The sequence below is a fragment of the Anabrus simplex genome, chromosome 1 (assembly GCF_040414725.1).
Source record: "Anabrus simplex isolate iqAnaSimp1 chromosome 1, ASM4041472v1, whole genome shotgun sequence".
Lineage (NCBI taxonomy): Eukaryota > Metazoa > Arthropoda > Insecta > Orthoptera > Tettigoniidae > Anabrus > Anabrus simplex.
This window is the reverse complement of record NC_090265.1, coordinates 1113455714-1113599892: the sequence shown is the minus strand read 5'-3', so window position 1 is coordinate 1113599892 and position 144179 is coordinate 1113455714. Positions and strand designations below refer to the sequence as shown.

Below are 144179 nucleotides of genomic sequence, written 5' to 3'. Positions count from 1 at the left end.
AAATTATAAGTGTTTAATAAATCTGTCTTTTAGCCAATGGACCAACGGCCGTAGCCGTGTTGAAACACCGGATCCAGGGAGATCTCCGAAGTTAAGCAACATTGGGCGTGGTCAGGAGTCGGATGGGTTGCCACGCGCTGTTGGTGGGGGGTAAGGGAATGGAGGAGTGGAAAGGAACTGGCCACCCTACCGTACGTAAACTCCGGCTCAGGAACACCTCTACGGAGGTTCGGACCAGCCTTCGGGCGGAATAACCCTTAGCCAATGGCGCTATGGATGTATTATTTCCATGGCGCAAAGAGTATGAGTAAAACTTCCTAGCCATATATTTGTTGTTGGTTTCCTCTTTATAGTACACTATGTATTGCGGCTAAAACTGTCAATATGATAGCGTCACAAATATGAAATACCAGTATTCCTTATTTATACCCTGTTTTTCCTATTGCATGGTGCCAGCGAGGAAGAAAAAGTTCTGACCTTCCAATAAAATTAGAAAGCAACGGTATGAAAATGCGACGCAAGAGACCATAAAACATGTCCTGGAAAAGAAAATGAGGTTTCGGAAATCAATCATATTGTCATTCTCAACCAAGAGGAAGGGCGAAGAGATGAAGAAGCGAATGAACAGTCCAGGAAATAAGGAAAATCCTTCACTTCGAAAGGAAGCCAAGAAAGCAACCCAAACTGTTCAAAATTATCTGAATTCGACAGCAACACTATTCCTTCAATATTATTGTTCAGGCTTCAGTGTTACAATTGGAAAAAATACTCTAATGAAGAAAATGAATGCCTTTTACAGTAATACATACAGACATCTTTATTATAGACTGCCATGCCCTTTAACACCCAGTCTGCAAACCTCTGTGAACTTAAAAAATGCCACCACAATCCTCTACTTGTGGCCTCGTTTAGTTCTATAACCTTATCTTTAACTCATTAGAAAATGAGATTAACCGTCGTCGTTTCGGCCTCCCTCTACTTTTCTTACCCTCCATGACCGAGTCAATTATTCTCATAGGTAACCTATCTTCCATCATTCCCCTCATATGACCCCACCACTGAGTCCGGCGTACAGCTTCATCAATCCAGTTCATTACTAACATAGCCTATATTTTCTCCTTCCGAGTACCTCCTGCCATTGTTCCCGCCTGTTTGAACCAGCGATCACTATCGCTACTTTAACGTCTGTTACTCCTAACTTATGAATAATATATCCTGAATCCGCCCAGCTTTCACTCCCGTAAAGCAAAGTTGGTCTGAAAACAGATCGATGTAAAGATAGATTCGTCCGAGAGCTGATTTCCTTTTTACAGAATACTGTAAATCACATCGCGAATTCACTGCATTAGCTTTGATGCACCTTGATTCAATCTCGCTTACAATATTACCATCCTGGGAGAATACACATCCTAAATATTTGAAATTATCCACCTGTTCCAGCGTTGCATTCCCAGCATGACATTCACTTCTCTTAGGTTCTTACCTGCTGACATCATTTTAGCTTTAGAAAGGCTAATTTTCACATCATACTCATTGCACTTATTTTCAAATTCCAAGATATCAGACTGCAGACTTTCTGCACAATCTGCCATTAAGACCAAGTCGTCGGCATAGGCCAGACTGCTTATTACATTTCGACCGGACTGAATCCCTCACTGCCATCTTATATTTTTAAATAGATGATCCATGTAAACTATGAACAACGAGAGTGAAAGATTACAGCCTTATCTAACTCCTGTAAGTACCCTGAACCAAGAACTTATTCTAGCATCAATTCTCAATGCAGCCCAATTGTCAACATAAATGGCTTTGATTGTTTTTAATAATCTTCCCTTAAATCCCTCAGTACTGCTATCAACAATTCTCACAGTATTCTGCCATACGCCTTCTATAGATCTACAAAACATAAACACAATTGTCTATTCCTCTCGTAGCATTGTACAATTACCTGGCTCATACTGAAAATCTGATCCTGGCAGCCCCCCTCTTTGGTCTGAAACTTCGCTGGTTTTCATCCAGCTTACTCTCAAACATTGGTCGCTCCCTCCTTTCGGAAATGCCAGTGAACAACTTGTCTGGTATACAGATCAATGAAATACCTCGAGTGGGTACGAACTCCACTGTCAGCAACCCCGAAGGTGGTTTTCAGAGGTTTCCCATTTTTACACCAGGTAAATGCTGGGGCTGTACCTTAATTAAGGTCACGGTCGATACCTATCCGATCGTAGCCCGTTCTTAACCCACCGTCGCCATAAGACCTATCTGTGTCAGTGCGACGAAAAGCATATTGTATAAAAAGAAAAAAAAGGAAAGAAATGCCTGGATAGTTGTTGCAATCCTTCCTGTTCCCTTGCGTATAGATAGGTACAATTATTGCTTTCGTCCAATCAGGAAGTACCTTACTAACATTCCATGTTAATCTCATTACTCTATGAATTCATTTTATCCCTGTCTTCCCATTATATTTCACCACTTCAGGTCTAATTTCATCTATTCCTGCAGCCTTATGACGATATAGTTTATTTACCATTCTTTCCACTTCCTCAAGAGTAATTTCACCAACATTTTCGTTTTCCCCATGAACTCAGTTGTTCACGACGTCCCCTGAAAGATTTCCTGTTTTGTTCAGGAGATTTTCACTGTCCGGTGATTCCGTGGGATATACTATGAGTTCACCTTATTTCCCCCTATGAATTTCCTTTTTCCCTCCTTTTCTTTCTTTATTATTATCCAATAAGGATTCCCTGCCACTTGACCTATACTTTCCAAACTATTACCGAAATCTTCCCACGACTTCTTGGATTCAATAACTATCCGTTTCGCTTTGTTTCTCACATCTACGTAGAATTCTCTGTCTGCATAAGTCCTTGTTTGGAGCAATTTCTGAAACCACCTTCGTTTTACGTTGACAAGCTGCTGCCGCTCCATCATTCCACCAAAATGTTCGCTTTTCCCTATCTATACACACAGCTGTCCATAGTCATTTCCTTGCTGTTTCTATTACAGCATCCCTGAATGCATCCCATTCTCTTTCGATATCCTGAACCTGCTTACTGTCCACTGTTTGGAATTTTTCTCTAATCATATCCATGTACTTCTGTCTAATTTCCTCGTTCTGGAGATCTACCCTTATCCGTCTACAGATTTCACTTTCTCCATCCTAGGCTTAGATATACTTAGTTCACTACATATCAGTAGGGCCCAGATTTAAAAAAAATGAATATGCGCATATGCAAATGCCTATTTTGAACATTAGTGCATATTTTATGCAGTAGCGCATATACAGACATATTTTTCTCTTATGTGTGATGGTTTATCTAAGATTTCTGAACGAAATTAGACATATAATGAACTCTGTATGTTTTACATCCCTTGGCAACATGATAAGCCCTCCCTGATCAAGGAAAAAGTTTTCACTCTCTCAATACAAGCAAGTAGACGGATAATGACGCTTTTCACAATAGCTATTTCCTTCTTTCGGACATTCCTCATTCCTTCTCCTTACAGTAGCCTCCCGAGGTTTGCTTAAACAAGTGCGTTCATCTGTTAATTTGCTCCTCGTCTACTGCAGTGTTTCACCAGATTAAACTGAAAAAATGCCTAAAGATTTTGCCAGAAGAATGTTCCGAGCCGTCAGTGTCAGTGTTAAAGTATTACCCACTTACATCCCTCGACGTAGAACGATCATTTTCAGCGTATAAATTAATTCTGGCCGACAACAGAAACTTATTAACTCCTGAAAACATTGAAAAACTGTTGAAATCTACTGACATGCATCATTTTGCAAGGAATTAAACATGTTTATAAATTTTAACACTAAGTTAAAATTCATTAATGCGTCTGGTAAGTGTACTTTGTTTTATTTTTAGTGCATATTTTCGGAGTTTTTAGTGCATACGAATCCGAGCCCTACATATCAGATAGCGGTCTGTATCATCAAAAATTCTCCAGAATACCCTCAAAGATTTTTTTTTTTTACAATTGGCTTTACATCGCACCGACACAGATAGTTCTTATGGCGACGATGGGATAGGAAAGGGCTAGGGTTGGAAGGAAGCAGCCGAAGTCTTAATTGAGGTACAGTCCCAGCATTTGCCTGCTGTATAAATGGTAAACAACGGAAAACCATTTTAAGGACTGCCGACAGTGGGGTTCGAACTTACTATCTCCCAAATACTGGATACTGGCAGCACCTAAGCGACTGCAGCTATCGAACTTGGTGTGTTATAGTCTATTATGGATTTAGTGCCTCTACTCATCATGTGTAGCGGTGCATACCCTTATGCTTGAAGAATATATTTGTAATATTGCAAATCCCATACTAGCACAGAAGTCCAAATGCTTTACATTCCTATTAGCTTCCGTATCTTCCCTATATTTACCCGATACCTTTTCGTATCCTTCAGTTCTATTTCCATCTCTCGCACTGAAATCGCCATTAACACTATCATGTCTTTGCCGTTGACCCTGACGATGTGATGTGCGTACCTACGTAGGACCTACATAGGCTACAAACGGACAAACATGACCAAACCCCATGGCACTAAAGCCCTTGAAGGACCTTGGCCTACCAAGAGACCGCTGCTAAGCCCGAATGCCTTCAGATTGCGAGGTGTCGTGTGTTGTCAGCACGACGAATCCTCTCGGCCGTTATTCTTGGCTTTCGAGACCGGGGCCGCTATCTCACCGTCAGATAGGTCCTCAATTCTAATCACGTAATCTGAGTGGACCTCGAAGCAGCCCTCAGGTCCAGGTAAAAATCTCTGACTTGGCCTGGAATCGAACGCGGGGCCTCCGGGTAAGACGCAGGCACGCTACCCCTAAACCACAGGGCCGGCAGACAAACATGACGGAAATATAAATAATCACGGTCACACAAATGCCTTTTTTTAATCCTAACCAAAGTACAGACAAAACCCTTATTTTATTTGTATAGAAAGAAGGCTAATTCCTTTCTAAACTCCGCACAGGTCTAGAAGACTCCTGAGGGGTGGGGAGTAGAATGCAGTTCCACTGTCCGTAACCTTACAGTAACTTTAAGTGGCATATAATACTTAGCTCTTTGGCAAAAAATAGTATTTGTCGTCATAAATGAACCTCGTTCTCACTTTTTTGTTGAATGAGAGAGCACCATATATCTCTCAAGAGGGCTGGGGCATAAAAGTCGAGTGATATTTTCACCGAGTTCTCACCAAGGAAGCCTCGGTTCGACTAATCGACTACCCTCCCCCCCCCGCCCCAATGGAACTACAGCCCTTGAATGGCCTTGGCCTACCAAGCGACCGCTTCATATTGCGAGGTCTCGTGTGGTCAGCACGATGATTCCTCTCGGCCGTTATTTTTGGCTTTCGAGACCGGGGCCGCTATCTCACCGTCAGATAACTCCTCAATTCTAATCCCGTAGGCTGAGTGGGCCTCAAACCAGCTCTGAGGTTCAGGTAAAAATCCTTGTCCTGGCTGGGAATCGAACCCGGGGCCTCCAGCTAAGAGGCGGACACGCTACCTCTACACCACGGGGCTACCACGACTACCAGCGTCCCCCAAATGCATGAGGAATTTTGTAACTGAATCTCACATCCTGTGCTTTGTGTTCCACATACAACTGCTATATAAACCACCAATATAAGCATGCAAGTATGCTGCAAAAAGTGGTGAAATGTGCTTTTGAGTATCCACTTATGTTCACGCCATTAAACATTTGTATTAAATACAAACGCCGGCCCCGTGGTGTAGGGGTAGCGTACCTGCCTCTTACCCGGAGGCCGCGGGTCCGATTCCCGGCCAGGTCAAGGATTTTTTACCTGGACCTGAGGGCTGATTCGAGGTCCACTCAGCCTACGTGATTAGAATTGAGGAGCTACCTGACGGTGAGATAGCGCTCCGGTATAGAAAGCCAAGAATAACGGCCGAGAGGATTCGTCGTGCTGACCACACGACACCTCGTAATCTGCAGGCCTTCGGGCTGAGCAGCGGTCGCTTGGTAGGCCAAGGCCCTTCAAGGGCGGTAGTGCCATGGGGGTTTGTTTGTTTGTTTGTTTGTTTGTTTGTTTGTTTGTTTGTTTGTTTGTTTGTTTGTTTGTTTGTTTGTTTGTTATGAAATGCAAACGTAACATTCCTCTACTAGACACACGCGATTCACCCACATCAATACATAAAATCATGATCATGAATAAAGAACTGAATAAAAAATAAACAAAAAGTCACACTACTTATACCTGCGGCTGTTCCACCAGTACAAAAATCCGTGCATAGTTTGTGAGACGCATCAAACTATCAGAGTTCATTCTTAAAACAATATGAACACGTCTCCTAGATAAGACACAGCGTGTTAATAAAAACAAATAAATTAGTAAGTTTTTAAGAAAATCGCGTGAAAAAATCCCAGAAACACGAGGAAACACACTTAAACACACATTCCTCTTTCATTTTACACAGCGCACCCTACCTTTCCTCTCTATAATTTGCTTTGCAGTGTAAAGTTTTCGTCCGCCTCTGTGGTGTAGTGGTTAGTGAGATTAGCTGCCACCCCCGAAGGCCCGGGTTCGATTCCCGGCTCTGCCACAAAATTTGAAAAGTGGTACGAGGGAGGTCAACTGAGTAGAGGTGGGTTCGATTCCCACCTCAGCCAACCTGGAAGTGGTTTTCCGTGGTTTCCCACTTCTCCTCCAGGTAAATGCCGGGATGGTACCTAACTTAAGGCCACGGCCGCTTTCTTCCCTCTTCCTTGTCTATCCCTTCCAATATTCCCATCCCCACTAAGGCCCCTGTTCAGTATAGTAGGTGAGGCCGCCTGGGCGAGGTACTGGTCATTCTCCCCAGTTGTATCCCCCACCCGATGTCTGAAGCTCCAGGACACTGCCCTTGAGGCGGTAAAGGTGGGATCCCTCGCTCAATCCGAGGGAAAAGCCAACCCTGGACGATAAACAGATCATAAAGAAAGAAGAAGTATACAGTTTTCTTGTTTAAAGCTGTGGTGTTTTATCTGTTAAAACTAGCTTCAGTGCGGAGAATGATCTATGGATGTGACCGGATAACATTTAATTCGAGAGCCAGTGTAGGTATTAAACATTCTGGTAGATCTACGTTATCAGTATCAGCAAAACATTTGTTTGCGTGGCTCGGATTTCGTTTGAGGACATCACGATATTTTGTTTTCAGACGGAGTCCGACGTTTCCTGGGATACCTTCCATTTTGCGCTTCACGTTCTCTGTAATGTCCAGCGAATCACAAAGACGCAATCCACGCACTTCTAGCTTCTTGACTGATTCTGGTATGCTTTGGAAGTGTCTTGGTAACTGCCAGTTCCCTTAGAAACGTTCCATTGCCGATAGAGTTTATGACATTAATTACTTTACATTTTGTTCAAACGCACTTCTTTATCGGTTTTGTCCGGCCTCATGGATAAATGGTTAACGTGCTGCCCTTTGGTCACAGGGGTCACAGGTTCGATTCCCGGCAGGGTCGGGAATTTTAACCATAATTGGTTAATTCCTCTGGCACGGGGAATGTGTGTATGTGGTCGTCTTCATCATCATTTCAACCTCATCACGACGCGCAGGTCGCCTACGGGAGTCAAATCAAAAGACCTGCAGCTGGCAAGCCGAAGTTCTCTGAGACATATGCCATTTCCATTTCATTTTTATCGGTTTTGGAGGTTTACATAACGGAAAGCAAAATATACATTCGCATACCTATCCGATGTCTAATGACCACTAACGCAAACCTAAAAGTTTGCTTTATACTTGCTTTCATTTTAATTATAAATTGAGGACTAGAACGGGACTCACCCATCCTCGTGAAATCAACTGAGGAGCTGTTTCATACGAGGGCAAAAACTCGGTCTAGAAAATCTGGCAATATGGTTGAGGATGTTGTCACGCTGACTCCGTGGCACTCCAGTATTTGCAGGTCATCAAACTACGCTCAGTCGTCTTTGTTTGTTCTTTTGATACATTAAAGGACTAGCTTGTCTTGTCAAGGACTTCTCTGTATTCCCCCAAGGTACTGTATGCTATGGGATTGGTCATACATTCTTCAGCCCTTATCTATGGTGAAAACTTCGGCACAAGTCGAGCTTGTACCAAGAGAAGAATCCTAACTGCGCTTTGTTCAGCCGTTATAAACCGCCCAGGTGTCACTGAAGAGGTATTTTACGGAGCAGAGGAGTGGTTTCCCAGGCCCGCCTAGTGACCATGACCATTAAGGCATCAAGTCTGACACCGTGATTAGCCGTTCTGAGTCCCGTTGGTAGGAAAAATTTCACCATTAGAATGTTAGCCGGCAGGGTAAGAGAAGCGTTAGTAAACAAGTTTTAATCACTAGATTGCATGCCAAAAGCCTGGATTCAATCCCAAACCTCTCCGCGATGCTCATATACAGTGAGGGAGTATGACGCTGTCGATGGCGATTCGTCGGATGGAGACGTAAAGCAGACCCCTTGTTGCTATTCGACAGGAGTAGGCTGTGTGCTGGCACCCGGTTTCACTCTATCCCTCCCAACTACCACGTATCACATCATTCATTTTTTTAAATGCTATTTGTCGGGGCATCGACCTATGTGGATCTTTTCCCCTACTCGCACCATATTGTATGAACATGCGTGTAATAGCGGTAGTGTGGAATGTTGTGTGTGAGGAAAGGAAGATTAAGGACGTTATAAACACCCAGGTCCGCTTCTGTGGTGCAATGGTTAGTGTGATTAGCTGCCACCCCCAGAGGCCCGGGTTCGATTCCCAGCTCTGCCACGAAATTTGAAAAGTGGTACGAGGGTTGGAACGGGGTCCACTCAGCCTCGGGAGGTCAACTGAGTAGAGGGGTGTTCGATTCCCTCCTCAGCCATCCTGGAAGTGGTTTTCCGTGGCTTCCCGCTTCTCCTCCAGGAAAATGCCGGGATGGTACCTAACTTAAGGCCACGGCCGCTTCCTTCTCTCTTCCTTGTCTATCATTTCCAAACTTCCCATCCCCCCACAAGGCCCCTGTTCAGCATAGCAGGTGAGGCCGCCTGGGCGAGGTACTGGTCATCCTCCCCAGTTGTATCCCACGACCCAATGTCTGAAGCTCCAGGACACTGCCCTTGAGGCGGTAGAGGTGGGATCCCTCGCTGAGTCCGAGGGAAAAACCGACCCTGGAGGGAAAACAGATTACGAACGAACAAACACCCAGTCCCCAGGCCAGGGATATTAATCATTACAATTAAAAATCCCTGAACCGACCGGGAATCGAATCCGGGGCCGCCGGGTGACAGGCGGACGCGTTGCCACCTACACCGCGGGGCCGGACACATAATTCATTTAATTTCATTACCTCCTCTGATGAGGTCAAGAAGTGCATTCAGTCATAACAACTCGCTAAGAACACTCGTCTCACTTCATGCCTGACTCCGTGGAAAAACGGGACAAGGGTTGGACGTATTGCATTCCTCACTGACCCTGAAGTTGCTACTACATGTCAGCCAGCCAGGCCCACCGAAATGCACACACCAACTAACCCTACGATCAACACTTTCACACCATTCGCGGGGACTGTTCGTGTTATTAGCTTCGCTCATACCTCATATCGTCAATGCCATCGTCAACACAGGTCACTCACTGTAAGTAACAAACGTGTTCTTTTTTTTTTTTTTTGCTAGGGGCTTTACGTCGCACCGACACAGATAGGTCTTATGGCGACGATGGGATAGGAAAGGCCTAGGAGTTGGAAGGAAGCGGCCGTGGCCTTAATTAAGGTACAGCCCCAGCATTTGCCTGGTGTGAAAATGGGAAACCACGGAAAACCATTTTCAGGGCTGCCGATAGTGGGATTCGAACCTACTATCTCCCGGATGCAAGCTCACAGCCGAACGCCTCTACGCGCACGACCAACTCGCCCGGTAAACGTGTTCTAGCCTATACCAGAAGCACTCTAAAAGTAGTAAAAATTGTATGGCTTTTAATGCCGGGAGTGTCCAAGGATATGTTCGGCTCGCCAGTTGCAGGTCTTTTGATTTGACTCCCGTAGACGACCTGCGCGTCGTGATGAGGATGAAATGATGATGAAGACAACACATACACCCAGCCCCCGTTCCAGAGAAATTAACCAATGATGGTTAAAATTCCAGACCCTGCCGGGAATCGAACCCGGGACCCCTGTGACCAAACGCCAGTACGCTAACCATTCAGCCATGGAGCCGGGCTAAAAGCAGTGCCTTACTAGAAATGGATCTGGGCAGTTTCTTTCACTGAGGCTCGCCAATACGACACTGTGCAACACTGAAAGGCATAATAGTCCATAACATCACCGAATAATTATAATCCTAGTTCTTTTTGAGAACAGTTCGGCCAGTTTTAGACAAAGGGAGATTGTGTTCATATGCTTCAGTAGAACTCTTTGTCACGGCTGGACGGTACGACTACACTGGATGTTATAATTATATAATAACAGCTTCTCATTTTCACCCAGTGGGTTGGTCAACATGAGTTAGCAGTTTCAACTTAAGTGGTTTATAGAGCACTGTTAGGGAGCAGTTGTTTGTTTTTCCATTAGCTACCTTATATCCTAATTACCGCCACCACAGTGACTCTGCAAAATTTTAATAGTCCCAGGAAGAACTCCATCTGCCGTTCTCTAACTTAGTCAAGCAGTGAAAGACAAGAATCCATGTAGGTTAACTGCATAGTACTGACAAATGTTCAAACGAACACATAAGAGAAAATTTGGGTTTCGAACACATCTGAAGCTGATGATTATTATTTTTGCACTTCGCGCGCACAGGAGCTCATTAATGAGCTTCTGCACCACATGAGATATCGCCGATTTGAAGGATTCTAGAGCCAATCTCCAGACATTCTCTTAAATTAAGGATGTCCACTAGCTGAAGATCACATAGAACGACATGGACCTTTAATTGAACTGAGTAACCTTCAGTTACCAACATCAACCGATCATCGACACCCCTTTATGAGAAATTAAAGTAAGCATCCATGGTTGATGACCATGATGTCCTTTCACTGAAGTTGAATTAAATTAAAAAGTGGTTGATGACCCAAATGATCTTCAATTTCAGTCACTTCTGATCTGCATTTAGGGTAGTCGCCCAGGTGGCAGATTCCCTATCTGTTCTTTTCCCAGCTTTATCTTAAATTATTGCAAAGAAATTGGAAATTTATTGAACATCACCCTTGGTAAGTTATTCCAATTCCTAACCCCACTTCCTACAAACAAATATTTACCCAGGGTGTCCTCTTGAATTCCAACTTTATCTTCATATTGTGATCTTTCTTATTTTAAAGACGCCACTCAAAAATATTCGTCTACTAATGCCATTCCACGCTATCTCTCCACTGACAGACAGGAATATACCACTTAATCAAGCAGCTCGTCTTCTTTACCCCAAGTCTTCCCAGTCCAAACTTCGCAACATTTTTGCAACGTTTTCTTTTGTTGGAAATCACCCAGAAAAAATCGAGCTGCTTTTCCTTGGATTTTTTCCAGTTCATGAATCAAGTAATCCTGACAAGGGTCCCATACACTGGAATCATAATCTATTCGGGGTCTTACCAGAGACTTATATGCCCTCTCCCCTACATCCTTACTACAACCCCTAAAATCCCCCATAACCATGTGCAGAGATCTGTGCCCTTTATTTACAATCCCATGTATATGCTTACCCCAAATAAGATCCTTCCTTATGTTCAACACCTAGGTACGTACAGTGATCCCCATAAGGAACGTTCATCCCATCAACGCAGAAATTAAAAATGATAAGACCTTTTCTATTTGTGAAACACACAAACTGACTTTTAACCCCGTTTATCATAATACCATTGCCTGCTTTCCAGCTTACAAATCTGTCGAGGTCATTTTGCAGTTGCTCACAATCTTGTAACTTATTTATTACTCTATACAGAATACTATCATCCGCAAAAAGCCTTATCTCTGATTCCACGTCTTTACTCATATAATTCATATATATATATACGGAAACACAAAGGTACAAACGTGTTCTAGCCTATACAAGAAGACATAGTGTACCTACTCTAAAAGCAGTGCCTTATTAGAAATGAATCTGGGCAGTTTCTTTCACTGATGGTTGATGTCTATCATCCTTTCCTTTATACACTATAGCAACTCTCCATTCATTTGGTATCCTCCTTCATGCAAACAATAATCAAATTACTTCAGATATGGTACTGTATCCCATCCCACAGTCTTTAGTATATCCCACGAAATTTTATCAATTCCAGCCGCTTTTCTAGTTTACAACTTTTGTATCTTATTGTAAATGCCGTTGTTATCATAGAATCCCCCTCTTAATTATTATAGGGTCAGACAAAGTTTTGCTACTCTAATTCTCTGAGATTTATCTTCCAGAAATATAGCAACCTATTCAGTCATTCTTTTGTCTAGTTCAATTGCACTCATTTTTTCCAGTAGTCTGCCACGATCTACCCTATCAAATGCCTTAGATAGGTCATCGCGATACAGTTCATTTGACCTCCTGCATCCAAGATACCTGCTATATCTTGCTGGAATCCTACAAGTTGAGCTTCAGTGGAATAACTTTTCCTAAACCCGAACTGCCTTCTATCGAACCAGTCATTAATTTCGCAAACATGTCTAATATAATCAGAAAGAATGCTTTCCTAAGGCTTACATGCAATGCATGTCAAACTGACTGGCCTGTATTTTTCAGTTGTTTTTCTCTATCATCCTTTCCTTTATACACTATAGCAACTCTCCATTCATTTGGTATAGCTCCTTCATGCAAACAATAATCAAATAAGTACTTCAGATATGGTACTCTATCCCAACCCACAGTCTTTAGCATATCTCCCGAAATCTTATCAGTATCCAGCCAGTATCCAGTATTCGGGAGATAGTAGGTTCGAACCCCACTGTCGGCAGCCCTGAAAATGGTTTTCCGTGGTTTCCCATTTTCACACCAGGAAAATGCTGGGGCTGTACCTTAATTAAGGCCACGGCCGCTTCCTTCCCACTCCTAGCCCTTCCCTGTCCCATCGTCGCCATAAGACCTATCTGTGTCGGTGCGACGTAAAGCAACTAGCAAAAAAAAAAAAAATCTTATCAATTCCAGCCGCTTTTCTAGTTTTCAACTCTTGTATCTTATTATCAATGCCGTTGTTATCATAGGTAAATTTCAATACTTATTTAGTATTAGTCCAATCCTCTATCTGGACATTACCCTTGTAACCAATAATCTGTATATACTGCTCATTGAATACTTCTGTCTTTTGAAGATCCTCACATACACATTCCCCTGTTCATTAATGATTCCTGGAATGTCCTTCTTGGAAACTGTTTCTGCTTTAAAGTACCTATACATACCATTCCATTTTTCACTAACATTTGTATGACTGCTAATTATGCTTGCCATCATGTTATCGTTAGTTGACTTCTTTACTATATTCAATTTCCTACTAAGTTCCATAAATTTCTCCTTACTTCCACAGCCATTTCTATTTCTTTCCAGTCTGAACCTCCTTCTTAGTCTCTTTATTAGTTATAATAAAGTGGGTCTTTAGCATTCCATACAACCATTAAAGGTACAAAACTCTTTTCACATTCCTCAATAATTGCTTTAAACCCATCTCAGAGTCTGTTTACATTTTTATTTATCGTTTTCTAGTGTTCATAGTTACTTTTTTACGCCTGCTTTATCAGCCATTTGGTACTGCCTAATAGTCCTACTTTTAAGACCTTCGTTTCTATCGCATTTATTTTTAACTACGACAAAAACAGCTTCGTGATCACTAGTGCCATCTATTACTTCGGTTTCTCTATAGAGCTCATCTGGTTTTACCAGCACCACGTCCAGAATATTCTTCCCTCTAGCTGGTTCTGTCACTTTCTGAATATTTGTCCCGAATGAGTAAATTTATAATACCAATATAAATGGTCCGTTATTGCACATTATAAATTTTCCAGCTAACTCATTCCTGGTTGCCAGCGTTTCGCCCCAGTGTGCTAAGTTGGGCTCATCAGTTGGTAAATAGCACACCCACCAAGACGCATGGGTAGTGTGTATCATCCGATGGCCAGGCAGGCATCAATTTTTGGTGTGTATGTATGTATGTTCAGTCTTCAGCCCTAAGGCTGGTTGGATCCTCAACAGATCCGCCATTAGCTGTCATAGATGGCCTAGGCATCACTGAAGAGGCGTACTAGGGAAATGACGAGTGAGGTAGTTTCCCGTTGCTTTCCTCACTGAGCCAGAAGTTGCTATTACATATCAGTCCGCCAAGCCCACTGAAATGCATTCACCAACCGACCCTATGAGCAAAATTTTTACACCATTCATAGCAGACACTGGCTGCAGAAGGAATGGAATTACTAGCATCGCTCATACCTCAGTCACTTTCATATTGTCAAAGCCGAGTGTAAGACAGGGACAGATCAATTAAAAAAAAATTACTCTAGCCTATACCAGAAGACATAGTGCACTGTAAACACTAGGTCCTGCCAGCAAAGGCAACAATTTTTGGTAATGAGACAAAGTCTCTCATAGTGCATTGGCACTGCCAGTGGTTCCAAGTAGCCTACACAGTGACCACCACGGTATGCACTGGCCATGCGTCTGGGTGTGCTATTTACCAACTGATGAGGGTAACTTAGCACACTGGGGCGAAAAGCTGGCAACCAGGAATGAGTTAGCTGGAAAATTTAAAATTTCCAATAACGGACCATTTATATTGGTATCAGCTGTCCTTCCCATTATAACTTATTTGCCATTTGTTGGCCATGCTTCCTGCCGTTCGCATACCTTCCCAATTGACATTTGGTAAATTGAGATCTCCCGCTACAATCACGTTCCTTTCCATATCGTTTCCCACACAGCTCATTATCTTATGAAATAATTCTGAATCAGCATCAGCACTACCCTTTCCTGGTCTATACACTCCTATCTTTCAATGAGGTTATGCTAAGTTGAGTTAACTTGGTCGATAACCACAGTGACCAAATATGCACTGAAATAAAATTAAATAAACGTGACTGATGGCCAACGCGTCCCTCCAAAACAACAGCACGATATGATAAACCTACTGAACCTAGAATACGTTAGTTGAATTCTAAATACCATAAAATCCCATCAAAAATGCAAAATGAATAAATAAGTTAAAAGTTATCCAACAACAACAACAACTACGCCTTCCAGGTTACGTTTTAAGTGAGCACTTGAAAATAAGCACACGCCCACTGTTCTGAACACAACGTCTGAACAAATCCAAACAAATACCTGATGTGTAAAAAACAAATAATTGCCCGGATCAATCAAATCATTCAATACTGATCTGCATTTAGGGCAGTCGCCCAGGTGGAAGATTCCCTGTCTGTTGTTTTCCTATACTTTTCTTAAATGATTCCAAAGAAATTGGAAATTTATTGAACATCACCCTTGGTATGTTATTCCAATCCCTAAATCCCATTCCCATAAATGAATATTTGCCCCAATTTGTCCTCTTGAATTCCAACTTTATCTTCATATTGTGATCTTTCTTACTTTTAAAGACACCACTCAAACTTATTCGTCTACTAATGTCATTCCACGCTATCTCTCCGCTGACAGCTCGGAACATACCACTTAGTCAAGCAGTTCGTCTTCTTTCTCCCAGTTCTTCCCAGCCCAAACTTTGCAACATCTTTGTAACGCTACTCTTTTGTCGGAAATCACCCAGAACAAATCGAGCTGCTTTTCTTTGGATTTTTCCAGTACTTGAATCAAGTAATCCTGGTGAGGGTCCCATACACTGGAACCATACTGTACTTGGGATCTTACCAGAGACTTATGTGCCCTCTCCCTTACATCCTTACTACAACCCCTGAACACCCTCATAACCATGTGCAGACATCTGTACCCTTTATTTACAATCGCATTTATGTGATTACCCCAATGAAGATCTTTCCTTATATTAACGCTCAGATACTTACAATGATCACCAAAAGGAACTTTCACCCCATCAACGCAGAACTGAAAACTGAGAGGACTTTTCTATTTGTGAAACTCCCAACCTGACTTTTAACCCCGTTTATCAACATACTATTGCCTGCTGTCCATCTCACAATATTATCGAGGTCATGTTGCAGTTGATCACAATCTTGTAACGTATTTATTACTCTATACATAATAACATCATCCAAAAAAAGCCTTATATCTGATTCCATTCCTTTACCCATATTATTTATAAACATAAGAACATATAAAAGTCCAATAATACTGTCTTGAGGAATTCCCTTCTCAATTATTACAGGGTCAGATAAAGCTTCGCCTACTCTAATTCTCAGAGATCTATTTTCTAGAAATGTAGCAACCCATTCAGTCACTCTTTTGTCTAGTCACCCTGCGAAAACCGGAAGTGCTGAAACTCCAGGCCTTTGAGATGTGGTGCTGGCGTCGACTACTAGGAATACCTTAGAGTCACAAACGGGAACGTTCTCAAAAGAGCAAGTGAGTCACGCACCTTGGTTGAAAAATTAAACAAAAGAAGAAATAGCTCCCTCTGCCATTTGCATCGTCATTCTGACTGGTGCGCTACCCTGTTTGAAGAAAAATAAAGGTGGGACGACCGAAGGAAGACCTAGAGTGCAATTTATCGACAACATTAAAGGCAAGCACACCTATTGCCGCTTGAAGTTGCTGGACAAAGAACGGAAACGCTTGGAACACATGCAAGTTACAACCAACCTTAGGGTTGAGGAGAATAAAAGAAGACGAGAATGTATAAAATTAAATATATTCTTTGCCGGCCAGTTTTTCTGTGGTTGAGTGTACAATGGATTCATTGCCAGGACAAACCACAATGGACTTAAGGAGTCTCCTTGGAATATTCCACGCTGTATGCTTATGGTATCTGTTCCATTGTGTCCTGTAGATGTATTGAGATGCATTCTTGTGTTCCAAGTTAGCACGGCATGAGGCAGGAAGTTGATGAGTTGTGGATCAACCCTTTAAATCTCCAGCACATTTAGTAGCCAGCTATGTGGCACGGAATCGAAAGCTTTCTTGTAATCTATGTATGCCACGCACAGGTTGTAATGCATAGTGTTGGCCTGTCCGCATACAACTGCATCAATGATGAGTTGTTCCTTACATCCTTTCGAACTGCGTTGGTATCCTTTCTGTTGTATTGCAATGATGTTATTCTGCTCACAGTGCTTGTAGATTCGTTTGATTATACGTGGTGTTATGATCTTGTACAATGTGGAGAGGCACGTAATAGGTCGATATCGTGCAGGATAATTGACTTTCTCTCATCTTTTGAGAGAAGGTCGATTCCTTGAGTTAGGAAAGTTGGCATTTGTGGTTGATCGGTCACCACTGTGTTGATCAACTTTGTTCATTTCTCATGGGTATTCCAAAATCTTTTGTACCAAAAGTTCTGAATTTTATCAGGTTCTAGTGCTTTCCATTTGGAAAAATTCATAACAATGCTTGTTATAGAATCAGTCGTCAGGGGCTCATGTTGCATTTTTTGACACTGCAAAGGCGTCTGTTCTTCCTCAGCTATCCAACTTGCGTCTTTGTTATATTTAACATGAGTTAAGCGTCGGTCTTTCCAAAATTATTGAACTTGTTGCTGTGTCAGGTAATCTGTGTTTGAACAAGTCTGGGTCTTTTTCAGTTTACGATCGAATGACTTCTCAGCTCGGTCAAATAGTGCATTATCCTGTTTCCTCCTTGCACTTTTCTTGTATCTTGCAAGCCTGGATGAAAATACTGACTACTTTTGCTTAATTGTATCCAGGACCTGATTAGGAGTAACATTTTGTGTGAACTTGGTACCTGTACATAATCTGCTTCACCAGTTTCAACAGCTTCTTTGACCTTTGGCCTTTAATGTACTCTTTCCATACGAGCAATATCTTGATCGATGGCCTCTATGCGCTTCTTCAGTCTCCTCTCCCATTCCGGCATTATTATTGTTTCGCCAGCTTGTCGTGGCAATTGCTCTAACAACTGTCACTGTTCCACAGTAGATGTGCGCGTGGAGAGTTTCAAGGCTGTCTGTGGTGTGAATGTATTCCGGAAGCACATTTTTTTTCATCATGTTTGCCATTTTCTTTGAGGTATTAACCTTCGGTAATTTCGGTCTGAATTTTGGATCCATACCTTAAAATTCCATACTGATACCCTTCGTTAAGTTCTCCTCTTTCAATATCAAGTTGTTCTCTAGGTTTTGAGGGTCAGGACCAGGGGTATTTTGTGTTGGATGCTGCTGTTGTCTGTTGTTCTGCATTCGTTCACGATTATGAGATAAGGTGACCAAATTTAACTCTTCAATACTTGTGTCTGGACTATCATCAGTTGATTCAGATTTCATGTCCTGCTTTATTTCTCGAACAATCATATTGAGTCTAGTCTGAGGGATTAAGATATTTATGGGTGAATTCTCTGTAAAGTTTCTGCCTGTATCCAGTTACATTTACTCCAAAATTCGTAACTTTGTAGTAGATGCGCATAATGTCTTCGTTCATGACATTTGTCCATTTCATGCGCTTTCTTGGCAGCCCTGCTTGGGTGAGCGCTGGCTGCGTTTCCTGCCCAGCACCTTCAGTAGGTGAAGCTCGTGTTGTCATTGGACTTCTTTGCTCTGTCGACTGAAAGTGAGGTTTAGCCCCACCAGGGCATCGATGTCTCCCTCGCTGATCGTTCCTTATAAACCCCGTTCCAGGACCAGCTCCAGTAGGGGTACCCTCTTCGGACAATTTCTTGTATCTTCTTTCTTTTATCATCATCGCGATATTCTCACGAGAAGCTAGGGATAGGCGGTTAACTGCAGCAGAGCTCCGCCGTACTGCAAGGCTGTTTACCTTTGGAGGGCACCAGATAAATAATAAATAATAGAATAATGTCATAAGGATCAAGGAATAATATTCATCCGACCAAAATACGTCCATTGTAATGGCGCCAATAAGTATAGACTCCAATTCATAGGCAACGCCGGTGAGAGCATGCAGAGTGCCCGTCTTTCTCATGGTTTCCATGGTATTGATAGCTAATAGAACAAAATGGCTGGCACTTATGGCAAATGCAAACATAGTAAATAAATATATCGAGTGTCTTTATTACTAGTGTTATCTATGGATTGGAGACAAAACAAGATGAATAACGCCTACGGCATAAAAGACACAGAAGGCTTATGTTAATAACCAATATCAAACGATCACAAATTCACCAGACAACACCAACACACTCTCAATATATTATTATTATACATGTTTAACATCGCACTAAGACATCGAAGGTTTTTCGACGACGGAAGGATGGGAAAGGGACAGCATTGGGAAGGTATCGGCCGCGCCCTTAAATAAGGTACAGCCCAGCATTCGTCTGGTGAGAAAATTGGAAACCATCGAAAACTATCTTTAGGGCTGCCAAAGGTGGGAGGCGTTGGTGATTATTGTTTTTAGAGGAAGTACAACTAGGCAACCATCCTCTATATAACACTAATCAGAGAGAAAAGCTGGAAGGGATTGGACACTTCGAAAAACGAAGGTAGGCCTATAGGCCGAAGAAAGACAAGGGCCACAAAGGGCGTGAAAATGAAGGATTTTAAGTAAAGAACAAAAGTTGACCAAGGGAGGTCGGATAGGAGTGATGAAAGTGAGGAGTCTGGCACAAATAATTGGAAGCAATGCCAGGACCCAGCTGAGGGCCCCGTGGTCGCCAGCCCGCGATCCCAAGTTGAGAGCCCCTGGGGCAACTTTTAATCGCCTCTTACGACAGGCAGGAAATACCGTGGGTGTTATTCTACTGCCCTCACCCACAGGGGGACCAACGGTGGGATTCGAGCCCACTATCTCCCGAATGCAAGCTCACAGCCGCGCGACCTTAACCGCACGGCCAACTCGCTCGATAGTATTATTATTATTATTATTATTATTATTATTATTATTATTATTATTATTATTATTATTATTATTATTATTATTAACAGCCATCTCTAAATTGGTCTCTTTTCAGGCATTACTATATGCGGGTGAAATGTATAGAAAAAATGTACCTAAGGAGATGTTCGATAAATTTCCAGCTTCTCTGAAATTATTTTTAAAAACCTAGGTATACAGTTGATGGAGAATCTGCCACCTGGGAGACAGCCCTAAACGCAGATAAGCGGTGATTGATTGTGTGACTCGATAACTTAAGCTGGGTTGACTCAGGATATCGTATTCATAAGTTGGATGTAACAGCCATGGAAGCAGCGAGAATGATTGCTGGTACAAACGGGTGGAATTATGGCAGGAGGGTACTCGAAATGAGGGTATAAAGGATACTTGTGAATGAATTAATAATAATAATATTTAATTTTACGTCCCACTAACTACACTTACGGTTTTTGGAGACGCCGGGGTGCCGGAATTTTGTTCTACATGTTCTATTTACCTGTAAATCTACAAACATGAGGTTGACTTATTTTTGGCATCTTCAAATACCACCGAACTGAGCCAGGATAGAGTCCGCCAACTTGAGCTCACAAGGCCAGCGCTCTACCACCTGAGCGACTCAGCCCGGCAAGAATGAACTCTATAGACGAAGCTGTGCGTATAAACGGGGCGCTGTATAGAGGTCATGTGAGGAGAGTGGAGGAGGATAGGTTACCTATTACCTAGGAAAATAATGGACTCGATATAGAGGGTAACGGAGGCAGAGGGAGACCGCAGTGATGTTAGTTAGACTCAGTTTTAATTATATTTGAGATAAGACATTAATTAAAGCAAGTATTACTTTATAGGACCAGGAGTGACTGGAATAATGAAGGGAAATATTCGATAGATTCCAAACTCCTTTCAAAATATTAAAAAAAAAAGGGATAGCTAAATAATTCATAGGGAATCCGACACCTGGGCGACAGCCCTAAATGCAGATGATTGATGACTGGGAGATGTGCACCTAAACACGTCCGCAGAGCTAAAACAGGGTATTGTGGAGGCTAGCAGGTAACTAAACGAGCCTACAGAGCTAAGATAGTGTATTGTGGAGGCTAGTAGTTAACTAAACGTGCCTTCAGAGCTAAGATAGAGTATTGTGGAGGCTAGTAGTTAACTAAACGTGCCTTCAGAGCTAAGATAGAGTATTGTGGAGGCTAGCAGGTAACTAAACGTGCCTTCAGAGCTAAGATAGAGTATTGTGGAGGCTAGTAGTTAACTAAACGTGCCTTCAGAGCTAAGATAGAGTATTGTGGAGGCTAGTAGTTAACTAAACGTGCCTTCAGAGCTAAGATAGAGTATTGTGGAGGCTAGTAGTTAACTAAACGTGCCTTCAGAGCTAAGATAGAGTATTGTGGAGGCTAGTAGTTAACTAAACGTGCCTTCAGAGCTAAGATAGAGTATTGTGGAGGCTAGTAGTTAACTAAACGTGCCTTCAGAGCTAAGATAGTGTATTGTGGAGGCTAGTAGTTAACTAAACGTGCCTTCAGAGCTAAGATAGAGTATTGTGGAGGCTAGTAGTTAACTAAACGTGCCTTCAGAGCTAAGATAGTGTATTGTGGAGGCTAGTAGTTAACTAAACGTGCCTTCAGAGCTAAGATAGAGTATTGTGATGGCTAGTAGTTAACTAAACGAGCCTACAGAGCAAAGAGAGTATTGTGATGGCTAATAGTTAACTAAACGAGCCTACAGAACTAAGATAGAGTATTGTGATGGCTAGTAGTTAACTAAACGAGCCTACAGAGCAAAGAGAGTATTGTGATGGCTAGTAGTTAACTAAACGTGCCTTCAGAGCTAAGATAGAGTATTGTGATGGCTAGTAGTTAACTAAACGAGCCTACAGAGCAAAGAGAGTATTGTGATGGCTAGTAGTTAACTAAACGAGCCTACAGAGCAAAGAGAGTATTGTGATGGCTAGTAGTTAACAAAACGAGCCTACAGAGCTAAGATAGAGTATTGTGATGGCTAGTAGTTAACTAAACGAGCCTACAGAGCAAAGAGAGTATTGTGATGGCTAGAAGTTAACTAAACGTGCCTTCAGAGCTAAGATAGAGTATTGTGATGGCTAGTAGTTAACTAAACGAGCCTACAGAGCTAAGATATAGTATTGTGATGGCTAGTAGTTAACTAAACGAGCCTACAGAGCTAAGATAGAGTATTGTGATGGCTAGTAGTTAACTAAACGAGCCTTCAGAGCTACGATAGAGTATTGTGATGGCTAGTAGTTAACTAAACGAGCCTACAGAGTTCAGATAGAGTATTGTGGAGGTTAGTAGTTAACTAAACGAGCCTACAAGCTTAAAATATTTGTGGAGGCTAGTAGTTAATTCGCATAGACTTGAAGACTGAAAATAGGGAGGACTAACATTCTATGTAGAAGGTTTATTATTACCTCATCATGAACGTCATTAATCGATAGGCCTACGGTGCCACCTGGGGGATTTTCATAATCTTCTGTTATCCTGAGTTTCATTCCGTGCTGTACTACGAAGGGTTCAAATCTTGTTTTGAAGTTTGCGCAGCGTGCTTTCAGCCTCGTGAGGCTAACTGAGAAGAAATGAAGTGGAATATTAGATACAAATCTTCATCATAGTGGATATTTCATAGAGTAGATCACACGAGTTTTCTACACGCAGAACAAGGTTGCAAAAACTCATTTCCGAGAAGAGAAATTTAGCAGACAACAAAATGTACGAGATATGTCTAAAATGGCCTATAAACCTTACGTTCAACGTGCAAGGAGAGGAATACTGTAGACTATATTCCGAAGTAGCACAGCATAAATCTTCTATAAAAAGTAAGGATTATATACCTAGGTGCAGCCGAAACCAGTTCCCCCCATCTGTACCCAGAGTATTCAGAATCTTGTGCAGCTGTAGTCTTGTGTGCAAAGGAGTTAAATAGGAGATTCATTGCAACATTCTACAAAACCTTTTCATTGAAAACTTTGGTCCATCGACAGTAGTGCTGTCTACCCAGATAACCTCACGAATGGGAAGGTACGTACTCAGCGTTCAACTTCTACAGCCATTTGCTTAGCACTCCAGACTGGATCCGTTGTGTTTCATATCAAAGGCTTTCCCATTTCGCCTTACGAGACTCAGTAAAACTCTCGTGAGCACCGGGAATCTGTACTGAGGTTTCATGGCATAGATACAGGTATGCTACTGCTATATCATTGGACAAGCATAGAAGGTATCCAGTACACAATGAAATGAAGAAGGTGACAAATAACCCTAGTCTTTCTCCAAATTATATGAGGGCTGACACTAACGTGATTTCTACCCACTTTTATGGAGGGATGCTCTTCTTGACGACAAGCCTTTTTGGAAGGATGCATCACTATTGCGTTTTCTCTGTTAGTTGTAGCGTGATGTGTATTAAGATCACAAACACCCAGCCCCACGAGCAAGAGTAACTAATCAGACGCGGCTAAGATCCCCGAACATGGCCTGGAATAGAACGCGAGGCCCTTGAATAGAATGCCACGACGCTGACCATTCAGCCAAGGAGGCGGAGCAATTATAGATACGATATTCACATGAAAAGGTGTTCTGGATCTATCTACAGATCACCTTATACTAATATCTCAACACAAAAATCACGTTAGTGTCAGCCCTCATATAATTTGGAGAAAGACTAGGATTATTTGTCACCTTCTTCATTTCATTGTGTACCGGATACGTTCTATGCTTGTCCAATGATATAGCAGTAGCATACCTGTCTCTTAGTACATGGTACTCACGTGTAAGCAGAGGTCGTGTGGCGGGCTTCTTGGACTTTAAATCCGCTGCATACAACATCTTTCTTACTGTCCTTTCGCTGATGTTATGTCCCACACTTGCTGCAAAGGATTTCTGGCATCCACAGCTGCTGAAAAACTTGAATTACGAGAAAGCGATCATCGAGTTCAGTAGTCCTTCTCCTACGACCAGAACCGGGCCTCCCGGTGTAGACATTGTCTTCTCTGTACCTTTTAACCGTTCTGTTACACGTTAGAACAAGACGTGCTATATAACATCTGTTACATAGCGTATACTGCACCCAGGGGTGATAGAATCGCTTTCTCGCGCTAACTGCTCTCGTAGGTTGTGACGTCTCTGCGAGGACACTTCAACAGCTTGTTCCTAGCGGTAACATAATTAAGCGGTCTCCGGTCAGCTGTTTAATTGTTTCTTGCGTGTTTACTGTATTAAGTGAATTAGTACAATGTGTGAGTGAAGTTTAGAATACGTGCTGTTATTTAGTGCAAGGAGGTAGTAAAATTAGTAAAGCAGGAACAATTGCGCTGTTACAAAATGTAAAAATATGACCTTTAAAACTAAGAATATAATTTATCACGGCTTCCAGAAAAATATTATTTATGAGCTAAATGGATGTTATGGTGTCAAAGAACTGATAAAATCTACCCCAACGCTGCTAGAATTTGTTCCGCACATTTCCTCCCTCATAACTATGAACGGGCTTAAAAACCGAATTGCTGGGCTTACCAGTAAAGAAGGACACTGAAGGTAGATGCTGTACTCTCTCAAAATATTCCTAGCTGGCATGGAAATGACATCAATACTTCAAGTACAAGAAATGATGACAATCAGTTGACAACATTTGCACCGTTATTGGTATTAAAATAATTACTATACTCATATTATGAATGAAAATATAATCTGAAATTATTGTGAATAGGCTATTCCAATTACTATATTTCCTTCTCTCTATGATTTTCTACTTGTAAGCTATTCACAAATTATTAGTCTACATTAGGTTTTAAAGAACTTCACCAGTCAACGAGTTCAGACACGATTCTCCAAATAGCTGACAATACCAAAGAAGAAATCAATCGGCTGAAAACAGAAATACGGATATTGAAGACGGAAAATTTGACTTTAAGGAAATAATTTATGGCCCTGAACAAGTTCTAAGTTAAAAATATGCTTTACCTTTTACGAAACGATCTCCACACAGTTCAAAACAAGAAGCATGCAGTGAACTGAAGCGTGTCTGGTCTCATTGTTTATCTCCGGGCCAAATTCGGTCCCTTCTAAGCAAAACAGAAACAAAAAAAGAGAGATAAGAGTGAAGTGTGGCCTCCAGGACATTGCAAATGCCCTTACCTTAAGAGCTCTCTCTTCTTAGGCATATGTTTATTTGCCAAAATAGAGATATCCTCTACCTTGTCACTCAACCTTTCAAAAGTGGGCCAAGCATTTTTAAGTTTAAACCTGGAATTCTGACAGAGGTTCCCGATCTCATTAAGGCTTAACGTAAAAACACCTAAGCACTTAGAGAAGGTAGCAGTTATCAACCTCGACGAAATGAATATAGATAGTCGTGTGTTACGATTCATCTGATGACGTGATTTTAGGTCCACATCATTCACCGAAATTCACAGCAAAATAATATCGCTTTTAAAACTTTCATTAGGACTAGAAGAACCAGAAAAGATATATGGACATTTTACGAAAGAATTATGTGAAGAAGAATCATCTCTGGGTAGCATTTAAGACATATCTCCAATAGAATATGAGTCTAGATGTATAACATTCTTAAATATTACTGAATTTCCTGTAACCTAGGTCTACATGTCATATAACTTGTATCTCTTTCTTTTGAAGCTGTGATAATTAACTGTAATAAGTTTGATACTAATTGTCCTTTATGTTAAAAAGTGCTGATTCAATGTTTACCTCATTTACATGCTTATTAATTCGAGTACTTCATTCATAAAATGTTATTTTTCTCAGTTTCGCAATCCCGCTGTGAGTGCATGTGTATCATTGCAGCTACAGATTTGAGGCGCTATATTTTCATATTAATTTTTAACGATAAATGCTGTGTCCTCTAAAGATACATGACAAAGTGGAGTGTAATTAAAGTACCTAACAAGATTGACTCAAAAAACACTCAACTAACTATACCCTTTAACAAATAATGCATTGAATCTGTCGGTACTACTATCCTTACGGTGACGTCACGTGCATCAGCCAATGGCAGCGCAGCTCCCCGGAATGGCCTACCTGTTAATGCGCCCATCCTCCACTAATGCTACGGCCCTTGCTGCGTTTTCAGACGAAAAAAAAAAAAGCCATTATGATTTGACTTAGAAGCGAGTCTAACTGTTGTAGACAAGCCGTAATGTACACAAAAATCCGCAGCACTAGAATTCACAGCAATAAACCCGAAGGCAATAGAGCCTGCGTGGCTCAGGTGGCAGCGCGCCGTCCTCTCACCGCTGGCTTGCGTGGTTCAAATCGCGGTCACTCCATGTGACATTGGTGCTGGACAAAACGGAAGCGGGACGGGTTTTTCTCCGGGTACTCCGGTTTTCCCTGTCATCCTTCATTCCAACAACACTCTCCAATATAATTTAATTTCATCTGTCAATCCTTAATCATTGTCCCAGAGGAATGCGACAGGCTGCGGCAGCCGGCACAGTTTCTATCCTCGCCGCTAGATGGGGCTTCATTCATTCCATTCCTGATCCGGTCGAATGACTGGAAACAGGCTGTGGATTTTCAAACCTTAAGACAGCTGATTGTGGTTATTCTTGTCCAAAGGCGACAAACGGCAATTTTGGTGTTGCGATTGTAACAATCAATAACGTAGTCCTATATCGATATTGCTCTGAAACTTCACAAATGTGCTAATTAATTTATGATACATTGCCATATTATTGTAATGTCATTGGTTGGCGATGCAGAGTGGGTTTCGGCATGTGGCCACGGTTGGTCCGTGATCCGACAGCTCTGCATTCCGACCAGCCAACCGAGCAGAGGAGGGGTGTCTACGGCTCTACGCCTCTGTATTTGGAAGACGGAGAAGGGCTGGTCCCCACCGTCGGCTGCCCTGAGAATGGTTTTCCGTGGTTTTCCATCCCCTTGCACTAAGACGAATGCCGGGACAGTTCCAGGTATAGGCCACGGCCGCCGACCCTCTCACCTTCTCCACACATCTCCTTCTTCGATACAAATATCCTGGCCTGAGAAACGCCATCATCGTCAAGGAGGCCCGCCTCCTCCTTCAGGGGAGGAATGAAAACATTTAGTAGTCGCAAAACATTTAATGTATACATGGTTTCAAATGGACTAACATTAAATGTTGTATGAAATACGCAACTTAGTGTTTCGCTTTTTTTTCGGTGAGTGTCTGTGTATTAGATTTATAAATCGTCCTTGTTGATCTCAAGTTTTTATTGAATTAGTACGAAGTTTTCGCGCATCTTCTGCGAACTTGTGAGGCGTTCCCAAAAAGTGCACCACACAGTTTGGTCATTTTTTAATATCCTCCTAGACTTTTGTTCTATGAAGATCTAACGAACGGAGGATCATGCTGGCATGTAAAATTTGTACATGTATATATTGCAAAATGGGACATTATCCAAGATCAAATATAAGTTACTGTATAGAGGAAGAATGTGAGTCTCCAAAGTACAGAATGTCTGAGGCTCAAGCGAAGCATTGAGGTTCGCGTAATGAAGTCCCAAGTCCGTCTCGTCTTTTTTTGTGTGTAGTAAAGAACAGAAGGGAGGATATATGTACAAGTTAGAATATAGTTTTACGATTTTTGTGACGGTAGAAGTAATTAAGGGACGAATGGGAGGTTCCTAAGGTGACGTAAAAGAATGGTAGCACGTTGAAACCTCATCTTGGGGTAACGTTCGAAATGTTATTATGAATCTGGTTGTGTGAAATTATTCCAGTGTGGGAGGATACTTGTAGCGCCTTATTTACACATTATGATTGAACAGTAGACCCTGAGCATAAATTGGTTATATATATTAATTTCTCGGCCCAGTAGATTACAGTTCCGCCCACTTCTCATTTTTAACCCGTGTGAAGGCTTGGTGTAATGAAGGGAAGAACTTATAATACAGTTATTTATTGAAACACGTGTGAGGTAGCTCGACGAGAAGATTGCAGGGTTTACAACATGTTGGTGTAAGTTAGGAAAACGGTGGCAAAACGCCTCCTTAACAGTATTAAGGCTTTTTACGCTAACAAGGGATGGACCTACCAAAACCTTACTACTTGTGAGTGTTTCTCAATAGATCAGAAGAGAGAGAGAGAACAGAGCTAGCGAGATATCCATCCAATATTTCATTGTGAAGCTAGACTGGAACTTGGAGCTAAACTGTTGAAATTCTCTAGAGTATTGTTGTTGTCATTCATACACATTTTTGGGGCAAAGGATAGGCTAATGTTTCTACCGAGCGAGTTGGCCACGCGACTTAGGTCACGTAGCTGATAGCTTGCATTCAGGAAACAGTGGGTTCAAACTCCACTATCCACAGCTCTGAAGATGGTTTTCCGTTTTCACACCAGGAACTTCCTTCTCAGTCCGAGGATGGTTTCCCAATTTTACACTCAACCACACAAAAACTGGCCGGCAAAGAAATATTTAATTTTATACATTCAAGAAACTGCGCTGCCTGATGACCAAGGAACGAAAACACCACCCAAAATCAGCAGTTGAGCAGCTGACTCTACCGTGTCGTCTGGGTGGTCGTGGTATTGTGGACATTGGAGCTCAGCTAACACGGCAATTAGTGTCACTGAGGGAGTATTTTCATACATCAGTTGAAAACTCAAACCTCCGCCGAATGATCTTAAGTGAAGTGGATGATATAACTCCGTTACTTCTTAACCACCGAGACTTAGAGCGAGAAGTAAGAACTGATTTGCAAAAGCTGGACGTATGGCCAGCAAAACCACTACATGGGAAGCATCTCTACTCAGTTAGACAAGAAAATGTCGATTTAGAAACATCGAACACTTGGCTGATTGCAGAGCAAATGTTCCTCGAAACAGAAGGTTTTATGTTGGCCATACGAGACCAAGTAATTCCAACCAGAAGCTACCTGAAAAACGTGGCGAGAGACCTAACAGTCATGAAGGACTCGTGCCGATATGGCTGCCAAACGCAAGACACCATCCATCATGTTACTTCTGGATGCTCGTACTTCACAGGAAGGGGCTATAAGGAACGCCACGACTCGGTTGCCAAGATTTTGCACCAAGAACTTGCCATTAAATACAGACTGGTTGATGAAAGGCTTCCCTATTTTAAGTATAGCCTTCAAACTGTACTCGAAAATGATGAGATTAAAATGTACTGGGACCGAACAATTATCACGGGTAAGACGAGGCTATCCACAACAGCACGGATATAGTGGTGGTAGAGAAGGGAATAAAACGTGCCGCTCTGATCCACATACTGTAGTTGTCCCGAACACCGGGAACCTCCATGAAAAGTATAGCGAGAAAACAAGTATACACCACTGGCAGAACATATTCAAAGATTATGGCACGGTGAAGAGGTGATAATTGTACCAATCATCCTTTCGAGTACAGCTGTTATACCTAAAACTCTGGTGGAAGGACTGAAGAAGTTGGGTGACAACACCAACATCTACAAGACCATGCAGAAGACTGGTCATTGTCACGACTGGAATTGTACGGAAATTTATGGGTTCAAATTTTACGTAAAAATGGAGTGTAAATGAAGGTTTATTGTGCTTTGATTTCCTAAAATCTGCACAACTGCTTGAATATAATTACCAACAAAAGTGCAAAATAAATAATAATAATAATCAATGCACTCGGCTACTATGTAGCCTACAGGGACTTTTCTTTGACGTCAAATAGGCTTCTACCGACGATGAAGTTCGAACCTACCACCTCCCGCATGCAAGGTTACAGCTACATGACCAGTACCACGCAGCCAACGCGTTAAGTAATTTAAAAAAAGACTTCTGTTAATTTTGCTTAAGAAGAGCAAGTTATCTTATATGAATAATTATTATGTTCCGTCCAGCTGTAGAGTTAAAGTTTTAATGCACGTTATAAAAAGCGATGTGTGCAGCATTTATAACTGGGATTAATATCCGAAAAGCCGTTTAGTTAGCAGTAGTTCATTCCACATTAACTGTCCCAGATGAGAGTTTGGGAGTCAAAGGAGTTAATTAATATTTTAATCAGAGAAACCTCAGCCGTGGTTGGTCGAGAATGGATGTGTTCAAAGATCAGGGGTGAAAATGTGCAACCTGACACCCTCACCCTTCGTTTCTGAACGCTTCATTAACCAAGTAATTACATTTCCAGGGAAGTGACGGTGTGCTCTCATCATTCAAGCTTTAAAATCGGCAGTTCCAGGAAGAAGAGAGGGGTTACTGTTTCAGCTGGTCATGGTCTGAGGAAGCTAGATTGGTGTTACCACTTCTCGGTTATACGTGTTTTTTAATAATTTAGCTAAATATGCTACGAAAGTGAACACACTTCTCAGCACAAATTAGAACAGTCCATCTTTATGCACAATACAGTAATTAGTTTCGCTTCTTTCGACAATACAAAGAGGACTACAGTTCAGGAACTTGGATAAACAGTTTCCGTTCTCATTTCAGCCAAGTCCCTGTCAGTCCGCATGAGAAAAGTGTAAGAATGGTGTATAGGGGAAAAGGGTGAAGGACGAGATGACACAATACCGCCTTCTGTTTAAATGAATGTGATAATTTGCTTGAAATCTCGCTATCGTGTCATATAGTATCGAGTAAACAGCTCCAACAACGGGCAATATAATGCAGCCTTCTATGAGTAGTTAATTTTATTTCATTAGTCGAAGCAAATGTTTCTATTTGGATTGTGCAAGACGACTTACACGATAGGAGAAAGAATGCAAATTGTGAGAAGGGGTTCGCAGGAAATTCGAGACATTTTCAGGGAAAACTTTCCAGATAGACTTTTATATCAAAAATGAAGTTTCCAGAAGGAAACCATAATTTAATTTCACCGATTGATAATATTAAGGTATTCAACTCGTTAGGCCTTTTCAATCATGAAGTTACCAGCGTTTCGCCCCAGTGTGGCAGCGGGCTCGTCAGTTGGACTGCCACACCTTTCCAATGAGTTATTTGCCCCGTTGAGACACCACTGCAAGCCTGTTCTGTAGGACAACGCAGTAATGAATAATTTGTGGATAAATTCCACGAATTACTAGCACGTATTGCTTACGTTGCCTTGTAATCATTGTTTGGATAAAATAACATCCCTCCACTCACCTGCTTCTCGTTCACGTACATACTCACATAGTACCATCTAGAAAGAAAGAAGAAAAACATTCTTCAGCCGAAGTCTAAGAGCAATACCGGTAGCACGACCAGATCCTCCTCACGCTTTCAACAGCGAACTGCATATCCACATTCGACGAAGACAGTATGGCATTTTTCTGAGTCTAACCTTCTAGGACAGTCATACCACTGGCTTTTTAGTAACAATATTCATATGTTGTGTTTAATGCCCTTCAACTCCCATCGATTTTAGGGACGCCGGTAATGGCTTTGAAATGGAGTTCTCTAACATACCAGTAAATCCAACTGACCCGAATCTCTAATAGTTATGCACTTTCAAATGTCACCCGACCGCGTTTGAGGGTTTATTTAAAACTGAGCCCTTCCGTTCTTTTCTTTTATTATTATTTTTTGGTGAGATTTCGATGACTTTTAGTAGACAGCGATTTCTACTACAGCCTGGATATATCATTTACCTAACAAGCAGCCCATTTCATTCGTGAGGACTAGTTAAATGTTTGGTGGTTTTACAAATATAACCCATATCATAAATAGTGTCGATGGAAACTGCCCATGTCTGCTGGCATGGGTTTTTTTCAATCAACTAGTAAATCTTCTGAAGCTTAAAGATCTTAGGATGTATGGAAATGACTGATAGTCACAATACATTGGGGTAAGGGACTCATTCAGCGCCATGGAGATAAGTTAACATAAGAAATAGGTCAGCAATCCCTCAAGAGTTCTCTTCCCCTCGAAAGTATAATGAACCTCCAAAATGAAAACCGTATAAAACACAGGATAAGAGCAATGGAAGATTGATGTTGACGACTCACTCTAGTGGATATTACTCATCTTGAGACATGTGAAAAGTCACGTGCAATGAATTTCTGTCAGATTTAACAATTTATTTTTATTTTTTTTTTATTTTCATTGAAACATACACAATACCAATGTTTGCTGCTGTAGTGCTGTAATATTTGAATTTTGTAATAAATATTTTTTCACCGTGAAGATTATCTTAATTTCCAATTTTAAAATTGTCGGGCAAAAGTAACCCTTGTCACACACGCCCATCTTCAAGAATAATAACAATATTTAAGCGTAGAAAATCTATCAAATTCAATAATATATCATAATAAACATACAAGTAACAAATTTACTCTCTGTTAATTTAACATTCTGCCTTTGCTGGCGGGACCTAGTGTTCACAGTGCACTAAGTCTTCTGGTATAGGCTAGAGCAATTTTGTTACTTTCATTGATCTGTCTCTGTCTTATTCTCGGCTTTGACAATATGAAAATGACTGAGGTATGAGCGATGCTAGTAATGCCATTCCTTAAGCAGCCCGTCCCTGCTATGAATGGTGTGAAAATATTGCTCATAGGGTCGGTTGGTGCATGCATTTCAGTGGGCTTGGCAGATTGATATGTAATAGCAACTTCTGGCTCGGTGAGGAAAGCAACGGAAAACTACCTCACTCCTCATTTCCCTAGTACGCCTCTTCAGTGATGCCTAGGCCATCTACTGTGTGACAGCTGATGGCAGAGCTGTTGAGAATCCACCCAGCCTTAGGGCTGAAGACTGAACATACATACATACATACACAATTTAACATTATATGTTCTTAAAAAGCCCGTAGCATTATAGCCCTAATGAGCCTTGGCCTACCAAGCGACCGCTGCCCAGCCCGAAGGCCTGCAGATTATGAGGTGACGCATGGTCAGTGCGACAAATCGTCTCGGTCGTTATTCTTGGTTTTCTAGACCGGGGTCGCCATCTTACCGTCAGATACCTCAATTGTAATCACGTAGGCTCAGTAGACCTCGAACCAACTGTCACGTCCAGGTAAAAATCCCTGACCTGGTCGGGAATCAAAGCCGTAGACTCTTGGGAAGAGGCAGGGACGCTAGAGCATGGGGTAAGTGACTCACTCAGGGCTACTTTATGTTACTGCCACATCTCGTTCCAGTAGAAATTCAAGTACAGTACACACATCGCAAACGGAGATGGTCTATGCAATTATTATTATTATTATTATTATTATTATTATTATTATTATTATTATTATTATTTACAATTGGTTTTGCGTCGCACCAACACAGATAGGTCTTATGGAGATGGTGGGATAGGAAAAGGCTATGAGTTGGAAGGAAGCGGCCGTGGCCTTAATTAAGGTGTGAAAACGATCTTCAGGGCTGCCGTCAGTGGGGTTCTAACCCACTATCACCCGAATGCAAGTTTAGGCTACAGCTGCGCGCCCCCAATCGTTTGATATATGCAAATTAAAGTCCAGTTTCATCTTACCCCGTAAGTTCCTTCTCGCCAAGGTGACCGTAGTTTAAATCGCGACCAATGCGTGTGTTATTTTTTAATTACAAAAACTGTTTTTGTGGTTTGGTTTCCACATAAATTCAGAGGTCTCGTGGCTATGATTACGATATTCATTGTCATTAAAAACGTGTTTGCTTTCTTATAATTTCCTGAAAGTTTATTTCAAAAAACATTATGCTATTAATGCCATTTTACCGGGCGAGTTGGCCGTGCGATTAGGAGCGCGCAGCTGTGAGCTCGCATCCGGGAGATAGTGGGTTCGAACCCCACTGTCGGCAGCCCTGAAGATGGTTTTCCGTGGCTTTCCATTTTCATACCAGGCAAATGCTAGGGCTGTACCTTAATTAAGGCCACGGCCACTTCCTTCCCATTCCTAGGCCTTTCCTGTCGCATCGTCGCCATAAGACCTATTTGTGTCGGCGCGACGTAAAGCAACTAGCAAAAAGAAACTAATGCCATTCTCTATGCAGTGATGCGGAAGTATGCTTGTAGGGTCGGCATGTACAGTGCGAGCCTCAGCCGAGTTGCATGTAAGAATACAGCCCAGGCACGTAGTCTCCGAAGAGGCCTGTTGCAGGCTTTCGAGATGATGCTGTATAGGCGACCTGCACGTCTATGAGGTTGGGGCGCTACCTATAATGAATTCCGAGTCATCGGAATTAACCAACGAAGTTTAAAATCTCCGACCCGGCCGGGAATTGAACCCGGGACCCCTTGTACTAAAGGCCAACGCACTAACCACTTAGCCATGGAGCCGGACGAGTAAACTCGTGTCCTCATCCCGAGATGGTGTACCTCTTTTCACGCTGCGTGTACCATTTCAACCACATACCAGCCCTCCTGTCCTCCTGTCATTCTAACATTTCAGGAAGTACCGGGAATCGAACCCGGGCCCCTAGGACGACAACACTAACCGTTACGCTACGGAGGTGGACAGTTGCCAGTTACTTGCTATGTCGTGTCTGGGCGAGTTGATGAATATCCGCCTGACCCATATAGCTCGCCCAGTGATGTCTTAGTCTCAGCTAGTCGACGATAAGCTTCCGTACAGCGTGATTGCTTCTTATACAGGAGTAGTTAATCGGTTTCGTGCATTTCATGACTTCTGAATTAAGTGATAAACAGCATATTTTCGTGTGCTGTAGATTTTAAAATCCAATTCGCGCCGAAATTTTGAAGCAGATTGACATGCTATACGCCTTCTGGATCGGTGAGAAAAACAGCGGGATACCATTTAACTCTTAATTTCCCTTGTACACCTCTTCAGTGACACCTAGCCTTCCTACGACAGTAGATGATGGAACTGATGGGGATGCAACTAACCTTTGGGCTGAGAACCCAACACAGGAACTAACAAGTAATTGTTTTCAGAGTCACGGGAGAGACAGTGTTTTCTCAAAATCTAGTTCGTTTACGGGCGAAAAATATACTGCCAAGACGCTGTCGTAGTAGGACATAGCATCGTTAAACGTGATCTCAAACATAAACTGCCAGTCGGACTAGTTTTGAAGAAAACTGTCCTGTTTTAACGAAACCAAGGAGGAGTTCGGCTGGAAATAAATCCCCGTTATTATCTGCAGTAAACGTTAGGATTTGTAATTTACGAGGTAAACCGACACAGAGGGACGGATTCTCAAAGGAAGCAATAGAAATGATCGTCCTGACGACCGCGTACAAAAAAAAAAAGACATAGTAACTTCTTAGTTTTGTCCAAGTTTGTTACACTGTAGAGTTTAGAACTTTAAGAAAGAACTATTTACTTGCTAACAGAAGATTACAGAACTTAACTGTTTTCGATAACTGGAATTGTATGATAAAATGATAGTTTGTTCCGCTTTAAACCGGTGAGGCATGTATTAAGGAATGCTTAGTTCATCTCACTCACAATAACGAGAAGAAAACGAAGAATTCTATCCCACAGTTCATTGGTTCTTCAAGTAATGCATTTTTTAAATAAAAACTATTTTTCTCATACTCAATAATCAACATTAAAATAGTTCATAAGTAACATTCTGTCGATTGCGAATATGATCAAGAACTGTGACATTATTGGTTTAAGACCCTCGTCATGCCGAAGGTTATGAATTCTGTGAACAGAGCAAGTTGGCTGAGTTCTACTAAGGAATGCTTAGTTCATCTCACACACAACAGCGAAAAGAAAACGAAGAAAATTGTTCAATTCATTGATTCTTCAAGAATCATATTTAAAAAAAATAAAAACGAAGTGTGACAGTATCTTAATTAAATGTTCCCAGTCCTATCCACTGAAATATTAGTGCGACGTTAAACGCTGGCAATAAAAATAGTAAATAAAATAAAAGTCCGCCTCTGTGATGTAGTGGTTAGCGTGATTAGCTGCCACTCCCGGAGGTCCGAGTTCGATTCCCGGCTCTGCCACGAAATTTGAAAAATGGTACGAGGGCTGAAACGAGGTCCACTCAGCCTCGAGATGTCAACTGAATAGAGGAGGGTTCGATTCCCACCTCATCCGTCCCCGAAGTAGTTTTCTGTGGTTTCCCACTTCTCCAACAGGCAAATGCCGGGATGGTATCTACCTTAAGGCCTCGGCCGCTTCCTTCCCTCCCTCTTCCTTGTCTATCCCTTCCACTCTTCCCATCCTTTCAAAAGGCCCCTGCTCAGCATAGCAGATGAAGCCAACTGGACGAGGTACTGGTCCTCCTCCCAGTTGTATCCCCTGACCAAAAGACTCACTCTGCAGGACACTGTCCTTGAGGCGGTAGAGGTGGGATCTCTCGTTTAGCCCGAGGAAAAAACCAACCCTGGAGGGTAAACAGATTAAGAAAAGGAAGAAGAAAAGAATGCATAGGGCGTATATCGATACGGGGAAAAATGTACGCCACTTCGGGTCATGTGTACCTCGCGTGTTTACGTGTTTACATTCTGCTTGTTTTATGCTGCACACGTGTCTGGTCGGTTGGAATTGTCCATAGAATATGTTTATATGAGTTGAAATAGTGTTTCACTTGAACCGTTTGCTTTTGTGGCAGACGGACCGATTCCACCCGTTGGCTAAAACAATATGGACCGTTTGCGTGAGTTCGAAAAATGTCACTCGTTGTCTAAGCCATATGAACCTTTAGTATAATGAAATGGCGTATGGCTTTTAGTGCCGGGAGTGTCCGAGGACATATTCGACTCGCCAGGTGCAGGCCTTCCTCCCGATGGTATCACCACCTTGACGAAGGCAAAATTCATTTTGCCGGGTGTTTTGGAGGCTTGCGTGTTCAAATGATCCTTAGAGCTATGCCGGCGGGAGCATATGCTCCTGGTAGGGCCACCCAAGCCGGACAGGTCTAAGGTGATGATCCAGACTAAGAGTGATACCGTGGTCCTCCAGGTTGGGGGTTGGTACGTGGGGCTAACAACTCCACTACCACAAAACTACATATTGTTCAGAAACCAAATCAAGATAACCGGACGGTCCCAAACTTACGACGACTAAAGCGCGCTAAATGGCAACGATACGGATATATTGGAACATGGAATGTGAGAAGTATCTTTCAGGCCGGGGCTAGTAGAAAATTGGAGGAGGAATTACTTAAATATCAGATAGATGTGGCAGCATTACAGGAGATAAGATGGAAGACAATCGAGGTGACAGATCTACAGCACTACATTTTGTTCAATAGTGGGGAGGAAGAAAATAGAATAGGAACAGGGTTTATGGTCAAGAAATCGGTCAGTCATAATGTGATTGAATATGAAGCAATAAGCCCCAGACTATGCCGGTTAAGATTGAGAGGGAGATTTGCCAACATATCACTAATTAGTGTCCATGCACCAACAGAGGATGCCGATGAGGAAGAGAAAGAACATTTCTATGAAAAAATGGAGCAAGTATATGACAAGTTGCCCAAGTATGATGTTAAAGTTGTCCTAGGGGATTATAATGTCAAAGTAGGCAAAGAGAAAGAAAACCACCCAGTGGCAGGATATCATAGTAAACACCAAGAATCAAATGAAAACGGGTGGAAATTGATTGACTTTGCCTTTAGCAAGGAGCTGGTGATTAAGAGCACATGTTTTCCCCATAAGGAGATCCATAAAGAGACATGGATATCACCGGATGGTCTGACAAAGAACCAGATAGACCATGTGCTGATAGATGCGCGACATGCCTCCAATATAATGGATGTGAGAAGCATGCGTGGTGCAGACAGTGATTCAGATCACATACTGGTGAGGATCAAGTTCCGAGAAAGACTGGCAATTAAACCCAGGGACAGAGCTGAGCAGAGCAAGATCTATAATGTAGAACTGTTAAGGGATGAGAAGAAGGAGGAAGAGTATAGAGACCGGCTGCAAAGAAAGCTACAGATGGGCAGAAACGGAGATGTGGACATCAACACAATGTGGGAGGAAACCAAGATAGCAATAAATACAACGGCGCAGGAAGTACTTGGAGAGAGATGGAAACAGAGTAGAAATAAATGGTATGACGAGGAAGTGGGTAAGGTTCTGGAAGAGAGAAATCTTGCCCGACAAAGAATGCTACAGAGACCCACTCGAAATAATATTGCAGTTTTTAAAGAGAAACGGAGAATAGCAAAGACATTGATAAGGAACAAGAAAAGAATAGAAAAGGAGAGAGTGGATGAAATGCAGAAGAATTTTGAAAACAAACAAGGCAGAAAATTCTTCTATGGGGTTGGACAAGTAAAGAAGGGATATCAACCCAGAGTGAATATGCTTAAGGATGAGACTGATAGACTCATTGTTGGGAAAGAACGAATTCTGGAAAAATGGGCAAAACATTTCGAAACACTATTTTCTGTCAGACCAATAAATGAAGAAAAAGAAGGATCAGACCGTATGGAAACTTCAGAGAGAGATGAGGAGGGTGAATATGGAGATGAGTGTGAGGAGGAAGAGATGGATGAGGAGAATGGAGATGAGGATGAAGACGATATGGGATCACCATCGATTGAAGAAATAAGAGATATTATAAAACAATTGAAGAGCAGTAAAGCCCCAGGGAATGACCTCATAACAGCAGAAATGGTAAAACATGGAGGAGAAGTGTTGGTGAAGAAAATACACGAGATAATTAAAAAGGTATGGGAAACAGGTACAATGCCGGAGGACTGGACACTAGCAAATATATGTCCTATACATAAGAAGGGGTCACGCATGCAATGCAAGAATTATCGAGGTATATCCTTACTGAGTATAGTATACAAAATCCTCTCTACAGCCATAACAAAGAGAGTTAGTAGTAGAGCGGAAAGAATTATAGGGGAGTACCAAGCTGGTTTCAGACCTGAAAGATCGACGATGGACCATATTTTCACCATGAGAATGACTCTGGAAAAGACATATGAATACAACGTTCGACTAGGGCATCTTTTTATAGATTTTAAACAAGCCTATGACAAAGTTAAGAGATCGACATTGTGGGAAACAATGAAGGAGTTTAAATTCCCACAGAAGTTAATAAAATTGACTAAGATGACCCTGGAGAACAGTAGAAGTCAGGTAAAAGTGCAGGGAAGTCTGTCAAGATCTTTCAGAACCGAAGAAGGCCTAAGGCAGGGAGACCCCTTATCACCAGTGTTATTTAATCTAGTGTTGGAGAAAGTTGTAAGATCAGTAACTACTAATCCGGGTGGTAATATTTACAATAGACTGATCCAAATTTTGGCTTATGCAGATGATGTGGTGATATCTGCTAGAAGTAACGAGGCACTTACAACTGCCTTGAGGGAGCTGAAAGATGCGGCTGGGTCCTTGGGCTTGGAGATAAGTGACTCTAAATCTAAATATATGGTAACAGAGAGAAATGGAAGGAACACTGAAAAACTCCAAGTGGATGGTTACACCTTTGAAGCAGTAGATAGCTTCACATATCTTGGCTCAGTAATAACATCAGAAAATAAAGTTGAGACAGATATTGTAAATCGAATTAAGGCTGCCAACAGACCCTACAGGGCACTGAATCCCCTTCTGAGAAGTAAAAACTTAAGCAGGAAATTAAAACTGACTCTCTACAAAACAATAATTAAACCAGTGCTTATGTATGGGAGTGAGGCATGGGTATTGACTGAGGCCACAGAGAGGAGATTAAATGTGTGGGAAAGGAAAGTACTGAGAAAGATATTCGGACCGGTGAAGGAGGGAGATTTATGGAGAATCAGAACAAATGAAGAAATAAGATTATTGTATAAGGAGCCGGACTTGGTGACATCAATCAAAATGAGACGAATTGGATGGCTGGGGCATGTACAACGGATGGAGGAGGGAAGACTTCCAAGGAAAGCACTGACAGGACACCCTGGGGGCAGGAGAAGGAGAGGTCGGCCCCGGATGAGATGGCTGGAGGATGTGGAGACTGATCTGAGGACCGTTGGAGTCAGGAGGTGGCGTAGGCGTGCTGAAGACCGGGATGACTGGAGAGCTGTGGTCAAGGAGGCCAAGGTCCTTAAAGGACCGTAGAGCCATGGAGTAAGTAAGTAAGTAAGTAAGTAAGGTGCAGGCCTTTTGATTTGACTCCCGTAGGCGACCTGCGCGTCGTGATGAGGATGGAATGATGATGAAGACAGCAAATAGACCCAGCCCCCGTGCCAGAGAAATTAACCAATGATGGTTAAAATTCCCGACCCTGCCGGGAATCGAACCCGGGACCCTCTGAACCGAAGACCGGTACGCTGACCATTCAGCCAACGAGTTTTAGTATAATGAGGGTACGAAACAAATGTCAAACGTTGAAATGAAATGGCGTATGGCTTTTAGTGCCGGGAGTGTCTGAGGACATGTTCGACTCGCCAGGTGCAGGCCTTTTGATTTGACACCCGTAGGCGACCTGCGCGTCGTGATGAGGATGGAATGATGATGAAGACAGCAAATAGACCCAGCCCCCGTGCCAGAGAAATTAACCAATGATGGTTAAAATTCCCGACCCTGCCGGGAATCGAACCCGGGACCCTCTGAACCGAAGACCGGTACGCTGACCATTCAGCCAACGAGTTTTAGTATAATGAGGGTAGGGAACAAGTGTCACACGTTGATAAGCGGCATATGCACCGCTAGTGACCTGGGGATAGTGCCCTACGTTGATAGCATAATGAACCTAAAATGGGGTGGCATATTGCCCTGTGTGCCTGTGCGAGGTTCGATCGCACATCTCTCCGTGCCCTGTTACATTTCCGGCTTCCTCGGCATAGCATTCACATAACTTTCTCCCCCCCCTCACACTCTCTCTCTCTCTCAACTTGCACCTTGCGACATCCAGTTCAAACCTCATAAGTGAGAACCCCCTCTGGAGTTTATCCCGGGCTTCTCTAGCAACCTCCTTCGCTTCTCACGCTTGGGTTAGCGCGCTTTAAATACACAAGCAATGTTCTCGATACGTTGCGCAATATGTCGCAACGCGTCTTGGAGTTCTAAAATCATGCACGTAACGGCTTCACATTTTTGTTTTATTAGCTATACAGTTATTTTAAATGTGTTAATGATATATTTAGTTGTAGTTATGCTTTTTTACAAGTCGCTTTACGTAGCACCGACACAGGTAGATCTTAGGGCGACGATGGGATAGGAAGGGGCTAGGAGTGGGAAGAAAGCGGCCGTTACCTTCACTAAGGTACAGCCCCAGCATTTGCCTGTTGTGAAATTGGGAAACCCCGGAAAACCATCTTCAGTGCTGTCGACAATGGGACTCGAACCCACTCTCTCTCGAATGCAACCTCACCGCTGTGCGCCCCTAACCACACGGCCAACATGCTCGGTGTAATATTTAGAGGTTATTAGTATCGTATATTAGGCGTATTTGCTGGTGATCTAGTTAGTTTCGTCGGGCAGAATGCATTAAGATTAATGTGTTAGAAAAGTACGGTACAATGCGTCATAAATGCTCTGTACCTGCTTGTCGATCATATTATGATCTGCAAACACTATAATTTTTAGATTTCCTGAGAACTAAGTACGAGTATTATGAGAAAAATGGATTTGGAATATTCATCGTGTACATTTTGAAGTGACTGATAACACTTAGGTGTGCATTAAACATTTTGACCCCAAATTTATTATAAGAGAATCTTGATGCATATCCCACTATATTTCCTAATCAGCCCTCGTGCCGATATCAAATTACAGGGCATCTCGAAGACAGGGACCAAGAGCTTAGTAGGACCGATGAGAAGAATTTCATTAAGTAATGTGAAAACGGTCCGCCTCTGTGGTGTAGTGGTTAGCGTGATCAGCTGCCACCCCCGGAGGTCCGGGTTCGAATCCCGGCTCTGCCACGAAATTTTTGAAAAGTGGTACGAGGGGTGGAACGGGGTCCACTCAGCCTCGGGAGGTCAACTGAGTAGAGGTGGGTTCGATTCCCGCCTCAGCCATCCTCGAAATGGTATTCCGTGGTTTCCCACGACTCCTCCGGGCAAATGCCGGGATGGTACCTAACTTAAGGCCACGGCCGCTTCCTTCCCTCCTCCTTGCCTGTCCCATCCAATCTTCCCATCCCCCCCACAAGGCCCCTGTTCAGCATAGCAGGTGAGGCCGCCTGGCCGAGGTACTGGTCATTCTCCCCAGTTGTATCCCCCGACTCAAAGTCTGAAACTCCAGGACACTGCCCTTGAGGCGGTAGAGGTGGAATCCCTCGCTGAGTCCGAGGGAAAAACCGACCCTGGAGGGTAAACAGATTAAGAAGAAGAAGAATGTGAAATGGACATAATTGCCAATTGAACCTCATTCACCCGCGAAGTTCGGAAGAAATGTGCTGAACCATTCTCTTTCATAGTGAAGGGAGAGTGTGTGTTGTTTGTGAAGGTGGATGATGAGTCATATAGGCCTACTAAAGTTACATCTGTTTCAATGATCTTTTAAGTTTCAAGTCCCTTTGCAGTTCAACTGCTTCACAAAAATGTGACCATTTTAGGTTTATATTAGAATCTGACGGTTGTGAGAGCCTCCGTGGCTTAGGCGGTAGCGCGCCGGCCTCTCACCTGTGGATTCCTTGGTTGAAATCCCGATCACTCCATGTGAGATATGTGCTGGAAAAAGCGGAGGCGGGACAGGTTTTTCTCCGCTTTTCCCTGTCATATTTAATTCCAACAACACTCTCCAATATCATTTCATTTCATCTGTCATTCATTAATCATTGCCCCAGAGGAGTGCGACAGGCTTCGGCAGCCGGCACATTTCCTATACTCGCCGCTAGATGGGGGCTTCATTCATTCCATTCCTGACCCGGGCGAATGACTGGAAACAGGCTGTGGATTTTTATTTCATTTTCTGACGGTTGTGAAGACCTGATATGTGATAAGTGAACGAAGTTAGACACTTTAGCAAGTCGTCCCATAATATACTCAAGATGATATCATGTGCCGCCACGGGGTTTCACTTTCCTAATAATATTATTTGATTTAATGTTCCCCTAACTACTGTTATGGTGGTGGGAGAAGCCGAGGTGTCGGAATTTTAACCCGCAGGAGTTCTTTTACGTGCCGGTCACTCTACCGACACGAAGCTGCCGTATTTAAGAATCACCAGATCGAACCGGGATCGAAACCGCCAACTTGAGCTCAGAAGGTCAGCGCTCTATCTCTCCCTTCCTACCATCATAGATCCCGCGTCATGATGAGGATGAAATGATGATGAAGACGACACATACACCCAGCCCCCATGCCAGCGAAATTAACCAATTAAGGTTAAAATTCCCGACCCTGCCGGGAATCGAACCCGGGACCCCTGTGGCCAAAGGCCAGCAAGCTAACTTTTAGCCATGGAGCCGGACAGGGGGATGGGAAGATTGAAAGGGATAGACAATTAAGAGGGAAGGAAGCGGCCGTGGTCTTAAGTTAGGTACCATCCCGGCATTTGCCTGGAGGAGAAGTTGGAAACCACGGAAAACCACTTCCAGGATGGCTGAGGTGGGAATCGAACCCACCTCTACTCAGTTGACCTCCCGAGGCTGAGTGAACCCTGTTCCAGCCCTCGTACCAATTTCCAAATTTCGTGGCAGAGCCGAGAATCGAACCCGGGCCTCCGGGGATGGCAGCTAATCATACTAACCACTACACTACATAGGCGGACCTGACAGAGTCACGCTTTTGAGTGTCGGCTTGTAACACTGATGATGTGAAAAGTTGGACACAATTTATAAAAACACGCAAAAACACATAAGGTTAGTGTCAGAAAGGGCACCCGGCCGTAAAACTGAGAAAGACAGTCATATTCCTGTTCATAGAATCTAGGCTTACGGTCTGCTACAGCTTTCCGTTTTGTGACTAATATAGTACAGTATTTGTATGTCCGACTCCTTGATTGAATCGTCACCATTGAGGCTTTCAGTTTAGTGGGTCCCGGGTTCGGTTCCCTCTCGGGTTGGGGATTTTAATCACGTCTGATTAATTCTTCTGACTCGGGGACTGAGTGTCTGTTTGTCCCAACATTCTCCTCTTCATACTTAGACGACACACCAAACTAACAACCACCACGTAGCTGTGGTTACATCCCTCCACATAGGGTTGGTATCTGGAAGAGCATCCGGCAGTAAAACAGGTGTGGGAAAAGCGGCAGAAAAATATAATGTTATTGGCTATATGTTCCACCAACCACTATTTTCGGAGACGCCGAGGTGCCGGGATTTAGTTCCGCAGTTTTTACGTGCCAGTAAATCTACCGGCTCGAGACTGGCGTATTTGAGCACCTTCAGGATTGAACCTGCCAAGATGGGGTCGAAAGGGCAGCGCCTCAGTAGTCTGAGCCATTCAGCCCGGCGGCAGAAGAAGAATTTGTATACAATTTTCAAAGCAACTTCTTAGTTTTTATGTTATGTTAGAGGTGAATATGAATACGGTCACTTAATTTCTCGAAGCATGTCATTCATTTTTTTATTATCATCTCCGAAGTGTAACGGTTAGCACTATTTGCTGCTGCCCTAGAAGGCCCTAGTTCGATTCCCGGTAGTCAGATATTTAAGAATGGCAGGAAAGCTGATGTGTGCTGAAAATGGTTCATACAGCTGACTTCAGTTGAGGACTCACCTGAAAAGAGCTGCACGATTTCGGGACGAGGACATGAATTTATGTCTGGCTCCGTGGCTAACTGGTCCAAGGGACACAGTGTTCGATTCCCGGCCGAGTCGGGAATTTACCATTCATCGGTTAATTACTCTGACTATGGAACTGTATGTGTGCCTTCTTTTTTTTTTTTTTTCAACATCAGATTTAACCGTAAGAAGGGCTCCATCCTCAGTCGCGGAGGTCGCCCATACGTCAAAAAAGTGTTTGATAACAATGTACGTAATATTTATGTTATTATATGTTAACATTTCTTTTGCATTAAAGTTTCTTCTACCGGCTGAAAATTCTCAAGGATAACCTGCTGTTTGACAGCAGCAAACATTTGATAAGAGGACTACGGAAATCTTGTACGAACAATTAAAAGTAGAAAAATATGACATGGTACAATTTGTAACTGAATTTTTGAAAGATATTTCCGCGTCATGTTACCCCATACCAAACTGGAGGACAAAGGTATTTTCTCAGCTTATCTCCATTATTTCAGAAGTCGCTGGAGACACCCTAAGAATTATGTTACTTCGATCAGGAGGTTTAAGGCCGAACAGCTTTGTTGATAATACCTAAATCCTTCAGGTGAAGATAACCACCTGCAAACAGCGGTGTTTAAGGATAGATCACCAGGATGTACAATAAAGCATGTTGCTGAACTACTTAGCTATCATACCCGCAAATAAAAAATAAATATTGGAATAAATTAGCTTTTGAAACTCTAACATATAGTGTAATGATTCAATTCACGTTATTGAAAAAAATAGACGAGAGGAGTTCATGGACAATTCTGATATCACCTAGACAGTTATACTTGATGACAATCTATTCATCTGGCAACAGTTTTATCATGTGAACACTTGATTTTAATACAGTAGACTCAGGATGTAAGAAATTAGATACTTCATTATTTTAAAATTCAATTAGAAATCCTCTCGCTACTGTACAGTTTTCTTAGCACACTGTAAAGTAAGAACAATTCATCATCGTCATTATCATACACTAAAGGCTAAGCCCTGTTGCTGCCACCATTCTCTCAATCCTCCTCACTTTCTTGTAGTCTTTACATCCCATCAAGTATGTGTTCCTTGGTCTTTCCCTTCCTTCTTTCCTAGTGGTTTTCCTTCGGATACGTTCACCATTAAGTCATTATGTCTCAGTTTTAACTCCCTTCTTTACTTTTCAAAGAACAAAATTACAGAAAATTAAAATTTTAAAAATATTCTTTTTGTAAAACTACTCTGTACCTTACTCTTTCCAAATTTCCCTTATCATTTAATTATGATCTGTCAAAATATAACCACTATTACATAATATCTACCCACTGACATCTTGCTATCATTGATTATCGGTCACGAAGGGCAATCTCTGCTACCAACAATTGTTCTATGAGTAAGAGCGCTTCGCATTTGGTGAAAGTAGCCCCTATTATTTTTCAAAGAACTATGGATATCACTGGAATAATTCATTTAATATTTAAATACATGTACAAGAAAAAATATCACACTACTAAATGAAACGATAATTTTCGAACATAGAATGCGGTCTACAATATAAGAGAGAGTATGAAAGAAACAAAAAAAAAAGAATAAGCCTGCATGACTTTTATTGAATTTGTGCTAGTTTGACGTATGGACAATTTTGAATATTTTTATGAGACTGAAGTGAAATTGAGGTTATGATTCGAAGGTGCAATGCAAAAGTCAAATGGAAAAATTAGCAACATTAATGCAATTTACATTTAGAACTGTTCGCTTCCCAGTACAATTTATATGGTAAATAATTTTCTGCCTGAATTTTTCGAGCGCAGTTTCCCAAACTTCAGTGTAATTTGCCACCGCCCAACGAGAAAATCTGGAAGGAATTATTGGTTACTTCACCTGGGATTCAACTCTGACAAGGCAGTGCAGAACTGTGTGTTATTCCAACAAGGATGTTTTTGATTGATGACGATGAATGATTTAAAAAGAACTATGAATATCACAGAAATAATTAATTTAATATTTAAATACATGTACAAGAAAAAATATCACACAAGTAAATGAAACGATAATTTTCGAACATAGAATGCGGTCTACAATATAAATAGAAGTACCGTACATAATATATACACTCTTCATTTCTCTACTTATTGGATGAACAACACATTATTCTTCACGTGTGAAATTACATCTTATTAAGTGCTCAACATGATGAAATTGTCTTGAGAATATTCAGTCTCTCTGATAAATATGGCACTGGGAAGACTACAATAATTTATGTACATACATAGAACAGAAAACAATGTAATGGGTTTCTCCCATTACACTTCTAGGAACAATAAATCTTGTGCAGGCTTCATAAAGCCCAGTAAATACAATGAAATAATATTCTGCATGAGGTATATGTTTTGGTAACTTCAGTATAGTCTTTCACTTGGCTGATGTTTTTTATCTCTCCCATTTTTAACATTAAAATATTACAGAAAATGACAATGAATTTCAGAACTGCTGATAAAAAAAAAAGGACTTAGAACTGTTATATGCAACTTAGTAACATTACCATGAAAAATAACTATAAATGAAAACATGAATCTCAGGAAACTTTCTCAACTTCTAATTGAAAATATGGAAGAATATCTTAATTTTTCTGAGTATAAACAAAATGTGATGACTACAATAGATATAAATTAAATCAATTGCCTTTCTTCTACTGAAGATATGAATTGTTACTAGAAAATAAATCAATTAAAAACATACACACAGGAAACAAAATTATGTTTTACACAAGCTATAAATCTGAATGTAACTGACATTCCTCCTCTAATGGTACGTCTAACAGAATCCTGAGCTTTAAGATACCCAGTGTAAGTTATTTTTTGAAGGTATGATCCTTTTCATTTGGTTTAAGTGTAAGGTAAGTACATTTTACAATCTTCCACTGTCGATACGTAATATAATGATTTTATGTCCTTGTAATTAGATTGGCATGGTACCATATAAACGGAATACAGAGAATAATAATCATCCTGAAACATGACTAAATTATCACATGATATCAAATGAATACAGTCGTAGTTTCAGAATAATATTAAAATAGTTGACAGCTTCAAATAACTTTCACGTTTTAAACTACAGCATTACATGTATTAGCCTATAACTTGCTGGTAACCAAGAACAATAATATTTTTGGTATATTCTTTGATACAAATTGCATTCACAACAGCCTTTCTGCAGAAACTTTTCTTCCAGGTACATATTTTTAAACATTCTCGTGCCTCTGTGACTAGCTAAACAATATTTACAATTTACATAGAGATGTAAGATAAGTAACTGTACGTGATGTCACTGGCACAAATCTACAACAATACAAATTCCCCTCAACAATATGAGAAGTACAACCTTGTGGTTCTGAATGTTTACTTAGTAATTTTATTAAACTGGCACCAGTAAATAAGTCCAAGATGTATTGAGTCTTCACTATATAGCGTATTTATAACTGAATGATGCCAATATTTGTACACAGAAGTGAAATCTTAGAAAGAAAGAACATGAATGTCTACTGAAACAGGTTAATAGACGACATTATGAAGTAGAACCTTAGGCCCATCAACTGCACAGTATCGTACAGCATGATCTTGTACAGAGATAATCAACAGGTTTAAATTAATCCATTACACAAGACGATTATATATATTAATTAGCTCTGACCATTTCTACTTATCAGTAGTAATAGATAAATTAGATAAATTAGTACTGTCTCCATAATATACATCATGTCATCCATAAACCTCTTTATACAACAGATCTTCATTAATCCGGAGCCAGTCATTGTTTCATAATAATAGTACACATTCATTAAAGAAGATATTTCAGGTAGTGGGCACTCAATTAATTTCTGAAGAAGAAGAAGAAGAAGAAGAAGAAGAAGAAGAAGAAGAAGAAGAGGAGGAAGAAGAAGAAGAAGAAGAAGAAACTGCAATATTCTGAACTGGAACGAAATCTCAGTAAAATGAAAGGATATTTGGTGTTTATGGATTGTTACTGGCAAGTACTTTCGTGTACGTGCGAATCAATTTGACTACTAGAAGCACTAAGACACTTCTCAGAATATTAATGGTGAGGGGAATGCTATCGAAGAAACCATTCCACGGTAGTTGAAGAATAATGGAGCCAGGTATTTCATCTGTTAAAATTAAAGGGCCAAACAGTAAGTTTCAATATGTAGGCCTACACATTTCGTAGTTGAAATGTTTTGTCTGCATAAAAGCTTGGAGCAACAACAATGCAAATTGTGAGCTTGCATTCGGGAGATAGTGGGTTCGAACCCTACTGTCGACAGCTCTGAAAATGGCTTTCCGTAGTTTCCCATTTTCGCTGTACCTTAATAAAGGCCACGGCCGCTTCCTTCCCACTCCTAGCCATTTCCTACCCACTGTCGCCATAAGACATACGTGTCGGTCCGACGTAAAGCCAATTGTAAAAAATCAACAATGTAAAGATTCTAAATCGAACAAGCATTTATCATATTCATCCAAGTGAGAAACTCATGCCTACTGTGAAACAGAAGCTCCATTTAAACCCCAAGAATTCTTAACATCACACTTATTATTTGCATTGCTATTAAGAATAACTTGGCTAAATTGAGTCTATAATTTTAAATTCAGTATTACAGGATGAAGGCACCACAAGGATAAGGATAAAATTTGTGAAGTACCGAGGTGAAGATACAGAAAATCAGATCAAATTAATACGGAATTATGGGCTCTGTAGAGGAAGAATATCAAAGTTTGTTGTAATGTATGGAAACGGCAAAGAAAGTGTGCGAACCCACTTCAGTTAGTTAAACCTAGACAAACAATCAATCAATCAATCAATCAATCAATCAATCAATCAATCAATATTGATCTGCATTTAGAGCAGTCACCCAGGTGCCTAGATCGGCGATTCCTAACTGGGTTTTCGCGAATACACAAAATGTTTTAAGAACAGTCCTAACTCAAACGTCTTGTCTTTAGTAGACGCTGCACACGAGCTTTGCTGTTGAATCGGCATATGTTTGCTACCAATATTGGAATTTAAAAAATTAAATGATTGTACTCCACGAGATAAGATCAAATATCAAACTGAAGTGTCAGTGTTCACCTTACAAAAGTGAATGCCTTTCTATGAAGAGAAATAAATACTGCTCTAAAATTTTATTGAAAATGCACGAATTGCAGTTTGCCTCTCCTACTGTAGAACACGGAACGGGGTCCACTCAGCCTCGGGAGGTCAACTGAGTAGAGGTGGGTTCGATTCCCACCTCAGCCATCCTGGAAGTGGTTTTCCGTGGTTTCCCACCTCCCCTCCGGGAAAATGCCGGGATGGTTCCTAACTTAAGGCCACGACCGCTTCCTTCCCTCCTCCTTGTCTAACCCTTCCAATCTTCCCATACCCCGTAAGGCCCCTGTTCAGCATAGCAGGTGAGGCTGCCTGGGCAAGGTACAGGTCATCCTCCCCAGTTGTATCCCCGACCCAATGTCTCACGCTCCAAGACACTGCCCTTGAGGCGGTAGAGGTGGAATCCCTCGCTGAGTCCGAGGGAAAAACCAACCCTGGAGGGTAAGAAGATTAAGAAAGAATGAATCTTTCTTAAAAATTCTCTGCAGGAGGACTAATAGCATACGTTTATTTCTGTTTCTGAAATAATGAATATAAAAATACTAATTCTCTTAAAAAGTGTTTGCAAATTGTAAGATTAAGCCAGGATACCTCATTATTTCTAGGGTTCCCCAATGCAAAAAATGCAAAATTGTTCCGGACTAACAAGGCTCTGTTGTAATAATGATTCGAAATATTAACTAAGAGAAAGTAAGCGATAGCGCGCCACTTCATCGTTTCATTATGTCGGCAATCGTAAAGCCAGTCACTTTCCTAGGCTGCTGAACTTGCGCTGGTGGGAAACAGATAGCGTTGCTCACCGGCGGGACATGCTGTGAGTGCACACTAGCGCTCACGTCGGAGGCCTCGTGAACGTGCTGGTGCGCGCGCTGCTGTGTGCTGAGCGAGAGGTCCAAGAGGGCTGTTGATTCTCCGTCGCTATGTGTCATTTCGTGACGCTTCAGATCACAGTTGCGTCGGAATAATCGAGTACATCCTACGCATTCATACGGCTTATGGTCCGTATGTGTAAGGAGGTGAGTCTTGAGGTTCGATCGCTGGTTGAAGCTCCGAGCACAGACAGGACACTTATGAGGGGACTCCTCCATATGCAGTATCTTGTGTACAGCTAAGGTTCGAGACTGACAAAATCCTTTACCGCACTCACCACATTTGAACGGCTTCTCTTTAGAGTGGATGTATCTGAAACAAAGACACACAATAATTAATTACATGTTATTCCCTAAACAACGATCGTTTTATTAGCTAACCGGTCCATTCAGATTAAAAGAAATGTGCCATAACACTCCACTAATTCAATTATTTCACTGATTATAGGGAACTGTGGTTGGAATCAGCTGCCTCGCCGAGGCGGTAAAACTGTGCTCGGTTCAACCGAAAGGACATGGGTTCGATTCTCCGTTGAGTTGAAAGACTTATAAATAAAATTATTGTAATAATTATGTTAGTGGTTTTACGTCCCACTAATTAGTTTTACGGTTTTCGGAGACGCCGAGGTGCCGGAGTTGTGTCCCGCAGAAATTCTTTAACGTGCCAGTAAATCTACCGACACGATATCGATCGGAGTTGCTGCAACGCGCTTTAAGATCGAAGTTACATTAAACACCCCCTAACTTAAACAAGATTCCCTCGCAACAGATTCCGGCAACTTCAGTTTGGGTGATTTATCAGTAGCGTAGCCAGGATTGGCCGATGGGGGCTGATATTTACAAAATGATGACAGAACACAATGAAGGTGCTTATGCGTGTGTGGTATGCGCATGCAAGACTTGTAATTGCAGTACACTACAAAATCTTACATTATAATACAGAACAAGTTTTACAGTGAATGGTATGTTCAGTTCTTTCTTAATCTGTTTATCCTCCAGGGTTGGTTGTTCCCTCGGACTCAGAGAGTGATCCCACCTCAACCGCCTCAAGGACAGTGTCCTGGAGCGTGAGATGTCGGGGGATACAACCTGGAAGGAGGACCAGTATCTCGCCTAGGCGGCCTCACCTGCTATGCTGAACAGGAGCCTTGGTGGGGGATGAGAAGATTGGAAGGGATAGATAAGGAAGAGGGAAGGAATTGGCCGTGGCCTTGTTAGGCACCATCCCGGCATTTGCCTGGAGGAGAAGTGCGAAACCACTTCCAGGACGGCTGAGGTGGGAATCGAACCCACCTCTACTCAGTTGACCTCCCGAGGTTGAGTGGACCCCGTTCCAGCCTTCACACCACTTTTCAAATTTCGTATCAGAGCCGGGAATCGAACCCGGGCCTCCGGGGGTGGTTGGTAATCACACTAACCACTACACCACAGAGGCGGACGGTATGTTCAGTTTACAATCTAAAATCCAACTTTCGAGAAAATAGATTCAACAGATCTAGTAATTCTACAATTATGTCTCTGAACGTTTATTGTTTATTGTCAGTTTCTGTTTTTCTTTTTGTAAAATTTCCATGGAGGGTATTTTAACTCCAGTAAGGGCCCCCCCTTCCCCCGCCTGGCTACGCCCCTGGATGATTTAGTGATATGAGGCCATCTGTTGGTGTTATTAATAAACAGATTCCGTCAAATTCAGTTTGAGAAATTCAGTGAATATATATGTTGACCTCTGTGGATCAGTGGTAGCGTGTCGGCCTCCGGATCCCAAGATCGCAGATTCAAACCCGGCAGAGGTAGTCGGATTTTTGAAGGGCGGGCGAAAGTCCATTCGACACTCCATGTCGTACGATGTCGGCACGTGAAAGATCTCTGGTGACACACCTGTTTTTTTGTTTTTGTTTTTTGTCGGTAGATACAGAGTGGGTCTTGACCCGTAAGTGGCCACGGCTGGTCCGTGATCCAACAGCTCTGCACTCTGACCGGCCAACAGAGCAGAGGAGGGGTGGCAACAGCTCTACCGTGGCTCTACGCCTCTGCATTCGGGAGACGGGATAGGGCTGGATCTCACGGCTGGCCCCAATCATGGGCTGCCCTGAGAATGGTTTTTCCATTCCCCTGCACTAAGACGAATGCCGGGGCAGTTCCTAGCATAGGCCACGGCCTCCAAACCCCTCACCTTCTCCGAACATCTCCTTCACCGTAACAAATCTCCCGACCTGAGAGACGGCGTCACCGTCTAAGAGGCCCGCCTACCCCTTCAGATGAGGAATGAAAACATTTTAGTAACAGCAGCAGCAGCAGCAGCAGCAGCAGCAGCAGTAGTAGTAGTAGTAGTAGTAGGTGTTTACCCGTCAAAATTATTAAATCTCAGCCATAGACGCCCAAGAGAGTTTCGGTTTACTCGGTCTGCGACCTAGTAGGCCTAGAGAAAAACAGAACGTCGAAATTGACGAGCAGACAGCCTGATGACGTCAAACTGAAATGTCTGCACACGGTAGTGAGGTCATATTATTATTATTATTATTATTATTATTATTATTATTATTATTATTATTATTATTATTATACATGCTAGCTGGATAGCAAAACGTATTATGATACTGGTAAGTAGCAGCTCGTGAGGGAATTTTCTTGTCCATAAATGAGAGATAATGTTATCTCTTGACAGACTGTGTGAACACCCGGAGTGTGCGGGTTGATAACATGGCCGACTGCAACCTAAAACATTCGTATCAAGAGTACTAAGGAGATGATGTCATCATTCGTTCGTAATCTGTTTACCCTCCAGGTTCGGTTTTTCCCTCGGACTCAGCGAGTGATCCCACCTCTACCGCCTCAAGGGCAGTGTCTTGGAGCTTCAGACTCTGGGTCGGGGGATACAACTGGGGAGGATGACCAGTACCTCGCCCAGGCGGCCTCACCTGCTGTGCTGAGCAGGGGCCTTGTGGGGGATGGGAAGATTGGAAGGGATAGACAAGGAAGTGGGAAGGAAGCGGCCGTGGCCTTAGGTACCATCCCGGCATTTGCCTGGAGGAGAAGTGGGAAACCACGGAAAACCACTTCCAGGATGGCTGAGGTGGGAATCGAACCCACCTCTACTCAGTTGACCTCCCGAGGCTGAGCGGACCCCGTTCCAGCCCTCGTACCACTTTTCAAATTTCGCAGAGCCGGGAATCGAACTCGGGCCTCCGGGGGTGGCAACTAATCACACTAACCACTACACCACAGAGGCGGACTTGATGTCATCATTACTGAGGAATTATGAAATTTGGGTAGGTTGATACCGCCAATCAACGTTATTTACAGTATGCTGACAATCGGGCCACAGTAAGTATTGATTCAAACTAGTTACAGGAGTTGGAGAAAGTTATAATCTTTCAGCACTGTTGATTATAGTAGACCCTATACATGGATCATTTACTGAAAGGTATGAAATGGCAGACAGGATTCCATTGGGTAGAATAATGTAGTAAGCAGCTTGGCCTATGGTGACGACTGCTGATGGGAAAGGTACACGAAAAACGTAATTGGGCTGAATCATAATCCTTTCCCGTTTCTGCTTCCATGCGAATATTTTACTTAATAAGAATTAAAAATTAATGTTTCAACCAATAATCGATAAAATTACAATTTCTTCATAGAACGCCATCTTCGGAAATCAGTAAGTTCTCTCCGCACGGGGCTGGACTGATACCAAAATTTGAAAAGAAATCAACATTTCGAGCGTGTTTTCTTTTAGCATAGACATTAAGTGGCTATCATCACTATACAAGACTATCGTGATACCTTCCTTGGAACTTTTCTGACGATTTCTTTGTTAGTGACTTACCATTTCAACTAATTTGCCATTTACTTGACAATATTGGCCCTTAAAATTCTCATCACTAAGCCTCACCTCTTGCTGAAAAGACGATCTACAGTGGCACTTGAAGGAATACCTTTGTTGAATTGCAAAACATCCCCAGCAGTTTTAGAATAAGCCGAATGTCATTGGAAGTACCGGAGAGGTAAGAAAGTAGATCCATCACTGGTAAAGCTACTAGCTCTTCTGTAATAGAACTGAAAACGTTGTCATCATAATCTTTTCCCGTTTTTTGCTTCCATGCGATGTATATCGACCAATGGAAAGTAACCTTTTTTTATTTTTTATTTTTACAATTGGCTTTACGTCGCACCGACACAGATATAGATCTTATGGCGACGATCGGATAGTAAAAGGCTAGGAAGTGTGAGGAAAGCGACCTTAGCCTTAGTTAAGGTACAGCCCCAGCATTTGTCTGGTGTGAAAATAGGAAACCTACCGTCGCCATAAGGCCTATCTGTGTCGGTGCGACGTAAAGCCAATAGCAAAAAAATAAATAAATAGGAAACCACGGAAGATCATCTTCGGGGCTGTCGACAGTGGGGTTCGAACCCATTATCTCCCGAATGCAAGCTCACAGTTGCGCGCCCCTAACCGCACGGCCAAGGAAAGAAGTCAGCTCTCGGATATTAGCCTGTTTTCAGAACGGCTTTGTTGTACGGAAGCGAAAGCTGGGTGGACTCAGGATATTTTTTTGTAACTTAGAAGTAGCCTAATAGACATGAAAGTACAGTAGCAAGAACGACTGCTGGTGCAAACAAGTGGGACTAACAGCAGGAGGGTACTCGGAACTGAAATATAAACACGATGGATGAAATTGCATTCATAAAGAGTATTTGATGATGGGGCCATGTGAGGCAAATGTACTCCAATGCGGAAGGTAAGCGGAGTAGAGGGAGACTAAGGCCACAATGATCAGAGTCAGCTTTTGATTTAATGATAAAAGAGGTGTAGAATGAAATGGGGCCACAGAACTAGTTGTAAATAGAGCATCCTGGGATCACTTCGTTAATCCACAGAGCTATGCAGATGAACACTAAAAGGATTAATAGTCTTTAATGAAATGTGTACATTGTTCTGAAGTTACCTGTGATCCCTGAGATGGTCCTGTCTCCTGAACGCCTTCCCACAAATATCACAGGAGTATGGTCGCTCGTCCGTGTGTGTTCGCTCGTGGATCAGCAGGTTGTATGACTTGGTGAACTGTCGGTTACAGAACTTACAGATGAACTGTTTCTTTGGACGAGAAGAAGGTGCTCTGGGTCCAGCACTGCCACCTCCAGGTCGTCCAACACCTGCCACGGTTCTTGCAGAAGGTGGAGGTACTTGCGGATGTGGATGGGGTGGAGGTGGTGGAAGACCCACAGGAACTGGAGCTCCATACACGGCTGCCTGACTGAAGAGAGCACTTCGCAGCCACTGGTTCACCAACAATGCTGCAGGGTAGGTAGGAACGTCTGCTGGTCGCCAGAAAGGAGTGAAGGCAGACACAGCTCCATCCTTGCGGCCCAAGAAAGGTGACAGCTGAGGTGGGGGCGGCAGATGTTGGCCTTCGGGAGGCGGCAACCAGTGTTGATGTGGCGGCGGTGGTGGTTGTGGTGGCGGGGCAGCATAGCGCAGCTCCGCGTCACTACTGCAATCTTCATCCTCGAAGGCAAAACGACTGCCTGAAGCGGTCCCCGTCGGAGTGTGGGGTGGCGTCAGGAGGGGAGAAGACCCTTCTTCGTCCTTCATGGCTTCTGGAGAGCCTAGAGTAGAGAACCAAGCAATATAAATACAGTTATTAAACAAAATAACTCCTGAAAATTAAAATATTAGACTTTCTATGTTACTGTGTGGTTTCAATTAGAGCAGTGGTTCTAAGTCTATTATTGTTCACGGCACACTATCATTTATAGAGAGTTCACACGGCACAATAAGACCCCGTTCACAATGAAAATTAAACGTTAAGATAACGTAAATATAAATGTTAGATGCTATGCAGAATACCGCCCAGAAACTATTTGGTTAGTTGCCGAGTTCGTGAAGTGTTAAGGCCTATCTGGAAATAATGCTGCTGCAGAAAGAGTATTTTATTCACCGAATAAGTTTTGAACTTTTTAAAAAGAGCCACTGTCTGACAGACACGCTCAAAGCAATGCTCATAATCATAACCAAAACAAACAACCATGTTGAGCGTCTTTCGAGAAAACAAGCCAAAACTGAAGAATATTCACTCCTCAGAAAAATGCAGCATGTCCCCAAAAGGAACATATAAATTAGATCGGAAATGTCCCGTATTTTCGTTCCAGAATCTGATCAGTTCAGCTGACAAATCCCCTGTATGATAAATATCTTAAACCGCTGAATACTTTTCCCTTGTCCTGTTTAAAAAATAAATATTGAGTGATATCACAATGGCTCAAACGTATCGCGGCATGCCGAATGAAAAACAGCGATTTTGAGAGTTGAAATAGTTTCTATCAGCAGCAATAGGATAATCAATAGCCTATAGGCATATGATGCTCATTGGCTATTATAGTGGCACAACTCAAAAAATCAAGTTCTGAATCTGAATTCGAAGTTTTCCTAAGTAATGAAAAGCCACACATCATAAGATTAATTTATAGAATAAAGGGCAAGCGGTACTAAATGGTTTAACATTGCTCCTTAACCTCCCCCATGTTTTATTTTTTACATTTTACGTCGTACTGACACGGATGTCTTATGGCGACGATGAGGGACTAGGAATGGAAAGGATCGTGACCTTCATCAAGGTACAGCCCCAGCATTTGCCTGATGTGAAAATGGGTAGAGCACGGAAAACCATATTCAGGGCTGCGACAGTAGGGTTCGAACACTATCTCCCAAATGCCCACTAACCTCTTCTCCGCAGGCATGACCTAGATGTTTTCAGAATGTGCCAGTACTTCTTTTTTATCTCTTTACCCTCCAGGGTAGGTTTTTCCCTCAGACTTAGCGAGGGATCCCAGCTCTACCACCTCAAGGGCAGTGTCCTGGAGCTTTAGACTCTGGGTCGGGGGATACAACTGGGGAGGATGACCAGTGCCTCGCCCAGGCGGCCTCACCTGCTATGCTGAACAGGGGCCATGGTGGGGGATGGAAAGATTTGAAGGAATAGACAAGGAAGAGGGAAGGAAGCGGCCGTGGCCTTGTTAGGTACCATCCTAGCATTTGCCTGGAGAAGAAGTGGGAAACCATGGAAAACCACTTCCAGGATGGCTGAGATGGGAACCGAATCCACCTCTACTCAGTTGACCTCTCGAGGCTGAGTGGACCCCGTTTCAGCCCTCGTACCACTTTTCAAATTTCGTGGTAGAGCCGGGAATCAAACCCGGGCCTCCGGGGGTGGCAGCTAATCACACTAACCACTACACCACAGAGGCGGACTTTATTATTATAATTATTATTATTGTTATTATTTCTGTGTTTATTTTTTCGTAACGATTCGAACCGACTTCAGAATGTCGGAGGTTGTTCCCACAGGGGTTCTTTAAGGGGATGAAAGCCAACTACGCAGAGTGGTCACATTTGAACACTCTTAAATTTCGCCGACCCATTCTCGTAGAAACATAAAACCAAGGACTAATTGACTGAACCACTCCTCTACACCACACCTATTTCAAAAAAGTTACTACCCCAACTGCCTAGGCAGACAGTGCTGGAATTTTAATATCGAATACAACTATAAATTCGAGTTGTAGTCGCCACTTGTGATGAATGCTCCGGTGATCTTGTTGTTGTGTTTGTCGTCGTCTTCCGTATTCTAAAGACCGCCGACTAAGTTTGATAGCATCTCGTTCAGATACTAGTTCTGTATCCATGCATCTCCAAGTTACAGGAGTGATTGCCATATTTAGCTGAACGAAATTAAATTTACTGCAAGAAAGGGAATATTTATTTTTTGGAAAGAAAATCCCCATCGTGTTAGTTAGTTCAAGAGATACAATCATATCAACAGTTGGAATTTGGGAAACCAGTCCCTCACACAAAGTGGGAGTTGAAATATTAAACAAACAGTAGTACTAACTCACACAACAATCGACTTCGTGGAACTATTGATTAATCTCACCGATGGGTTTCGAAAGTTTCCCGTATAAAAATTCTTTCCCTACTCCGTAAGCAGCACCTTCCTATCTCATAAGGAATTTTGTGTGAGCCGGGCTGAGTGGCTCAGACGGTTGAGGCGCTAGCCTTCTGATCCCAACTTCGCAGGTTCGATCCTGGCTCAGTCCGGTGGTATTTGAAGATGATCAAACACGTAATTCCGAAAACCTTCAAAAGTAGTTAGCGGTACGTTAAAAAAATAACATTATTATACGTCAGCTTTGTTCGGTACATTTACTGGCATGTAAAATAACTCCTGCAGGACTAAATTCCTGCACCTCTGCGTCTCCGAAAACCACAAAAGTAGTTAGTGGTACGTAAAGCCAATAACATTATTAGGGATTATTGTTATATATAGACTACTGTATGTAGTACAGACATGTTTTAGCAACTTGACAGCTAAAGTATTTGACTACCATGATATCAATACTGCGATCAAAATTATCGCGTATAATTCAGTTGTAATTCCCACCTTGTATAGGCGTGAAAAATACTGGACAACCTATACACGACATTTAAAAAAGCTGGAGCAATATCACCAGCCATGTCTGAGGAGGATACCTAGAATAACGTGGCAAGACATGCGTAGAAATGTCAGTGTCTTGGGTGAGGTTCAGTCATCATATATCGAAGCTATGATTGTACAACGGCAATTACGCTGGACGGGCCATGTGGTATTAATAATTTTATCAGCCCTAGATCGCACATCTTGGTTGGCACTGGTACGTAATGGGACGCTCCATGTTGAAGAAAGCTGGCGATAGACTGAGGCGGACAGGAGACAATGAAGAAAAGAAAAGGTTTTCAGAAGAAACTGAAGGTATCCATTCAACATCCCAAATATACCTTCATTCATGCGTCAAATTGTGCGCTGCCCGCATTGAGCTTTGCGGCCACACATAGACCTGGAAGAATAACCTACTCGTGTCCGAGCACAGATATCACTGTCTATCCACGCCGAATTCTTAACATTGTGATTGCAATGGTCGAATACGTGAAGTAATTCGAAAAACACCATTCATTTCATTTCACTGCAAAATGTTAACACATTGTCCATTCTTGAATTACCGGTGTTTTGATTTATATAAGATGATTTCAATCATAGTTTAGATTTCTCAAAATACAATAACTGAAAGAATATCGCACGATTTTTCACTATCATTTTTCCACTTCCAGCCGAGCCGAGTGGCCATGCGTGGCAACGCGCTGCAACTATGGAGCCAAACTCTGCCTTCGGGAGACGAGCGGGTTCGGACCCCACCGCCGGCTGTTCTGAGAACGGTTTTCTGTGGTTTACCATTTTTACTTCCAGTCAAATGCCAGGACAGTTCCTATTCTAGTCCACAGCCGATTCCTTCGACCTCCTTACCCAATTTCATTCGCCATAATTAATTTCTTCTTCATTAGCTCCTCAACTGAATTTGACAAGAAGAAGGCCATCCGGCCGCAAGAACATGCTATATAATATCATATCATATCATATCATATCATATCATATCATATCATATCATATCATATCATATATCAACCCCGTATCAGAAAACGGCACATACGGTAGGTCCCATATCATTTTTCCACTTCCACAATAGTAAGTATATTGTTATTACATTGCTTGTAGGGAAGTAAGTCTGTTTTACAGTCATATTTTGGTTACTACTGACGACATACCCTAGGGAAGGTGGTGGTGATTATTCTTTAAAGAGGAAATACAACTGGACAACCTAAAACAAAGATGGTTTAACAAACAGCTTCACGTGTTTCATGGCAACAAATAATGATGGTGATATTATTATTATTATTATTATTATTATTATTATTATTATTATTATTATTATTATTATTATTATTCCTCTGCTTTCCCACATATGTGGGGTCACGATTGCGAACTGTGTCGCACATGTGGATTTGGCCATGTTTTACGGCCGGATGCCCTTCCTGGCGCCAACCCTATATGGAGCGATGTAATCACTATTGCATGTTTCTGTGGTGGTTGGTAGTATAGTGTGTTGTCTGAATATGAAGAGTAAGTGTTGGGACAAACAAAAACAACCTGTCCCCGAGCCAAAAGAATTAATCAGACGCGAATAAAATCCCCGACCCGGCGGGGAATCGAACCCGGGACTCTCAGAACCGAAGGTCTCAACGCTGTCTATTCATCCAATTGGTCTGACTTAAATGTGCTATGTATAACTGTATTAATAGACGATGTCTATAACAATTTAATGTGTGTGTTCTGATTTCATTCGTATGGCCAGCACTCTCTGAATTGGATGAAGAGTCCTCTGCCAAATGTTGGCAGGATTGAAAGCCGAGATGGACAGACCAGGAGTATGGATTAACACATGCATCACCATGGACAATACTACAGTTAATTTTTTGTTACTCTCATGTCTGTCAGTTGAGTATAATAATTTAGTTTCTCTCTCTCTCTCTCTCTCTCAATCTGCTAACCCTCCAGGGTTGGTTTTTCCCTCGGACTCAGCGACGGATCTCACTTCTACCGCCGCAAGGGCAGTGTCCTGGAGCTTCAGACTTCGGGTCGGGGGATATAACTGGGGAGGATGACCAGTATCTCGTCCAGGCAGCCTCACCTGCTATGCTGAACAGGGGCCTTGGTGGGGGATGGGAAGTTTGGAAGGGATAGACAAGGAAGAGGGAAGGAAGCGGCCGTGGCCTTAAGTTAGGTATCATCCCGGCATTTGCCTGGAGGAGAAGTGGGAAATCACGGAAAACCACTTCCAGGATGGCTGAGGTGGGAATCGTAACCACCTCTACTCATTTGACCTCCCGAGGCTGAGTGGACCCCGTTCCAGCCCTCGTACTACTTTTCAAATTTCGTGGCAGAGCCGGGAATCGAACCCGGGTCTCCGGGGGTGGCAGCTAATCACACTAACCACTACACCACAGAGGCGGACTCATTTAGTTTATACAGAACATAAATCTATACGGATAAATAAGTGTAGTCTATCTATTGACATGTAAGAAAGATATGTTGAAGTGTGCGGTATAGTTTTATTATCGGAGTAGGGCAATCAATGCTCGCTTAGCTTACACGGAGAATATCTAAGATTATTATATTAATGTGTGATGATGAAGGCTACTGCACTCGCTGTTTAAAGCCAAATAAATGATTTAATGATTCAGCTGCTATCGTTCGGGCGTAAAATCGTCTTTGACTAGTAACTTAACCCTCTACTGCATGAATTATTTTTCGTTTTCCGTTTGGTGAAGAAAATTCCAAGTTTTAATGTTCAACATACGCTCAGTGGTTTAGATATACCAGCAATTCTTAACTGGGCCTAATAGCTTAACACTCGTATGTGCTGTGGATTGCCATATTGGAATATATATACGATTTTCCATGATACAAATCACGTAGCGAAGAGGGGGTTTTCTCCTCTGACTTGTGGGCCTAATGCCCTCAAGACAGATTGCTTTCTCCCCCGCCAGTGCACGATTGCGATTTTCCGATATTCCTTGGACACAGATGAGTAAAAGGGCATAGTTTTCGCCCTGGGACTCTCCATTTCAGAGCCCACAACAACAAAAAAACAACAACAACAAAAAAAAAACGATTTTACGTTAAGCTTTTAACATTCAAAGACCGAACATTATTGCCCACTGGCCATGGGTAAGTATTGCAAGGCGCAAGTATGCTTGCACGACCGTAGGTCGGTAATGTCTTTGAGGTTGAGCCAGAGGTACTACTGAAGTCTGTGGTAATATGATGGGGAGGGCCAACGTAAAATAAACGGTGGTTAGTTCGCGTGGATGTTGACGGGGTGGAAGGAGTACCTTTGGCTGTTTTGTCTTATGTTATGTAAAAAAAAAAAAAAAACAAGGCATCACTGGGATATGTGTTTAATTGACTATAACAGTTGAAGGTGTGCCGTAAAACTACCTCTGTCTATAATATTTATTCATTTACACAGGTGAAAAGTTATTTGTTGCCTAATGGCAAATGCAGTAGAGGGTTAAGTACTTCTTACCTGCGTTCTACCTTAAGTAACTACAGTATATAATACATCTACGAAATATAGATGGGCACGGACATCCTACCGAGGTTCATGAGCTAATAATCTAACATACAAGTCAGGCTAACTGGTTAGCATGCTGGCCTTTGGTCGGATTGGTCCATAGTTCGCTTCCCGGGTGGAGCGGATATTTTAACCTTAATCGATTATTTCCTCTAGCTCGAGAACTGATGTTTATGCCGTCTTCAACTTAGATTTCATCCCAGGTCGAGCGCCATCCCCACAGACGCGCTACTTTATTAGCACCGTGTCTGCGCTGATATGTAGGTCTATTAAATTCCTTTTACGTGTCTGGAGTACTCTGTCAATAAGAGCCTACCTCTAACAACGGTGCGATTGATGCTTTCGCAAACCAGAATAATAGACATGACAGTACTTTTGGTTTCACAAGGCTGATATAATAAAGTTATCCGTTCAGTTGAGTGAAATAAAATACCAGTAAATTACAGTGCCAACTGCCCTGCCGCTGCTATTTGATCCCGCCGTTTTGAATACAGAAGCATACAATAGGCCAGTGTAATAAAATAAAGATCTATACTGACCGGCACAAAAATCACGAAAAGCTTGGTCTTACGAATACAGCATTGTATATGTGGCGCAGTCTGTTAGTCGCCCATTCTATTTCCTGGCTGGTGAGTTCGGTTTTGGCTGAGATCGGAGACATTTGAGCGAGTTTCGATTTAACATCTTGTCATTAGCTTCAGGCATGTTAAGTAGGGTCTGTGGGACACACTTCAGAGATTATTAAAATCGATAGTAATCTAAGAGATTTTAAATACTGTAAATAACATTAACAGTAGAAGTGGTAGATTTTCGCAATCGTGATAAATGCGAACTGTGGCCAAACGCTGTAAAAGTAAGTGTATTAGACGTTTAAAAGTTGATGAAGGGTACCGTTGTGTTTTTTTAATCCGTAAAAAAAGCCAAATTGAGTACAAAATGCGAAATGTATGCTTTTCCATAAAATAAGAGCAAAATTACATTTGAATGAGACATTCTCATGTATTAGAAGAAAACAGGTATGAGAGTGTGCACTGTCTATTATGTCCAGCTCCATGGCTAAATCATTAGCGTACTGGCCTTTGGTCACAGGGGTCCCGGGTTCGATTCCCGGCACGGTCGGGAATTTTAACCATAAATGGTTCATTCCCCTGGCACTGGGACTGGGTGTTTGTGCCGTCTTCATCAGCATTTCATTCCAATCACGATGCGCAGGTCGCCTACGGGAGTCAAATCAAAAGACCTGCACTAGTCCTCTCCGGAGGCAACACTTTCAGTTGATTCTAAATCAGAAGGCTTGCAATTTTGAAATTTGTTGTTTATTAAACTTTCTGCGAGTGTTTCAAACGATGTGATCTTTTTCACTGAATGTCCGGCTAAAAATGAAATACTATGTATTAAACTTTTTATGAGTGTGTTCAAATGACAAAGTAAAATTACGCAGTAGGCCCTACCTTAAATACCGATTTCAAAATGCATGTAGATACAAATATGAGCAAGCATATCTATATTACTTTATATACTTGTTAATGTTCACAATTTCACTTCACATTTTTTTATGCTACCTGGGTTATTTTTTAAAATTTAAACTGGAAAATTTAGACAATCCAGCAGATGTGTTTTGACATCCAATTCTCCATTCGAAATTATCACTTCCACTGTAGGACGCTACAAAATGCTAACTGCTGTCATTAATAAAAATAAAAGACATTAAATGAAAATGCACAGCCTGTATCCAGTCATTTGACTGGCCCCCATCTAGCGGCGAGGATGGGAATTGTGCTGGCTGCCGAAGCCTGTCATACTCCTCTGGGGCAATGATTAATAACTGAGAGATGAAATGAAATGATATTGGAGAGTGTTGCTGGAATGAAAGATGACAGGGAAAACAAGAGTACCCGGAGAAAAACCTGTCCCACCTCCGCTTTGTCCAGCACAAATCTCACATGGAGTGACCGGGATTTGAACTACGATATCCAGCGGTGAGAGGCCGGCGCGCTGCCGCCTGAGCCACGGTGGCTACTAAAAGACATTAAATAAAAGATTTTTTTGCTAGTGGATTTACGTCGCACCGACACATATAGGTCTTATGGCGACGATGGGATAGGAAAGGCCTAGGAGTTGGAAGGAAACGGCCGTGGCCTTAACTAACGTAGAGCCCCAGCATTTGCCTGGTGTGAAAATGGGAAACCACGGAAAACCATCTTCAGGGCTGCCGACAATGGGATTCGAACCCACTATCTCCCGAGTGGAAGCTCACAGCCACGCGCTCCTAACCGCACGGCCAACTCACTCGGTAAATAAATAAAAGATTTAAAATGCCAAGTTCTCAATTTTAAAATGCTAAAAATATACCCTCCCTAATTATTCATTTGAATTATTTGAATCTCATCTTTGTTCACATGGTATTTGCTTGACTGCATGGTTAAATGGTTAAGACACTGCCCTTTAACCTAAGGGGTCTCGGGTTCGATTCCCAGCCTGGTCGGGCATTTTAACCCTCATTGGTTGATTCCATATTGGACATACGAATTCATCTTTAAGGCAGCAGGCCTCTCCGAAGGCTATACTACTACTACTACTACTACTACTACTACTACCACAAATTCAAATGTTGCAATTCATGCAGCAATCAGATGCAAAAATTTAGTTTTAACTAAATAATAATAATAATAATAATAATAGTAATAATAATAATAATAATAATAATAATAATAATAATAATAATAATGGTCTCATGAGACCAAGTAAACCCCATTTCACCCCTCAGTCCAGAATAAGATCCCTTAACTGGCTGGGTATCAAACCCAGAGCCTCCGGGTATGAGGCAGGCACATTACCCCTAAGCTACAGCAATGGCCAAATGTGTATATAGACTGTATTTTTTCAAACTTAGGAGACAGGTTTAATTAAAACTTCATTTCTTACAGGTCTCCCCTTTTCCCTCCATGAATGTACTCAAGTTGTTGGTGCCTGCAGAGAGGTAGATGGGATGGTACTTATCTACAAGGTCTTCCCAGTAATATTATTCCTCTCTTAATCTGTATTTACTGAAAGTAATAACCCATGATGAAAATGTGGCTGAATGCATCTTAGCTCATTATGACAGAGTCTGGATTGTGGACTGTTTACAGCAGCCACGGTTTGGGCTTCTGGGAATGCGCATCAGCAAACCGTTGAACGATAAACGACTCGAGTTATGAGGCGACTGCTGTGGAGATCTGCTCTTCGTCTCTCCTTGCTGGGCTTCTGGCGATGTTCCGCTATTAATGTTCTATCCGACCAGTATCTTGATGACATTCCTCTCTATGAACCTCATGGTCGTGTTTTCCATCATATTATTGCAGTTCCACTTTCGACGGGTGAAGCAACTTTCATCCAGTTGGCCTCAGTGGATCAGTCGGGTAGCTCTTGTTTCCGAGACTGCAGGTTTGACCCTGGTTGAGGCCAGTTTCATCTGAAGGTGTCTAATTCAATAACTTCATGTCATTCACTCTCGACAGTTTAAAGAAATACTGTGGGGAAAAATTCCAGTAACTCGACTCTTCTGACACGTCAAGTTACGTTACAAAGTGTTTCAGTGCATTTCTGTACTGCTACCTACTTCCGTCAAACCTCTATTTTTGTACACTTTACTTAAGCCCGCCAACGGCCGCAGCCGTGTTGAAACACCGGATCCACCGAGCTCGATAGCTGCAGTCGCTTAAGTGCGGCCAGTATCCAGTAATCGGGAGATAGTGGGTTCGAGCCCCACTGTCGGCAGCCCTGAAGATGGTTTTCCGTGGTTTCCCATTTTCACACCAGGCAAATGCCGGGGCTGTACCTTAATTAAGGCCGTGGCCGCTTCCTTCCAATTCCTAGGCCTTTCCTATCCCATCGTCGCCATAAGACATATCTGTGTCGGTGCGACGTAAAGCAAATACCAAAACAAAAAAAAAACACCGGATCCCGTGAGAGCTCCGAAGTTAAGCAACATTGGACGTGGTAAAGAAGTAGATGGGTTGCCACGCGCTGTTGGTGGGGGTTGAGGGAATGGAGGAGAGGAAAGGAACCTGCCTTCGGGCAGAATAAACCCTTACCTTACTTACTTAAGCCCTGATGCATACGCTATCTATGACAGCTGATGTTGGCATTGTTGGGGATCCGATCAGCCTTCGGGCTGCGGACTTCAGCCAACGAATGGTCTTCTTTGCAACGATCGTCAGAGCAGATGACCACTAGGTCTATATACAGAGTGTAAAAATGTTGATGCTTTTGGACATAAAGACATAGTAGAGAAGTTCGTTCTATGTATTCCAAGACAGGACCCATCCTTCTATTTCCCAGTTAGAGCCCACCTCCCTTGTGAAGAAGAATGTTAGCAGTGCACTATGTCTTATGGTAGCCTACAAGTTTTTGCTTTGATCAACCTGATTCAGTCTCATGTTTGGCTTTGATAATATGAAGGTGATTGAGGTATGAGTTATACTGGTACAGTGATTAGCTCTTGAATTATATTGTTTTAAATTTCTTAATTTGTCCACTTTCTATGATATTTTGAGAAGCCAGTTTTTGTACTTCAAGCAATAAAGCAAGTGCACAGTAGATCTGTAAGTTGTTACTGTTGAGTCATTCTGTACAATACAGCTATCAAGATGAGTATATTAAGAGACTGGCTGTTCAAGGCATCACAAGTATGCCACGCTGTAAAACCCTTATCAAAGCCAGAGGTGGTGAAACAAATTACTGAATACCCCTGTTTGGTGACAAAATGCATTATGACATAACACTATATTTCGATAGTAAATATCCTCTTAAAAGTTCGTAAGTTTTATTAAATCGAAGAAATTACCAACATTCCTAATTCAGTGGAAGTCCACTGTAATACCATTCCTTATGCACTCAGTCACTTTGATGAATGGTGTAAAATTATAGCTTATCGATTGAAAGATTGATATGTAATAGCATTATCTGGCACTGTGAGGAAAGCAACGGGAAATATATCACTCATTTGATCATCAAATTGGCTACGCAATACGGTTCGGGTGCTGAGGAAATTGTGAGTTCGATTCGCACCATCCGTCGGAAGTGCTAAAGATTACTTCTATGGTTTGCTATTTTCACATCAGATATATATCGAGGCTGTACCTTAATGAAACAATGGAAGCTACCTCCCTGTGTGTGTTAGCGGGATGTTATTTTTTTGCTATTTTGGTTTACGTCGCACCGACACAGATAGGTCTTATGGCGACGATGGGACGGGAAAGGCCTAGGAATGGGAAGGAAGCGGCCGTGGCCTTAATTAAGGTACAGGCCCAGCATTTGCCTGGTGTAAAAATGGGAAACCACAGAAAACCATCTTCAGGGCTGCCGACAGTGGGATTCGAACCCACTATCTCCCGGATGCGAGCTCACAGCTGCGCGCTCCTAACCGCACGGCCAACTCGCCCGGTAGCGGGATGTTAAACCTCTACTAAAAACAGAACAAAAACACCGAGGTCCCTGAAATATTTTTGGACACATTAACATCCCCTTTCCAGAGGAAAATTCAGGTACTCTCAACTTCCAGGACCGTAGTAAGGAAAGGAAAAATATAGAACTCTGGTGGTGGTGGTGATGATGGCATGTGGCCTCTTCTAGTTGACGCCCATGGGTGATCTGTACGTTTGGATGTGTAGTGGTGATTGTGATGGTGGTGCCAATGAGCTAGAGAGAGGGTGAAACCCGGTGTCAGTATACTGCCTGCTCCTGTCGAATAACACTAACGGGTATGTTCCAGACTGAATGTCCCCACCAACACTACCGTCTTCGATCAACACACAAGAAAGACAATATGTCGATGGTTTCTTTGACATTATGTCGATGGTTGATATAGTAATGAATGTTCGCCAGCTCTGGCATGATTTTACCTCGAAATGGGTGATATTAATCAACATATCACGGTAGAGGATCTACTGATAGATACAGAAAGGAATTAAATAATACCTATCCTAAGAAGAAATAACGGTCAAACGATATGACAGCGCTTCTATTCGTGCGGTAAATATATTCTACAGATTACTTCTACCTCCCAATTTCTACAGCACCTAGCAGGAAAAAATTTCCAGTTTTATACAGCCGTCAAAAGAAAGAACTTAAATGTGGAGACTAACTAAATCGAAATCTGGATTAACTTCGAAGAATTCAAAATTACCTTTATGTTTTACATGCTAGCCAACTAAAAAACAGGTTAAGGCACATTTTCCAGATTTAGCATCATCATCATCACTTTACAGTTCCAGTTTCCCGGGTACTGTTGCCGAGCCTCTTCCATTCTGTCTTATTGAGATACGTTATGTTGTTAATGACGTCCTCTAGTGTCCTTCCCCGATCTGCAATGTCCATCTTTATGATGTCCATCCAGTGGGTTCTTGGTCTTCCCACCATCCGTTTTCCTGCCACATGTCTCTCCAAGTTAACATATGCTGTCCTTGGCTCCATCCACATTATGTGCCCAAACCACCTCAATCTGGAAATGCTGACCCGATCTAACAATGATGCCTCGATCCCAGCTTCCTTTCTAACCACATCATTCCTTAACTTGTCCAGTTCGGTTTTTTGAATTGTAGACCTAAGGAACTTCATCTCAGATGCCTGCAATCTTGATGAGCCTTTCTTAGCAGCTTTCGATACCATAGATTAAGATTGGTATGAAGTACTGATAGAACATCACCAGCTTTGATTTTGTTAGTACTCTGGGATTCCAGAGGAGTATTAGTACTTGCTGGTAAAAGTGAGAGCTCTTCTGCACTCTATTTGCCACCTCCTTTGTGACTAGTGTATCTCGAGATATTACACTGCCGAAATATGTAAAACGTTTCCACACGTTCTAGTCCTAGCATGATGTTCGCTGGTCGTCCCTCTCTGTTTATTGCCATCACTACTGTTTTGGGCTTAATATTCGAGGGGGGGGGGCGTAATTAGCTGCTGGCTACCCATCCAAAGGGCTGAGGTTCGAATCCCGATCGATCATAGATGGAGGTTTTCCATCTCTAGAGTCACTTAGCGTCAAGAAGAGCATCCGGTCTTAAAACACCGATCAAGACCAAAATAAGCCTGCGTGGCTCCAGCTATCACAGAAAAAACTAGGGTAAGGTTTTAGAATGAAGAAAACTATGTTTTAATATTAATTGCAAGGGACATTTCATAAATCAAACCCCTATGGTTCACTGTGTGAGAATGACAATTCATCAGCCCGTTCTAACATTTCTGGGCTAGATTCGCTGATATAAAATTAGTTGCCGCCCAGAAAGGAGAAACTGAGGAATATGTTCTGGAGGCCGTTGAAAGTTAATGTGTATCGAACTACATAGGTCGAGTTTAATGTGAATTCACCTCGCAACCATAAGAGATCAGTGCCTACCGTCGAATTCTAATTCCATAATCATCGGACACGTCTAGATGTTATAAATTTTAACTTGTGACGCCACGGTTATTTTTGAAAAGGAAGTACGCTTGGAGAATTGCATCACTTCATATTTTGATCATAAACATGAGATACACAGTTATACACAGAACCTGAACCACAGTGAAGTGACTGTTCAGAAAATATCCCATCGAAAATATCAGTTCGAATCTTGGTGTCGCTTCGGTAAAAATTTATCAATGGCATCATTCACCTACCACGCCCCCGGTTCTGCCACGAGGTAGATTTCATTTTCGATATTTATTTCACTTATTCGAAATATTGTTGTTTCTTGGTACTGTTAATTTGAACATACTAATGAAACAGGTCATACTCCGCAATTTTCCAAACTAAGCTCTTCAGTGTTTTCTTGGACTAAATCGCACAGCCGGCTCTTAACTGCATTATGGCAAGTTTACAAACGTACTTATAATAATCAACTAGATGCTGTATGACCTACCCGTCGTCGACGGGAGTGTCCGCAGGTGCATGATGCCTACATTTTTGTCGACCCGTCAAGTTGTTCCTGAGATCCTGAGACAAGTAGCTGTTGGCGGCTTGTCGTAACGTACTCTCTTCCTGGCTTTCTTTGGCACTTCGTTGTTTCATTAAAAAAAAATATATTGTTGATCTTGATTTAGTCTCTTCCTTCCAGTATGAAAGCCAATTATCAGTTTAATATGTAAAAAGTGGAATAGTTACTAAAGTACAAATCATTTCGTCACCACTGGAACACGACTTGCAATGATATTTCCCTTTTTTTTTCAATCGGGAAACAGTTCGAACAAATACGTTTGTAAATAATATTCTAAATGAATTTTTATCGTGAGCAATTTCCCTGTGAAATTAACTATAAGAGTGATATATTGAGTTTTATGTCTTCGGTCCCGCCTGAAACCGCCTCCTGCTAAGATACCACTCGACCTTATCTGAACTAATACACCAAGTTTCATGTCCCTCTCTCTTGTTTCCCGTGATGGTATAACAACAAACAGACAAAAATTAAAAATGAACCCGATTAGGCCATTATTCGGGCTGAATCACTAGCCTTCTGACCCCAACTTGGCAGGTTCGATCCTGACTCAGTCCGATGGTATTTGAAGGTGCTCAAATAGATCAGCAACGTGTCGGTAGATTTAAAAGAACTGCTGTGAGACTAAATTCCGGCACCTCGGCGTCTCCGTAAACCGCAAAAGTAGTTAGTGGGACGTAAAGCAAATAACATATTTTAAAAATATTATTAGGCTATTGTTGGTTCTTTTCCTGAATAAAAACCAAGTAGGCCTATCACGTTGATATTCCAAAAGTACAAACAGAAAGAAAATGTTATATTTAGACGTATAAACAGAAAGGATAGCGTACCTCGCTGATGAGACGCCTAATGGTCAGTGTCGATGGAAGCTTACCGTGTGTCCGTGGGGAGCAAGGCGGTGTATTTGAAAGTAGCAGGTAGCTAACAAGCGGCATGCTCAGGTAGATGACCAGCCGGGCACCCTCTTCCCCTATTTATGATTATTTATATGGCTATGCCCTAGCCTGTCGCTTGGAGCGCCATGTAACTGGCTCCTGCTTTATTACACTGTAGCTACCTGAACTTGTCATAGGAACAGAAATATCTTGGTATGGCAGCGGGTTTCCTATCCTCAACATTCAAAGTCGTTCTCATATCGGGGGTGGTTTCGCCTGACATCCGACAGATTACATTACTTGCACCTAAATGTCGACCTGCATACTGTAGCATCCCCATTCTTTCCTATTATAAACGAACGACACTTTCATCAAGTACCATAGGCAAGGATAATCATTCGGAACAGGGAAGTAAAATACGATAGTTTTCTAGAAAGTAGTCGGCCGAAGTGAGACGCTCACTGCGAGCGTGTTTAGTGAGTAACTATGCCGTTATCGCCAAACTCACATGCCGCCCACCCTCATCGGAGGGTCTGCCTTACAAGGGCTGCACTCGGCTAGAAATAGCCACACGAAATTATTATTATCGCCAAACTAAACGTTTTTCCTTCGTCGTCGTGTCCTCGCTGGCGACAGGCCGAGATCGATACGCTGGTTTTCAGACCTCACTGATCGTGCCCCCCGTTTTTGTTCTTCGGTCTGTAACAGTGACTCAATTTTTTACAAGTCGTTTATGTCGCACCGACGCAGATAGGTTTATGGCGATGATGGGACAGGAAAGGGCTACGGGTGGGAAGGAAGCGGCCGTGGCCTTTACTAAGGTACAGCCCCATCATTTTCCTAACGTGAAAATGGGAACCACGGAAAAACCATCTTGAGGGCTGCCGACAGTGGGGTTCGAACCCACTATCTCCCGAATACTGGCCACACTTAAACCACAGCGACTCAAATTTTCAAGTTCTTTGAAAGTATTTCAGTAGGGACTGGGTAAACACTGACAGGGAATCTGCCACCTGGACGATAGTCCTAAATGCAGATCAGTGATGATTTATTGACTCGAGCTTGGTTTATATTAAGCCTTAGGTTATTCAGGTAACGCTCAGTGTTTATCCCAGGTTTTCTTGGGTGCTGTATTTTGAACCTTCCACTGATATAGGCCTAGCTAAGGGATTTGGGATGAAATGTTCAACAGCCCTGTATAGGGCTTCTTAACACTATCCCATAATCCACATTACCATGGTTGCTATTCATATACCAAGGCCTACTCTAAAAGGCTAAGACTGAAAGGAAGCAATCGCAGACCTGTCGAAGGTACAATCTCAGTTTTCATCAAAATGAATAACAACTACTAACTACTTTTGTGGTTTTCGGAGACACTAAGGTGCCGGAATTCAGACCCGCAGGTTTGTGTGGTATCCTGTTCTCGTCCGTTCGACACTTTCACCAATTCGTGTCATCTGGATTGCTTCTCCACTCCATCGTTAATTGATAAAACCAAGCGAGGCAAATTATGTCAGTTTCTGTTTATCTTGGTACTCCATACATGATTCTATTGCTGATCTCCCGCCTTGAGATGGAATAAGTACCTAATGGTTCTCTGCCTATTCAATAGTCAGTATACCTTTCATAAATGTGAAGCAATTATTCCAGGTTTGATGCATCTCCCAGCAGCTTATCCTTCTATCAAGAGTGCCAATTACAAGAAAGAAATTGGAAGATGTAAAAGAAGTAATTGAATATTTCCCACCTGACTCAAAACAATGTTATAATGATGTGATCTCTTGGCCACTGACTAAATTTATTCTTATTCAGTACTCAAATTCATTTCATGTTCTAAAATAATGTGACATGGTAGTAGCCTACTATTCAGTTGTCTATGTTTAATGTGCCGTAAAATAAAACGAAAAAGCCGATAAAAATAAGTTTTCATTTTTATTTAATGGTGGAAACCAAAAATCTTTCGTTTTTTTGTTATTTGTTTTACGTCGCACCGACACAAATACGTATTATGGCGACGATGGGACAGGAAAGGCCTAGGAATGGGAAGGAAGGGGCCGTGGCCTTAATTAAGGTAGTACAGCCCTAGCATTTGCCTGGTGTGAAAATGGGAAACCATGGAAAACCATATTCAGGGCTGCCGACAGTGGGGTTCGAACCCACTATCTCCCGGATGCGAGCTCACAGCTGGGCGCTCCTAACCGCACGGCCAACTCGCCCGGTCCAAAAATAAATTAGAAATATTAAACATTGCTTAAAATCAAAATACTACACAGCACCTCAAGTATTTATCTGCTTTTCAAGTAACTTACGTGAAACCATGTTAGACTATCTTTCAACCTGAAGAAATTCACGTCAATAGTAACAATACAACCGGAGATTTAAGTAAGTTTTTCTCTCTCCTGAAAACTGCAAAATTACGGTAACTAAATTATTTGGTTTCAACAATCGACTATTCAATTGTTATCTGGCCATGATCAATAATAATAATAATAATAATAATAATAATAATAATAATAATAATAATAATAATCTGTTTAATGTCTGTTCAGTTGCTACAGATAGTAAGAGATTGTGTCAAGAAGGATTGCGAAGGTAGGCCTACAGTCCTGGTATTTGTCTGGTGGAAAGGCAGGAAAGCAGAAATTTTAGCCTCATCAGTTCTTCAAAGTTGTTCAAGTTGTCACATTTGAACACCACATTAATGCTACCGACCTCAACCTAGACAGAACAATATCTAACCGCAAGGACGATAAAGTTATCGACGTCCAAATGTGCATGTCCTGAAATTACAAAATGCACGAGCCCTCAACTTATCTTGTCTGTTAAGTGGCATGTCTTTGGTCAGTGGTGTCCCGGGTCGGGGATTTTAACTACGTCTGGTTAATTTCTCCGGCTCAGGGGCTGGGTGTTTGTGTTCGTCTTAAATGTATAATTTCAATTTATCAAAGTCAATTCATAATTAATAATCAGAAACATACACAAACTGTCAATTCATAATTCATAATTAGACATATATAACACTCGCTGGCTAAATGGTCGTTAAGACCGAAAGCCAAAATAAAAAATAAAAAAAACTTGGCGTCGATTTGCTGGCCAAGGCTTTCAACTTGATCCCGGCACGTACTAAATGCCTACTACTTCATTTCAAAGGCGAACATACGCCCCTCAATATTCCTGGATATTGGTCTTTTCCTCCTTCGGATGAAATCGGCTTGTTTTCATAGAACTGTATGAAGTATCCTGTGCTTTACGGCTACAACTTCACTCGCCGCAACAAAAAATGTTCTACAACAATGCGTTACCCCCAGTTGGCATATATAGGTAAATGTTATCATGAAGTCCTAGGCTTGTTAACATACACATTATTTATTTCGCTTCCTATGATATTGTAATTCATGATGTAGCTAAGGGATTTGGGATAAAATGTCCAACATCCCTGTACAGGGCTTCTTAACACTATCCCATAATCCACATTACCATGGTTGCTAGGCCTACTCCAAAAGGCTAAGATTGAAAGGAAGCAATCGCAGACCTGTCGAAGGTACAATCTCAGTTTTCATCAAAATGAATAATAATAATTACTAACTACTTTTACGATTTTCGGAGACACCGAAGTGCCGGAATTTAGACCCGCAGGAATTCTTTTACGTGCCAATAAATCCAACGACACGAGGCTGATGTATTTGAGCACTTTCACATACCACTGGACTGGGCCAGGATCGAACCTGCCAAGGTGGGGTCAGAAGGCCAGCGCCTCAATCGTCCGAGTCACTTAACCCGGCTAACGTCCATTCAATTGCTATATTGCCATCGATTTGAAGAAACGTCGGGATGTTGTAATTTTCTCCTGCAGAAATTTCTGGCGTACCAGAAGGCACCAGCACGGAGTTGTCACATTTAACCTTAAATGATATCGACCTTTGCAATGATCGAACCTGCTATTTTGGGAACAGAAAGAGAGTGATTAACCAATTGCGTCAGCAAGGTCAGGTCTCATCACGAGATGAAATTAGAAACAATAAAACTATTTCAAGGATATCTAGCTAGTTTTCGATAACAACTGTCTCTATCCACTCCCTTAAATGACCTGGTGCAATGCGATGAGCCACCCTGATATACAGTAATTAGTTAATGTCAGCGTCTTTTCCTTTTGCAGTCCTATTTATTTGTATTTTGTTTATTGCTTTACAAGTGACCAAGTTAGGACTCTCGACACATAACCACGTTGTGAATTCAGGTTGGATTACCTTAGTCTAATAAATTAATAAGGCAATGATTATGATGATGATGATGATGATGATGGTGGGTGGGGGTGGTGGGGAGAAGAGGTTTTGACTTTCAGTCTGCAGTGAAAATCAAGGAATATGGTAACATATCGACTGCATGTAACTAGAGGATTGTGGGTAATAATGATGATACTAACGATAGGAAAAACAAAGACTTAACATGCACAATTCGTTCCAGAGTTGTGTGGGAGACTGATGATGTATGTGACTTAATGCATCGTAATACAAGTAATTAATGGAAATATTCACGTACGTCATTCTCTCACTCGCATCAAAGCATACAGCACATAAATGCTTGCTCCGCGCCTAGTTTTAAATCCCGGCAGAATCTTTGAATAGTGTCTAATGTCGTAACCTACAGTGGGACAGAATTTCAGAGTCGAGCATCATATAAGAGGAACGAACAGTTGTGCACTTATTACTTTAAACTAGTTTTGGACAGTAGTCACTCCAGTTTACGGCACTTCAATGAAAACTAATATCCCATTACGTACTTTACCCTTTTCATAGACGCCGAGGTCCTGGAATTTTGTCTCGAAGGAGTTATTTTACGTGCCAGAAAATCTACCGACAGGGGGGTGACGTATTTAGGCACCTTCAAACACCACCGAACTGAAAAACAAAACTGATGCGAGGGTTTATCGCGTTTTGCAGTATTCTAAGGTAGTTTATCGTACACTCATGAAAGGGACCGTCTGAGCCACTCAGCCCGGCCAGCTTGTCTTTGTCCTGAAGTAAAAGAAGCTAAACTTAAGTCCTCATTTCGAGGTGCGGCAGCTCTCTTCAGGCACACCCGCCAATGGAGGCAAGCTGCATATTCCATTTTAACCACATACCAGCCTCCTTGCCATTTTTAAATTCCTGACAGTACCGGGAATCGAACCGGGCCTCCGAGGACGGCAGTTAATAGTTAGCTACGGAGGCTGACTGTGAGGAATTGAACGGTGGTCACTTAAAAGACAACTTTTCACAAGTAGTGTGTACACGTTTCTAATAAAAGTAGCCTACCGTATGTAGGCCTAATGTTCGTGGCAGAAACACTAACATCTCTTTCTTCTTCTTCTTCCTCCTCCTCCACTTTTCCCACACCTATGGGGTCGCGCGTGCGCACTGTGTCACACATGTGGATTTGGCCCTGTTTTATGGCCTGATGCCCTTCCTGACGCCAACCTTATATTTTAGGATGTAATCGCTATTGCGTGTTTTTGTGGTGGTTGGTAGTGTAGTGTGTTGTCTGAATATGAAGAGGAAGGTGTTGGAACAAACACAAACCCCCAGTCCACGAACCAGAAGAATTAATCAAACTCGATTAAAATCCCCGACCCGACCGGGAATCGAACCCGGGACCCTCTGAACCGAAGACCTCAACGCTGACCATTCAGCCAATAAGTCGGACAAAGACTAACATCTCTTTAAAAACAAAAAAAGAAAAAAACATGTAAATGATTCAAATCCTTGCATGACTTCTTGTATCACTCTGTATAACAAGGAGTGAATACACTCAGTATAACTGTGGAAACGAAGATGATAGTTACACGCAACAACTTGGCTAACCTAATAACGATGAAGATCTACCAAGTGTCTCTAGAGAAAAAAAAAGTAGGGAAGGTTCATAATTATTTAACATCTATTTCATGTTTTCATTACAGTACAAACGCCCAGTCTCCGAGCAATCTGAATTAACCATTCAGGGTAGAATTCCATAAAACGGCTGGGAATCAAATCCAGGTTCCCCGGATCGAAGGACAGCACACGCCACTTAGTCAAGAAAACGAACACGAAACGAAGTAGACTATAGTAAATCCCCTCAAGTTGTGCGTGTTTTTAATAAAGCAAGTTTGATGGTAGGTATATATTTTACCACAGCTTCTTCGCAAATAATCGAATCAACTTGCTATGAAAGAAAAATTACACATCCATAGATATCCTCAGCTGGACATCACGTGTTAGTAACTACCGGTTTATTTAAATAAAAACTGATGTGGTGATTCAGCTTTCGCTACTGTCTGCTTCCTTTCAGCCATGTAGGCCTGTATGTGGCAATACTGTATCTACGCGAGCCTTAGAAGGCGATAACATCAAGTAACGTAATTTTCCCACTATTCAACTTTGACTCTCTCTTGGAACTTTGCGTATGACAAACAAACAAACAAACAAACAAAAGAAAAGAAAACGAAATTCCCACTTCAGCCAGTAACTAACAACTCCTTAGTTTTCCTAAAGCTATCAGTCTTTCAGAGAAACGCACAAAGGCAAGGGGCAAGTGTATTATAGAGTAGAGGCCACGCAGGAATAGAGTACATCAAAAAAGTCTATCTTGCAAAATAAAGTATATCGAACGGTCCACTAAACGCCATCCCACTTCCTTACACCGATTTTATTCGTACTGTCCTCCAGAAAAATACGATCGATGGTCAACCGAATGGACCCTTAAGGACCTCCATAAACGACGACACTACGCTGCTCTGCAAGAATCCCAGGTTCACTAATATCAAGCTCAGCTGACGACATCTAACAACTATCATCCGTATGAGACTAGGACACTTACTACCCCAGTCATCTTCTCTATAGAATAAAATTGTTGGTCCCACCCCTCTATGTTTACGATCCCCTTATACGCCGCAGATTTAAACATCATTTTATAATGAAGAAAATATGCAACAGCACAACTCATTCAATTAGGAACGCCATTACCAACAAGTTTGTTAGTGCTACCAACGCCTTTCAACCGCAGGATTTATTCTATCATCGCACAGTATTTACAAGATTCAGACATAAAAATAAGAGTCCCAGTGATCAGATCCAATACAACACAAAGTGATAGCGACATCGTGTGTGACAGTGCTTCCTTAGAAGAGCTTAATTATACAGAGATGAATGTAATCAGTGACGTACAGTATATGTTAATGTTGTGCAGTGTAGTATTATAAGCTGGCTGTAATGTCGATTGGCCAAAAGCCAAGATAAATTGAAAAATAAAGCTATCAATGGGAGTTTCCAGCCCGTATGGTTTACGGACCATGCATGAATGTTACAACAGGTTTAACTAGGGCAGCAGAAGTTCCTTGGATTACTCAACTACAGGAAGCTTTCATCGGGCCCGTTTGACTCTGTAACAGGAATATAGCTTGGGTTTTCGATCGAAGGTCCGCAGGCTACGAGTCTTGAGCGACTGAACGATGAATAGAAATACTTTTGATGGACATCTTTATACTGTCTTCAAGGACCATCTGCAGAATGTTTTTCATGCATGGTAATATGAATGCAGGCCCACAACTACAAGAAACTAACGTAAAAGAGAATGAATACAGGAAGAGATACCATGTAAATGTGGAACTGTTGAATAATAATAATAATAATAATAATAATAATAATAATAATAATAATAATAATAATAATAATAATAATAATAATAGGCTAATTCCCAAGAGCTTTACAGTATCTCCGGTGAATTAAACGCAGCAAAACGCAGATGAAGTAAGTCCAGGCTCCCTGCTGATATTCGGAACAGTCCTGATACATTGGAGTTAGTAGGCTACGGAAATTCTACAAAAAACAGGCATCAGAAATATCTGATGCTCTGATAGTGAAAAGTATCGTCTTGTTGTTTCTGACTTGTAACTGGTAATTTCAGCGTGTAGATAAAAGTACTTACTAACAAGGTTCTGCTTTAAATTCGTTCTTTGCTGCTTTTCGATTCAAATAAATGATACACTATCTAAATGGAAATCTAATTATTTGCCTGCTTACCTTAATACCGCACCATATAGGGCCTAAATATGGAACGCCACTCATTCATTTGCAGATCAGTTAACAGCTGAATTTTTGTTTTCACTTCATCACCGTAGTAGACAGTACTACGCCGATTCCTTCCGCAACGAAATCAATAATCTCGCAAATTAGGTGGTCTCATATGGATAAGTTTCCGGTATAGAAGGCCAAGAATAACGGCCGAGGGAATTCGTCGCGCTAACCACGCCCTCGGGCTGAGCAGCGGTCGCTTTTCAGGCCAAGGCCCGTCAGGGCTGTACCACCATGGGGTTTCTTTTGCCTTGTATATAGACATATTTTGATCTTACGCCACGTGCTACAGTGTAAGCCAGATTCTGGAAGCCGGTATTAGGATGAGTGCATGTATGCTACTATTTTAGGAACAGAAGTTGGAAAGATTCCTCGATAATGCATCATGGTGTGATTTGGGGTACGTCCGTAGAATGTTGGAGGTCGCTACTCAGCATTATCAACAAAACGTCTGTTGCTCCCAGTTATTGGGGCAAAAGCACTTTAGGTCCACTAGCAAATTAGAACAGAAGGGGCTCCCCGCCTGTCGAAGAATCAGGATACTAGAGTGAATAAGATGAAGGGGCTCAGAAAAGTTATTAGCATACGTGACAGAAGGAAGCACAAGCTAATCACGAAAAGTTGTATGGGAAACATAAATGCACGGATCTGAAACCAGTCGTTGTCTTATGTTCGAAAAGTGAGCGACAGAGCGTGCGTAGAAAATGTCTGAGAATGAAAAAGTGCCCCTGAAAGTTACTCCGATAATAGAGGCATTTATTTTAACCAAGAAATTTTGAAAGATGTAGAAATAATGATTTCGAGTTTATAGTATCGAAAGAGATTGTTGTTATTTTAACTAAGTTAACGTATTTACACAAGTTTATAACAGTAGGAATATTATTATAATTATAATATACAAAAATATAATTTTAAGATGAAGGTTTTAAAGAATAGGGATTGTGACAAATGAGATGTAAATAAATAAATAAATAAATAAATTACCTACATGTTGTCTGGCGTGGAAATACAGTAGGCCTACGGTAAGTTACTGAAGCTAACATTGTCAGTAGACGCTTGACTTGTCAGGGCTCATTTCACTCAGTTGATAAACCAGCAGCTGCAGGCCTACTATCGCCAGAACTTGAAACTAGTAATTCAAACAGGGACTCCGGAACAAGGTGACTCACAACAAGGTCAAGTGAAAACTCTTCTTCAATTGCTGTCTATCATTATCAACTGACAAATATAACGATTTCAAGACAGATATTCTTCAATACAGAACGTATACACCCTATAGCTACCTAACAATTGAAATATGTAGGTATCTGAATTCCTTTTATACGTATCATACCGATTAAGATCCCAAGAACTAACCAATTTCCTCATTGGAGCCTAGTAGTTTATATTATTTCAACAAAACTTATCGCACTCATGTTCCCTTATGAGGGGAGTGATGAAAATGAAAATCCATGAAAATTCAAAACCTGTTTCCAGTCATTCCACCGGGTCAGAAATGGAATTAATTAAGCTCCCATCTAGCGGCGAGAATGGGAATTGTGCCGGCTGCCGAAGCAGTGGAGTGATATTTTTCTTAAACAACTCCCCTTTTTAGTAGAAACTTAGTCTATAAAAAATCTTGAAGCAAATCAACCAATAGTATCTGCACTACGGACTGTAGCCTTCCTTTCCATTGATATCAGACATTGCTGAGGTAACTTTAATCGACAATCTTAACCTACGGCTTCATACAGCTCACTAATTCTCTGAAATGCTAGTGGATAAAGATTGTGGATAGAGATAGGCTATTTTATTTTGCTCGTACTGCGTGCGCTTTATTTTACTACGCACTTCCCTAGATTAGGACATTGGCCTACTCCATGCCTTTCTCACTACTTAGTACCGGCCCATCATCTTGAACTACTTGTAAAGAAAACAAGTCTTAATTTGATTTCTCAAAATATGCCATGCAAAAAGCAGGAAGTTTACTATGTAGGGATCTGATATTTTGAAGATATTAGGCCTAATACATGCATTTCTTATGAATTTGAAACGACTCTCTTAAGTATTTGATTGCACAAATTTAACCAAAATTTCGAGGAAGTTTTGTTATGCCTTGACTTCCTTTTGATTACAACCATGATGTTTGAAATAGAATTGAAACAGTCTAATTTATCAACATTTTAACTTATACTTTATAGGCTGTCTTAATTCTAAAAACAAATAGCTGTTATCATTGTTAATCCCTCTTGAAGTATTATCATTCTGCATCACTTCCAGTTCTGCAATAATATTTACAGGCGAACCCGGAAAATGTAAGGACTACAAGTTAAAGAATAGAGCGATTATTTTAAAGACCCCGCTTAGCCTGAGGCGAATCAAGCAAGGGGGGTGTAGGCTCACCTTGGACGTAGCGTGATTCCTCCGCAGCACTCAGTCTGCTTGCTACACCTGCCGCCATCTACCAGCAGTTTATTCAACAATAATAACAAACCGCAAAAAGTAAAAAACAACCAACAAGCTTTGCCTTCCAAGGAAGCACTGAAGCTGCCTCGGCAGCGGAAACCTGGCCACGGTGCCAACATATCCTGCGCGCATGCGCCCTGATATTACAGTAGGAGGGCCGGCTGTAGTGTAGTAACCCCATTGGTTGATGCTACCGCGGCCCTCCTACTGTTGTTACAGTAGAAGGGTCTTGTTCAGCTGGAGCATGCACCCCTCTAGCGGACTCCAGCCGAATATGGCGGAGAGAAAGGACGTTTGGTAACGTAGTTGTAAAAGAGTAAGAGGGACACTTCGTTTGCAAATACGAAGTACAAAATAATTCCACCAAAATCTACTGTTTTGAAAAAGTTTATAGTTTTACTATCGTGACATTTTCAAGTAAATTTCAATAAGATCGAAAACCTTCACTAATATGTATAGTCTACAGCACCGCATTCGAAATAATGATCACTTTTTTTCGAAATAATTAATTGTATTCTTCCTAATTCGGGGAGAGACCCGCAATAACTTTGAATTCTTGACGGAATTTTCAATATCCCTCGGTTCAGTATAGATAAACATATATCTCTGTTAAAGATTGTTATGCCTTTCAGCGTTCAATCTGCAAGCCCCTGTTAGTTAACTACGCGGCTCAACCAGCATCTATTTGCAGCTAACTGCTTGGCCTCGTCTAGTTCTAAACCTCTTATCCTTAAATCATTAAATCATCCTCTGTACTGTATGTAGAACTTTTTGGTTCGGTTGATTTTAGTCGTTGACGCCGCACTATTAGGCCTACATCGAAGTTTTTCGGCGACGTAAGAACGGTAAAAAAGAAGAAGAAATGGCGTATGGCTTTTAGTGCCGGGAGTGTCCGAGGACAAGTTTGGCTCGTCAGATGCAGGTCTTTCGATTTGACTCCCGTAGGCGACCTGCGCGTCGTGATGAGGGTGAAGTGATGATGAAGACGACACATACACCCAGCCCCCCTGCCAGTGGAATTAACCAATGATGGTTAAAATTCCCGCCCCTGTCGGGAATCGAAGCCGGGACCCCTGTGACCAAAGGCCAGCACGCTAACCATTTAGCCATGGAGCCGGACAGTAAGAACGGTAAAGGGATAGGACAGGAAAGTAGCAGCCACACAGCCCTTGCATTTGCCTGGCGTGCAAATGGGAAACCACAAAAAACGATTCTCAGAGATGCCGACGGTAGATCTCGAACCCACCATCTACCGAATCCAAGTTCACAGCTGCGCGACCCGAACCGCGTGGCCATCTCGCTCGGTTGAAGCAGTTGCCTTCTTCTTACTCTTCTTTTTCTGTAGCACATGCGAATTTCGTCCTGTTATATGGCCAGTTGCCCTTCCTGACGCCAACCCTATGTCCAGGGATGTATTCACTGCTGCGTATTTCTGTGGTGGTTGGTAGTGTGCACACGAGGCCTTCAGTACAGAGAGTCCTGGGTTCGATTTTCCGGACGGGTCGGGGATTTTATTCGCATCGGTTAGGCCTATCTTTTTTTAAATTCGGGAAGTGGGTGTTTATGTGCTTGCTTGTTGTTTAAAGGGGCCCAACATCGAAGGTCATCGGCCCGAGTGTTAATGTTTGTCCCATTTCACTTCTCTTCAAATGCGTATAAGACAGCATACATCGATCAGGTAGTAGGTAACCAGACCAGGTTCTGCTTCCGTATGAAAATTTCCAAGCCTTAGGAACCGTCCAGTAGAAGACGGCTTAGGGCATAGATAGGCTATTAGGTGGCAGCAAATGGGAACGTGGAATATTAAAGGCTGGCCGCTTAAATATTACACCAGATCAGAAGGTCCGCAATCCAGTAGCTGAATCATGTTGACGTCTGTATGTGTATGTTCAGTCTTCAACCCTAAGGCTGGTTGGATCCTCAACAGCTCTGCCATCAGCTGTCATAGATGGCCTAGGCATCACTGAAGAGGCGTTCTAGGGAAATGAGGAGTGAGGTAGTTTCCCGTTGCTTTCCTCACCGAGCCAGAAGTTGCTATTACATATCAGTCTACCAAGCCCACTGAAATGCATGCACCAACCGACCCTATGAGCAGCGTTTTCACAGCATTCATAGCAGGGACTGGCTGCACAAGGAATGGCATTACTAGTCTAGCATCGCTCATACCTCAGTCACTTTCATATTGTCAAAGCCAAGGATAAGACAGAGACAGATCAATGAAAGTAACAAAATTGCTCTAGCCCATACCAGAAGACATAGTGCGTTGTAAACACTAGGTCCTGCCAGCAAAGGGTCTATACAATCAGGCTACATCCCACATTCGAACGTTAGTGTACCGAAATCACTGCTCACATTCGGTCGGTCTTGTAGCTCCGAAAATAAAAATGTCATGTTATCCAAATGGTTGAGGTACCCGTTGATTATAAATGTGCAACACGAGGGAAATTATGACACTCGATAAGTCTCAGTGGTGGAAGGCGGCTTTATGTAGACTACAAAATCATGGAAACCGCAGCTTTCTATGTCAGTTAGTTTTGATAATGCTACGATTTCAAGGGAAACATAGCCTATGTATTTATGTATATTTAACTAGAGTACACGCCAAAACAAATGACACTGTAATTATTGCTCATCTGCTGTCCACGTGTTTCCTTCCAACGAAGCATTTATTTATTGTAAGTTATCTAATTGTTTGGAATATTGCGAATTCAGTGTTGTATTGATTTCTTCAATTATGGATCACATAACAGATAAGAAGGTGTTTATCGTGGAAGATTATTTCCGGGCTTCTAAAACTCGACAACGGAGAACTAGGTCATTCCACATAACCCGATTTCCCGGACGGGATTTATTTGGCTCTTCTTTTAATCAAAGTGAGAGTTCAAATTTTTGAGAGAAGTATCAACATTTGCCCAACAAACGAACAAGGTAACGCACACTAGCACTGACTCCATAGAATGCAATGATGTTAAATGAAGTTAGTAAGGCTGGTTTGTGCAACGGAACGAGAGTGACCGTACTGAAGTTAGATGAATCATCGTTCATAGAGAAATGCTTAGCTTCAGGTAGAAAGCGTTTTATTTCATAAATATATTTAGCACACGTTAGCCCCGATTTAGACTGCCACTCGTTCTTAAACGAACGCAATTAGCTCTACATTTAGCCTTCTCTCTCATAATCATAGGGCCTAAGCCAAACTCAAACCCCGTGGCGCAACAGCCCTTGAAGGGCCTTGGCCTTCCAACCGGCCGCTGCTCAGCGCGAAGGCTTGCAGATAACGAGGTGTCGTGTAGTCGGCACGATGAATCCTCTCGGCCGTTATTCTTTACGTTCCAGACTGGGGTCGCTATCTCACCGTCAGATAGCTCTTCAATTGTAATCACGTAGGCTGACTGGATCTCGAAAGAGCTCTCAGGTCAAGGCAAAAATCCCTGACCTGACCGGGAATTGAACTCGGGGCCTCCGGATAAGACGAAGAAATGCTACCCCTACACCAAGGGACCCGCTCAATCCAAAAGTCACAGGGAAAAATGTTATATAAAGTTGAGAGAAATCTCTCCACTCCGGTGTTTAGCCATGGACAGGTCTATGTAACTTTCTCAAGAATACACAGATCCATAGACGTCAAAGTACAACTTCCATCTACAACTACACTCAGTGTGGTTTATAAGGAAATAATTCCTGTTCTGATTATATTCACATGCTTGTCCGGTCCCGCGGTGTAGGGGGCAACGCGTCCGCCTGCAACCCGACGCCCCGGGTTTGGTTCCCGGCTGGGTCAGGGTTTTTTAATTGTTAATGATTAATATCCCTGGCCCGGGGAATGGGCGTTTGTGTCGTCCTTAACGTTCCTTTCCTCACATTCAACACTCTACACTTCCCCCATTCCTATTACACGCAGGTTAAAATCACATGGTGCAAGTAGGGGGCAAAAGATCTCTATAGGTCGATGGTCCGAACAAATACCATTTTAAAAAATCACATGCTTTATCTGTAGCATAGTCCGGTTCCATGGCTAAATGGTTAGCGTTCTGGCCTTTGGTCACAGGGGTCCCGGGTTCGATTCCCGGCAGGGTCTGGAATTTTAACCATAATTGGTTATTTCCCCTGGCACGGGGTGTATGTGTCGTCTTCAAAATCATTTCATCCTCATCACGACGCGCAGGTCGGCTACGGGTATCAAATAAAAAGATCTGCACCTGGCGAGCCGAAGTCTTTGGACACATCGCGGCACTAAAAGCCATACGCCATTTCATTTTCATCTGTAGCATAGAAAGTGTAACTTTTATTCATGCCCATTTTGAATTTTCACTTTCTCAACTACAGTCAGTGGCGGCTGGTGCAGAAAATCAGTTGTGTGCTGTAACCCATCCCCACTCCAAAAAATAAAAATATTTAGAAACATACCGGTATGTGGTTTTCAAGAGGCTCTCCACTGAGTTTTCCACACTGAACAAACACGCAAACTACCCCAACACATATACACATTCCTCATAAAAAACTATAAAACTATATAATTAAACACACAATAACACCTGCAATGGCAAAATATTCACGATCTCAAACACTTGGTGTGAGCGCGCAAGAACAGAACTTTCCAATGTTACCAACATCATTGAAATAAAACCAGCAACGTCGTAATGCAAAATTATACGTTATGTTTTTATAGTGTCATTTATAAACTATACTTTTTAATTAAAGAAAATCACAATATCATGTCCTTATTTTGACAACATAAAAAGTACAATTTTTATAGTTCATCGATTTACAAACGTGGCTATGGAATAGGCAAGTTACTAGTATTCTATCCTCTTTGGTATTAAAAGACCTGGCGCGAACAGCTCTGTAGTATTTTGTTTTCCCGTTTGCTTTGAGCGAGCCCCTCTTAAATACTACCGCTGAGTCAAGAGGGTGCCAGCTGCCACGTTCTCATATCGTTCGTAATGCAAGTGTGACTAGTGCAAGTGCTGCTTTTCTGTGGTGGAACGAAGAATCGCTGTGAAGTGACGTCTTGGCTGTTGTTTCCACAGCCTATCGGAACATATTCTCTTTGTATCGGAAAAGTTCGGCACGCATGCGCAAAAGGCAGAGTCCTGGTTTCTGGCTAAAAGCTCGCTGAGCTGTGATCGCACAGCACCCTGCGTGGAGCGCACCAGTAGTTACCTGGTTGTGAGGGAAGTTGAATAATTTCCTACTCTTTGGCTGATGTCTTTTTCAATGCACTGCATTTGATTGTAGATAATATTTTTAAACTAATTTATTTTCCCAATAGGCAATGTGCTGCAGCACTTCAGCACATAAGGTACGGCCGCCCCTGACTACAGTAGTAATTACGATTGTCGATCTATGTAAGAGTTAGTCATAAAATATATTAAAATATTCATTTCAGACTCCCTATGACTTTTCACACGGTCATTTTTACTGTCGAAGACAGTAGGCTACTATCTATTTTATATTCAGTGGAGTTGGTCGGATTCCCTATACGAAAGTTGCTTGTTGTTTAAAGGGGCCTAACATCTAGGTCATCGGCCCCTAATTCTAAGAATAATACATAGGCCTAATACTGTTATTATTTTAACGTACCATTAATTACCTTTACAGTTCTTGAAGACGTCGAGGTGCTGTAATTTTGTCCCGCTGGCGTTCTTTTATGTGCCAGTGAATCTGCCGACAGGAGGCTGGCATTTTTAAGCACAATCAAATACTATTGGATTGCGCCGCGATCGTCCTCGCCGAACTTGGGCTCAGAAGTCTCTACCATCTGAGCCATAGAGCCCGGCTAGTTATTCTAAGATTCAGGAGCTTAACACTTACGTTAATATTTACAGGAATTAATACAGAAATACACAGTGTATTGGCAATACAAGGCTACAGTGTGGAACGCGGCAGGCCTACTGTACGCGGCCGAGACAATGGCACTGGGGCACAGTAACTGGAGAAAGAAAATTCCTGAGGAAAATACTGGGACCAAAAAAAGGAGATGAAAGATGGGAACGAAGATGAAGGGACGAACTGTACCGAAACATGAGGACGATCTCTGAAGAAATAAGACTCAAAAGAGCAAGATTTGCTAGATATGTGATGAGGATGGACATGGAGAGAATGACTCGGAAGAGTATGGAAAACAACGGGTAAGACAAGAGGAAAGACGGGAACTAAATGGGTTGTCCAACTGGACCGAGATGGTGATCAACGTGGATTGTTTATGTATCGTATGGTTTTTAGTGCCGGCCCCGTGGTGTAGGGGTAGCGTGCCTGCCTCTTACCCGGAGGCCCCGGGTTCGATTCCCGGCCAGGTCAGGGATTTTTACCTGGACCTGAGGGCTGGTTCGAGGTCCACTCAGCCTACGTGATTAGAATTGAGGAGCTATCTGACGGTGAGATGGCGGCCCCGGTCTAGAAAGCCAAGAATAACGGCCGAGAGGATTCGTCGTGCTGACCACACGACACCTCGTAATCTGCAGGCCTTCGGGCTGAGCAGCGGTCGATTGGTAGGCCAAGGCCCTTCAAGGGCTGTAGTGCCATGAGGTTTGGTTTTTTTGGTTTTTAGTGCCGGGAGTGTCCGACGACATGTTCGGCTCGCCTGGTGCAGATCTTTCTATCTGACCTCCATGGAGAACCTGCGCGTCTGGATGTGGGATAATGATGATGATGAGGTAGAGAGAGGGTGAAACCAAGTGTCGGCACGTAGCCTGCTCCTGTCGAATAACACCAAGGAGTCTGCTCAAAGCTTTACGTCCCCATTCAACGGACTAAACACCATCAACAGCGCCTCGTTCCATATAAACACTGCCGAGAGGTTTGGAATTCAATCCACGCTTTTGGCACGCAATCCAGTGATTAGAAATTGTATACCACCACTTCTCCTACCCTGCCGGCTAACATTCTGATGGTGAAACTTTTTTTCCGACTAAAGGGACTCGAACCGATGTCAGACCATATAGACTTGATACCTTAACGATCATGGACACCAGGCGGGCTACGTCAAAGTGGAAGGGACATAGAAATGGAGAAATAAACATACACTAACCAATATTCCAGAGCTCATTGACAGAGAAAGGTACAGGAAAAGGTTAGAGAAGCACCAATGAAAATATCAGCTGAAGAACGGGAGAGAAGGAGAGAGAGAATAAAGAGGTTCTGGGAGGAGAGGCCGTAGCGAAAGAAGAAGAAGAAGAAGAAGAAGAAGAAGAAGAAGAAGAAGAAAACCGTGCATTGGCATAGAAAATCTTGCTTGGAAATATCACACGACCACAATGCTAGGGAGTTTGTATGCATGTAGGCCTATATTAGACCGACTTACTCACTACATGATCAATAAATCTCCTTTGCTTTTTCGTGGTCAACCCCGTTGTGTTGACAATATTGTTGCTTACACAATTTACGGATAATTAAATTCACTTCCCGTCCATTTTAACGACTGTTTTTAAAAGAATTAATACATTTTTTAATCATGACATTGATTTTGTCAATTTTCCACAGAGGTAGGTAGTGGTATATACGGTACATTTATTTACATATCCAGGATGAAAGCAAAAAGTAATGGGTAAGTTGGTCGTGCGGTTAGAGGCCCGCGGCTGTGACCTTGCATCTGGGAGATAGTGGGTTCGAATCCCACTGTCGGCAGCCCTGAAGATGGTTTTCCGTGGTTTCCCCATTTTCACACCAGGCAAATGCTGGTGCTGTACCTTAATTAAGGCCACGGCCGTTTCTTTCCAACTCCCAGTCATGTCCTATCCCATCGTCGCCATAAGACCTATCTATGACGGTACGACGTAAAGCTAATAGCAAAAAGAAAAAAAAACAAGTTAGCATGCCCCAGAATAGAACTTTTCGTTACAGTTTATTTTACGTCGCACCGACACAGATAGGTCTTATGACGACGAAGGGTAGAAAAGGGCTACGAGTGGAAAGGAAGCCACGGACAGCTATCTTCAGGGCTGCCGAGAGAATGAAACAATTCATCTCTGACTGTAAGCGTCACCAAGGTACACTTCATAGCCTTCAGCTCAGAGACTACGTCTAAGGAGATGGGGGATAGCAATTTTAAAGAAAAGAAGCATTTCAACTATTCGTCTAACCGGCCGGTCTAGAAAGCCAATAATAACGGCTGGTAGGATTCGTCGTGCCGACTACACGACACCTCATAATCTTCAGGCCTTTGGGCTGAGCAGCGGTCGCTACGTAGGGGCTGTTGCACCATGGGGTTTGGGGAGTCATCTAACCAAACGATGAGTAGGTTAATTATCACAGCACTCCTGATTTAAATTATTACCAATCACCAACTCTCTTATTCGCAACAAAGGCACGCCAGCACTGCTCCGGATGAGTACCACCGTCGTAGTCTTGGTAAGAAAGTGGTACAGCTCTCGTTAGGCACATCCCCAGTGGAGGTGAGTTGTGTGTACCAATTTTAACGACATACCAGCCCCCATACCAAAATCTCTGACAGCACCAGGAATCGAACCCAGGCCTCTACGACGGTAGCTAATACTTCTAACAGTTACGCTACGGAGACGAGCGTCATCTTAGTGAAAGTGCAAAAATGTTATTTTATTTTTTTTACAATTTGGTTTACGTCGCACTGACGCAGATAGGTTTTATGGCGACTATGGGATCGGAAAGGGCTAGTGAGTGAGAAGGAAGCGACCGTGTCGTTAATTAAGGTACAAGTCGAGCATTTTCCTGGTATGAAAATGGGAAACTACGGAAAACCATCTTCATGGCTACCGACAGTGAGGTTCAAACCCACTATCTCCCGAATGCAAGAATGATTAAAATATCACACGAGGACCGAGGTAATAAGCAGGTGGCCGGAAGAGCCTTGGGAAAATAAACAGCCTCACGAGATTACGCATAAACATCACCATCAGGAGGAAAAACAAGTAATGTTGTCTAAAAGGAAATCGTCATATATTATATAGCTCCCGTTCTTTGCTTATAATTCAGATTTGAAACGACAGTAATACTTACCCTGTACTTAATAAATAGGTAATAATAGGTCGTCTACTACTACTTGGTTTTCCGTGGTTTCCCATTTTCACACCAGGAAAATGTGCCTTAATTAAGGTCACGGCTGCTTCCCTAGCACTCCTAGCCCTTTTCTATCCTATCATTGCCATAATACCTCTCTGTGTCGGTACGACGTAAAGTAGAATGAAAAAAAAAATCTTTCTACAACTGCTATCATGTTAACCTAGTTTTAAGTTTATTTCGTTATTATACATTACAACTTCGTCATATACAAATTGGGGATTCATCTAACCAAACGTCCTGTGATGCATAAGCAGTAAGCAAGTTAGAACCAATAATTTGATCATCAATATCAGACAAGTGCTCAATTGTAGGAAGAGCATCTCGAAATACACACATAAAAATATTCATACATGCTTTCGCCTTTGTCACGTGAGTGACGGCTATCATGCATTTGAGTTATATAAGCCAGAAGAATCTGGTGTTTTACTTGGTTGGAGATTGAACATTACAGCGAATTGTATGTTCAGATTACAATATAAAGTCCCACTTTCGAGGCTTCTTAGAAAATAGATTCAACAGATCTGTTGGTTCTACAATTATGTCTCTGAATGTTTATTTAGTTTCTGCTTATTTCATTTTTGTAAAACATCCATCGGGCAGGGAGGTGGGGGGGGGGTATATCTCCCGGTATCCCCCTCCCTCTGGTTAGGCCCCTGCTTGCATAGGCCTATAACTGTTTTTTCGATTTGCCTTAGGCTACGTCGCACCAAAACAGATCAGCCATGAGTCTTATGGCGACTATAGGGTAGGTAAGGTCTAGGAGTGGGAAGGAAGAGGCGTGGCCTTAATTAAGGTACAGTTCCAGCATTTGTCTGGTGTGAAAATGAGTAACCACGGAAAACCATCTTCAAGGCTGCTGATAGTATAGTTCGAACCCACTACTTCCCGAATGCAAGCTCACAGCTGCGCACGGCCAGCTCACTCGGTGCAGACAATTTTGACGCCTTAAATGCATAAATGCAATTTAAGCCGTTCTGGGGTAAATGACCAACAGAGGCCAATGAACTAACTATATTGCCGCATTGATTCCTTACGCGAGGGTATACCTTACCAGTCATAGGTTGTTGACTCTATTCACGCAACACTAGCAATATCCCGGTCCACGGCTAGATTATGGCTGTAAAGTTAAGAGGTTCGGTAATACCTGCCGGTCCCTTCACAGCCATTTGTGGCAAAATCCCTCTATACCTTCATCCCCGGAAATATAACAATTTGGAAAGGATGGTAAGTACGGTCGTTGTCCCTCCTAGAGTTCAGCAACCTCGGGGAAATTATCCTGGCTGCAATGTTGCGTTAAATGGTGAGTAGTAAAGGGGTTTACTACAGCAGGCCCCTCTCGCAATCGTACGGACATTGTAGATACACTTATCATTATTAAATAGGATAGTTTTTTAATAATTTCCGAGTAACTATCATTGAATTGTTTCATGTCAGCTCTGTTTAATGTAAGAGAAGGCTTCATAACTATAAGTATATAAGGTAAACAAGGCAAATAAATAACATTTAAAGAAAAACATAGGTGGACCTAAGCCCAAGTGATTTATTTTACCTAGCAATTTCGGGACACTATCCCTATATCACATTGAACTAGTAAATACGAGACTTATATAAACTGACTTTATTTACAATCTACGTGGCGAGTTGGCCGTGCGGTTAGGAGCGCGCGGCTGTGAGCTTGCATCCGGGAGATAGTGGGTTCGAATCCCACTGTCGGCAGCCCTGAAGATGGTTTTCCGTGGTTTCCCATTTTCACACCAGGCAAATGCTGGGGATGTACCTTAATTAAGGCCACGGCCGTTTCTTTTCAACTCCCAGTCATGTCCTATCCCATCGTCGCCATAAGACCTATCTGTGTCGGTGCGACGTTAAGCCACTAGCAAAAAAAAAAAAAAAAAAAAAAAAAGTTTTTGAGGGAAGTGTTAGGGCAGGGATAGGCCAGGGAATGGCTATGACAAACAGATTGGAGTAGATACAGGTTATAGTAGTTACGTAGAAATGAAGATATTAGCGTAAAATAAGGTTAAATCATTAAAAAACAACAACAACAACAGTTACAAGAAACATTATTTATGGGGAGCTATATGTCGATGCCCTATTTCCCCCCTAACTTTCAAATAGTTTCTAGGAGATTTTGAAAACAAAAATAGCGAGTTCTCTTTTATGGGGCGGATGGAGGATTTAATATGGGGTACCTCATATTACTTTTGCCAAAACACATCGCTCAGCCTTCATGCTCTTTTGAAGATGACGTGCGTATGGAATTGAAAGAAGTAGGCCTATAAAGAAAGAAGAGAAACTACGGCGATGATGATACAGAGTTATTCTGTTGTGCAGGCTCTTTCCTCGGAGGACGCAGAGGGAGAACTTTGGATAAGAAGTTGCAAATATCTCAAATGATGATTCGAGTAAATTCTGTTGCGAAATGTGTCTATGCAAAGGGGGAAAAGTACAAATATAATGATTAATATAAACATTAGGAAGAACCCCACTAATTGTGTTGGGATTCGAACTCTGGAATTCAACTTTAGGTACCACCCAATCACGTTCAATGAAATCAATGTTTAGCGTTGTCACTTGAAGTCTAGACGTAATAATTTGCAAATTTCTCCTAAAAGTCACATCCCAAATTAGGAATCCCTGGTACCCCCGTGATAATATTAGGTACCTCCGCATAAAAGGGATCCTATGTTGGGATTTTATATAATTGGAGATGTAACACAACATAGTACTACACTATATAATGTAAAGAAATACGTACAGAAAATATTTATATTATTCACCGGAACAAATATTATTTCTCTTTTATCACACTATGAAAACAAGAACAACACTCCATACTAGGCGAGGGTATTTAGGGGTTGTAGTAAGGATGTAAAGGAGAGGGCATATAAGTCTCTCGTAAGACCCCAACTAGAGTATGGTTCCAGTGTATGGGACCCTCACCAGGATTATTTGATTCAAGAACTGGAAAAAATCCAAAGAAAAGCAGCTCGATTTGTTCTGGATGATTTCCGACAAAAGAGTAGCGTTACAAAAAAGTTGCACAGTTTGGGCTGGGAAGACTTCGGAGAAAGGAGACGAGCTGCTCGACTAAGTGGTATGTTCCGAGCTGTGAGCGGAGAGATGGCGTAGAATGACATCAGTAGACGAATAAGTTTGAGTAGGGTCTTTAAAAGTAGGAAAGATCACAATATGAAGATAAAGTTAGAATTCAAGAGGACAAATTGGGGCAAATATTCGTTTATAGGAAGGGGAGTTAGGGATTGGAATAACTTACCAAGGGAGATGTTCAATAAATGTCCAGTTTCTTGGCAATCATTTAAGAAAAGGCTAGGAAAACAACAGATAGGGAATCTACCACCTAGGCCACTGCCTTAAATAAAGTGATTGATTAATTTTTGATTCAGTACTAACATGAACATCCAAATGGGTCGTGACGGCTGTCTGGTATCGTTACTGGCTTTTTATCAAGACGGCCGAGGTTCGAAATCCGACTTCTGAAATAATAGTCAAGTCTTTATAGTAAAACTGGAAGTCCGTGGCTATGATCACGTTATCAACAGTCGCGTAAAACTACAAGCTTCTTTACACCAATATTTACCGGGCGAGTTGGCCGTGCGGTTAGGAGCACGCAGCTGTGAACTTGCATCCGGGAGATAGTGGGTTCGAACCCAGTGTCGGCAGCCCTGAAGATGGTTTTCCGTGGTTTCCCATTTTCACACCAGGTAAATGCTGGGGCTGTACATTAATTAAGGCCACAGCTGCTTCCTTCCCACTCCTTGCCTTTTCCTATTCCATCTTCGCCATAAGACCTATCTGTGTCGGTGCGACGTAAAACAAATAGCAAAAAAAAAAAAAACATTAATGTTTTCAAATCCTTACATCTCAGTACCTTTGTGTTTATATTTACTTTTGATATAATAATAATAATAATAATAATAATAATAATAATAATAATATGATGTCTCTACAATGCCTCAGTTTCAATAGATGCCAGGGACTCAAAATTTCCCCCATGTGGAGGAATCTATTGGCGTAGAGTCGTCCAATTTGAACATCTAAAATCATTTATTGTAGAATGCAACGGTACATTTTCCTCTTGTATGTCAACCAACACTTTTTAAATGCTATTTTTTCGGGGCGTCGACCTATAGAGATCTTTCGCCCCTACTTGCATGATATGAATCTGCGTGTACTGTAATTGGAATTGCAAAAGTGTAGAGTGTTGAATGTGAGGGAAGGAACGTTAAGGACGACACAGTCCCCAGGTCAGGGATATTAATCATTTACAATTAAAAACCCCTGATTCGGCCAGGAATCGAACCCGGGGCCGCCGGGTGACAGGCGGACGCGTTGCCTCCTACACCGCAGGGCCGGACTGTCAACCACCTTAGTGAATTCTATAAAATTAGATATCTGGGTAACTGAGGATTCAAGTTCGAGTGTCGAGGATGGCTGCATGTTCAACTCTTTTTGACTTATTAGCGGTACAGAAATCCAAGAGGATTTGCCGTGCCGTCTATATGATACCTCGAAATCTTCAGGCCTTTGGGCTGAGCAGTGGTCGCCCTGTAGGCTAGTACGCTGACCATTAAGTCAAGTAACCGGACAACTTCAAGTCAAGGTGAAGCTCGTGCTTAAGGGATCGCAACAGTGAAACAAACGTACACTCTCGATGTGTTCGATGTACAAGATTGAGTCAAACGGAACTCGCCTGTGGGAATCAGATGCGTTACACAGAACTTGGTATACTGTAGAATGCACACTGGGGCAGCAGCGCCCATTTGACCTGAATGTTACTTCTTTTTACTAGCGCCAGGCTTCTTAGGAGTATTTATGAAGTAGGAACGACATCAGAAAGGACTTCATTTGCATGCACGATACCCACATTTGCATCATCAAATATGGGTTGTTCAGTCACCTACTTGCTCCTACTGCAATAACGCTGAAGGGGCATGAACGATAAAAGTTATACGGTAGAACAAAGAAGTTTGTAAATAATATTCTAAACAAATTATGTCATGAGCAATTCTCCCGTAAAACTTAACGTAAAAGAACGGGAAAAGAACACCGAATTTTATATTGTTTAGCCCCCCCCCCCTGCATGTTTTGAACAAATTATAGCTAAGATCTTTCTCTCCTTTATTGTTAACGAAATTTCATTAAAATCTAGCAATCCATTCTTCCGTGATGCTGTAACAGACAAGCAGATACACAAACGGACAAAAATTAAACTAAACCCAACATCGTGTATTATTTCTCCTGACCAAGTATCAGGTTAAGTATATAGGCTATTATTATTATTAGGCTATTATTATTATTTTAACAATAATAATAATAATAACATATATAGGCTACAGTAACTTATGTCCGGGAGATAGTAGGTTCGAATCCCACTATCGGCAGCCCTGAAAATGGTTTTCCGTGGTTTCCCATTTTCACACCAGGCAAATGCTGGGGCTGTACCTTAATTAAGGCCACGGCCGCTTCCTTCCAACTCCTAGACCTTTCCTATCCCATCGTCGCCATAAGACCTATCTGTGTCGGCGCGACGTAAAGCCCCTAGCAAAAAAAAGTAACTTATGTGATATTATAGAAGAGTGCTGAAGATGAGATGGATAGACTGAATCACAAATGAAGAGATAATATGGAATTCAGCAGAACGATTTGACGAAATTGACTGGAAGAAGAGACAGAAAGATAGGACACAGTTTGATACATCCAGGAGCTGTTCAATTGGTTTAATAATAATTTTATTTGCTTTACGTCCCACTAACTACTTTTACGGAGACGCCGAGGTGCCGGAATTTAGTCCCGCAGGAGTTCTTTTACGTGCCAGTAAATCTACCGACACGAGGCTGTCGTATTTGAGCACCTTCAAATACCACCGGACTGAGCCAGGATCGAACCTGCCAAGTTGGGGTTAGAAGGGCAGCGCCTTAACCGTCTGAGCCACTCAGCCCGGCGTTCAATTGGTTTCTGGGGGAAGTGTAGATGGTAAGAACAGTAGGGCTAGACTAAGACACACTTATGACAAACAGATTATAGCAATGTAGGATTTAATAGTTACGTAGAAATGAAAAGGGTTACCACATAATAGGGTGGCACGGAGAGCTGCAACAAACCAGTCCATGGACTGATGACCCGAACATTTATATATGGCCTATGTTTATCATTATTATTGACAATTAATAGTAAACTGCTAGCATTTTAGGTCATTCTGTTTATTATGTCATCAAGCCCCTCTTCCATGATTGTCTGTTGGTTGCTTTCAAAGGACAATAAAAGAAACTGGATTGATCTATTTTTGGCTGGTTGAAATATTTGTAACTTCTGAAGACTAACGAGATATTCCTCTCCTATTTTTCACTTGGTAATTGCGATGAGAAGTACTTGATGAAAGACTGCATTCTATTCCGCTCTTAGGCATTAGGCATAAAGAGAATGAATCAGGGATTCGTGGGAACCATTTGTTATTTTTGAAATAGTTGGCAACCTACAAATAAGCCACAATCATCACGTTTCTTAGAATTGGCCGTGCCGTGAGAACGAGCACGCACACACTGATTACGATTTCAGGAAGCAGTTCTCACACAATGTGATCCCGTCTCTTTATTGTTTGTGGTATCTCCTTCATCAAGAACATGATTTTACTTGCCAGTCATTAGTCTATGATATGCCTATTACAGATTACTTGTGTTTATGAACCCAAGTTTCATCTACGAGAGGATATTCATGATAACTGCATCATGGTTCATAAAAGTACGAATTTACATTATTAAAGTATTTTATAACAACCCTACTATTTCGATTGGCTATGTAGTGCTTTATATGCTCACCTTCTATATTCAGAATTACAGGATCGAATTCCAACGTATCTCGTTTGCATTTGAGAGCAGCCTGCTTAAACGCAAGAGAATGTTTTTTTATTAGTAAGAGAATGTGACAGTAGATTTACAGGCATGTCGATATTATTATTATTATTATTATTATTATTATTATTATTATTATTATTATTATTATTATTATTATTTTGTCAGCAGTCTATTCATAGACTCGGCCATCGGCGTTTCTTGAAATAATTTCCTGTAGTTTCACATTTCAACTCCAAGAAATTACGAATTCCTCTGTCTCTCACTGGTTTTCTCTATGCTTATTAGAATTTGATACTTCAGAACAGACATCATAGAGCCATAGGTTAAGTATTAGACAATTCATATGCGCTGTAACAATAACGAAGTGTGGCCTGCAGAGAGGCCTGCTGTAGATCTTTCAAGTTGCCGCCTTATAGGCGAATTGCGTGTTTGTTAGGATGGGGCCCTATCTATGATTAATTATTTTGAAGAAGACGGTACACACTCACCCAGCCCCCGAGCCATTGGCATTAACCAATTAAGGTTGAAATCCCCTGCCCAGCCGGGAATCGAACCCGGAAACCTTTGGACCGATGCACGCTATTTAGCCATAGAGCCGGACATATGCGCTGTAAAGACATGAAGCTAATGTTTATGGGCTTATTTTTCTTACGATTGATTTCATGAATAATCTCAACAACAACAACAACTGCTACTGCTACAAATGTCCTTCATATATTAGGCCTGCTGTCGAAAATCCGTGTCCATTTAACGTAACCCTTTTATGACAACTATTCATCTGGAGTAAATAATATACTATATCCCAGCTTCTAACAGTCCGACTCGTTGGCTGAATGGTCAGCGTACTGGCCTTCGGTTCTGAGGGTCCCGGGTTCGATTCCCGGCCGGGTCGGGGATTTTAATCGCTTGTGATTAATTCTTCTGGCTCGGGGACTGGGTGTATGTGTCCGTCCCAACACTCTTCTCATCATATTCAGACAACATACTACACTACCAACCACCACAGAAACACGCAATAGCGATTACATCCCTCCATACAGGGTTGGCGTTAGGAAGGGCATCCGGCCGTAAAACAGGGCCAAATCCACATGTGCGACGCAGTTCGCACCCGCGACCCCACAGGTGTGGGAAAAAGCGGTAGAAAAAGAAAAAAGAAGAATCCCAGCTTCTAACAATAAGAGAGAGAGTGCACAGGCCGAAACGGGAGTTTACACAAAGTCAATAGCCTATTACTGAGTAGGTACAATCGAGTTCATCAAAACTTACATCATTGGTACGTTTCAGTTCATTTATTGATCTTATTCTGACCCGAACAATGATCATATCAATCAGTCACTGCTGATCTGCATTTAGGGCAGTCGCCCAGGTGGCAGATTCCCTATCTGTTGTTTTCTTAGCCTTTTCTTAAATGATCGCAAAGAAATTGGAAAATTATTGGACATTTCCCTTGGTAAGTTATTCCAATCCCTAACTCTCCTTCCTATAAATGGATAATGAACTGGAGAATTTCAGCTTATTTATGAAATAGACCCTATGTGATTTAGTGAGAATGAGATAAATTTTCCAATCGAACACAGTTCATACCGTAAATGTTCAGACATATTTTATAGGAAATTTTACTAAAATAATTATAACTTAGCTTTTATGTATTAACTCCACGTGTATATAGGTTCAAAGAACGTAAAGTGTTTTATTGGTAAACTCATTTTACATTTGATATCACTTCTTCCTCAATCAAATACCGAACTGTTACCAGATGTTGGCATTCTTATAGCAAGTTCGTCTTTGTTGACTGCAGCTCGGAACATTTAGTATTGATATAAATATGCCTTATGGCTGGGGCGGGGGGGAGGTCATCTGAAATTAGCGCTACGATTGTGTGATGCGATGTCACCTAGCAACCGTCCGGCTCCATGGCTAAATGGTTAGCGTGCTGGCCTTTGGTCACAGGGGTCCCGAGTTCGATTCCCGGCAAGGTCGGGAATTTTAACCATCATTGGTTATTTTCGCTGGAACGGGGGCTGGGTGTATGTTATGTGTTGTCTTCATCATCATTTCATCCTCATCATGGCGCGCAGTTCGCCTACGGGAGTCATTTCAAAAGACCTGCACCTGGCGAGCCGGGCATGTCCTCGGACACTCCCGGCACTAAAAGCCATACGCCATTTCATTAGCTAGCAACCGTCTTATGGCTGGGGTTATCTGAAATCAGCGATACAATTGTGTGATGCAATGTTACCTAGCAACCGTGCGGACTGTGATGTGAAGTACTAATGGAATCCATGACTGAGAGACGTAGAGAAGGCTCTTTTTATCAAAGAGCCCTCATCTCATCATGCTCTAGAGAAGTAATCATTTCATTCATGGTAGTTTCATAGGCCCGAGTCAGTTTCCTCTTTCGATACACTGAATCCTACACTCATCCACTCCAAAATCCACACAACTAGCTTGATAGCTGCAGTCGCTTACGTGCGGCCAGTATCCAGTATTCGGGATATACCGGTAGTGGGTTCCAACCCCAATATCGGCAGCACTGAAAATGAGTTTCCGTGGTTTCCCATTTTCACACCAGGCAAATGCTGGGGCTGTATTCTTCATTAATGCCACGGCCGCTTCCTTCCCAGTCCTAGCCCTTTCTTGTCCCATCGTCGTCATAAGACCTATCTGTGTCGGTGCGACGTAAAGCCAATAGCAAAAAAAAAAAAAAAAAAAAAAAAAACCAACACACACATGTCTCTCAAACAGGACCTGTTACATGTAAATACATTAATCGTGATCAATATGAGTTTCACTTCATGAAAGGCATATTTATGATCATTTGTTTTTCCCACGGGGAAATCTGACACCACATTTTCCCCTGGAGTTTTAGCTGAAATACTCAGGGGATTTAGGAATTCTTGTCACCGGAATTCTCTTCATTGTACGAACCACTTCGTCGTCGATTACATTTCCGTCACCGGCCTTGTGGTCACTGACTTCCTAGTATTTTATTTTCGCCATTTTCTATTGTTTTAATTATCGCAATAACATTGTACGGTTGTTTTCGTCAGCAACGCAGTTATTGATTAGCCCAGACGCTCAGAGTCAGCCCTTTATAGACTGTTTAATTTGCATCAGTGGTCAGTTTCAGGGGTGTTCAAACTGTCTTCCGCCATAGTTTAATCTCCCTGCTGTTTTACCCTCAATTACAATAATGTATCAAGGGAAATGTTCAATAAATTTCCAAGTTCCTTGAAGTAATTTAGGAAAATATTAGGAAAACAATTTTTTTTTTTTTTTGCTAGGGGCTTTACGTCGCACCGACACAGATTTGTCTTATGGCGACGATGGGATACGAAAGGCCTAGGAGTTGGAAGGAAGCGGCCCACTATTTCCCGGCAACCATCCTCCCGGTCCGGATGCAAACTCACAGTCGCGCGCCTCTAACCGCACGGACAACTCGCCCGGTAGGTAAACAATTGATAGAGTATATGCCACCTGGGTGACAGCCCTAAATGCGGATCAATAACTAATTAAATGATTGATTGGTTGATTATAGTTTTACGTGATTGTTGATATCGTGATTATAGTCACGGGACCTCCAGTTTCACGCGGAATCCCAAACATAGGAGCATGGCTTTTCATTTCAAAAATTCCGCATGCTCTGGCTGGAATTGGAATCGCGGCTGCTTTGATGAGAAGCCAGTAACAGTAACACCGAGCTATCACGTCCCCTCTGAACCTGAAAGTATCTCCAATGAAAACATGTGACAGCTTGTTAAAGTTCACTGATCAACGGCGTAGCCATGTTGAAAGGTTGAGAGCGGCAGGCTGCCTGCCTTCGACTGCAATGCTGCGAGCCTCTGCACACCCAGTGTTCATGCTCATATGCGGCGCTCATTAATGTTGGTAACCGCTCGCCCTTGCTCGGGCGTGAAAATGTAGTATCGTACGCCTCTCGTACGGTCTCCCCCTGTGGCTGGGGGCGGTAGAATAACACCCACGGTATCCCCTGCCTGTCGTAAGAGGCGACTAAAAGGGGCCCCTGGGGCTCTGAACTTTGGAGCGTGGGTTGGCGACCACGGGGCCCTTAGCTGAGTCCTGGCATTGCTTCCACTTACTTGTGCCAGGCTCCTCAATTTCATCTATACTATCCGACCTCCCTTGGTCAACTCTTGTTCTTTTCCGACCCCGACGCTATTAGGTTTTCGAGGGCTAGGGAGTCTTTCATTTTCACGCCCTTCGTGGCCCTTGTCTTCCTTTGGCCGACATCTTCATTTTTCGAAGTGTCGGACCCCTTCCATTTTTCCCTCTGATTAGTGTTATATAGAGGATGGTTGCCTAGTTGTACTTCCTCTTAAAACAATAATCACCACCACCACCACCACTCGTACGGTCCTGCCGGCCTCGGCAGCGGTCGAAGTGGAGATGTGACGATCCCTAGTGAAGGTACGCCCGGCCGGGTGAGAGCCCGTGCTCGGCGGCCTAGGAAATTTTAGTTGGCGGCCACTCGGTCGGCCAACGGAGCAAAGCAAGTCTGTGTCCCGCAGGCCGCACTCGTCGGCGGCGGGCTACGACGCTCGGTTTCGGCTCTCGAGCCAGCCAGCTCCCTGGTTGATCCTGCCAGTAGTCATATGCTTGTCTCAAAGATTAAGCCATGCATGTCTCAGTGCAAGCCAAATTAAGGTGAAACCGCGAATGGCTCATTAAATCAGTTATGGTTCCTTAGATCGTACCACTTTACTTGGATAACTGTGGTAATTCTAGAGCTAATACATGCAAACAGAGTCCCGACCAGAAGTGGAAGGGACGCTTTTATTAGATCAAAATCAATCGGTCGGCTCGTCCGGTCCGTTTGCCTTGGTGACTCCGAATAACTTTGGGCTGATCACACGGTCCTCGTACCGGCGACGCATCTTTCAAATGTCTGCCTTATCAACTGTCGATGGTAGGTTCTGCGCCTACCATGGTTGTAACGGGTAACGGGGAATCAGGGTTCGATTCCGGAGAGGGAGCCTGAGAAACGGCTACCACATCCAAGGAAGGCAGCAGTGATTATTGTTTTAAGAGGAAGTACAACTGGACAGCCAACCTCTATTAACACTAATCAGAGGGGAGAAATGGAAGGGGTCCGACACTTCGAAAAATGAAGGTGTCGGTCAAAGAAAGACAAGAGCCACGAAGGACGTGGAAATGAAAAACTCACTAGGTCTCGGAAAGTTAATACCGTCGATGTCGGTAAAGAACAAGGGTCGACCAAGGGAGCTCTGACAGGAAAGATGAAAGCGAGGGGCCTGGCACAAGAAAGTCGAAGCAATGCCAGACTCAGCTAGGGGAACCGTGGATGCTAATCAGCGTTCCTCTGTTGAGAGCCTCTGGTCCAACTTTTAGTCGCCTTTTACGACAGGTATGGGTTACCGTGGGTGTTATTCTATGGCTTTTAGTGCCGGGAGTATCCGAGGACAAGTTCGGCTCGCCAGATGCAGGTCTTTTGATTCGACGCACGTAGGCGACCTGCACGTCGTGATGAGGATGAAATGATGATGAAGACGGAACATACACCCAGCCCCCGTGTCAGCGAAATTAACCAATTATGGTTAAAATTCCCGACCCTACCGAGAATCGAACCCGGGACCCCTGTGACCAAAGGCCAGCACGCTAACCATTTAGCTGTGGAGCCGGACGGCTATATGCGAAGAAACATGAATCGACCAACGTGCCACAAATAGCTTCCGACTGACAGTGCCCAGACCGCCAAGGGCACTAGGAAGAGAACGGTGTCACTATTGATTAGCTTTGAGGCCCAACAATCGATCAAAGCGAGTAGCTGCACATTTCGTCGTGCTGTCCACCAGATTTGTGTAACTGTATGAGAAAGACAAACGGCGGTGCTTTACAAGAGCGGATTTGTTATCGCGGAACCCCGGGCTTAGCCCCATCCAACGAGGGCATTTATAGCCCGCAGGTGTGTTCATCTTATCTGCGAACCTGCTGCACTACTGAGCCCTTCTCCCTGCCTGTGGATGAATAGAATTAACTTGTTTATACTCTGCCCGCCGCTCACAAAATCACTACGTATACAACAAATTATGAAAAGAGTAAATTTATAGGATTAACCAAAACTCTTCTACTACGATCCTGTCCTTTCTAATTCTGTCCCAATTAAGTACCCCCTCCTCCTACACACGCACACGCTGAGTGGTCAAAAGTCATGTAAAGACACTGAATGTAATGTTAATAACGAGTTGCTCCTACGCGAGCCCTCAAAATGGCAGCAATAGGGCGAGGCATCGACTTTACGAGGTGTTGGAATCGTTCTGGAGGGATCTGGGCCCACGCATCTTGCATTGGAGCCTACACCAGCATCGGCAGCATCCCATAAATGTTCGATTGGATTAAGATCGGGGGATCTGGAGGGCCAATTCATTGTCGTAACTTCATTGGAGTGCTCCTCCAGCCACCTGCGTGCCACCACAGGGCGGTGACATGGCGCATTGTTCTGTTGAAATATGGTATCTCCATCAGCGTACTCTAGAACCGAAAGAACTGAAAGAATGTCCACATAACGTTCACGTGTCAGTGCTCCCTGCAGCCGGACAATAGGGCCTAATTGCGACCATGAGAACGCCACCCAGACCACAACTGAGCCACTTCTCACCTGGACACAACCTTGTTGACATGCAGGAGCCATAGCTTCATGGGGCATACGCCACACTCTCACGCGCCCATCAGCTCGATACAACTGGAACCGGGATTCATCAGACCATACCACACGCCGCCACTGTTCCATGGTCCATTGCCGATGTTCGCGGGCCCATGCACGTCGTTGAGCTTTGTGTCGAGGTGACAGCAAAGAGACACGGGTTCGTCGTCAGCTGGTGAAGCCTATGTGGTGCAGTCGCCTCATTACAGTCCTGATAGAAATGGATTTCTGACTCCCAACATTCAACTAGGCGGTGATCTGACTCACAGTAGCCCGTCGAGCTCCCAGTATGGTTCTGCGGAGGCGACGTCATATCCGTTCGTTAAACATGTGTGGTCTTCCCGTGCGGCGGTTTACGCGGGTGATAACATTCTCGCTGCGATATTGAACATCCCCCCTCGACACTGTTGACCTCGCAGACCAGAATTCGCGTGTACTCTCCGCAATGCTATGATCCATGCGCCGTGCGCCGATGATCATCCCACGTCAAAGTCGGTTAATTCGCGACGTGTTGCCATCTTCACGACACTGGTATATGTGAGAGATTGCTCAGTTACCGCATTACGGCGCATTTTCTAATGGGGCACCCCTTCGCGTGACTTCTGGCCAGTCAGTGTATTTGTATATTCTGCAGTGCAGAGTACAAAGAGACTTCACGAAGTATTTTGGTAGGTTATAACACAACGGTGAACCACTCTACAGGAAACAACAACAGTAGGTCTATGTGTGTATACCTTTAATCCTGTTTTCCCGATCCGGGGCTGGGGTAAGGTGAGATATAATTATATGTCATGGCCGGATGGCCTTCCTGACGCCAATCCCAATGAGGAGCCAATGAAGATGAATGAAATTGGATAAAAGTAAACTCGTGTCCTAATCCTGAGATTGCGCAGCACTTTTCCGGCACACTCCCAGTGTGGAGGGGAGCTGCATGTACCGTTCCACCCACATACCAGCCCTCCTACCATTCTTAAATTTCTGTCAGAACCGGGAATCGAACCCGGGATCCCCGAGGACGGCAGCTGAAAACACTAACCGTTACACCACGAAGGCAGACATGACTGTCGTGGCATTTGCCTGGAAGTGATTATGGGAAACCACAGAAAAAAACATTCTCAGGACAGCCGACGTTGGAGTTCAAGCCCACTCACCTTCCGAATGCAGAGCGGCGTTCCGCTCGGTAACAAGAACAACAACAACAACAACGGTGATTTGTGATAAACGTGTTCCGAGATGTAGTGTTACTGAGGACGGGTCAAAAGCAGTAGCCTATATTTCGTAATGCCATGTAGTCACCTCTAAGAGACACGCTGCAAATGTGTGAAAATTGGTTAGACTTTGCTATTTATAAAACGTTTATAATATGATAGTATACAAATTATTATTCAGTAGCGTAGCCAGGATCGGCCGAGGGGGGAGGGGAATTATAATTACAGAATGATGGTAGAACACAATGAATGTGCTTGTATGACTAATAAAAGTGAATTACAGATCTGTTCATTTTACAAGTATGTCTCTGAATGTTTATTTAGTTTATTGTTTATTGTCAATTACTGTTTATTTTCTTTTTGTAAAAAATCTATGGGGGGGGGTCTAATTCCCAGTACCCTCCACCCTGGCTACGCCCCTGTTATTATTAGTATTTCAGTACATATAAAGAATCAGTTTACCCTACAGGGTCCCCCCCCCCCCCGGACTAAGCGACGGCTCCCACCTTTACCGCCTCAAGAGCAGTATCCTGGAGCGTGAGACATTTGGTCGGGGATACAGCTGGAAAGGAGGACCAGTATCTCGCACAGGTGGCCTCATCTGCCGTGCTGAACACTTTCTTGGTTATGAATTCATCACCTTAATATGTAGGCCTAACAGGAGTGCAGTCAAGAGCAATCGTTTCTACTGGATAATTATACTCTTTCTGCCGCTCTTGTTTTTTAACAGCAAGCTGTGTATCAATTTGAGGAAATTTAAACCACACTGAAGCTTTAGTCACGAACATAACCTCAACAATATTATTAGACAGTTGTTTGATGGGTGCAAAGTCCCCTATGCCACACAGAAATCCAGGGAAACTACCAGTATTAAAAATGCTTTCAATTTAACTATATTCTAAATTGCACCTCGTGTTTCCAGTTTCTATGGTCCAAATAAATTCAGTTCTTTTTACAATGTGTTTTACGTCTTGTGGCGACGGTGGGATAGGAAAGTCCTAAGAATGGGAAGGAAGCGACCGTGGCTTAATTAAGGTACAGCCCCAGCATTTGGCTGGTGAGAAAGTAGGAAACAATAGAAAACTATCTTCAGGGCTCGAAACCATTATCTCCCGGATGCATGCCCCTAACCGCACGGCCAACTCGCCCGGTAAATTCAGTTTTAGAAAATGATGTAGCCTACTCAAATCCTTAGAATTCACATGCCCATGTCCCTCCTGAAAACGGCTTGTAGAGGTGCCTTGTAGAGGATGGGAAAATTGGAAGGCGTAGACAATGAAGAGGAAAGGAAACGGCCGTGGCCTTAAATTAAGTATCATCCCGGTATTTATCGGGAGAAAAAGTAGGAAACCACAAAAAACCAGCTGAGATGGAAATCGAACCCTCTCTATTCAGTTGGACTCCCAAAGGATGAGTAAACCTCATTCCAATCCTCGTCCCACATTTCAAACTTCGTGGCAGAGTCGGGAATTGATCCCGGGCCTCTGGGAGTGGCAGCTAAGCTCAGTACACCACACCACAGAGGCGGACTGTAGTACATTTCGCTCGTTTAATACAAGAACGTCATAACTAAAAACAGCCTGTTTTGAGTTATGTATAGGCCTACCATTTTATTGGTTCTTGCCTGCACTTTTAATTGGTATACTTAACTCATAACTGGCAATTTTTTGAATTTTAATGTTGTTCTATTAAATGAGCGATATATTGAATGAATATAAGCTAAACGAGCACAGAACTGTTATGTGAGATAGCGTGCGGGAAATGGGGGATCTGAACCTCGCTGTCGGCTGTCCTGAGGATGGTTTTCTGTCGTTTCTCATTTTCTAACCAAGCACATGAAGGGGTTGTACCTTATTATTAAAGGCACGACCGCTTCTTTCCCAGTTCTAGTCCCTTCCCATCCCATCGTCACCGAAACCTGTCTGAGTTAGTGAAATGATTAGCAGAAAAAAGTACATACCTTAATATAACAAACATAAAATATCATTGGCGAATAAAAGATTTTTTCAGCTCTATTCGGTCTGTGATTAATTTAGGATAAAGTGATCAGCCCCATGTAACCTGTTTATTTATTTATTTATTTATTTATTTATCTCTGTGGTGTAGTGTTTAGTGAGATTAGCTGCCTACCCCGGAGGTCCGGGTTCGATTCCCGGCTCTGTCACGAAATTTGAAAAGCGGTACGAGGGATGGAAAGTGGTCCACTCACCCTCAGGAGGTCAACCGAGTAGAGGAGGGTTCGATTCCCTACTCAACCATCCTCGAACTGGTTTTCCGTGGTCTCCCACTTTTCCTCCAGCAAATGCCGGGATGGTACCTAACTTAAGGCTACGGTTCCTTCCCTCTTCTTTGCCTATCCTTTCCAATCTTCCCATTCCCTCACAAGGCCCCTGTTCAGCATAGCAGATGAGGCCGACTGCGCGAGGTACTGGTCCTCCTTCCCAGTTCTACCCCACCCAAAGTCTCACGCTCCTTACGCTCCTGAACACTGCCCTAGAGGTGGTAGAGGTGGGATCCCTCGCTAAGTCCGAGGGAAAAACCAACCCTGGAGGGTAAACAGATTTATTTATTTATTTATTTATTTATTTATTTATTTATTTATTTATTTATTTATTTATTTATTTATTTATTTATTTATTTATTTATTTATTTATTGTTCTTAGTGCTTTAACGTCGCACTGGCACACCAAAGGTTTTCGGTGACGGAAGGATGGGAAAGGACTAGGATTGGGAAGGTAACGGCCGTGGCCTCATTTAAGGTACAGCCCCAGCATTTGCCTGGTGTGAAAATGGGAAACGACCGAAAACCATCTTCAGGGCTACCCACAGTGAGATTTAAATCCTCCAACTCCCGAATGCAAGCTCACAATCACGCAACCCTAACCTCACGGCCAGCTCGCTCGGTCTGTAATGTATTGTCAATGTGGAGACATCCTATGGTAGTAGTAGTAGTAGTAGCAGTAGTAAAGCTATTTGATCACTTGGAGCTTGGAATCGGGAGTATATCATATCTTGTAAGGAATACATACTAATCCAGTGTAAACTCCTAATGCTATAATTCAAGAAACATAAAATCATAAAAGTAGATAAGAGATACCTACATCACAAGACATTGTTTCACCCAAGTAAATCTCCAAAGACGAATGCGGTGACAAATTATAGTATCATATCTAGATCTCTAACTTCACCACTAATAAAGATTATACCAAGCTCGATAGCTACAGTCGCTTAAGTGCGACCAGTATACAGTATTCGGGAGATAGTGGGTTCGAAACTCCACTGACGGCAGCCCTGAAGATGGTTTTCCGTGGTTTCCCATTTTCACACCAGGCAAATGCTGGGGCTGTATCTTAATTAAGGCCACGGCCACTTCAACTCCTAGGCCTTTCCTATCCCATCGTCGCCATAAGACCTATCTGTGTCGGTGCGACGTAAAACCACTAGCAAAAAAAGAATAGCACGTTCTACCGAGCGGAATGGCCACGCGTGTTAACAAAGACTATGGAGCGACGCTCAGCATTTGGGAGGTGAGTGGGTTCGAATCTCACCGTCGGCTGTCCTGAGGAGGGTCTTCTATGGTTTCCCGTTTTCACTTCCAGGTAAATGCCAGGACAGTTCCTATTTTAGGCCACACCCGATTCGTTGCACCTCCTTACCCAAATCCATTCACCATCATTCATTTCATCTTCATAAGCTCCTAAATTGAGTTTGGTGATAACCGTATAAACATGCCATATAATTTCGTTTCAGCTAAAATGGCATTTAATTTCAAAACATTATAATTCATAGAGATATTATAACATTTTGGCACGAATCAATGTAAAGAAATTGACTTATAGGCCTAAAATCTATTCCTTGGCTGTGAGTTTGCATCCGGGAGATAGTGGGTTCGAATCCCACTGTCGGCGGCCCTGAAGATGGTTTTCCGTGGTTTCCCATCTTCACACTAGGCAAATACTGGGGTTGTACCTTAATTAAGGCTTCGGCCACTTCCTTCCAACTCGTAGGCCTTTCCTATCGCATTGTCGCCATAAGACCTATCTGTGTCGGTGCGACGTAAAACCACTAGCAAGAAAAGAAATCTATTCCTGGTGATTACTATTATCATCTAATCCGGTTCCTTGGCTGAATGGTCAGCGTAGTGGCCCTCGTTTCAAAGGGCGCCGGATTTGATTTCCGCCTGGCTGGGAATTTTAACCGAATTTGTTTAATTTCTGTAGCTCGGGGCTGGGAGTTTGTGTTCATCTTCATACATATCTTCATTTACATACAACACTTCACAGAAACACGCTGTAGTGAATACTCCCCTCCACACAGGCTTGTTGTCAGGAAAGAGATTCGGCAATAAAATTGGCCCCAGGTAGGGAAAGGGCAGAAAGAAGTAGTACTCCCAACTAATTCCTCCAAAAGACAATCGATCGAATGCCCTGCATCGGTCAGTAGCTCGTACTAACCTAACAAACAGCTCTTTGAAATTGAAAAATGAACCCAATGAAACATGTCAGATCATGAAGTGGCAATAGTTTCCAAAGTTTATATATAATGGGAATTCACATTAAAAATGCATATGGGACAATGACCTTTAAACAACAAGCATCATCATAATAAAAAATGTGTATCTCCGAATCGCTGTCCACTTTCTTCGAATAGGCATAAGGGATAGGAAAAGCCACTTGTATTAGATCTCTAATGTTTTATCATTAAAATAAGTGCGCCTCGGTAACGTAACGGTCAGCATTATTAGCCGCCATCCTTGAGGGGGCGGGTTCGATTATTGGAACTGCCAAACATTTAAAAATGGCAAGAGGGCTGGTATGTGGTTAGAATGGTACATGCAGCTCGCCTGGGCGTGCCTGAAAAAGAGCTTCTCTACCTCGGGACGAGAACACGAATGCAGTCTTACTTTATTACATTAAGCACTGTTACTACTATCTGTTTCCGTTTCAGTTCTTTTATTTAAAATTGGATTTCTGGTATTGCTAACACTGACAGCGCGTACGACGCAAGTATTATAGCCTATGGTGTAGCCTACTAAGTTCAGCCTTGACTGTTACCCCATCTGTCTAACCGAAGTAAGTCTATTATAGTTAATTCGCATTTAATGTTAATAAAATGAATGCTAAAATAATAATAATAATAATAATAATAATAATAATAATAATAATAATACCATTCATGCTTTCACGGTGCGTACTTGTAGACATGACGTAGGTATTTTGGGCTTACGCCGTGTCAAGAAAATAAGGCAAAATTCTTTATGTTTCGCAGAAAACTATGTCATCTACAATACTACTACTACTACTACTACTACTACTACTACTACTACTACGACTACTAATAATAATAATATTAATATGAGGAACTACTGCAGTGACATCCAACCAGAGGTATTCTACACTGCGGAATGTCTCACATCATCATCATCATCATCTGTTTACCCTCCAGGTTCGGTTTTTCCCTCGGACGTAGCGAGGGATCCCACCTCTACCGCCTCAAGGGCAGTGTCCTGGAGCTTCAGACTCTTGGTCGGGGGATACAACTGGGGAGTATGACCAGTACCTCGCCCAGGCGGCCTCACCTGCTATGCTGAACAGGGGCCTTGTGGAGGGATGGGCAGATTGGAAGGGATAGGCAAGGAAGAGGGAAGGAAGCGGCCGTGGCCTTAAGTTAGGTACCATCCCGGCATTCGCCTGGAGGAGAAGTGGGAAACCACGGAAAACCACTTCCAGGATGGCTGAGGTGGGAATCGAACCCACCTCTACTCAATTGACCTCCCGAGGCTGAGTGGACCCCGTTCCAGCCCTCGTACCACTTTTCAAATTTCGTGGCAGAGCCGGGAATCGAACCCGGGCCTCCGGGGGTGGCAGCTAATCACGCTAACCACTACACCACAGAGGCGGACACCCTTCCAGATTCATTCCCAAATCATCACGATTACTGGCTTTCGTTCGTGAAATATATCAGATAATGTCATAATGGAGGTTTCCATCATGGAGAGCATTGGTATCTCAACATAAACTAAAGATACATGCAAAATAATTTTACTAGATTATTAATGGTTCGAGATCCATTTTCAGTTCCATTTACCGTGCAATACTGAAATTCATTCTTGAACATTTTTGTGAAGGAACACAACTTTTCACTCTTCTGAAAAGCTCCGCAACCTTTTTCTAATCACGACACACCAACGTATTAATCCCTTCAAACATGTGTATGACACTTATTATAAATAGCCGGGCTGAGTAGCTCAGTCGGTAGAGCGCTAGCCTTCTAAGCTCAAGTTCATAGGTTCGATCCTGGCTTAGTCCGGTGATATTTGAAGGTGCTCAAATATGTCAGCAGATTTACTGACACGTAAAATAACTCCTTCGGGGCAAAATTCCAGCACCTCTGCGTCTCCAAAAACCGTAAATAGTAGTTACTGGATCGTTAAATCAATAATCTTAATTAATATAAATACGTAATGTCATAAACCAATTAATAATTAGTATTATTATGCAACAGAAATCGACTCGTGCATTTATTAAAATTTATGAACTTTATTTCACTGTACAGTGCAGAAAATACAAGAAAATACACTTTTCAGTTACTAATACATAGTTCTGTTCATACCTATTCAATGTGATACTTGTGCCTGCTTAACTGCACACAGGCGGCAAAAGCTAAACCTATTTTTGGCTTTTGTACCCCTACTCCGAGATAAATACGAGGTATGGGGGCATACAGTCAAATTTTACAGACACAATTGTATTTTTATTTATACAGTATAGTAGAAGTACTGTATTTGAGTTTATTCGTTTATACGTCTTTTGTTTTGTACTATTGTGAAAGTATATAAAACGTGGAATACAACCAGTTCGGACCCGGTTCCGTTTGAGCTAGATAAGTGGGTTTCTACTGCCGTAACGTTATTTCAGAACATGTCAAGACGCAAAAGTATTTTTTCATAATATAGTAACTCATCGCATTAGTTGGAATATATTGAGCCAAGAATGGTCATACGTACACTTCTTTCTAGAAAAGATAATAAAGGATGCACTTACCATGAGTGTAAGGAGAACATGGAGATAAGGAAGAATTCACTACCGTTGATTCTCCAAATGTCATTCTGGACACAGAGGAATATAAAAACACTACTCGTTCGACTTCAGTCACCATGATACATAAGCGATCACTAACAAACTGGACTACAGATCAAGAGCTGTAGTGGCTGAATCATTTCACGTAACACTGTGTGTTAGTCACGTTCTCAGAAGCGCTATCTTCAGTGAGAAGCAAAGATTAGGGTAGTTCACTCGTTCCGTTTACAGCAACGTGGGTAGTAGAAGTGCGCGCGCCTAGTTTCCCTTGAAAAGAGATAATGGCTGCAGCGGCTTGAATCCTTATTCTCAGAGAAGCTTATCTTCGTAACAGATACTTAGCACGTTAGCACGATTACAGCTCTCTCTCTCTCTCTCTCTCTTTCATGCTGGGTTGAAAAGCTTAGACGGTAGAGCACTAGCCTTATGAGCTCAAGTTGGCGGGCTCGATTCCAGCTCAGTCCGGTGGAATTTGGAAGTGCTCTAAAACACCAGCCTGTGTTAGTAGATTTACTATCACTAAAGGAACTCCTACAGGACAGAATTCCGGCAACTCAGCGTCTCCGAAAACTGTAAAAGAAGTCAGTGGGATGTAAAACCAACGACATTATTATTATTATTATTATTATTATTATTATTTTACAACTTCCTTTACGTCGCACCGACACAGATAGGTCTTATGGTGACGATGGGATAGGAGAGGCCTAGGGGTTGGAAGGAAGCGGCGATGGCCATAATTAAGGTACAGTCCCCAGCATTTGCCGGGTGTGAAAATGGGAAACCACGGAAAACCATATTCAGGGCTGCCGATAGTGGGGTTCGAACCCACTATTTTCCGGATGCAAGCTCACACCTGCGCCCTCCTAACCGCACGGCCATCTCGTCCGGTGAATTATTATTATTATCGCCGGGCTGAGCGGCTCAGACGGTTGAGGCGCTGGCCTTCTGACATCAGCTTGGCAGATTCGATCCTAGCCAAATCCGATGGTATTTGAAGGTGTTCACTTACGTCAGCCTCGTGTAGGTATTTCCCTGACACGTAAAAGAACTCCTGCGGGACTAAATACCGGCACCTTGGCATCTCCAAAAATCGTAAAAGTAGTTAGTGGGACGTAAAGCAAGTAACTATTATTATTATTATTATTATTATTATTATTATTATTATTATTATTATTATTATTATTATTATTATTATTATTATTATTATTATTATCTACTCCATGTATTTAGTGTATGAATCTTTCATTTTATTATTTAACGTCACACTAACGCATAGGCTATAGACTCTTGGAGACACAAAGCTGAGTTGGGCCTTGTAGTGGATTCAATTAAGATATAGCCCAGAAATGAGCCTGGTGTGTAAGTTAGAAACTACCGAAAACCATCTAAAGGGCTGCTGACTGTGGGGTACCCATCATTTCCCGAATGCAGCCTTACAGCTACACAACTATTACGGTATTATTATTATTATTATTATTATTATTATTATTATTATTATTATTATTATTATTATTATTATTATTATTATTATTATTATTATTATCATCCGATTTCGTGGCTGAAGGGTTTCGATTCGATTCTCGACTAGTCCAGGGATTTTACCATTATTATGGTTAGCAGGTTCGAGTCCCGTTGGTTGAAAAGTATTTCACCATCAGAATGTTTGCTGGGCAGGGTAGGAGAGATGGTGGATGATGAAATGAAGTGGCGTGTGGCTTTTAGTGCCGGGAGTGTCCAAGGACAAGTTCGGCTTGCCAGATGCTTGTCTTTTGATTTGACTCCCGTAGGCAACCTGCGCGTAGTGATGAGGATGAAATGATGATGAAGACGACACATACACCCCGCCCCCGTGTCAGCGAAATTAGCCCATTACGGAGGCGAACATAGTAGTAAAAATCGGACCAGATCCACATGTGCGACACAGTTCGTATCCGCTACGTCGTTAGTGTGGGAAAATTCGCAGAAGAACATTATTATTATTATTATTATTATTATTATTATTATTATTATTATTATTATTATTATTATTATTATTATTATTATTATTATTACCTTCAGTCAGTCATTCAGTTAATCGACCTAATTGTTGCGGGATGTAAAGAAATAATGAGTGAAATAATGCTAAGAGTATGGAAGTGTCAAGTATTGTGTTAGTTTATTTTACTAGAGGATCTTCACATAGGTGTATTCTTGAGGAATAGTAAAGGTTTATCAAGTGTGGTCGCGTGCTAAAGAAGATAAGGATAAATCAGAGGTTGGAGAAAGTTATCCATATCGTCCTGTAATATTGGAAGACCTTGCGCTAGAAAGCTGCATTATGCATGTCAGGAGACAGTACAGTAGTGTAGGACGACACATAGATACACCTTACGGTCTACTAACAAGGAGAAATCAATGTGTAGCCAAGTAGGCCTATAAGAGAAATAAAAATACTTTGAACCCCTCCCGGGTTCGCCGGGAAACCGTACGAAGATTTAAATGACTGTTGGTTTAATGGATTATTATACTGCACATCTTCATTATGGACTACTATGCCTTTTTGCGTTCGGTCTGCAAGCCTATGTGAATTAACTAAACGCCTCCACGATTCTCTACTTGTGACTAGTTCAGTGGCCTCGTTTAGTTCTATACAGTACCTCTTATCATTACATCGTAAAAATGAGTCTAACCATTGTCACCTTGGTTTTCCTTAGGCCTACTTCTCTTACTCTCCATGACCGAGTCCATTATTCTCCTAGGTATCCTATTCTCCTCCTTCGCCTCACATGACCCCACCCTTTATTTCCCCATTTCGAGTACGCCGTTCCCACCGGTATGTACCTGCACTTAACCGACCGAGTTGGACGTGCGGTTAGGGTCGCGCAGCTGTGAATTTGCATTCGGGAAATAATGGATTCGAACCCCACTGTCTGCAGCCCTAAATATCATTTTCTGTGGTTCTGTATTTTCACACCAGACAAATAGGGCTGTACCTTAATTAACGTCACGGCTGCTTCCTTCCCACTCCTAGCCATTTATCTCATCATCGCCATAAGACATATCTGTGTCGGTGCGACGTAAAGCAACTTGTAAACAAAAATGCATTGAAACCGTTCAATACCACGTCATTAAACATGTCGGGACGCCTAGTAAGATATATGTGCCGTTTTCCGCTTCAATTTATGAAACATACCGGGCGACATGGCCGTGCAGTTAGAGGCCCGCGGCTGTGAGCTTGCATCCGGGAGATAGTGGGTCGAATCCCACTGTCGGTAGCCATGAAGATGCTTTTCCTTGGTTTCCCATTTTCACACCAGATGGGGCTGTACCTTAATTAAGGCCACGGCCGCTTCCTTCCAACTCCTAGGTCTTTCCTATCCCATCGGCGCCACAACACCTATCTGTGTCGGTTCGACGTAAAGCCAATCGCAAAAAAATGAAATATTTGAGTGTAAACAGCATTTTATACCCTGTCCGGGATACGAACGACGCTGCACGAGTTGGCGGAAGGAGCCCTAATTACGCGTAAGGAGACTGAGAAGCTCTGAGTACCGCGTGACCTTGGCATTACCCTCTCCATAGTGCAAGACGCTAGACGTTAAATGCTGCCTGTGTCAGAAGACGTGGTTAATTTACAGGGTTTCAACTTAAGAACTGTATATTACCATCACTTCCCTGCCTATTTCCTGGACACCAACCCAGAGATCTCACGGGCTCACTAATAATAATAAGTATAATTCGTCACAAGCCCAGGAAAACTACATAAAAGGGATAAATGAACTCCGCATAATTTGCAGTATTTAATGATGTTAAAATATGATTTACTTCTCGACGCATTCTTAATGACGCCACTTAAGACAGCATCGCAGTGACGAAGACCAGATGGTCTTCGGGGTTTTTATTACAGCAGAGGGGGAGTCCCCATTACCCACACCCAGCGCGCCATTGAAAATTAAAGGACGCATTCGTAATTACCACGAAGCCTGCAATCCGATCTGAATGAAAATAGTTCAGTTGATAGAGGATGTAAAGAGCTACAAATTGAGCATCCATTCGAATGTGTAAAATGACTTAGCGGAGCGAATATGTCAAAGTGGGAGGAGCGTTACCTCTCCATAGCGAAGCGTTTCACCCTGCACGTTTACACCTATTCTATATCATTCTTCGTGTGGTTCACGTGACAATGCAGACTAAGTGTTTCTTTCTACATCTTTGTTTGATAGGTGTGTGTGATACATCAAGTACTGGTCATCGGTATTACTCTTGTGATAGAGTGAATCCCAGATATTATTTTGATATTCTTCTTCTTTCGGTGCCTACCCGTTTCGGATGTTGGCGATCATGATGGCTATTTTCGTCTTGTTTGTGGCAGCGCGGAACGGTTCAACTGATGACATATTGCACCAGCCTCTAAGATTGTCAAGCCAAGAAAGTCGTCTTCTTCCAGGACCTCTTTTGCTGTTGATTTTTCCCTGGAGTATTTTTTGTAGTAGATTGCAGCTATCTGTGTTGCGCATTATATGTCCCAGATACTGCAGCTTTCGGCATTTCACTATTTGATAAACTGAGGTGTTGTGTTCATCCTTCTCATTACTTCCACGTTTGTCATTCTCTGGGTCCAAGATATTCTCAGGATCCGCCTATAAAGCCATGTTTCAAAGGCCTCCAGTTTCTTCTCTGTGTTTTTATTTAAGGTCCATGTCTCTACACCATATAAATGAACAGAAAATACATAGTGCAGAAATCTGATTTTAGTCCCAAAAGTTAGATTGTGGCTTTTAACATTACTCATTTTCTGGAACACACTTCTTGCTTTTCCAATGCGTACTGTCACAGTTCAAATCCCGTTACAAGGTGATATCTGTATTTATTATTGAGCCCTTCCCGCGTCCAGGTACGGCACAGCTATCAATTCCCGACAGTCAGATGTAATCTCAGGATATCTCATCAAAATAAGAAAAATATTTAATTTTTCTTGTAGGTTAGGCTTTACGTGAATTCCGAGAAAGACGTAGCGATCGTACGCGATAATCACCGATGAACGTCTCCATCCTACCGCATAAAACTGTAAATTCATCACCGACCACAGTTTCTTAACGCAAATCACATGAAAATCGCCTTACAAACTAAGTCAATCTACTAACTACTACTATAAATTATCACTCACTGAAATATAAAATAATGAAGAAACATATTTATTAAACTAAGAAAAACTCAAAGAAATGAGAACTAGTACCATTATGAACTTCCACAATAGTTGTTCAAAATTAATAAATCGTGAAATTCAATATTTAAGTCTGCGCTGGCTTATTAAAGCCGGCCCCGTGGTGTAGGGGTAACGTGCCTGCCTCTCACCCGGAGGCCCCGGGTTCGATTCCCGGCCAGGTCAGGGATTTTTACCTGGACCTGAGGACTGGTTCGAGGTCCACTCAGCCTACGTGATTAGAATTGAGGAGCTGTCTGACGGTGAGATAGCGGCCCCGGTCTAGAAAGCCAAGAATAACGGCCGAGAGGATTAGTCGTGCTGACCACACGACACCTCGTAATCTGCAGGCCTTTGGGCTGAGCAGCGGTCGCTTGGTAGGCCAAGGCCCTTCAAGGGCTGGAGTGCCATGGGGTTTGGTTTGCTGGCTTGTTAATAAAATAACATGATGTTATGAATTCAATCTTTCTGAAATGAAATAAAATTTATCCATAATCGTCATTGAAAAATTAAATTAGTCATTCACATGTAACAATGTGACACAATTACATTAGCATTAGGACAATTTGGAATTCCTCCTCATAATTTATACACCTTTAAGTTATAAAATCTGAATTCGTTAATGTAGAATATCATTCTGTATTATGACGACTGACGTGCTAAGATTTCCATCACTACTGCCTCTTAAATCACGGTTCCTAATCTAATATCTTCTCATTTAAAATTCTAGCATGAATTATAAAACAATACTCAAAATATAAAATAATATATCTCCCTGTTCTATCTACATAATTCTTAATTTATTGCAATTCGGCTCGATATGCATTCATTCGTTAAGTTTAACTCAAACATATCGCGTGTGCAAGTCATTCAACAAGTATCTGCGGTATGATATCTCGTTACTTTGTTTATACGTCGGCTGCACTATATATATCGTCTTGCCTACCTCACATTTCATATGTTTGAGAATACGTCACAAAGCTCATTTATCTATATATTAACAGCTGTATTTGTTACTACATCACCCCTCAAATCTCAACTATATACGAATATTCACCATCCATACCTTATTTCGAGTCACTCCCGCGGTGTACTTCTCTTCCAGCACTTGCATCGTCTAACTGATTCAATACCATTCATATTTAACGTCTATCATCCATAAGTATGTATCATAATTACCACGACGCGCATTATCATACTCAAATCAACTCATATAACTTCTTACTACCTTATACAACCTTCAATTAATTCCATTTCAACTTTCTCAATATCTATTCTCATCATTCATAACCTCTTCATATTATTTGCAACTACTGAGACATAACATTCTTCTGTACGTAAATACTCATTTACATTGATCAATTCTCTTCCAAAAATTACGATGCATAACCTTAAATACCGTATTTGTGCATTTGACAACATTACTTTACAATGAATAACTCGATTCTATTTATCGTTTCTCACACGCGATCCACCTGTGACGTAATCTTTGACTGAATGGCTTCGCGAGATTCATAGATATTATTCATCATATGACAATCTTTGCAGCTGTTATATTACTTTTCTTCTTACTTGTATTCCCAACTACCTCGTTGAATCACCTGTTCATACATAATCATACTTCATGAGATATCTATCTAATTCTGCACTGACTTAATATAGCATTAGCAGCTTAAATGTAACGCACTTCACTTCACTGTTTCACTTGCGCACTTAAATATTTCACACATAGAATATTCTATTCTAAAGCATTTGCCTAAATAAATCAAGAATTATATTACTTATTATAAACACTTAGCTCGTCTTTCATCATATCAGCCGTAAGTTGCTCTCCTCCTGCTCGTCACATCGCTGGTTCATTAGCCATGGTTCGAGGTTCGGCTGGACTCCTCATCTCATCTTAGGTTGGTTCGGCTGGGTGAATTCCTCCTCTCATCTCGGGTAGGTTCAGCTGTTCGGATGATATCTCCCTCCAGGTTGGTCCATCTGGATGCTTAACAGATCATCTTCTTCTTGGGATAACCGCCAATAAAATCAAATATTTCCGAGAAGTAAATATTCATTTTGGTTTCTTGTTAGGATAATATTTCTTTTAAGCTATTCTTTTAGTTTTCTTTTGTGTTAAACTGGACCAATTCTCTATGTCCGCGTAAAATATTTTGTCCTGTCTTGCGAAAATCTTCTTATTTAGATTATTTATTTTCAAAAATATTACTCCTTCCTCGACTCTTCTTTTAATGGAGTAATTATCTCCTATCCTTTCCTCTTCTTGCAGCTTCCAATTTGTTTTCCGAAGTATCGCTGATCCTGCGCCTCGGGTCTATCAATATACGTATTTAAATAAATTCTCGTATATTTCGCTGTATTTATATCCTCCACAGTATTTCTGCAGGTTGTTTTGCAGTCTTCTTCTAAGTTATGATAGTTTTCCTTCAGGATTACTGCCACAATCTTGACAATCTCCTTATTTCTACAGAGCAACATCAATTCACTTCTTGTCCTCTCGAGTTCAGTTTTTCAAGTAAGTTTTTTCAATAATATATTCTATTTTACTTGTTTTTTAAATAATTCGCTTGACCTTGCTCTGTTCTGCACCGCCTTTCAAATGTAGTCGTTCCAAGCAAGTCATGGCCTCCTATTGTATGTAAATGTTAAGACTTCGTTGTATACTCTCTTTAGTTTGAGTGGTCTATACCTTTCCTAGGCGCCATTTTGAAACACGTCCGAAAATGCAACTGGCACATTATTATTATTGTCCATACTATTGTTATTTTATCTGTGAGATTACTATTATTGTATTTGAATTATTATTCAATTCCATTCTGCAATGCTTGTCGCTTGCGTAATTGTAGTTAAATGTATACATGTCGATTAACACTAAAAACACGTACAGTGAGAATTGATGTATATCAGATGTGGATATGGCATTGCTACATTGTGCAATACTGCTGGCGTTACTGCTAAGTCACTGCTACGTCATCGTGCGTATTTAGCGCTGAGCTCACGTTCTTGGAGATACCTACTGGGAGCCGCCGGTGATTTCGCCATAGTGTGTAATATTTTTCGCGAGGTGGGAGTAGATCATAGTTATTCCTGGAGGTTACGTAGGTGCGTCAACTAACGTCTATAAAAGGTGGCTGCATATTGTAGCGTCAGTCATTATTCAATTGGAAGCAGAGGTCACAGTAGGTCGGAGAGTGAACGAGATGGAGTGACCTCAGTCAGTCAACTGGAGTCATTAGTTAAACGGAAGGTGAAGAGAGAAGAAGTAAAGTGGATGGTGAACAGTGATGGAGTCATAGAAGGAGACACTTGCAATGAAGTCATACCGTGCAGACTTACCAAGTCACATGATATGGAGAAGAAGCAGTCACATGGATACATCACCAAATTAGGCGTGACACATCTACAGTAAACACCAGATCTAAGGAATACGTCATAATTACACTCAAAGTGTTGAAGGTACATTCAAGTGAACAAGTGAGGGATATATTTCGTGTATAATTGTTAAATGTCCGGTCAAGAAGAATTCATGCCTAGTTTCTTTCTGTTGCAATGTCATAATTTCATATTCTCATCTGTTTTAATCGCAGCAGTTCTCACTATTTTATTGAAATTATTTTAAGAATATATTTTGTTCTATCAAATGAATTCACATTTTTAATTGTAAATGCAGATATTTCATATTTTTCAATTTAAATGCAGTTTTATATGTTTAAAAATCGATATCTTTTGAGAAAATATGTGAAGATATGCAGGACATGAGAAATAATAATAATAATAATAATAATAATAATAATAATAATAATAATAATAATAATAATAATAATAATAATAAGGGAAGCCAATAGTGTAATTTGCTGAGGCATTGGAAGGAGGTGAATGATACTGAACACTTGAACGTACCGTTCCATCGTTGGTCGTCTGCCTCGGCTGCTTCAGTAGATCAATATCGTAATCTTAGACCTTGGGGTCGTTGCGACTTTTTCTGTCACTTCATCAACCAATCGATAGTGTTCAGGGGAGAGCACAACTACTTCAAATAAGGAGCAAAAATGTGCTTACTAAAATATTTATTCAATTTAAATCACGATAATTTATCTATTAATTTGGCAAGAAAAGTCACTTAAAATTTTCACAGCATGTTTTAACGTAGTCACAATGCATAACTAGAGTGGTAAAGTTTTATTAAAATTGTTTATTATTGTCATTAAAAGAATGAAACGTAGTGTAAAATTTGTGGATAGCAAAAACCAGAAACGAGAATAAAACCTGAAATTCGGGTACCATTGATACAAACGATAACTGAAAGTTAATCCACACGATCCGTGGAAAATCTGACCTTCCATAAGTAGAATTACAGATTTACATTTAAGTAAGGTTATCCACCAGTCTACAATCCAATCGGATATTGGAAATCCTCGAATGGATCCTTAATCGAACCAAATCGACTATCAGTTGCTTTTTGGATAGGTTTCGAAATATTACTGGAAAGCATGGTGTTCATTACAAGTTAACAGCAATTGTCACAATCAAAAATAAAATTCTACGATGTTCAGAAGGAACCAACAACACTTCATCTAATGGTATCTTACGTTATATCGTTCTGAAGGAACAAAGCTCCCAAATGCAGGGAAAAATTAATTCATTGTGCATTTAGAAGAAATGCAAAAAACACTGAAGTTCAAGAAAAAGGATAAACCACCTGAAAATGTTCTTACTAAACCAACCTTCAGGTTATGAAACAATTACGTCGTTAAATTCGTTAAAATACAAGTCCACAATATAAAACAAACAAAAGGAAATCTTTCCCATTTTCTGTAACTAGGACTACAATTACAAATCTGTCTACCTGCACTTGTCCCATTAAACCAAACTACAAGTGATCGGTAGATCAACGTCTCACATAAATAATGTGAATAACGGAAAATGAAAATAAAATATATTAACAGCTGTAAATCCTACATGAATCCATCAAGTGTCAACACACGGCACTATCATAATATCGGACACCCGAACAAATCAATCTTAAAGTAAAAACAAGCACATAGAAAACGAAAGTTCATCGAACTTGAACACGCTCTGTTAGGCAGTAATGATCAGTCTCCATTAGCCAGGTTTCCACGTGGGACAACCCTTAATTTTAATCTATTCCTCAATACAATCTCAACACATTGGAGTGAAGTTCGCTAAATAAAAATGAACTCCATGTCACACAAATTTCTCTCCGTCGAAATTCAGGACCTCTTATTCTCGGCATCCTGCTTATTCTACATCACTCAAAAATACAGGCTTACTCTGCCTTTAACATCTTCCTAACTATTCTCATAATATTTCACTTCTATTACAATCCATTTCCTTCTTGCTTGAAACATTTCTTTTTTAAAAATACAAACGATCTCATAATCAAACAACTTTATAATGATCTAACAATTCATTCTCGAAATTTTCCCGAACCTTAGGAGCAAAATAGCATACCGTGATTTTCTGCATCACAAATACACAGTGTCACAAAATTTAAGTTTTCCAAAAATGTCGACTTATGTGTTTCTTCACTGGATTTCGATACAAATCGCAAATCTTGCTTGACATTACTGCTGAACACATTATTCATCATAATCTCAAATTTATCCTGACGTGAATAATATTATTATTAGTAGTAGTAGTAGTATTATTATTATTGTTGGATAATTCGATATTTGACTTTATTACACTCATAACGGTTATTTTATCGTTATCATTATTGTAAATTTTACGGGCTCGAACATTATTTTGCTGATTTTCATTTCAGGGTTGGTTTGGTTTGACGCTGGGGTCCGGGGTTTGAAGGTTGAATCTTTTAAGAAATTTTAACATGAAAGTATGAAGAAGCTGATAGATTATAGTAAATTTTAACATGGTTTAAAGTCTCGCGCGTTGACATAAATAATAGACAATTCGCATCTACAATGGGACAACGACAAGACACTTCCTCATCATCGCAATATACTTGATTACACGCGGCACATATACAGTACAACGCGATGTTATGATTTATTTATTAATTTTGTTAAATTTGTATTTACGTCTCTAAATACAAAAGATAACATTTAAATTAGAAAGACCTGTAATTGTAGTCGTTTGGCGTGGAATTATCTCGGCTTCACCCCGTGCCACTTACCTCCACCTTAGCCCCTCATAATTGCAGGACTCATTCTTTGCTTAAATATTATCTTCTAAATACACAGATTCTGCACTAGTCTTGAAGCAGTACACATTGATTTTATGAAACTTACATAATACATCTTATTCTGTCCCCATATAATAGTAAAACCACCCCGCTTCGTATCGAGAATTCAAGTGACGCAGTTTGAAGAAACCTCCAACTCTTCTTCTCCAGATGTTTCACAGGAGTTACTGACCGTGAGACACAAGCTTATCTCGGCTAGCCCACAATAGTTCTCCCTTACCGATGACGAAAATAAAATCGTCCGCAATAATTCACAAGAGCCATCTATGAACATGCTGTCTCCCTACGCAGAAGTTCAGGAATCCTACAATTATTTAACTTACGATTTTCTTCCCCGACCGTGATAGATGCCGTAACTACAATGTTTCAATAGCTAATTTTGTCTTCACTCACTATTTACCACTTGGTAAAATATTCATCCCTCGAGCTTAAGAGATTCTACAAGTCTATTTCGCCCACTTTAAGTCTTCTTCTTAATGTTGCTTAACGTAGGGTCACACTCTCGGAACATAAAATGACGACTTACGCTCTTGGTTGAGGAGGGAGTATTTAAGCCTTTTCTATGGACGCTCTGCTTGGCGTTACGTACTGTTGTGCAATAATTCCAATTGACGACCATTGGACCGTTTTCTTCGAGACTCACTCCAGAGATTCTACCTATTTTTCCAGTCATGGTGGTGTTGTTTGTTGATTTTCCTGTTTCTGTAGCGCGCGTAATTAATTAATTTCGTGCATTAGGGTGCCCGCTCATTTTGACTGCATGTCATTGACACCTGTGCACTATTTATCCAGTATGGATGCCAACCTTTCTCCGAGCCTAATTAAATACATTTCCACCTTGGGGACTTTAACTTCATCAAATATTTCCCAAAATTCTTAATTACTTATTTCTTTGTTAATGACGGTGCCGAAATCTCTCGCAATGAGAGTTATTATCCAGAATGTCATTATTAATTACCCGAGGTCTTATTGTTGTTGGTATTTTGCTTTACGTCGCACCGACACAGTTATGTCTTATGGCGATGATGGCATAGGAATGGGAAGGAATCGGCCGTGGCCTTAATTAAGGTACAGCCCCAGCATTTGCCTGGTGTGAAAATGGGAAACCTCTGAAAACCATCTTCAGGGCTGCCGACAGTGGGGCTCGAGCCCACCACCTCCCGATTACTGGATACTGGCCGCACTTAAGCGGATGCAGCTATAGAGCTCGATCCGAGGTCTTCCGAAATGTTTCGACCTCGTTCGAATGTTTGGTGGCTCGCTTCCCGCTGTGAGTTGGCATGCCACGGAGCGCGAGATGAACTTGCAATAAAGATATAGATGCACTCCATCTTGTAGTTGAAATTTCAGCATGGTAGAATAATGGGTTCAATACGTGAATGATGCCCATGGAGGGTAATATACTCGGAAAAATGCGATATGTGAATTAGTAACTAATCGCTTATTCCAGATGGAATTGTGTGTATCCGCTCAGCTGTTTGTGGCCAGGGCTGGGTCCCTAGGCCAAGTGTTATATGGCTTCTGAGTAGAGAGGTAAAGAGAGATGAGGCTCTAGACCTCTTACTTCTTTCTTAAGGTCTTTGTCCTCAAACATGTGGTGCTTCTGACCAGCAGGTATAGTCTCGTCCATTTAGAACACAGTACTTAAATATTCGCTTGCGTAGTAATGTGTCTTACCATCGGAATGCTTTGTGTTTAATAAGCCGGTAAATGATGCACTCCTCCAATTAGGATATTAAAATGAAGTCGCAGGTAGGGAATTTCAGTTAGCACCTCGAACTCAAGAAGGCGTTGTTCGATACCTGACTGGTAGACCTGATTGGTATCGAAATCCTTGGATAGATACCAGAAGACCTTTGTGGGATCACAGATTCCGGAGAATTGAAGTGTATTTATTGTCTTGTATACAGGGAGAATGCTCCACCATATTATGTATTTTATATTTTGTGCTTTGTGTAATTGTATGATGATTCATTTTGGCGTTACAGGCTTACCAGCGTTGTAATGTCTGCATTGTAAATATTAGTAATAAGTTTGTTACCTTGGAGAGACACGTATATTCAGTAGCGAGGTATTGTGTAATGCAATATTATAGGAACCATTAATGATAGGCGACGGCGGGATTTTTATGACTGGGAAATTTCTTAATGTGTAAGGAATGTATTGGTCCGATATTTTCAAATTCATGACTTAAGAAAAGAAAACATTCGAGATGCCACCGTCTTTATGTAATTTATGTGTGCTTTGACAATACAGTGGATATCCAAATGATATCATTATTAAACTGAAAGAGAAAAATCCGTAACATGAGGCAGTGAATTTGTAATTTATGCAGTTTTGAGTTATTTTTGGCTCGAGAATTTGATATTTTTATTTATTACTAGAAAGATACCCGTGCTTCGCTACGGTGTTTTACTGAAATTTATAATTGAATGCTTAACGTTTTATATATAATCCGCCGAAATTAGTGATCTGACTGGTTTTCTGAGAGATTCCGCCAAACTTCGCGATCTGACTCGTTTTCTAAGACATTACGGCAATGTTCCTCCCGTTTTTCAATCTTTCTTTCCAGCAATCGATTTCGTACTTCCAGGGCTAGGTCCAGGTAATCCACCCGGTCAGTTGTGTCCCTAAATCTTTGCCATCTTTTCCTACAAGCATTTGTAATATGGATCAAAACCTTGAGGAGATCCAGCGTAGTGTCGTCTTGGGTGCCTTGGCGGTACTGAACCCGCGGCCGGCCTGCATTCGTAGTCATCACCCGTTCAGGACTCGTTTCCAGCGTAGTCTGCACAGTTTGACCATGGTCCAGAACATTATTCTTATTCTTATTCTTATTCTTATTCTTATTCTTATTCTTATTCTTATTCTTATTCTTATTCTTATTCTTATTCTTATTCTTATTCTTATTCTTATTCTTATTCTTATTCTTATTCTTATTCTTATTCTTATTCTTATTCTTATTCTTATTCTTATTCTTGATGTTCTGGACCCCACATCAAGATGAAAGACTGCTACTTGGCGGTAAATTACATCTGCTGCCATTGTCATTGCTGACAATGTGACCAGCATCACTGTCGCGCGTAGGCAAATGCGCGGGATATCTGGAGATACGAATAGCATACTTCCGTGCATCATTGACCTTATTATAGAGGTGAACAATTGCACGGCCAATCTCATTCCTACCGTTTATTTCAAATGTGTTTCAATTTTTATTTATATGCCAGGAGAATCTACTGTAATCTAAGAACGTTCTCCAAAGGAAAAGATGGCTCGTAAATCGAACCCGGGAAAGATTAAATATGATCGCTTCATGATCAGAATAAGTACATTGAAAATCCACAGCCTGTTTCCAGTCATTCGACCGGGTCAGGAATGGAATGAATAAAGCCCCCACCTAGCGGCGAGGATAGGAATTATGCCGGCTGCCGAAGCCTGTTGCACTCCTCTGGGGCAAAGATTAATGAATTACAAATTAAATGATATTGGAGAGTGTTGCTGGAATGAATGATGACGGTGAAAACCGGACTACCCGGATAAAATCCTGTCCCACCTTCACTTTGTCCAGCACAAACCTCACATGGAATGACCTGGATTTGAACCACGGAACCCAACGGTGAGAGGCCGGCGCGCTGCCGCCTGAGCCACGGAGGCTCCTTATAAGTACATTATGAACAGTAAAATCAATTGGTCTCACCTCCTTTTTCACCCAACCGCCGTTAAGTTGATTCCCCCCCCCAAAAAAGAAGGCGTGTTTCTTTAAGTTTAAAGGAGATTCCAAATACCAATGTCCACGTCTGTTACCTTCAGTTTTGAGATATAAGTATCCCCATAAAAATAATTCACATTTTTTCAATTCCTTTCACACTCCACCCGCCCCCAGGCCTTTAAGTGAATTTTCCGGCAAAAAATATTTCTTTCTTTATAGTAAAGGATCTTCTAAAAACCAATTATCACGACTCTAACATCTTCACTTTTTGAGATATGTGTCCTCATGAAAGGAATTCAACACCTTTTCACTCCAGCCACCCAAGATGTTTCCCCGCCCCCCAAAACGCGTTTTTCTTTGTTTTTAAAGGAGATCTAAATACCAATTTTCACGCCTGTAATAACATTAGTTTTTATTAAATGTAAGTATCCTCATCTTTCAATTAATTTTTCAATTCTTTCACCTCCCTCTCTCCCCCCCCCCCTTATTGGATTTTTAGAGAATATGTGTTTCTTTACTTTGAAAGCAGATTCCAAATACCTAATTTCACTCCTGTAACATCTTCAGTTTTTGAGATATCAGTATTCTAATTAAAAGAATTCAACCCCATTTTCAGTCACTTTTATCCCCCACCGGTTTATCCGAAAACTAAAAATACACGTTTCTTTATTTTTAATGGAGATAAAAATACCATTTTTCACTTCAGCAATATGTTAAGTTTCTGAGTTTTACTGTAGTTCTTATTTTAAAATTTCACCCCTTTTAAGTTCCCCTTAAGTGGAGTTTCCGAAAACAAATCACCTATGTTTCTTTACATTAATAGGAGATTCCAAATACCAGTTTTTACGTCTGTAACATTTTACGTTTCTGAGATATACAGTAGGTATAGTCTTTCTAAAAATTCACCCAAATTTGTTACTCCTGTTTAACCCCTATTAATTGGATTTTCCAAAAACAAAAAACATGTTTCTTTATTTTAGAAGGAGATCCCATATACCAGTTTTGAGGTCTGTATTATCTTCAGTTTCTGAGATATAAGTATCCTCATTAAAGTCATTCAACCCCTTATTCACATTTTTTCATCCCTCCTATTGGGATTTACAGAAAACAAAGAAAAATATATGTTCCTCTATTTTTAAAGTATATTCTAAGTATCAATTTTTACATCTGGAACTTTTAATGTTGTGAGATATAGATACATTCATTTTAAAAATTCACCCTCTTCCACCCGCCACCACTATTTGGATTTTCCAAAAACAAAAAATACATGTTTCTTTATTTTTAAAGGAGATCCCAAATAACAATTTTCAGGTCTGTAATATCTTCAGTTTCTGAGATATAAGTTTCCTCATTAAAGACATTCAACCACTTTTCACCCCTCGTATCGGGATATTTCGAAAACAAAAAATGCGTGCTTTTTATTTTTAAAGGAGATTCTAAGTACCAATTTTTACATCTGCAAACTTTTAAAGTTTTTAGATATCGATACACTCATTTTAAAAATTCACCCCCCTTTTCACCCCCTATTACTTGGATTTTATATACACAGTACAATCAATACTGATCTGCATTTAGGGCAGTCGCCCAGGTGGCAGATTCCCTATCTGTTGCTTTCCTAGCCTTTTCCTAAATGATTTCAAAGAAATTGGAAATGTATTGAACATCTCCCTTGGTAAGTTATTCCAGTCCCTAACTCCCCTTCCTATAAATGAATATTTGCCCCAGTTTGTCCTCTTGAATTCCAACTTTATCTTCATATTGTGATCTTTCCTACTTTTATAAACGCCATTCAAACTTATTCGTCTACTAATGTCATTCCACGCCATCTCTCCGCTGACAGCTCGGAACATACCACTGAGTCGAGCAGCTCTTCTTCTTTCTCTCAGTTCTTCCCAACCCAAACATTGCAACATTTTTGTAACGCTACTCTTTTGTCGGAAATGAGCCAGAACAAATCGAGCTGCAAAAATAAGTTTTTCTTTATTTTTAAGGGAAATCCCACATACCAATTTTCAGGTCTGTAATATCTTCAGTTTCTGAAATATACGTAGCTTCATTAAAGGCATTCAACCCATTTTTAACCCATTTTCTCCCCTCGTATTGGGATTTTCCGAAAACAAAAAAATAAGTGTTTCTTTATTTTTAAAGGAGATTCTAAATGCCAATTTTTACATCCGTAAACTTTTAAAGGTTTTTGAGATATAGATACACTCATTCACCCCCCTTTTAACCCCCTTAGCGACGGTATATCCAAAAATCCTCCCTTAGCGAGCACATACATTGCAATATAAATGTATCCTCAAAATTTCATTTCATTATGTGCAGTAGTTTTGGCTCGGCGATGATGAATCAGTCAGTCAGGACATGTTACTTTATATATATAGATTTCTCAGACATTTTCCGATAAGAAAACACTAGTATTGTTTCAGAAAATTTATAGAAATTTGAAAGAAGGCGTCCAAATTCGCTGTGAGGTCGTGCGGACCTCTCCATGGACGTATAGTACATGTGACAGATTTTCTTGGTGCATAACAATGAGTGAGTGGAATTTGCACAGAGTGCCTCCTTGAATACTGGTTAACTGCTACTCTTGAGGTCCCAGATTCGATCCCCGGCTCTGCCATGATAAGTCGTACGTTGTAGACTGGAATGATAAGTTTCTTTTATGATAGTTGGCAGGATGTGATTTCTAAATTCGCATGTTGGTTAGACTTGATGTTATTGGTCCATTGGAGGGAAATGTACCTTGCAGTATATAAAGAGACCATTGACATGTGTTTAGTTTGCACAAATCAGAAATAAAGGAACGTAGGTACTTGCAATGGAAACCGTGTTGGGGAAAAAGCTCAGTCAAAAGTTTGAAGTGCGTGAAAAAACAGATGAAGCAGGAGGTCGTTGCCATGAATCTGTGGAAGATGTGAAAAGAAACTCAAGTTCACATGTCTTTCAAAGCCCAAACAAAGATGTGCTGCTTGGAGAAAGCATTTTTGAACCAAGCACCGTGTGAATACGGCTGTGTAGCGGCTCGTAACACATTACAAGTTGCTTTACATCGCACCGACACAGAGAGGACTTGTGGCGATGATGGGATAGGGAAGGGCTGGGAGTGGGAAGAAAGTGATCGTGGCCTTAAGTAAAGTACAGCCCCAGCATTTGCCTGGTGTGAAATGGAAAACTACGGAAAACCATCATCAGAGCTGCCGACAGTGTGGTTCGAACACACTATCTCCCGAATACAAAATGAAATGGCGAGCTGACAACTACGTGACCCGAACAGCGCAGCCACATGTAACTGGTGTACTATTGCATTAGACCAAAAGAAACGCATGTGGTACAATGCGATATATTTCACACTGTTAGCATCAAAAAACCATATTTAGTTGAACTTCAGAGCTGTTAACAAATTAATTATGTTTCAGAAATAAAAAAGATAGATTTTACTCAGCGTGTTCTACAGGTCTCGCACCTCCTCCCGTTGGACCTACATGTGACAAAAATATATTTAACTTCCTGGGGTTTAGTATCACAACTTGAGACATTACTGTGTCTTCTGTTGACATCAAATCCATCTCCGTAGATGACTGTTTCGATTCCTGGCCTTTCAGCTGGATTTTATCTCCGGACGTTTAATTTCTGGGGTTCAGGGCCTGGATGTTCATGGTATTCCTATACTTATCTAGAAACAAGACACAATATATACCGTGTCTCACATAGCAAACACCTCCCACCATACACAGAGAATCTGCATCCAGGTTATGGTAGTCACACGAATGTATTATTATTTATTCCCGTTGACGTCACAAAGAGATGTTTGTAAAGAATTATTTTAAAAATGGCTTCAATGAGATAGATTTGTTTTCCAGGAAACTGTATGTTTAGCTTTCTGAAGGATCGCCGCATCAATAACATATTCCCTTATCTGCCCGGCGTATTCTTTGGCCAAACGGAGCTACCTGGTGAAGAAGCAGTACAGATTTGCTGAACAAGGGCCGGTATTATTGACAGTGTGAGTGTGAAGAGAGGATCAAAGCGGAAGATCCGCTAAGTGGAGAATTACAGTGACAAGGTGAACTTTAGTGATAGCGGGCTCTTTGATGATCGCCATCTTGGGTGGAGCTGAAATTATGGCCCGAGGGCAGATAAGCGGAACTCCCACACTTCCTGTAGCATTTGCTTCACCACGACTCGGCATAGTAACCTTCCACAGACGGGTGGGGTACATTTGATAAACGTAATAATAATAATAATAATAATAATAATAATAATAATAATAATAATAATAATAATAATAATAATAATAATAATCTGCCTTCAAGAAAGGGTGCACAAGATGGAAAGAGCATGTGGTATCACAAAGAATTTTTATAACAAAAAGTGTCTATCTAAAAATCTTAAAATAAGGCACTACACTTCAGTGGTGAAACCGGAATGCTTATATGCAAGTGAATGCCCGGTACTAGACTATACAGTAGATAAAATTGAGGTACTAGAAAGGAGAATCATGAGAAAAATCTTAGGCCCTGTGAAAACAACAGAAGTATGGAAATTAAGATCTAATGATGAAATATTCATAGATAACATAACAGGAACCATAAGAAAAGGAGATTGCAATTTTTCGGACATATTTACAGAAGGATGATTCCAGATAAACAAAAAGGATTTTCAAGTACCTTTGGTTCAAAAATGCAACAACTAGCTGGATTCAAGAAGTAAAGAAAGATTTAGAAAGAAGTAATATAAGAGATGGAAAAATTATGGACAGATAAATTTAGAAAGAGGGTAGTAAGTATGGAAAGATTTCAAGGAAGAGTGAACAAGAAGCCTGGTGCGAAGTAGCCCGAGGACAGAAGGAAAGAGCATAGTGAAAGGATGAAAGAATATTGGAAGGAGCGGAAGAGAAAACAACACAGTATGAAGAACTGAATTGAAATTGGAACGTGGTCCTTAGCAGTTCTCTTCGGAAAGGAGAAGAATCTGCCTTCAATTGCTGTAGATTTTAAGAGAAGCCGAAGTGTCGGAATTTTGTCTCTCGGGAGTTCTTAACGTGCAGGAAGCTAATGTCACGCTCAAATGCCACCGATTTCATTCGGGATCGAAGTCACTACTTTTACATAAAGAGGAAAACGACTGACCGAGCACATTGCCTTAGGCGTAGAGTGTAGAACAGGATTGAAATGATTAATAGGCCTATAGACACATTATTTTCACATCGGAAACCTTGCTCAGAAGCAATTAAGTTGAGAGTTACATGATACATGTCAATTATTTATACATATTTTATTTCTTTATCCTTTTGAGGGAACTTACTAGATCTAAGAGTACCTTTCATCATCATCATCATCATCATCATCATCTGTTTGCCCTCCAGGGTCGGCTTTTTCCCTCGGACTCAACGAGAAATCCCACATCTACCACCTCAAGGGAAGTGTCCTGGAGCTTCAGACTTTTGGTCGGGGATACAACTGGGAAGAATGACCAGTACCTCATCCACGCTGTCTCATCTGCTATGCTGAACAGGGGCCTTGTGGAGGGATGGGAATATTGGAAGGGATAGGCAAGGAAGAGGGAAGGAAGCGGCCGTGGCCGTAACTTAGGTACCATCCCGGCATTCGCCTGGAGGACAAGTGGGAAAGCAGGGAAAACCACTTCGAGGATGGCTGAAGTGGGAATCAAACCCGCCTCTACTCAGTTGACCTTCCGAGGCTGAGTGGACCCCATTCCAGCCCTCGTACCACTTTTCAAATTTCGTGGCAGAGCCGGGAATCGAACCCGGGCCTCCGGGGGTGACAGCTAATCACGCTAACCACTACACCACAGAGGCGGACACCTTTCATTCTATTAATAATAATATAGCCTTGTGATAAAAGTTACATACATTTGTTTCCATCGCTTCCCTACAGTATTATATGCAGAAATTGTTGACTTTAGACTTACTGGTGCTACTTGCAAGATCATATTTTGAAACGTATATCAAAATACAACCTTGAATATAGGAGGCGAACGCCAAACGAACTGTGTCACTTAGTTAGCAAAACGAACATTACCCTTTACCGGCACGTTGCTACAAAAACTCCTAAAATTTGATCATACGGCCCAATCGCTACTATGAAACATAAACAGTATTTACGCTCACTCCCTATGAAACGGGCCACCATGTGTATGCCGTAAACAACATATTGTTCACATAATGTAGGCCTACCTCATTTTAAAAGAAACTTACGAGTAAATGAGTGATATTATGACAATTGCCGAAAATGTAGGTGTGCATGATCAAGGTTGCCACTGGCACCAGCGAGCTACTATAGCATATTTCTGCAATGTTGCGTGGCTCACGTAAGACTCAGACGACAGAAGCACTGGCCTTCTGATCTACAATTAGCGGGTTCGATCCCGGTTCAGTTTAAGACTCGTATCGGTATTTATACCAGCATGTAAAAGAATTTCTGCGGGACAGAATTCTGACACTTCGGCTTCCCTTTATAGCAACTGAAGAGACCGGAAAAGTAGTTAGTGGAGCATAAAACAAATAGCATTATTAACAATTAAGACTTTTTCGGCCAAAGAACAATTAAACCTCTTACTGAATATTATTATTGCGAAAGTCATCAGGGAGTTGGCATGTTTTACCGTAAGAGATTTTTAACTTGTTACAAATAAATGATACGGGGATGTCGCATTCAAGCTGCTGATTTCAGTTGGGTTCGAATCTTTATACTTAGGCCTACGAGTAGAAGGCCGACGACTAACCTATTATTACGTCCGGCCCCGCGGTATAGGGGGCAACGCGCCCGCCGGTTTCGATTCCCGGCTGGGTCAGGGGTTTTTAATTGTAAATAATTAATATCCCTGGCCTGGAGACTGGGTGTTTGTGTCGTCCTTAACGTTCCTTTCCTCACATTCAACACTCTACACTTCATCCATTCCAATTACATGCAGGTTCAGATAACATGGTGCATGTAGGGGCAGAAGTTCTCTATAGCTCGACACTCCGAACAAATAGCATTCAAAAAAGAAAAATAACCTATTATTATTATTATTATTATTATTATTATTATTATTATTATTATTATTATTATTATTATTATACCTAACTATGTAACTTATACCGCTTTTCCAACACCTACGTGGTGGCGGGTACGAACTGTATCACGCATGTAGATTTGACCCTCTTTCACGAACGGATACCCTTCCTGATGCCAACCATATGCGAACTATTACATGTTTCTGTGACCATTGCAGTGCGGTGTCATAATTAGGGAGCGGATTTTTATGTAATTACATTTTTTTTTTTGCGTAAGTTTTAACGCAAGTTACGAAGTTCATTATTCCTATTGTGCTTCCCCAAGTGTAAAAACTGAATCTTATTTCACATAAAAACACATATTTTCACATTTCTTAAATGTAAATACATATCTTAAGAAAATCTATAATAAGCACATAAATCGGCAATATTTGTTGATCAATAAAATTTAAAATGCTTCTGTGTTATAAAATAATGCTCATATTTTCATTTTACGATTACGGTATTGTTTTTAACAGTGTATTTAACATGATGTGTCTGAATGTTGCGCCTATTTATGGACTTCCCTCCATAAGTTCTAAAACTTGCTGGTCACTGGCTACGTCGTTACATTTAGACACCGATTTGATTTGCTGCACAAGATGTTTCCTTGCATGATGCCATTCCAACTCTTTATGAGTCAGCTCTCTCGGGTTTTGTTTATAGAATATCAGCGAAAGGCAATCACGGAGAGATAAGGGGACGTAATTCCGTTATGACATGGGAGACTCGGAAGAATATTGCCCCACCATTAGGTAGTGGAATTTCATCACTCCTAAGAGTAAGGTTAGCTGTTAGGGTCCATATATCATTCCCGTGGTCATGTGATTTTGTATGGATTTATAAGAAATATTTCCTTCAGTGTCCGCTGCTATTCTTTTTATTGAAACAGTGATTCACCGTAAATGCGTGTGTCGTAACCTGCAAAATAATGCCAAAAGGGAAGTCGAGTACAAGGTCGCGTCTCCAACAATATATAGTGGAATTTAAAAGCATTTTCACTACCGATGGAAAAGTATTATTTTGCCAACCGTGTGGTAAAACAGTACGTGCAGATCAACGTTCTCAAGTAACCCAGCATTTGTCTGGAAATAAGCATACTGCGGCTGCTTCGCGTGTGCGTTCGCGACAATTACTAATAGCTGAACCAGCTACTTCAAATGCAGGCCCATCTAAATATTCCCAGTATTATTTAGATGTGTGCCGAGCATTTGTTTGCGCCGACATTCCTCTTGGTAAAATAAATAATCCGGGACTGAGAAATTTCCTAACAAAGTACATTAATTTTGAGCCTCCAGACGAATCCACATTAAGGAAAAACTATCTCCCAAAATGTTACGAAGAAACTTTACAGAGAATTCGGGCAGTATGTGATAGTGAAAAACTGTGGGTGAGCATTGACGAAACCACTGATTCAAGTGGCAGAAAAGTAGGAAATGTTGTAGTTGGTGTGTTGAAGAATGACAAAACTGCTTGCGAACATTCTTATTTGCTAGCGTGTAAAGAAATGCTTACTGCAAACCATGTCACTGTAGCTAGGTTATTCAATGAAGCCATGCAGTTACTTTGGCCAAAAAGTATAAAATACGACCATGTATTGCTTTTCCTTACTGACAGTGCAGCTTACATGAAAAAGGCAGCCGAAGGCCTTTCTGTGAGCTTTCCGAAAATGATACACGTAACTTGCGTTGTTCATGCTCTACACAGGTTATGTGAAACTGTGCGGGCTCAGTATCCTCAAGTGGATAAATTAGTGTCTAATGCAAAAAAGTCTTCGTAAAAGCACCCTCAAGAATCTATCTTTAAAGAGAAAAACCCGGATCTTGCGCTTCCTCCTCTGCCTATTGTTACGCGGTGGGGTACCTGGCTTAGCGCTGTGGTATACTACGCAGACAATTTCGAAAGTTTTGCATCCGTTGTGAACGTGCTAGATAAAAACGACGCGTCGTCAATTGAGATTCTTCAAGAGATACTAAAAGACAGCTCTTTGAAAAATGATTTGGCGTTTATATCTGCCAATCTAAGCTTCTTGTGTACAACTATAGACATACTTGAAAAATCCACTAACCTATTGTCCGAAACAGTGAAGGAAGTGCGCGCTGTTGAAAATAAATTAGATTCACTACCGGCTTCGCAGGTACAGCGACTGTTAAAGGTCAAATATAAAAATTTGTTCAGGAAAAACAGAGGATTTCAAACAATGTGCCAAATTTCTAATGTATTAGAGGGTGCTCATGTTGGCGAAATTGATAGCGTTATTGTTGGTGACATTCCTCTCTTTAACTATGCTCGTCTGACTTCCTGTGATGTGGAGCGATCGTTTCCTCAGTATAAGGCGTTCTTTAGAGATAATCGGCATGCATTTGTGATGGACAATTTGGAGATGACCTTTGTTGTTCACTGCCATTCTGAGACTACTTCTAGCAACTAATATTCCAGCGTGTGATGGGTGAGTACGAACTAGTACTATTTTTTCTAAGATGATAGGTTGCTTTTGCCATATTTAAACAAAACATTACCTTTAAAAAATAACCATTCATAATATATACTCTGGCATATCAAAAATTAATATATCATACAGCACGTTTCCATACACAGACACCATTTTGCCTTAAGGAGCACGTTTGGTAGCACCATATTCTAATACAAAACATTATATTTATTTACTTCTTGAGCGCGACTAGTTATGTGATATTTAAAGGAAAATAATTTCAATTTTTTATCACATATTTTAAAGTTTTTCAGCACATAAAAAATAAATATTTTTCACATTTTTACCACATAAAAATCCGCTCCCTAGTCATAATGTGCGTGTGAAGAGGAGTGTAATGGAATAACCACAAATACCTAGTCCCCGAGTCAGAATATATTAACCAGACGCAGTGGAAATTCCCCACCGAGAGAGATGGCTGTGCTGTTAGGGCAGCGGAGCTGTGAGCTTGCGTTCGGGATGTGGTGGGTTGGAATGCCACCGTCGGCAGTGCTGAAGAAGGTTTTTCATGGTTTACGATTTTCACACCAGGCAAGTGCTGGCTGGGGCTGTTACCTTAATTAAGGCGAAGGCCGCTACCTTTCCAATCCTAGTCTTCTCGCACCTTTTATGTGTCAATTCGGCGTTAAACTACTAGCAAAAATATAATGAAATCCCCCACCCGGCCAGATATCGAATCCGGGTCCCTCTGAACGTTTGTTGTATTCTTTAAATTCCTGCCAATGTTTTCTCTTTCGTTTTTATTTTGTGTATAAAATGAGGACATTCAACCGTGTACTTTTATCAAAAAGTAAATATCCTGTTAAGGAACGTTATATAGTGAGTTGTCATCTGCTTCCTCTTATTGATATTAAATCATACACTTCACAAGTTCCTCGAACGCTGTATCATTTAGGGCGGTAATTTCTGATAGCGATTATCGCGACTGTCGGAATTTCCAGACAGGGAATGATCCCAGTTATGGACAAAATAGCCGCACCTGTGATACCATGAACACTGTGTCATCATCCTCTAATAGGAAGATAAATGCCAGCTGTAGCTATATCTGGTCAGGTGAGCCAGGATGATTACAAACTGCTTTGCGGGAATTCGAGATTCTCTGACTAAACGTTGTACACTTTCGCAGTCTAGGGAAGCCTGCCGTTGATTATTATGAGGAAGTACAACTGGGCAACCGTCCTCTATTAAGACTAATCAGAGTGAAAAACTGAAGGGGGCGACACTACGAAAAATGAAGGTATCGGCTAAAGAAGAACAAGGAGGGCCAGGCGTGAAAATGAAAGACATCTAATATCGTCGGAGTCGGAAAAGAACAAGTGTTGACCAAGGGAGGTCGGATATGATAGATGAAACTGAGAACATTAGGTGGAAGGAATGCCAGGACTCAACTAACTGCCCCGTGTTTGCTAACCCATGCCCCCAAAGTTGAGAGCCTCTGGGGGCCCTTTTAGTCATCTCTTACGACAGCTGGGGATGCCGTAGGTGATATTCTACTGCCCTCACTCACTGGGGAGTTTTACGTGTTTGTTGACATCGTTATCATAACGACGAGACCTCCAAGTTTACGTGGAATGCGAACCACAAGGACGTGAGTTTTCAGTTCAAAAAACCCATATGCATTGGTTGGGATTCAAACCGTGCCTTGCCTTGTTGTGAAACTAATGACTATGCCACTCTTCTATCACGTTCAAACTAATAAATGAAGGTCAAAGTACAGCGGTCAAACTGTAGGTACTGTGATGGTACGTTGTAAAACACAATACGTTTATGTAAGGTAACGCAATAGGCGAGCATACATAAAGACTGAATGCAGCTTGGTCACTACCTTATGGATGTACTTGCAGATGTACTTAATTGACTTGACAGAGTTGCAAATTCCACATGTATATATGGACGTTGAACATTTTACACAAAAGTGGGCTGTATGGGACTACCCAGAAATTGCCAGTGTCGACAGGTCTGACAGAGTGATCTGAGCCGTGCAGCTACTATCTGCCAGACTTCTTCGTCTGTACTAAGGGTAACCATTCTCACTGCTCTGAGTGTCTCTTTGATGAGAACTTTAGTATATCCGTTACTATACTCTCCTTCTTCATACAAGGTGACTTAGAGTTTTAAACTCCGCAAAGGCCATGGACCATGTTTTACAGGGCAGACTCAATATTTTGGTCTGGCATTGAAAAATCATCAAGCTGTTTGGAGAGGATTTTAACTGAAAGCCAAAACAAGGCATGTATATGCAGGAGGCCGCGTTTTTTCCATTCCACTGTGTACATCCAGCATTGGACGCTACCAACAATTTCACCCTTTGTCAGAACGGCTATAAATGTAATCACATTTTGTCGGAATACTCGGGCTACATTGTCATGCCGATCACTTGGTTCTTTTTTTTTTTTTTTTTTTTTTGCTAGTTGCTTTACGTCGCACCGACACAGATAGGTCTTATGGCGACCATGGGACAAGGAGGGGCTAGGAGTGGGTAGGAAGCGGCCGTGGCCTTAATTAAGGTACAGCCCCAGCATTTGCCTGGTGTGAAAATGGGAAACCACGGAAAACCATTTTCAGGGCTGCCGATAGTGGGGTTCGAACCTACTATCTTCCGAATACTGGATACTGGCCGCACTTAAGCGACTGCAGCTATCGAGCTCGGTTTCAGAAAATGTCTAGAAGAGGCTGGGTATCTACGGGATGCGCACAGTTGAATAAATAATCTAACGTCATATTTATGAACAATGGTAACTGGTTCATGTACTGATGCCTTGGAAAGGTTACATATTTGGCGTCCCGTAACGTGTGGTCTTATTGTTGTTTGGGGCGAGCTACATATTGTTCTCGCGACGCATAATTTAGCGTCCCGTTGTTGGGGCAAGTTTGTAAAGCCCTACGGCACCATAAATATTGATATAGCCAATATTAAGGCACAAGTTCGAATACCACTACTATAAAAGGAGTACCTAAGGTAGTAGGATTATCAAATTGATTCGGTTAGAACTGAACGAATGGAAATACCAAATTTTACCCGTATATTAAATTTGCTAGGAGAGAGGAATACAAAATAGAATCAGAGCGTGTGAACGTGATAGTTAATATGAATAATGTGTCGGATGGAGCGCGTAAGTCGCTACCATAGACAGTTACGTCACGCGCAACGATATTTGAATGAGTGACGGGAATAATTTTTTTTTTTTTTTTGCTAGGGGCTTTACGTCGCACCGACACAGATAGGTCTTATGGCGACGATGGGATAGGAAAGGCCTAGGAGTTGGAAGGAAGCGGCCGTGGCCTTAATTAAGGTACAGCCCCAGCATTTGCCTGGTGCGAAAATGGGAAACCACGGAAAACCATTTTCAGGGCTGCCGATAGTGGGATTCGAACCTACTATCTCCCGGATGCAAGCTCACAGCCGCGCGCCTCTACACGCACGGCCAACTCGCCCGGTGGGAATAAATTAAATCTAACGGATGTAGGGAGAAGAATGAAGAGATCGTGTATCAGGTTAAGTGGAAATATACACGATGGTCACTCAGAAGTATGGCGGACCTGGAAAAAGTTATGGAGTTGTGTAACTTCAGGGGAGCAATAAAATGACCTTCCCATTGTTGAGGATAAAATGACTGGACTGAGTTCTTCAAATTCTTCTGGTCACAGGTTCATGCCGAAGGCGATGCGCTTGTAGCAGGCCTTGGTAGTTTAGGGGATTCATCCAATGTAAACAGAGTAGATATCGCGGACTAGAGTGGAAGCCTCATCACTCTTAATCTTTTTTTCTCAAAATGAACAGTGCAATGTTGTCAGTTCGAGACGGGGAATTGTATGCTAAAGCATCTTCCAAATCTCGAGACTGAAAACATCCAATGTTTATTAAGTGCATCACAATTTTGGCACACGTAAAGTACCGAGCCCATTTAGGTCGCGGATTTAGGTAATATTTATTTTAATAAAGGGCTACATAAATTTAATTATTAAAAAACAATATGTCGGGATAATGCTTACGAATTACGTAAGAAAATACTAGGGAAACACAAGTAATTGTTAGGAGGTGTGACGCAGCTGTTTTGAAGCTAATTTTGGCGTGAAACGACTTGGTCATTTGCAAAAATTTCACACCTTCCTAAGTTTAGGAAACTGAATCGTATGAACTGAAATACCACGAGCAGCTTAATTCAGGGGGGCACAAATTTCTCAAGAAGTGAAGTATTATGGATGTGGAAGGTATTAAACAGTTGATGGCCGCCTTACTGGCCGAACAAAGTGAGAAGCAGGCAGAGCTTTTTAGGGAACAGAGTGCGAAGTTTGATGAGCGTCTTGCGAAATTGGAACAGGCTAATGCGGACAATAGTGAAAGACAGGCAGGACTTTTAAAGGAGCAGCTAAAGGCCGATAGTGAAAGACAGGCAGGACTCTTAAAGGAGCAGTTAAAGGCTGATAGTGGTAGGAAGGCAGAACTATTGAATAAACTAGGACAGGCAACCACACAAATTGAAGAACGTTTAGACCAGCACAATAGTCGAGTAGGTCAGCTCACTGCACGGTTAGACGGATACGAAGCGTCGTGTAAAGCCCAAGCCGCGGAGCTTAAAGAACATGTTAACTCCCGCATTGATGACGTGACGACACGCATAGAATCCCTCGCGTTGAAGCTAGAGCAAACCAGTAGCCGTCTGGATGAGCGTGCAGCCAAAATAGAAATAAAAATGACAGCTCAGGAAAGCCAATGGAAGGACAAATAACGCAGGTTCGGGATGGCACAGAGACTAAATGCAAAGAATATATCGACCAGCAGATGGACCGAGTGAAGATTGAATTGAGGGTCACCACCGAGGAAAAAGAACATGAAATTACTTTCGACACAATTCAAAAGGATGTAAATGATAAAGCAGTGAATGAGGCAACATGGCAACTGAATATTCGACAAGGGAACGCTGCAGAAATGAAGAGAATTCAGAAGGGCATGACGAGACGACGGAAGAAGAAGAAGAAGAAGAAGAAGAAGACGGATAAGGTGAAATACCGGAGGAAGGAGAAGATGAGAGAATCACCGGTAATCCGGAAGAGTACACTTAAGGTTGGTCTTCATGAAGGCATGATCAAAGAGCTCCAGAAATTTTTGATATGGACCAGAGGAATGGACAACCTTATGAGTTATCAGCGATTATCTAGGATATTGAGAAGATGCGTCACTGAATCAGGCCAGTCGCATGACGATATTCAGTTCGTCAGGAAGAAACTAGAGAAGAAAATCGTCAATGAAAGAATACGTCAGAGAGTACTTAGAAGACACGGGAAAACAGGAAATTTTCGTCTCAACACAGTGTTCCAGACAAACTACGGACTTAAGAAGACCACTTTTACTACGGGAATTAGGGAGCGCACTGAGGAGGAGAAATTTGCTATGTCGCATGGCCAGAATGAAGTACCAGGGATGCTCAGCCCAAGACCTCGTGCTTTGGAAGTAGGGTTGAGCGGACAAGAGGAAGGATCGATGCACTAATGATAAGCTACGATCCGACTTGAAATGTGTATTGTGTACATATGGAATAATATTTAATTAGTATAAGGAATAGAGGATATGCCATCAAAACACGCCAAATCAAAAACTATACCATGGAGAGACGTCGTGCCATGTCCAGAAGATCCAAGACCATCAGTAAAGTTGAGGGTGAGAGATACGTTGGAATCTCTGAAGAAACAGGCAGAGAAGCGGTTACGACGATTGCGACGCAAACGATTCCACAGATCTCTACGTGTGGGAGAACTCGTATTGGTCAAACGTCCCGCAACTTCGGATCCACCACGGAAATTTTACCACAAATTTGCAGAGCTGTATATTGGGCCTTATCGAATAATTCAAAATTTAGAAAATAACGCGTACAAGGTATAATCCATGGATGGGACAACTGAGGCTATCTATAACGCCTCAAATCTAAAACTATACCATGTGCCAGGACAATTACCGGAGGAGAATCCAAACGATCCAGATGACCTAGAAGATGAAGGACAACCTCCAGAAGAAGACGAGGACGACGACGGAGTGGACGTCGCGGATGACGAGGATCCTGAAGAAGAAATGGATGGAGTAAACTACATGGAACTAGAAGATCACCATGGGATGGATGATAACATTGGCGAGTCGGGAGATGAAGATTGTCTAGCATGCATGGAAAGACGAGATATCATGACATAAGAATACTTGCGTATACTTATGTCAAGATACGCTCTAAGACAAGAAAATGCTATCCTACGATACACTCACATTTAATAACACGAGAACCATGTGATTGGTAAGAAAAATCCCTACCCGTGATTTTTCTTATTTTAAGCAGGGGAGGGATGTGACCGTTCACAACGTCACCTATGGTATGTCATGATATCCAGGAGATGAAATATGCCGTTTTCCGCGTCATCGTACGATAAAAACTGCCCAAGTTAGAATTTTTCTGCCCGCTCCAGGACTCGAGTTGCACTATCCAGAGTCGCGCGACCCAGCTCTAGTTGCTGGTAATTAGCAGCAAGGCGGTGCAAGAGCGCTTGTACTGGAAGTTTTCTCACTCCCACTGCGAGCGAGATGAAACGATACGCGTTATCACGTGACAAAGAATCTAGGTCACTAGCTGAGCCCAGAGAGTACATCCAACGTGAAAACTAACATTATACCCTGTTTTCCTCGCTTATTCACCACTGCCAACTTAACGCATTCAACTGTTTTATTTCTGTTAATTTTTACAAATCGCAAAATACCCAATGGATAATTAAGGGCAAACATTCATTTGAATCAGGGAGTTTTACGCATAATTATGAGACCGAGAAGTGCTCTACTTAACTGACAGAGCGGTAACTACGCTGTAAACAAGGGCGCGTGTTAATGACTAACAGATGTTGGACCCTAACCGTGCCAAGGAACACAAGGAATCC

The 144179-nt window shown here is 41.8% G+C and overlaps 1 protein-coding gene across 2 annotated transcripts; it reads right to left on the bottom strand.

The window, feature by feature from the left end:
- Positions 1-48258: 48258 nt before the first annotated feature.
- Positions 48259-112690, bottom strand: LOC136876621 (protein bowel). Of its 2 annotated transcripts, none has more exons than XM_067150589.2 (3): positions 112561-112690; positions 55301-55961; positions 48259-50667 (listed from the first exon to the last, which is right to left on the bottom strand). In XM_067150589.2, exons 1-3 carry the CDS (start codon positions 112673-112675, stop codon positions 50196-50198), a joined length of 1248 nt encoding a protein of 415 aa, XP_067006690.2. In that variant the 5' UTR covers positions 112676-112690; the 3' UTR covers positions 48259-50195. The 2 variants fall into 2 exon arrangements, with proteins under 2 accessions (XP_067006690.2, XP_067006691.1); XM_067150590.2 differs by lacking the exon at positions 112561-112690 and adding an exon at positions 81654-81724.
- Positions 112691-144179: the final 31489 nt, after the last annotated feature.

Excerpts from the sequence above, each read along its gene's own strand:
- LOC136876621 (XM_067150589.2), bottom strand. The coding sequence starts at position 112,675 with ATGGTGACTGAAGTCGAACGAGTAGTGTTTTTATATTCCTCTGTGTCC. Across the intron at positions 55,962-112,560 it reads ATGTTCTCCTTACACTCATG|GCTCTCCAGAAGCCATGAAG; the intron begins GTAAGTGCATCC and ends TCTCTACTCTAG. Across the intron at positions 50,668-55,300 it reads GACCATCTCAGGGATCACAG|ATACATCCACTCTAAAGAGA; the intron begins GTAACTTCAGAA and ends TCTTTGTTTCAG.